Genomic DNA, 144179 nt, shown 5'->3' with positions numbered 1-144179 from the left:
GCTCAGTCAGAATATAAAATGAATGTACTTGAAAAATATAAGAAACTCGTATAGTTGGAATAATACTGCCAAATAAAGCGTTAATGCCGTGGAAAAGTATTCGAGTACCGTACTTAGTTGAAAGTTCTAGAATTTAAGTGGTCCGGGGCAAAATTACTGCCTATTTTCTCTTCAATAAATGTGAATTATTTCGTGGAAAAGTAGTAGAAATCTCAATGATATTGCATTTTATTTTGTAAGTACGAACATTACGTGCCCTTACCTACTACTAAAGGCTCGTGACGTAATGTGATCCGATCATGTCACATGTGACGTGACAGTAATTTTTTTATTGGTCTTCACGTGAATACTTCGTGCAGGAAAAGAAAAGAAAACTACAAAAGCACGCACGCACGCGCGCACACACACACACACATTACATTCTTAGCATCACGTAAAGAACACACATAACAGATGATGACCTTGCCAGTTGGCAAAAACACAATAGACGCAAAACAAAAACAAAAAAACTGCGTCTCATCTAGATGTCTCAGGCCTTCGAATCATCTCTCGGAATTATAACGTCGATGACAATAATAAAAAGCGACATTACTGTTATTATTATTATTATTGTTATTTTCTGTCTCCTTGAGGAAGAGTAAAACTTTCAACTTCTCAATATCGACATGATGCCACATGTCGAAAGAGGGGGGAAAAATGAATACAAATCTGATAAAATTCCAGAATATTTTTCAAGAATTCAAATTTCTTTCATCGATTATTTTTTCCTCGTAATTATTGTATTGTTATTGTATTCATATATTCATAACATGCATTTACATGTTTGATAAATTTTTCTATCATCAGTGAGGGTTATTGTAACACGTAAAACATGTGAGAGATGGCCATGATTTCATCAAGAAAATTCGAAAATCGTTTTCAAACAAAATGGTGGAGTTTTATTAAAAGTTATGCGGAAACAATAATTTTTTCGACGAAAACTTGAAGACTATTATATATAATTATTGTAAATTATAATATCTATACAATATCATTTGAGAATTATACAAGGTGATTTCCCAATGATGTGCAGTGAGTTAGGTAAAGCTGAAGGGGACAGTGGGAACACCTGGGAACCAGGGCCACTTTAATGGCATCTTCTGCCCCCGAAAGAAGTGATTTTTCAAGTGTCCTCCGAACTGGACGTAGCTGCAGCCCTGGGGTCCGGGACAATTCACATAATTTTTTTGTTTTTTCACGCTGTGAATTCACTGCAGATGGGCCAGTGAAAAGTCTGGTCTGGAGGGCCACCAAAAGTTCCAGACTAGGGGAGCCTGCTCCAAGATGTGGGGGCCACGAGGCCACCTATGCACTTGAGGCCTCCGAGCCGTGTCTGGATGAGTGCAGTGTGTTATTACGGCGACCCTGTCTGCGACTGGATATACAGGGGGATTTTAAATTCATGCGACAAATATAATGTGAACTTTCACAACCGCTCCTGTGCATAACCAATGACAATAATTAAACCAACACTGAAAAATTATTATAATGTGACAGAGATGAAATGCAAACGATGTCAAAGTCTGGTTTGGTGAACGAATCTAAATATATAAAATTGATATATTCTCTATACAAATCTACAACAGTGGTTACAGTGGTGTTCATAGACGCCCATAAGAATAACATATTCAATTGCATTAGTTCAAGAAAACACCCGAAAGCAGAAAATTTGTGCAAAACTCTCGCGTCAAAGATGGAGTCGACTGATCTAATGTATATACGTATATATGAATTGACATCATCGTCATCGTGCCCCCCCCCCCCCAGACTTCCAAGTCTATCTCCGCTTATGGGCCAGAGAGCCAGTGACTTTTCCAGTTCAGTCAACTTCTTTCTTGGTGGAGTGCAGGGCCATCTCAACATTATGGTTGAACACGAAATTCAAAGTCATGAATAAAGTAATGCAAAAAGTAATGCATATTTAAAAGTTCAGTTTTTTTACTGTAAACTCATTTTCTGTCGATTAGACCGGAATTACAATACGAAAGTTTGATAAAATTTCTTTTATAAAACTTGGGAAAAAAATTCAACCAATAAACTTACCTGATGCATTTGCTCGAATGTGATCACTACACTTATTGGTCACATTCTTCAAGTTTTACAAAATCACCTTTATTAAACTTTTATAGTGTGATCCAGTTACCCCCCCCCCCCCCATATATTAACCGAATCGAATATCTGCAGAGTTATTAAATGACTGAAAATGTATCTTTTCCAACTATCCTCAGGATATCCGAAAAACGAAATGCAATGATTCTCGTATTGTATATTTTAAGGGTGTAAGCACACAAAACACAGGAAGAAAGACAAAAGATAATCGAAACGATCGTACATTTCATGGGTGTATGATAATGAATTGATGGAATCCGTCACGAATATTACACGCTTTTCCAATATCATTCTCAAATACTTGCGTGTGGAACCAAGGCCAATGTAACCGTAATTCTCATATTACATGCTATTCAAACACTCGACATCTACGGCATTGAATATTTGGTTTTATGTGTGACACCTTTCAATAAATATAAATATTCGTAACACGTGTCACACACACAAGTAGCGAAGGAACAAATTCAATCGCTGAATGTGATTAAAGCACACGACCACAGATATTATTCTTTACACATGATACTTTTGTCCAGACAAGAATTGTGTTTGCACTTCTTCAATCTGCTACTCGCGAAAATTGCCGTGTTCGTTGAATCCCAAGAGAGTGCTCTCCGTGCTCGAGATATTGATTTTCTTAGCTCGAATGTCTGTCTTTATACCTCTTCAATCAACTGCTCGCGAACGTTGCGGTGCTCATTGAATCACCCAAGAGTGCTCAACGCGATAGAGATTTTCATCGATATAGCAACGGAAGCATCTCATTCAACGTGAACTTAAGAAAATCTACATGGTGCTGGTTTCAGTTTAAGCAAAAGTCAGAGTTGCCACATATGGATGCTCTTTTTCTCATATTGGGCATAGAGTTTTCTCACGATCTCAAAAGGGTCGAAGACCCTTGTTGTATAATATAAATCGCAGATTAACAGTCAAAACGTAATATTTAAAATTCGATAAATCGCACCACGAAGAGGCAATGATGATGCCCGTTGTAGTCAAGCCCACTGATGCCCCTACGGACAAGAAATGCAATCTCGTGAATTCAAGAAAACAACACCTGAAAGCCAAAAAGTGTCGTGAAAGTCTCGCGACGAAGCTGTCGCTTCTGGCGATCACGATGATGGACTATGGAAGTGGCAGCAAGAGAATGGAAACCAACCGTTTCTTCAGGAGCCTCTTGATTGTGGCGAGCTTTTTCGCTTACATTTCGATCTACGCTTCCTCCTTATGTAAAAAAAAAACCTCATCAGTAACGTTCGTGCCTGTATTCATATTCATATTCGCTATGATCTTTCAGACCATCTTCTGGTACTGCATCATCAGCAGGCGCCGTCGAATGCGATGTCTCGTGGAGAATCTTTCTCGTGCTGAAAAAGTCATTACCCACCAGTCGTCCGAACTGAGCAAAGGCTTGTATCTAGTCCATTTGCTGCATATATTCATACTCTGGGTGCTACCTGTAGGCTATCCCGTGGTTATGATCGCCATAGCGAATCTTATGAACGAAACCAACATCGTCGTGTCCAAATACTACTGTACATTCGGACAAGAGGACAGACACATCACAAATGCCATGTTGTTCTTCTACCTCGTCTTCACGTGCATAACGATCTTACTGCGCGATTTCTTTGGGGTGTATTTCTCTTGCATCTGCATCGAGACGAAGAAGCTGATCTCGAATTATCACAGGAAGTTCCTAGACGGGACGCAGCTCGATGGCCGTCTGCTTCTAGAGCAATGCCGCGTGATTTTCAACGTCGTAGAAGAAGCCGAAAATGTCCTGAACGTTCCAGTCATGCTTTTTTTCACTGGCAGTTTTGTCAACATATTCTCCGGATTGGCGGGTATTTTCGGAATGATGAAATTCGCTGATACGGAGTGTTTACGTATAACGTCGTACATTTACTTTCTGAACCTAGCGATCTCTTATTTCTTGGTGAGCTGTTCAGCTGCTGAAGTCCATCAAGAATTTAAGAGACTGAAGTCGACGATCGCGAGGAAGTTCGGTTGTCTCGATCCCTTGTTCGAATCTATAGAAGGACGCTGTTTGAGGGAAGCCATTGAGAGAAGAGACCTCGGCTACACTGGATGTGATATCATTGTCCTCACTCGCAGCTTTGTATTTGCTTCGGTCGGGACTGCTCTGACATACTCGCTGCTGATTCTGCAAGTCAAACTTCCTACCAGAAGTGATGCAGTAAACATTACGGCGTACCGTACTGGGTGAGCCAGACGGCTTCAATCTACCGCCATGTCATGATGTAAGTTGCGTCGTGATGACTTGGGATACTACTGAACCAAAGTATTCCGGAAAATGCTGTGTGTGCGTATATGCGTGGCTCCAATGTATTTATGATACAAGAGTTATGCGGGTTCACGACATTGAAGTGCCTAAAAATAAAGCAAGTTTTTTCCCGTGTGATTGGTCTTGAGTCATTCAGAGCCATCACCAAAAATGTAAGTTTTTTGTTTTTTTTCCGATTGACGTCAATCTAACAAAATGAAAAAAAAAAATTTCTCGCCAGAAAATACGTCAGGCTACAACAGTGCATCCTGCTTATAACGTTCCCACTTAGAACGTTTCCCCACTGATTAAGAATTATTTTCGTGTTCGTAACTCTAATTAACGCTAGTCGATATCTTCCGTTCAGAGCGTCTTTCCGCTTACAACGGAAATTCTCTATTGACTGCTTTTCGAAACATAGTATCCACAGTACTTAGGTAAATGCGAGGTGCTAGCGTATTTATGATGCAAGAGTAATGTGGGTTCCGTGTTCGAGAAGTGCTCCTACCTGTCGTCCATATTTGAAGTGAAATGGGAGATGCATGTTGCATGTATGTAGAAAATATATGTCCTCTGTTCTGAAAAACTCAGTGCTGGGGGGGGGGGTGCCCATAATTTGTACAGCGTGCACAGAGAAGTGCGCAGGAGGGAAGTGGCAGTCGGGGGCTTGTGGCTACCCCCCTCCCCTCCACAAGCTGACGAAAAATTTATAGTAAAATCGAAATACTTTCTCAAAAGGAGTAAAATGTACTGAAAGAAAATGCTTTTCATATGGTGTTTTAATCTAGAGAAATTTCTGGTGCCTTTTCACCTCCCACAAAGGCCAATCCTGCGTTCTTCCCCTGGACGTGTTTCATGAAGAGCGTTGAAAAAGGAATGAAATCTTAAAATCCTCCGACGCATACATGTCAATCTATGGCACGCGGGCCAAATGTGGCCCTCGGAGTCATTTGATGTGGCCAAGACAAATAACCAAACCACTCAAGCGGTCCCACGAAAGATTATTAAATGACTTAAGTTGCCTGTGGCGCATATACAATATCAAGCGACCGCAAGCACATAGCCAAATATCACTCGAGAGAACCGCGGAACCATACTCGCCAAGTACTACTTAATTTCCATTATTTATACTGATTTCTATCATAAAATACAGAACTAAGGCGGAATCGTGGAAAAAAACTACGGAATTCAATTTGTTTTTCACAAACCTTTCTTGTTCAAGGATTTCTGTGAATTACATTATTCCTACCGAGTAAAAATGACGTCACACAAAGACCGCATCTTCAAAGAACAAGTAACAAAGTAACAAATGAACAAATTGACATTAAAAAAAGCTGTTTGCAATAAGATAACCTTATCGTGGCCTAGAGTTCTTTTTGTTGAATGAAATAAAGTTCAAATTTCACTCACATATGTCGCTGTAAAACAAATCTCGACATCTATATACAATATGTAAAATTCATTTTATATGCACCGCAGGAAGTCCAACGTTGAAGGTGATAGCGCACCAACCTCTCAGTGAGTACAAAAAAAAGACTGCCGTTCGGAATCGGCAATAAATTGTAGGCCTCGGTCTAATTTTCCCTCGTGTGCAGAAAATTAACATGGTGCGAAAAAAATGATCAAATCATCATTTTACATCTCGATACTCGTGTGCGAAATTAAGAGAATTATGACATTTTGCCTAATTTCTGAAAAGCTAATCTACAGATTTTAACGAAATTTGGTACGAATACACAGTTGTAACAGAGAAAGAGATGTACCATACAAAGTCACAATACACGCACGCATGATTGTCAGTAAAACTCATCATTGCTACAATGTCCAAAATCCACGTTGCGAGATCGAACCGATAATGAGTCTAACATGGAGTATGGTCCCCCCCTATCACAGACAGACAGGTCGCACAGCACGACGGCATACTGGCCACGAGGCAGTTGAGGAGTGGCCCTGTATCAATTAGCCCAACTCCTGCAGCAACGCAGTTTTCAACTCCGGAATGGTTCTCGGAGGGGGTATGGCGAGATGCAATTGCCTTCCAAGAGCGTCCCATACATATTCTATAGGCCAGGAGATCTAGCTGCCCAATCCATACGCCGAATATTCTCACTTTCCAGATAATCGTTGACCAGCTGAGGCCGATGTCCACGAGCTTTGATGTCCATGAACAGGAACCGAGGGCAAACTGCCCTCTGAAAAGTTCAACAGAGGGCTCTAAGATTATCCCTCCTTACCTCCTAGCAGTCAGAAACCCTCTGTCAAACACATGGAAGGTGGTGCGGCCGTCAAACATGATGCCTCAAATAGACAGAATGTGCAAATTCTCTTAATTTTACATACGAGTGCATAATTTCATACCAATCTTTCACAAAGTCTGTATGTGTGCAGAACAAGCCCCCCAACTTAAACGACATGCTACTTCAAAAGTTCGTCAGAGTTGGACTGATAGTGTCAAAAAACTGTCCAGCAACAATGACTTTTGGAATGACTTGCAAACGGTTTCCGGGTTATTAGGCCATGGTCTAGGAGATTTTCTTCCTGACGTTTCGCCCACATCTGTGGCAGGCATCATCTGAGGTTATTTGGACGTAAGTCTCCGCGGCAAGCGAGAAAGGCTTCGTACATCTACTGTCATCGACTTGTTCTCTATATGCATTTCTGCGGCCGATCAAGTCTCAGAATGCAAGTCTCCTAGACCATGGCCTAATAACCCGGAAACCGTTTGCAAGTCATTTTACGCCGGCCATGAAAGCCTCAGAGGACTTTTGGAATGTTGACAGTCTGAATGATTTTTGGAACGTGGAATGATTACCTTGGTTCCCAAACAATGGTTCGTCACTTTTTTTAAGGCTTCCAGTATATTAGTAGTATATAAGTATTGTGCTAAATATAAGAAGGGATTATGCATTATGATATAGAATGTCAGATTCAGTATTTTTTGATGTTTAAAAAAATTGATTTGAATTTAAGAAAAAGCCATGAGAAAAATGTTTTTTTTGGAGGAACCCCCCTCGGTGATGAATGCTGCTACTATGTGGAAACTTGGTTCCGAGGTTGGCATATATGCGCTGAGAGAACACCTCCACTTCACTTAAGTGGCTCGTGGTACATGTGCAGATCACTAAAGCAGCTTGTTGGTAGATTTCCAAATCACTTGAGTTGCACACTTACAATGGCCCGCGACAAATTTACAGTTCACTTAAGTGACCCGTTGCATTTTTTATAGATTTGGAAAATTTTTCCAGATCCCTTAAATTGTTCACGCACATTTCCCGATCACTTAAGCTGGCCGCAGCACAATTTCTCATCATCCGAGTGAAATAACAAGTTATAAGCAAAGCCTAGAATTGTGAAACCTTATATTACTAGAAATATCTAAATTTCTCAACAAAAAAAATTCAAATAGAAACGTTCGCATTTATTCACATAAACCAAAATTTTCAAGTTAAGAATTTTTTGATTTGACTTGAATCAAAAACTTTGCATTCATCAAAAGTACGGATGAATGGATGAATGCATCCGTAAAAATATTTCACAAATGGGAAAAAAAGAAGAAAAAAATTTGCATTTATTCGAAAAAAATGAAAATTTTCATTTTTGGAATTTTGCATTTTTTCGCAAATCCAAATTTTGATCAACAATTTCGGAAAAAATACTTTTAAATCAAAATTTTGGAATTTCACCCCCAAAAATATTTCTCAAATCAAAACTTTTGCATTAATTTTCAAAAAAATAAATAAAATGAAGTAAAAACGTTCATTTTGAGAATTTTGCGTTTCAAAGGCAAAAAGAAAAAGAAAAAAAATTACATGAATAAGAAAAAAAAGCTTATCAATAATTTGAAAAAAAGTATGGGATGTTACACACTGTACTTGCATAATTTACATAGATTTGGATATAGGATAAAAATGTTATTTATTGTCTGCCAACTTACTTTTCTATCATTGCTGAAGAATGCACAACAATACGTTCCTCCACTCATGGTATTTCCCTCCTGAATGCAAAGGTCAAAAATCGTTCTTGCTTGGCTTGTCAAGAATTGTATTAGAGACGTGTACCTTTGAGCCACTCTGTGTTGGTAATTATATGGAAACGTCATGTAAAAATTGAATGTTTAAGAGTTGCTTGCCGCCGAAAAAAGCTCAGAATATAAAATTCCTTTACTTCAAAAATATAAGAAACTCGTGTAGTGCTTGAGAATAATACTGCCAAATAAAGCGTTAATTCCGTGGAAAAGCATTCGAGTACCGTACTTAGTTGAAAGTTCTGAAATTTAAGTGGTCCGGGGCAAAATTACTGCCTATTTTCTCTTCAAAAAATGTAAATTATTTCGTGGAAAAGTAATAAGATCTCAATCATTGCATTTATTCTGTAAGTACGAAAAGTACGTGTCCTTACCTACTACTAAAGGCTCGTGACGTAATGTGATCCGATCATGTCACATGTGACGTGACAGTAATTTTTTTTTTGAGGCTTCACGTGAATACTTCGTGCAGGAAAAGAAAACAAAACTGCAAAAGCACGCACGCGCGCACACACACACACAGTACATTCTTAGCATCACGTAAAGAACACACATAACAGATGATGACCTTGCCAGTTGGCAAAAACACAATAGACGCCAAACAAAAACAAAAAACCTGCGTCTCATCTAGATGTCTCAGGCCTTCGAATCATCTCTCGGAATTATAATGTCGATGACAATAATAAAAAGCAACATTACTGTTATTATTATTATTGTTATTGTTATTTTCTGTCTCCTTGAGGAAGAGTAAAACTTTCAACTTCTCAATATCGACATGATGCCACATGTCGAAAGAGGGGGAAAAAAATGAATAGAAATCTGATAAAATTCCAGAATATTTTTCAAGAATTCAAATTTCCTTCATCGGTTATTTTTTTTTCCTCGTAATTATTTTGTTGCCATTTTGTATTCATATAATCATAACATACATTCATATATTCATAACATTACATATTTGATAATTTTTCTATTATCAGTGAGGATTGTTGTAACTCGTAAAACATGTGAGAGATGGCCGTAATTCATCCAGAAAATTCGAAAACTCTCGTTTTCAAACAAAACTGTGGAGTTTTGTTAAAGGTTAAGCGGAAACAAGAATTTTTTCGACGAAAACTTGAAAACTTTTTTATCTATAATTATCATAAATTATAATATCAATACAATATTACTTGAGAATTATACAAGGTGATTTCCCAATGATGTGCAGTGAGTTAGGTAAAGCCGGAGGGGACGGGAGGGGCACCTGGGAACCAGGGATTTCTTAATGGCATCTTGGGCCCTAGAAAGAAGTGATTTTTTGTGTCCGAACCCAGCTGGACATAGCTCCAGCCCTAGAGCCCGGGATGATTCTCATCATTTTTCGTTTCTTCACGCTATAAATTCACTGCAGATGGGTCAGTGAAAAACCTGGTCTGAAGGGCACCGCCAAAAGTTCCAGCCTAGGGACCCTACTGCAAGACGTGGGGGCCCATGAGGCTACCTATGCGCTTGAGGCCGTGCCTGGAAGGGTTCCGTATGTTATTACGGCGACCCTGTCTGCGACTAGATATACAGTGTGATTCTGAATTCATGGGGCAAATCCTGTGTGAACGTTTACAACAGCTCCTGTGCATAACCAATGATAATCATTAAACCAACACTGAAAAATTATTATAATTTGAGAGATAAAATGCAAACGATGCAATAGTCTGGTTTCGTGAACACGAATCAACTATAATCTATCTCAGTGTCCAAGCCCTCGAAATCTCCACTCGCAGCACTATCTGGACAAAACGTATGATCCAAGCCAAATTGATGGTTCTGTAAGACACTTTCCGCCAAGCTTTGTAAATAAGAACCAGAATTTAGGATGATAAAATAATGTTTCCAGAAGCTACTGACTGTTAGTTCAATGTAAGATATTAGGCTATTGCAAATCATATTTGAAAATTTTCAGAGCTTCATAAAGTTGGAAATGATTTGCTGATCCATGGGCCGGATAAGAAGAGCATATTTGAGGGCAAGGACTGCACTCTGATGAAATCCTTTAACCAAATTCTGTCCGGGAAAAAGAATTTGTAATCTCAGACTCTTCTGAAATATGCTTCGTTCGAGGTTTAGATCGTTTTGCCAGTTCGTAAACTGAATCATTTCTTGTTGTTCGTAAACCGAGGGCTGACTGTATCATACTTTTCTGATGGATTTGCTAAAAATAAGTGCAATCAACCATTCGAGAGTTCATGGTATTGTAATGTGCTAGGCCTTCTCATTTTGCAACGTGGGTAACGCAAATTCTACAAAACGCACTGTACCATTTGATTATTGTTTGGTGATGGGCACCAATAAAAAAACTACTAACTCAAATCCAATTCAAAGGTGCATATGCACCCTTGAATGGCTGAATTCAAGGGTGAGTCACAAATCGCAGCAGAGCCTTTCGGAAAATAGGATATTTGTTTTTGGTGAAGTTCTGTTGAGCACATTCTAAAAACCACCACCTTTGCTATTGCGATTCGACCGCACGTTCTATGACCAAAAAGTGCTTGTTTAGGTGTCTTATATCACCCTCTTAATGTTTGTTCCGTGAATTTAGAATCACCCTGTAGTGTTTTCCAAACAACTGATTTCTTCAGAGTATCGTAGCTTCTTCTAATGCAAAAATATTCTTGGAAAATTTCACCAAACATTTTAATGAGCGTCATGTTGAGCCGAATACATTGACTGGTATTGTGCCTATTTATCAATTACAGGCTGTGCCGCTTTAACGCCTCAACGGATTGGAGAGGAGAATAGATAGGGTTCCAGTCATTGGAGACCACCATGAAGGTCGCTGTCACGGTCCCGGGTTAGAACCCAAGGAAGGATCTAGATAAAATATTTTCCCTAACTTGAGGTGACCAACAATATACGAGCGCTTTCATTTCCAACCCATCTCATTAATGGCAGTAAATTGAAATATACCGATATGGCCAGAGTTGGAGCTTGGTAAAGTAGTCCTATGGACCCTCTTAGTCCCGAGAGCAACATACACAGTGTATTGACCCACGAGGAGTCTATTTTGAATAAAAGAGCTAGCGTAAATAAAAAAAACAAGCATTGTTTTTTATTTTATTTCTCACCAGTCACCTTTCCCACTGGACTATTTTAAATTTTAGTTGCTTATCTTACTGTTTTAAGTGAGAGCTTTTTCGTTCGTGGCATTGTTTCAGTGTCACTGGTATGCGCGGGTGGCATTTTTACAATATTTTTTTTGTGATTCTTGTATAAAACAGTGATTAGATTTTGTGCGATTGCAACGTGCAAGAATACTACTCAGATAAATTTCTCTGGGATAAATACTTTATCCCCTTTGGTGGATTAGCAGTGCCGTCGTAGACATGGAGAAGAAAAGTTGATAGCTTCGAAAAAAGAGTTTTTAGATCTCTCCATGATGAGCGTGAGACATTCAACCCTCGAAAAGGAAGGCGTTATTAAGGATCTGAAAGAAAGACTCACGCGAAGGCGAGTTCCTTGATATATATGCATACAAGCTATTCACACTTATTATGGGATAAGAACTTTTATCAGAATTAAAAGTTTGAATGGGGATGAAAAGTGCATTAGGAAAGAGATGCAAAAAAAAAAAAAAAAAATGAAATGAATAAAACCTAAGAAATAGTTGGTTAAATTATTTTAAAATATAGTTATAGTTGTTTTATAGTACAATTATATTGTTTCAATTATCAGAATAATCTTGATATTAACATTCATATATTGACTTCGAACAATTGTATATACTAAGAATTTTATATTTTCTTTCCATGTTTTAATGTTGCAGTTGCATTGGTAATAACGAAGTGGACATTTCTAAAAGCTGCATCTAATTCTAATGGAAACAAAAAAGATGATTAAAAAGTAACAGAAATTTCAAAAGGTAATTGAAATTATCTGTCTCGATCTGGCTTTCAATCAATTCAATAAAGAAAAATATTCTCGGTGGAAGTTACAAATACAACTACAACGCCACAAAGGGAAAATGCCCAACGAGGTGGCTGATAAAAAGATGCCCATAAAAATATGGATTTCATATAATTCAAAAATACAGCAACCGAATTAAAAATACAATTAACAAAAAATTATAAACAATATATACCCATGATATAATATTATGCAATGCCCATAAAGAATACTTATGGTTGTCTTATACTAAGAATGGATAGCTTCTCGATTTACCCCAACATGTTTATCGTATTTCTTTTTAAACGTGTCAATTGTGTTACAATTTACTATCTCCGGGGTAAGCTATTCCATTTATTAACAACCCTATTAGAGAAAAATTCCCTGCGACACCATAACCTTGCATTGTCCCTCACCAATCGATACTGGTGTCCCCTTGTAAAAGCAGACGATTGGCGGTGTACTAGAAGTTCATGGTCCATCCTATCCATCCCATTGAAAATTTTGAATACTTCGATCATATCTCCTCGACACCTGCGTTTATCCAATGTAAACATATTCAAAAAATGAAGTCTCTCTTCATAACTCAAGCCCCGTGTGCCAATAAGGACACGCGTAGCTCTTCTCTGCACCCCTTCAATCAAGTCTATGTCCCTCTGTAGGTATGGTCTCCAAAACCTTACCGCATACTCCAGTCCAGGACGAACTAAGCCTCGAAAAAGCGGAAGAATGACTTTAGGAGAACGCGAAGAGACCTTTTTGAAAATGAGACGAAGCATTCTATTCGCTTTTTTGACAACCGCTGAACAATGTTCAGAAAACTTAAGTCGCTCGTCAATGAGAATTCCCAAATCGGTGACTCTAGTTGCATCCGGGATAGTGACACCATTCAACTCGTAAGAGAACCGTGGGTTGTTCGAACCAAAATGAGCGACCATGCACTTATCAACGCTAAACGTCATGCTCCATTAATTTGCCCATGCTGCAATCCTGTTTAGACTGGTCTGGAGCGACTCCCTATCGCTTTGATTCCCGATTACCCCCATTAACTTCACATCATCTGCGAATTTGCTAGTAATCCCATCGATACCCTGATCGAGTTTATCGATAAAAAGTGAGGGGCCAAGGACACTTCCTTGAGGAACTCCACTTGTGACGTCTGTCCAACCAGAGAATTCCCCGTTCACCATAACTCGTTGCGACCTATCTCTTAACCACGATTCCATCCAATTCAGCAAGTTGCCCCCAATTCCAATCGCTTCAAGAGTTTTTCCATGTTGGACCCGATCGAATGCCTTCTGGAAATTAAGGTAAACAACGTCTACATTTTTGCTCTTACCCAAAGCCTTAGTCACATGATCATAGTGACTATATCTTTAATCATATTTTCTGATTTTTGATACCTCATCAAAAATGCAGAAAATATTTTAAAACGTTTAAATGGATGAAAACGAAGCAAACCAATAAATAAACAGGTACCAATAGAAAATAATCGACAAGATAATTTTGGAAATAATATCAGTAAAATGGGCAGTACAGCGATTGTGTAAACTACCGTAATTAACAAGGTAGCAGAGCGGGTTCACTCGGTTCTGCAGGAGGGGGGGGGAATGACGTCACGCGTGACGTTATCTGGTACCGAATACAGCCAGCACCTCCTAGAGCAGTGATTCCCAACGTGGGTGTTAACACCCCCTGGGGAGCGATGGAATGTTCCGGGGGGGGGGGGTAGAAGCTACGGGTATAACATAGGATCCTATGGATTGGATTGCGTTGGAGGGGCGATGGGATAGAAAAGATTAGGAAACTATGTCCTAGATATAGAAGGTCTCCGCACGCTGCTCGTGACGTCACTCAAGTAGTTCATCCTCACTCAGAACATTCAGAGAAAAAAAAATCCGCTGCGAGGAAAGAAACGATCACCGTTGTGAGGAAAAGAAACGATAAAGAAACGATCACCGTTGTGAGGAAAAGAAACGATAAAGAAACGATCACCGTTGTGAGGAAAAGAAACGATAAAGAAACGATCACCGTTGTGAGGAAAAGAAACGATAAAGAAACGATCGCCGTTGTGAGGAAAAGAAACGATCGGGCTCAGAGTTGGCGATTTCTATGCCCCACATCCAATCACCGTGCGGTATTTGTTAGCCAACCTGGAAGATTCTACGCCAAAATAAGGAGAAATGAAATAGGATGCTGTGGTTCAAAATGCGGCAAACTTGCTAGGTAGTCTAACCGGACTACTCTCATGACGTTCAGATGAACGTGGCAGCCCGTGCGAAGGGCTTCTATCTCTAGCAAGTGCTGCTCCAGCGGCTCATGAGACAGTCCTTGCTATATGGGCCCCCCTGCATACGATCCCTCAAACAAATTTTGAGATTCTAAGTAACCGCACGTCATTTGAAACCACGTTTTTTGCAAATATTTTTTTTTCTTTCTTTTTTTGCAATTGAAAGTATGTTCCCTCTAAAGTTAATGGTTGCAGAAATATTTGTGGCGCAAACATTTTGGGACGGCCCGTATTTGGAATAATTATGATCTCATTCCACTTCCAAAACTTCACTCACATGCCAAAAAAGGTAAATAAAAGAGTGTAAATGAGCCTAATTATCAACTTAAGACATGAAGTTATACGGTCGCGGTCAAGATGGCGGCTCGAACCTAATCTCTCTTTGAGATTGAGGTTTTCGAGTAAATAAATCGTGGTAATTGAGCATCGAGAAGGAGGAACAAATTATCAGAAACAGCGCAAATGACGTGCTGAAAGTTCATTATCAGAATGGTGCAATTTTTTTTCGTGATCAGAGACGATGACGGTCTTCAGAACTCTGGCCAAGGTCAAGGGAAGGGAGAATTTTTTTTTTACTCTCTCATATAACACTATACTCATTTCCTTCTATAAGTTCTCTCACCGATCGGTATTGACGTGTTCTCGTGTGTGTTAATGGTCATCGTCATCATAATCATAGCCTCTCGATATCATCCCAGAATCTCTGAAATCAGCGAACGTCAGCCCGACTTAATCCGAGTCTCTCCCAATCTGACACTGGATCAAATTTCCAACCCACGCCACGTGTTTTATTTGTCTACGATAAGGGCACTACACAAAAGAACTGACGTTGGTATGGCGGAATGTGATGATCACCGTAGATTGTCATCAATTCTCGTTAAAGAGTGGACTTGACGGGTTCCACTCTCTTCCTTATCGGCATTATAGTTATTATGATGATTATGATTAAACGCGAGATAATAAATGACGACTGCGGGGGGGGGGGGGTGTTGGCGGAACCTCTAGCCTGATAACGGCTGCTATAATGGAATGTGCCGATGGTACTGACAGTGTAAGCTTAACGTATGGGGGCTACCCGGGCACGACGAGCCTCATGGCAAGGAGACCTGGCAAAAATTTTCAGAGTAAGCATGTACATTTATAAGCAGTTATTGTAAGTCGGGGGGGGGGGGGGGCTCCGGAAAATCCTTTAACCCGGGGATTAACAGATATGATGCTGACAGTCCTGGGTACTGATTCCCAAACGTCAGCTACAACTGTTTACATTCAATTCAAGCAAGGCTATTTTCACAACAGTTAAACCTGGGGATTTTGAAGCTACGGGTAGTTGAGATTCCGACCATAGGCGGAAATAGACTTGGAAGCTGGGGGGGGGGGCATGTTCATTATTGCTGGGGGTGCCACAATGATGATATATATGATGTCAATTTATATATAAATGTATACATTAGATTAGTCGACTCCACATTTGACGCTGTATCTCCGCCCATGGTTCCGACGATGTGTACTACGAATCTATTTACAATCTGTTACAATACAGGGTGTTGCCTTGAAGTGGCAACAAACTCGGAGGGGTGATATTAGGCATCAAGAGGGACCAAAAATGTCCGTAGAACATTGTATCGCAGAAATACTTATGAAGGGTGTGATGTCTAGTGGGACGAAAAAGCCAATAATAAGTACAAAAAAACATTTATTTGACAGCATAACTACAACACAGATTGTTGTGTACAAAATAAAGTACAATGATAAGTACAAAAAAGTAAATAAGTGCAAGTAAAAATGGCTTTTTGTACGTATTTATTATACTTTTCTGTACTTGCTTTCTACTTATCATTACACTTTATTTTGTACAACAGAGGCTGTGTTGCAGTTATGCTGTCAAATAAATGTTTTTTCTAATTATTATTTGCTTTTTCGTCCCACTACACGTCACACCCTTCATAAGTATTTCTGCGATTTTCACCGAATAAACGTGGTTTGCGATACAATCTTCTGTGGCAATTTTTGTTCCTCTTGATGACATCACCCCCTCCGAGTTTGTTGCCACTTGAAGTCAACAAACACTTTGTACAAAATTGATTTTCTGTATTCTTGCCTATCTCTCTCTCTGTGTGTGTGTGTGTGGTTTTCTGTAAAATCTACAATTTTGGACAGATTTTTGCGAAATTTTACACCCAACAGTGGAAATCAGTGAAAAAAATAGTTGAAAATTAATGAAAAATAACTGAAAAGTAACCGGAAAAATAATCGGAAATCAATGAGAAAAGCAATAAAAAAATTTGTGAAAAATAGGGGGAAATTAACGAGAAAATAATCGAAAATTTGTGAAAACTAATTGAAAATTAACGAGAAAAATAATTCCAGGATAAATAAAAAGTTCAGGATTCATTACAGAAATAAGAAGCGGCACCCCCTGAAGCAGTGGCTCACACTTTGAGAACGCACTGCTATTACGTCTCCAAGTTTGGTTACCAGCAACTATAGCCATCCAGTGCAGTAACGAGATGCAAACGACGCGTCTACACGTCCAAACTCGTAAGACAATGTGTCGATGACACGACGCGACCCATTTCTTTTCCACGTGTTTTGCGCGTATATCTTCCACAGGCACGATTTTTTTTTTGGCAACTACGCATTTTTACATTCAAAATACGTCACAAATTACATTTTTTCGGCCTTTTCTGAATTATAAAAACGTACAATAGGAAGTTGTTTTCGTCTCTTAAACGAAGATCGGAATTTCGATCTGTTTATTAAGTGCTACACGACACAGCTACTGCTGTCTGTAACGGAACAATGAAACACTTCGAAAATCTGTAAAAAGTTTGAAGATACTGTGTAATACGGAGAATAATTTGCATACAAAACGTATGTGTCTGGAAGAGAAGAGAATCTTGATAAAATTTCAATAATATTTAGGTGTATGGGAACGAGAGTATATTTTGTGTCGCTATTACGAGAGTAAATTCCAATGCAATTCACGGTTCCTTTCGAGTATTTTTGCTACCCATCATTATTTTGATAGCTATTGTTTTTTTGTACTTGCTTGTTATTTTTGAAACTCGTTTAGAGGATATTGTCGTCCAACAATTTTTTAAAGACGCTTTTACTCTAGCATTGTTGAGGAATCAACTTTACTAAGGTTGTCTGGAAAAAAACCATTGTTGTTCGGCATTGTGGAAAAGAGCATATTCAGAAATTCTCGGGGGGGGGGGGAAACCATAGTTATCCATCACGATTTAAACTCTTTTTAACACAAACATTGCCTTCTTTGGTGAGAATAACGAATAACGAATAAATATAAATTAATTAATTATTCAACAAATTCACTGTTGAAAAACATTGTTATATTTTTTTCGGCCGTCTTGAGAAAACCTTAGTAAGTATTGTTAAGAAAACATTGTTATTCAGCATTGTTGAGGAAACATTGTTATTCAGCATTGTTGAGGAAACATTGTTATTCAGTATTGTTGAGAAAACATTGTTATTCAGCCTTTTTTGGAAACATTGATATATTCCGCAGCATTTCTTTTGTTGTTATTATATTTTTCAGAATTATTGAAAAAAAAAACTGATATATTCAGCATTTTTGTTAAAATATTTTTTATTCAGTATAGCTGGGAAAACAGTGCTATTCAGCATCGTAGGGAAAACCTTGTTATTCAGCAATTTTGTTAATGTATCTTTTGTTCAACATTGCTGAGAATACGCTGTTATTTAGTATTATTGAGAAAACCATGTTATTTAGTGTTGTTGCGAAAACATTGTTATTCGGTATTTTTGTTACTATATTTTTTATTTAATATTGTCGAGAGAAATTTCCTGTTCAGCATTGTTGTGAAATAATTGTTGTTCAGTATTGTTGAGAGAACTCTATTATTTAGCATTATTATTCAGAAATTAAAAAGCATTGTTATTCAGAAATTTTGTTAACATATTTTTTATTCAGCAATTTTGTTAACATATTTTTTATTCAGCATTGTTGTTCAGTATTATTGAAAGAACTTTGTTATTTAGTATTGTTAAAAAACATTTTTATTCAGCAATTTTGTTACATATTTTTTATTTAGTATTTTTATTATCATATGCTTTTATTCAGCATTGGTGAGAAAACATTGTTGTTCAGTATTGTTGAGCGAACTTTGTTATTTAGTATTGTTAAAAAACATTTTTATTCAGCAATTTTGTTAACATATTTTTTATTCAGTATTTTTATTGTCATATGCTTTTATTCAGCATTGTTGAGAAAACATTGTTGTTCAGTATTGTTGATAGAACTTTGTTATTTAGCATTTCAAAAAATCATTTTTATTCAGTAATTTTGTTAACATATTTTTGATTCAGTATTTTTATTATCATATGCTTTTATTCAATATTATTGAGAAAACATTGTTATTCAGTATTTTTATTAATATATTCAGCATTGTTGAGAAAACAATGTTATTCAGTATTTTTGGGAAAACATTATTATTCATGGAATGAATAGCAATGTTTAATATTAAACATTGATTTTTTTTGTTGTCATATTTTTATAACAATTTTATTTCGCACTTTTGTGAAAAAAAACTATTATCCAGTATAATTGAGAAATAATTGTTATCCAGCAGAAAAAATTAATACAATGTCATTCAGGATTGTTGAGAAAACACTGTTATCCAGCATTTTTACCAAACATTGGTTAGAACATATTCTTTTAGAAAAAAATTATTATGCAGCATCTGTGTGTTATGCAGATTTGATAACACCAGATAACACATTGTTGTCCATCATGCGATTTGAAGTTTCTTTTGCTCAAAAATCTCCTTGCTCAGAGTATATTAAACATTGTTGTATGGAATTGTTTGAATACTTTTTCTGCATAGAATTGTTTAAAAAACATTGTTGTAAAGCATTATTCAAAGATAATAAACAGTATTTTTTGACGATCATCGACATTTGAAGACCATTGTTTAATGCTTACTAATCATCTATAGTTCTATAGCCATTGTGCGGAAATTATTGCAAAACAACACTGCTATAAATATATTGGTATTAATCATTGTTTAAAATTCATCGTTATTATCCAACTATAGCAATGTTAGAAATGCTCATTTAATTGATATTAATTTAATATTAATTGCATTATTGCATTAATATTATCCAACCATGTTTAAAAAGTCACTCCATTGTTATGTATCAATATTCAAGACCATTTTTTTCCAATAATCATAGAACATCATCATCAAGCAGTTTATAAAATCCTTGAACAAACATATATTGCTAAAAAAAATCTGATTTCTGTATTCAACGACTATTGTTGTTGAGCATTGTTCATAAAACCATTGTTTCTTTTTCAAGAAACAATACCAGATTATAAAATATCATTATTAATCCATCAATAACACTTACACATTTTCATTATCAACTTAGCTCAGTTTAAAAAGATACAATAATCATGCCAGCCGTTCTACAGAGCTCCAGGGTGTGGGTGGCTGAGTAATTGTTGGGCCCTTGAGCCTAAAAAAGTCTGGTATTTCAATGAAAATCCCTTTTGGGGCCTCCATCGGTCCATTGTTAAGCCATGACTGACTATAATCCCTTAGTAAGGTAATTTTTTTCGAACACAAACTGGAACAATACCTCTTTAGTTTGAATACAGTAGGAAAAAGACGAACTATTCCATAGGAAATTGCAACAATATAACAATAATAATGATTATTATAACCAGGACCGTCATTTCATCTTTTTCCGGGGGGGGGGCAAAGAACATATACTCAATGTATGTATATATACATTATATATATATATAGAAAGTGCACTAGAAATGGTATATGTATATATATATATTATATATACCATTTCTAGTGTACTTTCTAAAGCCGGGGGGCACCCCCCCCCCAAACGACGGGCCTGTTTATAACAATAAAAGTACACAAAGTTTCTACATTTCCAACATTTCTGGTTAAAAACGTCGACAAAGTAATTCACGGAAGACAAAACAAGTAATAAGAATGCAATTGTGAAAAATCAATCGTCAACAATAGAAAACCCCATTTTTTCCTTGTTAAATATCATATATAATTAAAGGAACTTTTATATACTACCATAGTTGTAACAATGCTATTTTCCAGCGTACGGAGGAGATCAATTTTTTTTTCCTCATCGTTCGACAAAAAATTATTGTTGTCCTTCAAAAACACCTTTCACCAATTCGACACGCTATAGCGCATGCGCGGTGCAATTACGTATGTGTGTGTGAGAGAGACAGTAATTTGTGAAAGTGTTTTAAATGTATGAATGTGACGGTCACATATATTTTTTCCCGTAAAATGACACACACAAGTGAAGAACAAGTTGATTGTCGTCAGGAGCCGAATTTCCTCTATTCTCATTGTATTGTTTTTGACAACATCAATACAATGAGAATACTGTACTTGCAAAGACAATGACGTACAAAACTTGAAACACCGTCATTACTGCAGCAATTGAGAAAATTTTGAAGACGCGTCGGGTTTTTCCAAGAATGGAATCGCTGGAAAAAACAATGGCGGTTTATGTTTTGTGTATGTTTAACGAATCCAGAATCCCTAAGTCCAAGCATTTTCTGGGACGGGGGGGGGGGGGGCTCCTGAATGAAGGTATATTAAAATCTTTGAGTATAAATAAAATTCTTCATTAATTTGTTGGGGGAAGGGAAAGCCCTGTTTGATTCGAGCCCCTCTCGATCCTTTTGTTTGAATAGCATTGTTTATTTCGGATCTGCTTTATGATATCAATGTTTCATGAACAATGAATCTTGGAAAAGATGATAGAAAACAATGATTTTCCAGAAAATTCTGAGGAAGCAATTCAAAATTCTCGCGCGTCAATCGGGTTGGATGGATTTTTTTGACCGATGGTGCCACCTGTTGGTATAATATACCGTTTTCAGTTCCGGATTGATCGTTAGCCAGAAAAACGCCATGATTCTTATTTATTCGGGTGTATACAGGAATGTTTGTGTAGAGGAGAAAGGTCACCGTGGAATGGTGTTTTAATGGGCGGAGATAGACTTGAAAGTCTGGGAGGGACACGGTCATTATTGCTGGGGGGGGGGCGACACGATGATGATGATGTCAATGTACATGCAATGCCCCCATGCCCCCCCCCCGTATCTCCGCCCATGTAATGGGCTAATCGGCTCAGGACAACCTCCTGTTGAAATGCCACAGTTTGTTTCTAATCATAGGCTTTGTTCAGAATGCGAATTTGAATTATTTCGTACTTGCGTAGGCGGAAACAGGGAAGAGCGAAGGGGACGATCCCCCCGCAGTTCACTTAAGGAAATGTGTTACTGACGTACAAGATCGGGCTTAAGAATTTTGCGGCCCGGTGCCAAAATAGCTTAGCGGTCCTCTAAAACTTTTCCCATCCCTCCGATGTTCGTAGTCATGCAAGGGGTTTGTATTGGCACCCGAGAATGGCTATCTCGAGCTACTATTTCATGGTAATGAGAAATCCATTCGGTAATAAATTTGGATAATGATGCTGCCTAGCGGAGAAATTACAAGTGTGCTCCCAAGACCAATGTATAAATATCTGTACGCAGGGAACCATAGTGGAAAGGCTGTCGGGGCTAGAGAATTGATTATTATCTACTTAGGGCCGCATTATCTACTCAGGGCCGCAATTAGGTACTCTTTCCGCCGGAGCAAACATGCATTTTGCTTCCCCCCCCCCCAGTGTAATTTCGAATAATTGATAAAATAAAGAAAGAATGATAAAGAAGCGTCCCATTTATTACAGCATCCGGGGGAACCACATCTACTCACGGGGGAGGGGTCTGTGAAAACCCTAGTTGTAAGGGTTCAAAATGTCTGAATGTTAGGGGTTCCTTGTCTTGAACAGAAATTTTAAGCTATTACTTTGTTTTGAAGTTGAGGTCAAAATTTAACTGAAGCATTTTTAATTCCGTTTTGTGGCCCCTAAAATTTAGCTGCCTGGTGCGATTGAAACCTTCGCACCTGCTTAAGTCCGGCCCTGCTGACATAGGCGAGCGGGTAGAGATAAGGAACCACCCCCCCCCCCCCTCCACGCTCGAGAACCCTGCATCCACTTATGATGACTTATAATTATAAATCCCAGGAAAAGATGATAAAAAATAATTACTTTCTAGAAAAAAAAAAGTCTGCGGAAGTAATTCAAAATTCGTGCGCTTTAATAGTATTTGATGGGAATCTTTGAACTGGTGCTGCCATCTGGTGATATAATATCACATTTTCAGTTTCGGATTGATTGTTGGACAGTAAAACGCAATAGGATTCTGATTTTTTGAGGAATGTTTGTGTGGATAAGAAAGTTCTGTGTTAAAGTGGTGTCTTATGGGACTGAAGTCAAAATACAGGCCTGAATATTTAAAGATTTTAATCATATTCTGCATAATTTTTTACTTTTTTTTTCTATTTTTCTTTCTTCAGGATGTATCGTTTTATTTGTGAAGGGATGATGAAACAAGAAAATTCCGCTAAAGCAATTCGAAAGCCCCACTTTTTAATAGGATCGGATTACAAAAAAAAAAAAAAAAAAAGAAGTTTTAGCTCGTGCTGCCACCTGTTGGCGTAATATCCCATTTTCGGTTTCGATTTGATTGTTAAGGAAGGGAAAAAACTATAGGAATTGTAAATTTTTCAAAGAATATACAGAATTAGGCCGACAATTTTTATTAGAGGAAAAATACGGGATATTGGGCTTCCAAATACCGGACATGGGCCAATCACCGTCAAAATAGATGCCGAAAGTAAGCAAAATCGCCAACCATTGCTAAAATTAAAGAGAAATCGCTAATCAATGGAAATGAAGTGCTACGACAAATTGCAGTGAATTAATATGTTAGATGAATGTTTTTTATTGGAAGTCATAATTATCGTAGTGTAATTTCAGAGTTGGGAATAGAATGGTTCATTTAAGAAGATAATCCTGCAGAGTATGGGAATGATGGCTTGATGGGCCCCCCCCCCCTCTCCCGAATCAAATTATAAAGATCACGATAACTGACTATTTTATTCATTCGAATTTCTTTACAGTTTTTTCAACTCTTTCTCTATGTATCAATTTTATTTAATTATTTGTAATTAAATTTAGTTTCATTACTGAGTGGCATTTTTTAATGAAAGTTTAAAGGGCCTTGGAAAGTGCTGTTCCCCCCCCCCCATCCCTATGAATGCGTTTTTAAACAAATATAATTGTATTCTAAATTTTTAATTGATTTTAAGTAGGGGGGGGGGACGCTATGGAATTTTGAATTTTACGGGTATGTAAAAAAGAAAGGCCTCTTAATGGATGGGCCAAATGGGGCTCAGGGATTCAAAATAAACATTTCAGCTATATATATATAGCTGAATATATATATATATAATATATATATATCTAATTGACAATTTCTATTAATTTTTAAATTTTCATAATTCTTTATTTTTATGTATTTCATATAAGTTTTATTTCTTTTCTGCCAAGTGTTCTGATTGTCAAGCTGCCGTGGCCTAGGCCCAGAGTCAAAGATGGCCTCAAAGATGGGCCCATGCCTTTAAGACGGCACTGGGTGCGGCATCTTCGTTTTTATCTTTATCTAGGCTGTCATCGCCATTGTCACTTTCAAATAGGATATCTTCTTCAGTTCCGTCCATCGCATTGCTGATGCAACACTTTTTGAAGGATCTGATGACAATTGCGGTGGAAAAAGAATTCCACGTCTCATGTACCCTTTGGCACACTAGGCCAATGTCAGGTTTCTTCAAGGCACATCTTTTTGTAGCTTCTTTATGAACACCAAAATCCTGATATAACAAAAAAAGTGTGTGCAATATATACGCTGGTGAAATAAATTAAGAGAATTTGCATATTTTATCGAATTTCATGAAAATAACTGGACTGAATGTAAAACCACTGCTTCTAGACAAAAATGCAAATCTTGTACGTCAAATACGTAAGCGTACACGTGTGTGTAGGCGGAGCCAGTAGAGAAACAGGCTTTATAAGAGCGCGTAAGTTAAGACGCATTTCGTTCGCTAGCACACCTCGGCGAATTTCTTGGTGTTATTTTGCAGCAATCGGTTAATTTCAAATTGTAACAGTAAAAATAAGTAACCACCAACGTTTAGATGATGGAATGAGGTGGCGAATTGTGGGGAGGCTAGAAGCAGGCCAATCTCAAGTCCAGATTTGTAGAGAGTTATAGGGATGAGGTCTTGGAGCCCTATGTTTTGCCTTTTCAGGGGTGCAGTTGGCCCTGAGTTCATTTTAATGGACGATAACGCGAGGCCACATAGAGCTCTTCTGCTCGACGATTTTCTAGAGAGTGAGGATATTCACCGGATGGATTGGCCAGCCAGATCTCCAGACCTTGACCCTATAGAGCATGTCTGGGACGCTCTGGGTAGGGCAATTGCAACTCGCAACCCCCCCTCCGGGAACCATCCAGGGAATGAACGTTTATTGCCATTTCTTACTTACTAAGCTCAACCGTCAGGTTTCTTTTTCCTTCGGGAACGTTGCTTTTTTTTTTGTTGGCCAGAGGCGATTTTCCATAGGAATCAGCACTGAGTGTTGATTGCATCACATTTTCTTTATTTTTGAATGGAAGAAGTACCGACCAGGGCCGTCTTAAGAGCATCATAGCCCCCCCCCCCCGGGCCAAGTGATGTTTTTGAGGCGTAACCTGGAAAATTCCAACCACTTATTTTTGTGAGGCCCCTCTCCACTTGAGGGCCCATGCGTTAAGACGGCAAATGGTACCGACACCTTCCCCCAATTCACTATACACGGCATTTGCTGTTGATGATGATTCTGGAAATTTTGGCGGCGATCTGTCTAAGCGTGTAAAAATGCGCGGAAAAAAAACAGTCACACGCACTCGTGTCTATGAAGAGATACATGTTTTAGATGAGAATCTCGCACGATAGAAGTGAAGCTTTTAGGTTCGGCACATGACTAGACGATTCATTTCAATTGAATTTAATTATTTTTAAAATTGAATTTAGAAATTTAATTAAATGGTGTAATAATGACGATGACCACACGACCGCATAGTGGCTGGGTGGCAAAACTATGAATATTTTTAGGTGGAATTTTTACAGATCCCGTTTTTTCCCAACGATCTCCGAAAAATTCCGGCGATTTAAACGAGTAAACCAATCCCACTTTTCGATTCTTCGCAAAGGCGCGTGTGCAATCTTGTGGAGAATAAAGCGAATTTACGCCGTAGATATGCTGTCTTTGAACGCAGGTTGGTAGCAGCGAAATTACCGTTATTTTCAGAGTATATAACCAGTAGGAGAAAAAACGCTCTCCGAAATCGGAAAATTCAGTATACTCATTCAAGGACTTCGATTGCCCGCGGGTTATACCAATAATACAGGATTTTGTACTTCAAGATAGAACTACTTTCCAAGGTCACGAGATTGTGGTAGATGATGGGAAGTGGAAAAAAAATTGCAATTTCCCTTGTCTCGGAATGAATGCGTCCCGTGAACAAAATTTTCATGTGCTTTTTTTCCTAAATTCCGGGTATTCGACGCACTAGTGCATTACCGGTACCTCCGCCAACCACAAACAAGAATTGGCGCAAATGCGCAGGGATTCGGCGCAGTTCTTGTACCCCTGGTGTTTCTTTGCTGAAATATGTGTTTGTTATAAGCAATCAGAATAGCACAGATAAGCAATGCAAAATTCCCAGGACAAGGAAAAACTTTGTTGTATGTGGAAATGCATAATATATGTTTGTTATAAGTGAGTTTACTTTGGTTACCTTGTAATAAAGGTTTGTAATCGGTATTTTTTGCTTTAAGTTGTTCACAAATGTTGCTCATTGACAAATGTCAAAATGTATATGAAAAAATTTATGTAATACGCTTCCTGTAGTCACACAAATAAATCATTAATATTTGTTTTTTTGATTGAGGTCCCATTATGTGCTTTTTATGGAAATCATGCCTTATAATTATTTCATATATTGAACATAATGAAAAACAACATCTTTGATAGATTTTCTTTTTAATCTTTTCAGCTGCCAATTTTTTTTTTCATTTTGTACAGTTGGAGCTATATGTATAATATATTTATATATAACATGTTAAACATAAAAATAGCAGAAAAAAGCAGTGTGTCAGAAAAATATCTTACATGTTGTAGTAAAACTAGACACTACTTCTGAATTGCACACGTTTTCTTCATCTCTCTCTTTTTTTTTTCTTTTCAAAACATTAATACAGTTATGAAAATACTGTCAATATTTATATACTGTATACATATAATATCAACTATATTATGTGTATATGCATTTTGAAAACATCTGAGGAGGGAATTTTCAAAACAAAAAAGGACTTTTACCAAATCCATTCAGAATACTTATGAGAGAATACATCGCATCGGAAAGGTGGGAGAGAGGACATAGAAATGGTCATTAATATTCAGTAAAATGGCAAACGTATCAAATAAACAAAAGCAATGTCTTTTCATTTCAGAATTTATCAAACCTTAGAGATAATTAGTTACTATTGCTTTACAAATTGTATTCAGCACCAGAAGCCCTATTATTCAGAAATAAAGTGGGAAAGATACCCAAACACTACATCGCTTCTGTACAAAAAAAAAAAAAAAAAAAAAAAAAAAATTTCAAGTCTTTAAAAGTCATTATAACAGATTCATAATCATTGAGAAATGCATGGCATAGAAGAGTATTAAAGTTATAACAGAGATGACAGGATCCTTCTCAAGTAAAAATAGAAAAGAAAGAATTGACTTTTCACACATTAATATGTATCTATTCTTTCTCAAGTATTCTGATATAATGATGGTAGGTAAGATATTGTGGTATCAATATCAAAGAGGCAAAACTTTCATAAAAAAGATCCACGGAGGCATGTCTAAGGAATGGAAAACTTTTTTTTCTAACACAGCATCTCAAATTTATGGTTCAAAACAGTGTGTCGTTTCAAACAAAAGTAAAACAGAAAAGGCAAATTTGTAAAATAATCATTAGGTCTATTTTTTTCAATAAAGAAATACAGACACCAGTATCTTCTGATTTCACAATAGAACCTCTCGTATCCACCCTAATTAGGACAGAGGGTAAGCTGATATAAAGAAAATCTGGACAAACAATAAGATTGAAATCAGGGTGAGATTAACTGTATATATACTTTACATTGGATCAGTCTGATACTTGATGGAGCAGTACCAAATTTCACAATGAGCATGTTAGGCAAATAAATTACAATCACTTCACACAAAATAGGGAGATTGTGTTTTATAAACTCAATAGGAACCTACATGCTAAGAATTACACATTCTGGAGCAGGGCCTATATTCTGATATATTTGGCAGGCCCATCCCAGGTCAAAATTTTTCACAGGTCCCTCTACAGTTTATTCATATGAAACACAAAATAAAAGATAAAATTTGTCTCAATCCCTAAGGTGGGAGCCCATTCAATGCTGTATCCTATAGTAACATATAATCACTAATATCAAGTACGGAATGATTTTTATTTTGACAGCATTTTCAAGGAGGGTTGGAAAAGAGAGGTTCTCCATAATACCTTCGAAACCAAAACTAAGCTTCCATAATCATATGAAAAATAATGATCAGATAGATTGGATGCTGCTGATATAAATTCAGTGTTACAGAAGATACAGCCGGTGCCTCACAATTCAACACTGAAATGCCGAATTACCACATAATTGCTGGGCAATACAGTATTTTCAATTATTTTCAATGCAAGTCTATCTGGCAACTTCATTCATGCATGAGAAATCTAGAGAAACCACGGTGTAGAATTGTGAGGCAATCTGTGCTTAATAATTATCATTCAGTTACATTGTAGGGGGAAGTCACATAAAAAACCAATTTTTTAGCATTTGAAGTGATATAAATATTTCGCTTAATATTTTTTGCTTCATTTTCAAATTTCAAATTTTTCAAACTGCTTTGTGGTACGAATATAGTGAGATTTAAAAGCACAAAAAAATATATACTATAGTGTATACATATTTCATTTATCGGCTCCTTATCACTAGAATTGCATAGATAGAATTTTTGCTGTACAAATAACACGCCTGTGAATACATACACATAACAATATTTCTTTTGCATCATAATTGTGAAATACATACAAGCGAAATTTGTTTGTCAAACTGCTTGTGCCAGCTACACAATGTGCATACGTGTTACAAATTACTAGCTGTCATTATTTTTACAAATTCTAATCGCCAACGTGTTTCTATAATAGAGTTGTTAATACAATATTATGATGCGGTGAAAATGCTGTGTATTTTGGCACTGTTCTTCCATCTGAGACAGTTTTTAATTAACATATTCATTTGCTGTATAAGTGCTTGGTTTTTTTTTTTTTGCAGGTGATTTCGATGAAATTAAAGTGTTTCCAGAATTCTCATGAAAATTTGAAATGCTTTAAATTACAGTATAATAGACCTATAGTTGTAGTGCTAGGTAAATTAGAACTACCCACCACAATGTCTAATACATTATAATGGTTTTGGCATCAAGCGATTTGGCAATTTATATCAATGCTTGCATTAAATATGTATAAATATAAATCAAGTTTATATTTCTCCTTATGTGTATTAAAAAAAGTAAAGAGTTTGCTCGATAATTTTATAATTTCCAAAAATGAACTGATTGTCAGAGTGAAAATTCAAGAGCCAGTTCTGGTATAAAATATGGGATTTTATAGAAGAGGTTTGTAATGTAACTGTTTATGTTTCTGCCATGACATTCTACAGGTCAAACAGTTGTCGCTTGTTTGAATATTCTAGAGCAATCTCTTTCATTGAACATATCGTTAAGGTAAAGGGTGTGTCACATTAAATTTATTTGTAGAGAAAGCACTCTATACAGGGAAATGACAGTTATGAAAACGTTCCAGGGATATGAAAACCTTGTTACTCTGACTATGTGACAAAGTAGAAAAATGGAAATTTTATCTAGAAAAGCATAGGCAAACATTGTTTTGTACTTTTAACTTTACTATGCAATACAGATAATGCAGTCATGGTCCATCTCAATTATTTTTCTTTTTGCGTTTTTAGAACATTAACATGCTTTCCAATGTGTATTTGTTTTTTTTTAAAAATAGGTGCTTCAAGATCATTTTGAAAATCTTCTCTAGGGAAAACAGTCATGTATACCATACATATTAGAATTTTTCACAATATTCAACAATTTTCTCTTCTGCAGTTTCCATAAGATAACTTTCTTTCCTCTATCAGTTTGGAAGTTTTTGCATCACCACAGTGCTACATCGACATGCACTCTATTAGCATTATTTCAATAATAATAATAATAATGTAGAAAATATTAAATAATGTAGACAATATATCTAAATTTCATAGAGTTCATTACTTCATTCAAACAACATATTTTTAAAAAAATTACATTCCATCGAAAAAAAAAACCACAGACATCAGAAAGACTATCAGTGTAATATGTACATCTGCACACACTATATATAGCATGTACACAAAAAGGAATGCTTATAAATTATGAAAAATTCGAAAAATGTTTTGACTCACATTGGCCCCCTAATTTCACTGGACATTTCGAAACATGCCTGAGCGTACATTAGGCACACGTGCATTAGTACTTAAAGCACCAACTCGTAGTGGAAGGCAACTCATACATTTTAAAAGGAACAAAAAATACTCATTATTGCTGCACGAACGAGAGAAACTCAAATCACAGATCCAAAAAATCCCAACCAAGGCTTACAATTTTCTCTCTAATAGAAATTAGTGTGTGGAGAAGAAACCAAAATCTTTACAATTAACGAGAATATGTTTTCAAAGAGAGAAGAGGGCAATTTAATATTTTTAGATCTAATTTTTCACAGCTTTTCTGAAAAGCTAATAAAGTTTACAAAATTTTTTTGCAAATTGAAAATAAGCCATCAATTCATATCGAAAAAAAAAATTAATACATATTTTATACCAGTCCAGCTGTGTAAAAATCATGCAACATAAAAAACGTAACAATATGTAAAAAAAGAGATACGAATTTCAAGGCTGTATCAATGGAAAAAGAACCAGAGAGAAAATTGTGTCAAAACACACAAAAATGTACATATCAACAGCTAGAAACTATAAATATCTATACATACAAAAGAACAAAAACGATACAATAAAATATAAATTTCATCGCTAGTATATATATATATTATATATATACAGAGATAAGGGGAGACAAATACAGAGGGCATAAATGCTATCAATAATATTGACTTATTATTTTGATGATTTATATATAAGATAAAAGCGATCACTTTTTTTTCTCCTCTACATGAAATGACATCGGGAACATTCAACAACAGAGTTTCTCCAACCATGAAGACAAACAAAAAAAAAAACCATATTAGTTCAAGGAACTTTTTATCAGTGACGGCCATCAAACTTAAAAAATTCAGATCTGACAACTCCTGTCGACCACAAAAACTATCACTGGTAAGAAAAATAAAAAGGAATGCTCACAGAAAACGAGATGGTATAAATGCTGACAAAAGGGGGGGGGGGAAATGCAGGGGTTCAGCTCTATCAGAACACTCTGATCAGGAACCACGACAAACAAAAATTCAGCTATAGTTTTCAGTAGCTGCTTATTCATTTAAAAAAATTATTTGTATAGAAAACTATATATGATCTGTCATCTATAATACAATCAAAATATGTTACTGGCTAAAAAAAAACATCAGTTACTCCACCTAAAAATAACTTGAAAATACACTATATATATATATATTTTATAATCTCTGAAACCATTTTCTCATCCACTCAAAAACATACGCTCAGTTCAGTCTCCATTCACACATATACTCATGTTACACGATCATCTGCTGCAGCGTCTGCTAAAAAATACTTTTCAACAAGGCGCAGTGACAACATCGTCAAAATGTATACAATAAACAGAACTAATGACGATTAAAGGAAATCTTTTGGTAGATACAAAAAACCTCTCTTGTATTGGATACTTGTAACATAAAGTAACAAAAATAACAACTCAATGTTCTCATTGACTTTCTTTTTTTCCCCCAAGTCTGCAAAAAAAATCTTTCATTTGTCTACAACATGGAATCAGAATTTCAGAGACAGGCTCAGCAAGATTAACTTCCAGCTGATAGGAGATGAGACCAATGATTAAGATGCTAAAGAAAGAAATGAACATGGTTTTCAATATTGTGAAAGATGGGGAAATAAAACTATCATATAATGGAAGAAAATATCAAAACAGAAAATTTAATTTCTTATTAACTAATTGATCTCAATTCGGATCATCAAAGCCAACACATCTATAAAATAATTTGATTTACTCAAGAGTCTGATGCTGCGTTATGGGCTGCCTTTCGAGATTTTTTTATAAATAAATAAGTGTTCTATCTGTTCAAGAAACAGAAATAATTTTTTTCAGTTTAAGAAAAGACCTTGCCAGAAAACCTCTCTTATGGGGAACCAATTAGAGGATTTAGTGGCCATGAAAGGTCATACAAGTTTCACTTAGAATTCAGTTTTATCTCCCTCCCCCTTCACATATACAGTAGAAGTAGTCATGTGAACCCGTCAAATATTGGACCAGGGTGTGCCAGATTACTGGAAGTTAATGAAAAAAACCCCCTATTTATGAATAATATAAACTTCTGGGTGTAGACATTGACATGCTTTCTTCTATGCTTGAAGAAAACCCACCTAAAAATGCCGGATTACAAGACGGGCCAGACTAACACACAGCTTGATTATAGAGTCTACTGTATATTTCCAAAATTCATATTCCACAATTATTTTTATAACCCTATGTAATAGCTTTTTATTGAAATTTATTGTTACATACATCTTAATAATCTGTGTAAATCTTTCAGTACGATGAGTTATCAACCATTCATAAAGTCTAGTGTCATTTTACAATATTTTTTTATACCAGACCTTCAAATTAAAAAAGAGGGAAATCAACTGGGCTCCCTAAAACCAAAAACTCAACAAACCCCACGACTACAAATCTATTTTACAATAAACTTCCCTTAAAACCAGAGTTACAGATAAAATATAGACTACTAATACCAGCTCATACAACATTCGAATTTCTAGTGGGCCTGCTCATATGCAAAGTAGAGTGAATCAAACTTACCTACAACTTCAACGTAATTAGCAGGATACAAGCCAACTCTACCATCTTTCCTCCCTTTACACCATCCCTGCTCATCTTCATCTTCTAATTTTTCAAATGTTTCCCCTACAGCAAGATACAGAAAAGAAAAATGAGTGAGAAAATGAATGTTCCAAGTGAATCACAATTTCATACAGATTTAGAGATGAGTATAGAAAAATTGACATTTTTTTTGTACAAAAATGAGACAAAAAATCCCTTCTATTCCTTAAGATTTCATTATTGGTAAATTAAATTTTCACAAGTGGATTAGGTAATAATATTTATTTATTTATGCAATATTGTTGGCCATTCAAGGCCTATATAAGATGACGCTGTAGATTTGTACACATATGCTTTGTAACATTTGACAAGAAATCTGAATCATGGGGAGTTACTAATAGTAGAGGGGAGCTTTTTCCATTCAACTATGGTATTGGGAAAGAAACTGAATTTAAAACAATCCGTAAAGGCAAAAATATTAAAAAATTTTTTTGGGGTGGTCAAGTCTATTGGAAACATAGGACAATGAAGACTTGGTCAGAATACCGGGCGCCAACCTTGAAAACGCAGAAGTCCTGTAATTTCCTGGAAAAATCCCGTAACTTTCTGCAAATACTGTAATTTCCTATGCATAATCCGTGGAGTACAAGTCAGAATAAAGAAGAATTAAATGTAAAATTAGCAAAATATGTGTATATTTTTATAAGGTAACAGACTGTGCATGGATGCAACATTTAGCAGAAGCAATATTTTCTCATGAAAATCCCAAACACTTTCCTCAAATTTCTCAAGATTTCATTAAAGGAAGAATAAATTTACTCATATAGATTACAGGACCTTTTGGTTCTCACAGCAGCGAAATGACAATGTGCAACTGCAAATTATGTAGGGCTACTTTAGTTCTTGAACATGCATTTATCTTTTGGCAATTTCACTATCTGAAAACATCACAGGGGTGGGAAGTGACAAAGTTCATTTCGGAGAAACAAAATATAGGATTCTGAGCAGTTTTGGAGCAGCAAAATGAACTTACAAGAATATTGTCGTTAATCCCCATCCCTTTTCAAAATAAAACAACTGCACTCTCTTTTGTTAGCAAACATCTTTTTATCAGCTTGGTTTTTGTTTTTGGTGTTTCAGGCTTTTGACACCTTGTTTGAAAGAGAGCGGCTGTCATAAAATTTTTCCCACCAGTCTATTTAAGATGATTTTTGCTTACTGAGGGCACTATTTGCTGTCTGGAACAGCAGCAGTTTAACCCTTTAAAGGGCGCGACATCGAAATATGAAAAATATAAAAAAATAACGATGTACCGATGCATATGGGTGTACATATTAAGTTTTTCAAAAAATTAAAAAAAAAAATTGCATTTTTATTAATATATGAGGTGGGATACCGTTTGTCCCACCGCGCACTTAGTGCTTATCAATGCGGTGAAAATGCTTGGCAGGGAAAGCATTACTAAGGCACATTTACAATAGTGCTTATTTCATTTTATTAGCCAGGAAAAGATTACAATAGTTAAAGGATGTCATAATATGGAGAAATACTTCTAAATTGTATTTTAAATGTTGATGGAAGACATAAAGTCTCAAATAATGACGTGCTAAGTACAAAATTCTATAGCAATCTCTCTGACAAATGACTCAATAAGGGTCACACTTTATAGTTTGCCAAAGTTGGGGTCACCTTTCTTTAGCTGAACTGAATTATCGTTCAGGTGTAGGTGGACCAACATCCAGGTGAATCTTTTCACTGGCATTAGTTTACTTATGAAAATATCGGCCAGAATTGGATTTGTTGACCAGTAGTCTCTGTAGATAGGAAGTTTTTTTATGTCCATAGCTAAATTTATGGCTAAAAAGCATAGAAACTCATCTTCAGAACTGGATCAAAGCTCTTTCCTTCCTGGGTTACATAAAGATTTGTTTGGAAAACGATATGCTCAATCAGGGCTGATGAAAAAAAAAAAAAAAATCGCAATAGGAGATTGTTCTTCCAGGTCCAAAATCTCATCACTTGACCCAGTCCTTTCTCTGAATTCTGGAACAGTGTTGTGTGGTGGGGTTTTACTCAAGTTATTATATCTATTGTTGATGGTCCTGGAGTCGATGTTTCATCAGCAATAGATTCTTCTACGATAGTCAATTCTTCATCCCCGATACGCGAAATTCTTCCCATTCTTGCACTTCATCATCATCAAGTTCAATTGAGGATTCTGGATCCAATGGTATTTCTTCAATCAAAGCAAGAGCTTCAGCAGCTGTTAGTCCTTTTCGAGGCATTTTGAATTTTCTTCTACTTTATAGAGGGAACCATTCTCTGTACTAAAGAAGAGACACAAATAAAAAAAAAAAATTCCAGACGCAACAGTATCATGTTACAAAACAAGCATTCCAAAGAGATTTCCCAAGGGTGAGGAAATTGGTGCTGCCCTCTGTAGGGGGGATGCTGTAGACGCGCGGTGGGACTACATGTATCCCACCCTTTTTCTTCAGCAAATACGTTCTGAACAAAAATCTTGTGGATTCAAAAATTACTTGCAAGACAAAATTCATAATACTGTACATTGAATTTGTATCATTTCACCCAGTTGGTGATGCAAAATTTGGTAAAAATCTGCAATCACTTTTTTTATAGTGTCAGCAAAAATATTTGACGAAAAAGAACTACCATTAGTAATATGAAAAAAGATTGTGGACAACTAGAGCCATCTTCTGATAACTTTTGGAATTATAAACTACATTTTAATTTGATTTGTAGCAAAAAATTCCTATTTTTCGTGGAGTTATGAATTTTTGAAAAAGGTGGGATAAAGGGGTTCCCACCGCCCTTTAAAGGGGTTAAAAATTTTCTGTTTTCAATTTTTTATACTCTGAAAGAAATTGTTGCAAAATGGGAAAGAATTTAGGAAGAATCAACACGATGTTTGGCGATTCATCACTCTTTATTTGGCGAGATTGGCGACTAGACATGCATTATTGCCAAATAATGTGCCTAGACATGCGTTATTTGGTGATTTTACACTTGTTATTTGGCAACATTGGCAATTTAATGCTGGTTATTCGGTAGTTTCTGAATTAGCATTCGTAATCCGGCGGACATGCTCTTTTATCCTGGAATGAAATTTTTTTTTCATGAAACATCTGGATTCAACGCAATGACAATCGTCTACAGCAATTTCTGCTGCTTCCAGTGGCAACATTTTTTTTTGAAAACGGAAACTGACTCACATTTGCGCTTTAAAGCTGAAAGACCATTGCAAACCATCTTTAGTTGCATGATCACAGATATTATCAGGGTTTCGCGATGGAAAGCCCCGTCATGGGACAGGGAAAGTGTTAAGGGCAACCAGACTTTACTAATAGCTTTCAAAAAATAAAAAAAGTAGCATACCAGTCTTAAAGGACAACTCATCTGCTTCAGCACCTTCATAATCATATAAAGCTCGCACAGGAACACCAGGTTCTCCTGTATCAACTAAAGCATCATTTGAGCCTTCATCCCATTCCTCCTGGTCATCATCAAATGGGGTAGAATCATGTTGACCGTTCCTGAAAACCAAATTATCAATGCTGATGAATTAAAGATAATTATTAGCTACTGTTAACTGCTGAAAACAATCTTTGAGACTCAATAGTCATAATATGCTACAAAACATGCGATTGATTGTTTAAGCTTTTGTGTTTTCCAGAAGCACAGTCATGAAAGCACACTGCAGTTCACCAAATCAACACTTTCCAGCATATAACATTATTCATTGAAGGTTCGTTAAATAAGGTGCACAAGTAATAAATGCAATAATAGTCTCTGCCAGTGTTTGAGAAGGGCTGTCCCCATATTCATATTAGAAATGAAAATGGCAAATGTCTCAATTTGTGTGTTTACATAAGTATGATGTTTAATGCCTGTCTGTTCTCCACAGAGAGACTTTTTTAAATGGAAGACTGAATCATGCCTCAAAGTCAAAAACTGCAGAACACTAACTTCAGCGGACCACTAATGTGCCACAAGCTGGGATCAAACCTAGGATCTCAAGATGCAAGTCCATCATGATGCCCACAATACTGCATAATGACAGATGCACATATAATATTACTTCTTATATTGCAAGGCTTGATCGTATTGCAGAAGCTGAATAAAGCAGATTCCATCTCTCAACCAACTCTCATGAAAACAGATCTTTCTTAAAACTAACTTTAAAAGAGATCTTATGTTTCTACAGTGTGTGTGTATAAAATAATTTGTAGTATGTGAGTACCCTACCAGCGCTACAGAATTTAATCTACTAATTTTTTGCACTTTTATTTTTGCCTAATTTTTACATGGTATTTTTGCAATGCAATATGTTATTCTATTAAGTACCTGAAAGATTCAATATGCAAAACAGGCATAATTAATTTTGCAGATTTTTCCTAAATCGACTGATCTTCCGTCTCAGTTGAACTAGATAAGCAGGCTTTTTCTGCTCTACTGTAAAATCATTATTTTAAAATTTCTTTTGATAAACACAATCTATAATACAGTGAAACACCTATATAACAATACTAAAGGAACCAGAGAAATATATTGTTACATAATAAGACTGAATATATTAGCACTGTGAAAAGTGCATTGGGAACTAAAAGTAATATCATTATACAGGCGGTAATTGATATATAGAGTATAGTAAGGTATCATTATATAGGATTTTCACACCGCTGTACAATACATACCCCCTATTTTGAAAAAAAACCAAAAAAACAAGGAAATACACAGACACACTTACATGTTTTCTGAAGAGTTCTGGTTGGAATTTTCCTTGGGTTTGTTGTTCTTGATATTTTTGCTGTTGTTTTTATTGTGGTTGTTAATACTCGTAAGGGTCACTCCAGAATCACTATTATGTGATTTCTTCTCTTTCTTGGATATATTGTGGAAGTCTGGGTTATATTCCTGCAAAATGATAACACAAACAAAATTGTTATGTTCTTAATTTTTTTTCCCTGTCTGAAAAAGTAACAAAGAAAAAAAAAGAAATATGCAGCGCAAAAAGAATAAAAAACTTGTATTAAACATAGATACATAACAACTTTATATTAATGTAGATGAAGAAATGAAACATGCATGCAAACTTTAATAAAAATCAAGTGAATCCACCACCAACAGCACACACACATGTACAGCCTTTGCTAAAGTAAAAATTTTTTTTTCCCGAGAAACAAGTGGTAGGTGCAAAGCAAAAAAAAGAAAGATTGGTAATATTCCAGAATTGTGTCGAATATAAAAGCTTTATGATCACCAAAATGCACAATCCAATCACATGAGATCTAGGAAGCACTAAACAAAAGCTTTCATGATGAAAAAAATCAATCGACTGTGCAGCAAAATTACATCAAATGAGAAATCAGAGTCGGTCAAAAATGTTCTGGTTCCAAGCTTGTTCAAGTATTGATACCGAAATAAGCCAGACTTTGTTTTCCCTCTACAAAATCAGTTTTTACACAAAATGAGACTATATCCACATTGCTTGCATGTGCAGTTTTTGAAACACAGCTAAAAAAGTGAGGATCAGTGAGAAAGGTATTGGACAGTGTTAAAAAATAAACTCAGATCGGGTAATAGAGTTGTTGACGAGATATTACAAATACCTAAAGCAAATACACAAGCTGTTGTTTATAAAAACAAAGAATCCTACACAAGAGTATTTTTTTTTTATCCACATATATCCACTTTCGTGATTGCATGAGTTAAATAGTTGATGAGAAAAAAACAGCAATCTAACTGATTTTTTAGGGTTAGGAGAAAGCAAAACAAAAAGAGAACAAAACAAAAGGAATGAGATACTATTGATAGCATAGTTGGATTAGTAAAGGAAGACTTGTTAGGTGCCCCAAAAGATAAAAACAATGTGAAACTTAGGAAATCATACAGGAAGGTCTTCCCCAATTCTGTGTTGATTTACAAGCAATATTCCACTTTCAGGGAACGTTCCTTTCTTGCTTTTGCCAATGATGTCCCGGAACTCCTCACAGTACTCCTAAAAAAATGACAGCCGAAGCATACAACGCAGATTTAAAACAAAAAAAGTGGTGATACATAGATAATTTTTCTTTTCTGTCTTCAGACTAAGATGATTTTTTTAAAAAGTGAAATAAAATCACCATTCTATTTTATCACAGGTTTTTCTCACAAAACTCAGGCTCTTTCATCAAATTATAAGCCATTTTATGAATGAAATGCTCATTTCAGAAATTAAGGGCACCATTACTAACCTGGAGTAAACATCAAAATATTCTGTAATACAAAATAAAGTGTAATGTATGACACTGAGTATATCAATGTTGTTGTTCCAATAAAAAAAATTATGTACTTTAAATTAGCAGCAAAGCATTACAAGGGAATTAGACATAATTTTGACAACATTTTTAAGGTTTGCCTTTTCTTTTCTCAATAAAAAAAAATATTTTATAAAAAGGTTAAGAAAAGAAAATGATGGAGATTCTGTTTAATACCACCATTGCTAAATTGAATCGGCCATTCATTATGCTTGTTTATCAAAAGCTGAATCAATACAATATTTTTCAACAAACTTTGCAAAAATATTTGGATTCTGCTTTCTGATGCAAAAATTTAAAACTGAGACAAAACAAATGATACCAAAATTTGAAGGTTCCTATTTTGATGGTCTCCAAATTATGTCTTGGGGAAATGCCCTCTTGAAAATAACCCCTATTGTCATGCAGAAACTATGCCTAGCCAGAATGCAATTCTGGACACATGGTAGTAATTTAGTCAATAATTGCTTTGATCACAGCAGTTTCTTCTTCCGCCTGATGCACATTTTTTAGCTCTTCAAATCAGAACTGTATCTTTAGTTGTAAAATTCAAGTGAATCAATATTAATATACGAATACAAAGGCCATGATAGGCAAAATGCCCAATGAGGTAGGTGGCTGAGGAAAAAGATGTCCATAACAAATATGGGCATCATAAACTGAAGAGCCAAAAAAACTGGTATAGGCATGCGTATGCAAATAAAGAGATATGGAACCAATCAGAGTACGGCGCTGCGGTCGGCAATGCCTATATAACACAACAAGTGTCTGGCATAGTTGTTAGATCAGTTACTGCTGCTACAATGGCAGGTTATCCAAATTTAAGTGAGTTTGAACGTGGTGTTATAGTCGGCGCACGAGAGATGGGACATAGCATCTCCGAGGTAGCGATGAAATTTGGATTTTCACGTACCACCATTTCACGAGTGTACCGTGAATATCGGGAATACGGTAAAAAATTAAATCTACGACATCGCTGTGGCCGGAAAAAGATCATGCAAGAACGGGACTGACGAGAATCATTAAACGTGACAGACGTGCAACCCTTCCACAAATTGCTGCAGATTTCAATGCTGGGCCATCAACAAGTGTCGGCGTGCGAACCATTCAACGAAACATCATCGATATGGGCTTTCGGAGCCGAAGGCCCACTTGTGTACCCTTGATGACTGCACGACACAAAGCTTTACGCCTCGCCTGGGCCCAACAACACCAACATTGGACTGTTGTTGCCTGGTCTGATGAGTCTCGGTTCCAATTGCTTCGAGCTGATGGACGTGTATGGGTATGGAGACAACCTCATGAATCCATGGACCCTACATGTCAACAGGGGACTGTTTAAGCTGGTGGAAGCTCTGTGATGGTATGGGGCGTGTGCAGTTGGCGTGATATGGGACCCCTGATACATCTAGATACGACTCTGACAGGTGACAGGTACGTAAGCATCCTGTCTGATCACCTGCACCCATTCATGCCCATTGTGCATTCCGACGGACTTGGACAATTTCAGCAGGACAATGCGACACCCCACACGTCCAGAATTGCTACAAAGTGGCTCCAGGAACACTCTCCTGACTTTAGACACTTCCGCTGGCCACCTAAATCCCCAGACATGAACATTATTGAACATATCTCGGATGCCTTGTAACGTGCTGTTCAGAAGCGATCTCCACCCCCCCTCCTTACTCCTACGGATTTATGGACAGCCCTGCAGGATTCATGGTGTCAATGACCTCCAGCACTACTTCAGACATTAATCGAGTCCATGCCATGCCGGGCTCGCGGGGGCCCTACACGTTATTAGGCAGGTGTACCAGTTTTTTTGGCTCTTCAGTGTATATTTCTAAAAAACAGCAACCCAATTAAAAATGCAATTATAAAAAACTAAAAAGGTAAAATTAAAAACTAATATGGCATATAATGAAATAATAAAAAGCCAATAGTGAAAGGAGAATGTAGTACATGGGTGTCTTCTTTAAAAACAGATTTTTATTAATTTTTTACTTATCTAAATCATTCACGCAGAACATATACAAGTTGCGATTTTTGCCATGAAGACAATATTATTTATTTTACAGTTTAATCGCAAATTCGAGAAATAACATCTTTTGAAAACGTGGTGTCATATCTTTAGGGAACTCAACAAAAACCAACTTCCATTAAAGGGATAAAATTAAACTACAATTGCATGAAGAGGAACTTATGAAATGACATTAAAAGCAGGTGAACAATGCAAAAGAGTTGCTTTATAATTAAACTCAACTCACAAGAACCCTCATATCCAAAAGTCAATCATAATGCACAAACCACCACTCTGGACTGTATGTTCTGAGGCATATGCAGGATCAAATTTTTGGGGGCACACAGGATTTGGGAAAGAAGTGCAAGAATTTTTTCTAAAAAGAGATTATCAGTTACCAATCTTCTAAAAGCATTTTAAATTTACAGAAATTGATTAAGATGACACGCAAAGGTGTTTTTTACAATTTTTTTTAATTATTCAAAAATGTTTTAAATTTCTGATGGTTTGGTGGGAGAGGGCATGCTTCCTTTTGCGTAACCCCCCACCCCATGTTGCCCAGCTGATTCTGATGAGGAAATCACCACATACAGGCCATGTATGGTTTGTATAGATCATAGTAGTTTCTCTAAAACTTTTTTGTTCCGCATCTCCTCACCCCCAGGAAATTTTTTCTCTCATCCCCTGCCCACTTTTTGAGTGACATCCTACATTGTATAAGTAACTATAATTTTCCCGCAGAGGACAATACTAGGCTACTTACTTTAAGAAACACTGGTGTATACTGCATTTGGTGATTTCCGTGTCAGAATCGATTGAGATGTGGTCATAGTGGTATGCAGGGGGGGGGGGGCATATGGGAGGGGCACGTGCTCTATCACAAAACAATCAGAAATTAAAACATTTTTGAAAAAAAAAAATATCAAAAGAAAACATCTTTGTGTGTCATCTTAATCAATTTCTGTAAATTTAAAATGCTTTTAGAAGATTAGAAATTTTTTTAGAGTAGATTCTTGTGCTTTCCCCTTCCCAAATGTTATGTATCCCTTTGAAAATTCGATCTTGAGTATGCCTCCGAACGTAGTCTAATGGTGGTTTGTGCTGCATTATACTTAACTTTTGGACAGTGTATTTACAATATATAATTAGGAAAAACAAGAATAATAAAAAATAAAAATATAGAAATGAGTAAGCATATCTTACCTCGAACATAGGCCAGTTCATGGCCATTCCTACGCCATGGTTGTTGGACCACCACTTTAGGTCTTTTGCTGCATCAGCGTTTTGGATGGAGTGTTTGTACTCTTCATATATCTGTGGAAGCCTAAAATAATGCATGGAAAAAAAAATGAATGCAGTGATAAATGTCTGAACAAGAAACATGCAAAAGTATAAAGATTAATTTCATCACACAACTTTTCACAATATAATTAAATTAATAATTATCAGGATTAAAACCTCCAATATCTCAAACAGGCTAAACTAATTCTTTTAATGCATAAATTCAAAGATACCTGAGGATAAAAGTGTGTACACATGGTTAGTGACCAAGGAAATAGGGTGAATAAATTGTGAGATAATATTTTGACATCTATGCAAAATTTTATAAACAAAATAAGCAAATCTTTACATTGTAAAGATCTTTATTAGCTTCAAAATTTTTTATTTTAACCCCTTTTACAGCTCTAAAAATATATTTATTTAGATCTAAAACTTTTATAATTGAAATTTCCCACTATTTTGGATGGGGGGAGGGGGGGGGGGGGTTCAGTCAAACTAAAAAAATAAATAAAATAATAATTGAAAGCATCATTTACAGCATCAAAAAATGTGAATTATGATTAATTTCAATTTATTTCCGTACACTACGGGGAAAAAATTATACAGAACATTTTAAAGCTGAATTATTGTAGATACATAATTGAAGAATTAACAATGGTATACATAGTTACACATGTACAGTGGAACAATGGAGAAAAGAGCAAATGAATGATAATATGTGTTAATTAATTAATAATAATCATAGCATGACTAAGATAAATGAAACCCCAAATTACATTTTTTTTTTCCTCTTATGAAGAATACTGAGCAATCAAGGTTACAAAAAAGAATATTGGGAAACTTTTTTCAGCAATGCAAAAAAAATTACTCACATAAATTTATGTCAATAATAATAATAAAACAAAATATGTGAATAAACACACAAGAAAATTCATACACTGGCTCTAACTTGGAAATGCTGTGATCGATCTCACAAGCTCTAACTTCTCTCACTTATGTATAACCTTCATCCATCAAATTGCACAATGAGTATCAATTAAATCAGAGGGGTCTTCAACCTTTTAAACATCACAGGTCAAATTGAAGCTTCACACAGAGAGACTGGGTCACCGACCTGGGGTATTTAGAACTATAAGATGGAATCTATATGTGCAGTGTTTTATCTTAACAGAAGGGTCAACAAGGGCCCAAAATAATTGAAGACTTCATTTATTCGAAAATTAAACCTTTTATTAATTCTGAAATAATTTCTTTCTTACTGCAAATTACTTATAATTATTTTGAAATTACTTTCACTTATAATTATCTTATGTAATTATTCATCCTGTTAATTCTTTAATTCTAAAAACATTAAATTCATCAATTTTGGAAAAAAAATTCAATAATTCTGAAAAAATATTTCTTTGAAAAATAATTCCCTTCAGCAATTTTGGAATTATTGTCCCATTAATTAGAAAGTTCATTAGTTATGAAATAAATTTACGAAATTCAATTATGAAATAATAATTAGAATAATTCCAAAGTTAATTCTTTTAAAAATTCCGTGAAAGTATTTCTTTTAAAAATTCTGTGAAGTATTTTGTTTCCAATAAAATTCTGAAATTATTATTATTCCGAATTGTTTTTCACTAATCTTGAAATTATTTCTTAAATTAATCTCGAAAATATTTCTTCCAAAAATTCTAAAATTTCTTTTAATAATTCTGGAATTTCTTTCCATAATTCTGAAATTATTTCCCTGAATTATTCTCAAATTATTTCCCTGAATTATTCTCAAATTATTTCCCTGAATTATTCTCAAATTATTTCCCTGAATTATTCTGAAATTATTTCCCTGAATTATTCTGATTCAGAATTAAATATATAATATCTGATTATATGTTCTTACTATCAATATTCCGAAATTTATTTCATTAATTTCAACTTTATTTCTTTTTCATCAATTCTGAAATTATTTTTTCATGAAGGTATTTTTTTAGAATTTCTGTGAATTCTGTAGGTACATATGCCTTTTTAGAGATTGAAGATTCCCCTCAGTTTGTTTGTTAAAACTGTTTGGACCTCATGCTCTGTCTCTAACTATCCTGTTGGTGTAATCAATTTATTAGTATTTTTCTTAATCGTTTATTTTCAATGTTTTTAGCCATTTTTCTAAAAAAACTTCCGCAGGCTATGAAAAAACTCTGAGGACTCAATGTGGGTTGCCTGCAGGCCATACGTTGAAAACCCCAACTTAAATCAAAGTAATCTAACATTTTCACTGCAGAAACAGCTTTACAATCTTCCATATAATGTCTATCAGATGCACTAAAAGATGTAAAATATAATATGCAGAGGTGACAGTGTAATACAAGTTGCATTTAATTATTCAAACCAATTTTTTTGGCACTTCAATGTATCCATTTGAATAAAGTCTAAAACAAAAGTAGGAAAATAATTTTAGTTTAAAAAAAATCTATGAACATTTTCAATGTGCAATGGATTATTTTTATAATATACTTACACAATTCTAAGTATACTTACTCTGGATCTGTAGAAATGTTTAGACAATTGCACAACCCGAAAAGGACTTCTTTAAAGAAATTGAGTCTCCGTTCTTCAAAATCTTGACACTTGTCAAAAACAACACTCATGTCCTCCATGTATTTGGCATTATATTCATTCAGCTCTTTGAGTGAATGCTCATACTTCTCTTTTGTTTTCTGAACATCCTCTTTGCATTTTATCACACGATCTTGTAACTTTTTTACCTGGAAGAATAAGAGAATTTCATTTTTTTAGCATCAGATACCCCACTAAAAATTAAAATTCCAAAAGCAATAAATGCTAGAATCAAAATAACGCACCACCAAATTCATACTTGGAGCTTTAGACATATAAAACTAGATATAATATGACAAGATTCCATCATTGCTAATAGAGTAGAATCTCGTTCATCAAAGCATTTCCTACATTTATTTTTCAATAAATATAGTCAGGCATCCCTTATCTCACAAAGATGTCAAAAAGAGCCATATAAATATTCATTATACTCATACAGGCTTGAAAAGGGTCTACTTAATCAAAATTAAACACAATTTGCATGCAGAATGCACCATTTTATCAATATGCTTATTTTCAAACAAATTGAAATAACAAATAATAAAATATTTTATGAGGGAATAATAATTAAAATCCTATGCAACTGAAAATATAATTTTTGTGTACCTTTTCTTCTCTTTATTTAATTCAGCATCTGAAAAATTGTGGTCAAATATATTCAAAATTGTGATAAAAAGAACTGAGAAAAATACCAAATTTCTTCAACACTTCACATCCTTTCATTACAACTAACTGTATACCTCCATACTATTAAGCGATGCATCTTGTTTAGTTTAGTGCTTCGGCATTCCCATACACGATGATAACGCAATAATGAACATAAGGATAGCAGTATTCATAGTGTTAATATACTCCATTTATAATGATAACTCCTTTATGACAATATGTTTCTCTGGTACCTTCGAGTATCATTATATAGGCTTTTCACTGTAGTATATTTAAGTATATATGAATAGTAAAAAATATAAGTTATTAGAATTTATAGATATAAAGAGGGGCAAAAATAAAAATAAGTTTTTACATCAGCTTCATTTAAAGTATGCTGCTGATGAAGACCCAAACATTGGCCATGTTACAACAGTTTCTGTTCCTACAATTCTTATTTTCCTTTTTTACTTAAAGCCTAAGTTTATTTGAATTTTTTATGATTATTATTTAAACAACTATTAATCATTAGTTAATAGAAAAAACTGTTACTGTGCATATTAATTATCAATACACAGAGTCTAATTATGTATGCTAAAAACTGTAAAAATCTTGTGTATATATTTATATGCAAGATTTTTACCCTTTTTAAGATACCAGTAGAAACCCAACTGTGTAATAAAGTATAGATTATTTCATGTAGATAAAAAGAAGTTTCATTTACAAGAAAAATATAGCACTGCTCTGTTGGCTTTAACTTGTTTAAAGTACCTGACTATTAGTGTGTATGAAATGTGCTGTTTTTTTTTAAATTCACTGTATAAACTTCAAAATATTAAATTTGAAAATAGTTAGAAAATTTTTCAAACATACCTGATCAGGTGACAAAGAGGTATCACTCGCAGCATTTCTTTCTTGATTTGAAGCAGATCTTTCATTTTTACAAGAAGTATGGTAGTCAGACTTGCATTTGTTCACTTTAGACAGCAATTTGGCCCAGGGCTTTTGAGCCTGTGAGAAACACATCACTGGTATAAATCACACACAATTAATTACACAATAACTAAAATTATTATTTTTTCCATTAAGTAATGTAAGTGACCTATAAAAAATTCTGTAAATACATCATTGTGTGAATGCATTCTGTAAGTGCATCATTAGTGCTTCGGCATTCCCATACACGATGATAACGCAATAATGAGCATAAGGATAGCAGTATTCATTATTGCGTCTTCAGGCAAACATATTTAATAACATCAATAAATACCAAACAGAAATAGTTGAAGTTAGTTATTTATTTTCATTAAATTAGGTAGTTCACTCAAAAGTGGCATGTTTAAATCTATTGCTCGATTTCATCAACATTCACATGATTTAAAATAACAACAACAACATTATTTCATTCTATATTGATGACCACGTTCTATACGTGCTTGTGTATAAGCCAAGTGATGTTCAAAAATTTGTTCTTATACTGTGAGTGGAAGCATTGCATACAGGTCAGTTTTTGTAAGAGAAAAAAATTCAGCCTAAGAATGGGTATCCTGGGTACCTAAACTCTAGCTTGTGAGCCTAATGCTGTTCACAAAGCTGGTTTCATCTGGCTTATGAAAACAGGGTTATCTTAACATCATCATAGAGGTATCCAGGATATGCAATGCACTGAGGATCATAGACAGATACAGGCCCCCTCCCTCCATTCTTATCAGAATGAGAGGGGGTGGGGAGAATAAACATTCCCCCATTCGAGAAACCTTTATCTGCTTATGCTAATGACCCAAGGCGCGAGGCTCTGAGGACCAAGAGCCTCGCGCGGGGGGGGGGGGGGGGGTGCTCTTGTACATAAGGGGTGGCTCTACATGTGTGAGTCCATAAGAATAGATGGCCTTGCACAAAAAGTATTCAAAAATCAAGCATTAATACACACATCATGAGTACACCAGTTTAGTTATGTGAAGAATGTTAGCCATATAGCGTACCTGCCAGCAAATTTGAAATACTGTTCATCCCCCCTCCCACCTTCTTGATATATGTGATAGCCATTGATTAACTGGAAGGACAATGCTATAGCTATCTCATAAAATTCTGGCTGAAAAATGTGAATTGGAAAATCATTTTAACCCTCTGGCTGCTCATCCCGCGATTTCCACGGGCAACTCAAATGTAGCAAAATCTGCTCATCCCGTGATTTCCGCGGGCATGTGTTTTTCTTCCTTTATTGAGAAGCGCATCCCGTTTTTTCCCCGTTTAATAACTGAAAAAAAATTATATATAGTATTAGACGCTTCATTTACGTTTTGGCCAACAGATGTCGTTAGTTGTCCAATAAATTGCGGCATTTGAAGGCACGTGGTATTACCGCTCAAACTTCACTTTTTGAGTGAAAAAAATTACGCAATTTTTGAAGCAATTTCGGTCCACAAATTGAGCAGTCAGAGGGTTAAAGGTCCTAACTTAATTGTTACTTTTTTTTTTCTTCTCTAAAATATGTCTGTTTTCTGGGGTCACAGCTTATATACATGTTTTGGTGGTCCTCAATGGGTGGATTGGCTTATATATATTATAGCTTATATACAACTTTTATATTATACACAGTACTTATTTTTCTGTGTACTTCATTATTTTGACTCGAGTAAGTAAGTCTTTGAACTCACTTTTTTGAAGGATTCATCCATTTCTTTTTTTTGTTTTAAAGTCATCATTGATTTATGGTAGTTGTCCTTTTGCCATTGTTTGATCTGGCTGATCATCTCTGAGTATAAACGGTCTTTTACCCTCAAATGCATATCACAACGCCTATCAGCTTCATTCAAACAGGCCTTACATGCTGCTTCTGTGGTACCATACTCCGGACCTTTAAAAAAACAAATTAAGAAACACAAATCATCTCTATTTCCATGATGAATGTAAATAATACACAAACATTCATTTTACTGTCCATTTGATAATTAAACATAGCAATAATGGTGGTCAATTTTTTTATCAATGAAGTTTTGTTTACAAATTTACCTGACAGGGTCGTAAATAGCTAAATACGATGAAAGAAGAAATATTTGCTAGGTAAAAACCATCTAACAGGGTCTACTTAAAAAAATTCCACATGGGTCTGAAGGGGAAAAATAACTATTACACAATCATTTCAAAGCCTATAAACATCCTTGACTTCAACCTCTGTAGTTGGAAAAGTATCAAATAATAACACAAGCAATCATTTTACCTGAAAAACCATCTCTCTACCGCAATCATATTTAATAAGTTGTGTCTCTCAAAAAATAAGAGAATATAAATATATTGAAAGATACTATTCAAAGGTTTTAAGCTATGTGCAATAACTAGAACTTGCCTAACTAAGAAATACTTTTCTCTACAAACATTTCACAAGTTCATAATTTCTCAGATTATGTAGTTATAAGAATAAACTAAATATAATAGTTTACAAAAATCCTAATTTCATTTACCTTTTTCTATAAGCTCATTCCATTTCTTTGACCAGTTTTTCAAGCTCTTCGCGTACACCTTCTCTATATCTCCCCTTTCTTGAATCAATGTAATGAGGTCGTTAGATAATCTGAAGCCATCTTCTATACGTTTTGTGGTCCTCTTGTAGTTTCCAGGTTCCCAGAAACTGTCACTACTAGCAATCAACAGACCATCATCACTATGATGAGACATGGCAAACCACTGATGGATCTGTATGAATAAAAATAACAATTTCACAATAATTAAGATAGTATTACAAAACTTGAAACATTTATTCTTAGATGAGAAGATTAGCATGACATTTGATTACATCCCTAATTCTCTAGGTACAGCCGCTTCTTTTTTCTCTATAAAAAAAAATTAACTTTATTACCTCACAAGTTTTATTTATTAGAGGTCATTCAAGTATTATGTCAGCATCGATAGAGGGGAGGGGTTTCGGATTTGATGACATGGGGGAGGGGGTGAATGATGCTTATATCATCAACCACACTTTATAAAAATAAGAAGTATTCTTAATGGCATCTTACTTGGTGTGCCAAAAACTAGAAAAATCTTTCGCTAGTTTGTGGGCACCTGGGGTAATATTCCCCCTATTGATAAGTCCTCTACAGAGCAACTGAAGTGATCGCTAAATGTTCTGTGGATCCTCCAAGCAATTCGGAAATATGTCTGGGCTAATCAAGTGCTTTAGAAATGTGTTGCGTGCAGCTTAAGTGCTCTGGAACTGTGCCATGCATCCCTCAAGAGATCCATAATTATGTCTCACTTAAGTAAGTTGGGAATTTGCTGCGGATAATTTGAGTGATGTAGAGAACGAGAACTGCACTGGGGGAGGGGGAACGGTGTGCTTAAGTGCTTTAAAACTGTGCCACATGTCACTCAAGGGATCTGTAAATGTGCCACAGGCCTACCTGAGTGGCCTGAAAATGTGCCACAAGCAGCTTAAATGCTCTGCAATTGTGCCACAGATCACTTAAGCGATCTGTAAATGTACCGCTTAGTGGTAAGTTTACATTTACAAAATTAGGTTTGAGGTGGCGGGTCACATCAGATAACCACCAGAGGACCAAATGTGGTTCTGAGTTCTTAACCTTGAAATGACATTGAAATTAACAGAAATTTATTATAACAACATACAAAGATATTTTCTTCCAAAATTTTAATTTAAAAAAAAAAAATTTTTTTGCACCAAAAAAGAAATGCGTAGGAGGTAGGGGAATTTTACTGACTTTACTGACGGTAGGGGGGGGGGGGAGGGTGTCAAAAATGGCTGAAAATCTGCTGATGTAATACTTGAACAGCCCCTTAGGTTTCAGGTCTAATAATGTTCAGACATGTTAGCTAAAGTAGGGGAAAAAATAGAATGATTTTTAAAAATAATTAAGTATTTTAGTTGCAGCTTATCCTCAACAAAAAATTAGAATTTTTATTTCAAATTCTGTAGACAATTACATATATCCCCCCCCCCCAATTTCATAGCAAATTTAAAAATATGAAGGTTGGGGAAGTCAGGATTTACCTCAAATTAAAAAAATACCATATTTATCTGGTTGTAAAGTGACTTAGCACATTAATATTAACCCCCTCCCTCATACAAACAGCCATCCAAGTGGGAGTGCTCGACAAAACAAAAAAGTAATTTAGGCTGCAGTCAAATTACTCACAGACCATCCATATTTTCTAGGAGAAAAAAAAAAAAAAAGGTCAAAATTTATTTTGGACCACTTTCTGTTATGGTAGAAACTCTGGTATAATTCCCAAAATTTCTGAATTGTTCTTACTTCTCAGGCCCATTACACACATGCTACTACATAGCATGAAAGCATTCCGCTTTTCAACATATGCAGCCAATAAGCTTATTGGTAACATTCATGCAAATGTTACCAATAATCTTGTTGGCTGCATTAGTATGTGTATCACAGGCCTCATAATACAGTAGATGCTTGATTATTAGATGTGCTCTGTTATCCAACACCCTTCCCCCAACTACGCTGGTATAAAAAATATAGATGAATATTTTCTAGTAGTATAATGCTGACAGTCAGAAGTCATTACTGGTAGAATAAAAGCATAATCATCAGGAATTTTAAGTGGGATGATTATGAAATGAGTTTTATTTAACAAAATGATGTTTGAAGGGAAGTAAGTGTATTTTTATTATTCAAAATGATGGTTGAATATGCAAATAAAAACAGAGGAAACACAGATGATCAACCATCAGAGGGGAGTAATTTCCTCAATGTTCTCAACTTCCTCTCTCTTAACTCATTGACAAAGAACTGAAAGAGTTAGACAGCAATTACAGCAGGGAATTGCCTCAAGCTCACCCCCCCCCCATAGTTTAAGTTCACGCCACTTGTGTATGCATGTGATTAAAGAGAGCTACAGCTACATCAGTCAGCCATGTGACCAGGTCAGAAAAGACAGTTTACTGGTTTCCCTTCCTCAGCATGAATGCTGCTCTTGTTGCAAGCTTAATTGAGGCTGTTGTGCAATCAACCCATACGTAGAGAGAGAACAAATTAGATCACATTTAGGGGGGGGGGAGAAGAAACTACCCATGATCAAATAACACACACCTGCTATTAAAAGAAACTAAATGCCCTTGAGAGAAAATTCTTGATGCACAAATAAATTAACTTGGTTTCCCAATAACATTGTGTATTCCAGTTTTGCATGTTTGACACATCTAGTTTGATTTTTTTTCCCCCTTCTTGCTAACTAATCAATTTTTTTTACCAGAAAAACACTTGCAACATAATCTTAATCAGAAGTTCATAATTTCAAACTCAAACACATTTTTGAAATTTCAAGTACTTTAAAATAAAGGTAGATAAACAAGGAAGTGTTTTGAAGACATTGAAACTGTAATTCGAGCCATAATTTTCAATAATTATACATAAAAAGCAGAAACATATTTGGCTGATGATTAATTTTAAAAACAACCATTGAAATATCAAGTTTATCAATTAAAAAAAAAAAGATGTCAAGCAGGAAGGAATTTGATTTCCTTTATAAGATGTGAGATTCCGAACTTGAATTCTAAAACAAAAATTTCATTCACTTCAGTAGTGATGCCATAATTTGTTTCCCCCTAAAATCAGCCATTTTTGAAAAACAGTAAAATTTATTTTTTTTAACGAATTTCTTGGTTGATATAGTGTCTAAACCAAAAAAATCAGAAAAAAAAAGATGAAAATCAATATGAATCTGGCTTGTAAAAGGTTCAACCAAAACATATCTCAAAAGTGTTCACGGGCATGTTGAATTTACAAAGGATATATGATCTAATATCAAATAAACTCTAATTATTTGCTTGAATATTGCTGTACTTTAGCTAAAAAATTTTAAAGTAAGTTCTATTCTTCATTCATTGAAGACATTGAATATAAAATATGAAGGAAGAAAATGAAGCATTCAGAAAGATGATGACAATCCAGAAAGAATATCTCATTGATCCAATCGCCTATATTTTTTCTCTTGTCAACAACGGCAGCAGAAATTCCCTCAGAGCACAATAAAACTATCCAGCCCAGGAATATAGCAAGAGCAAAAATAACTGCAGACAATCTCTTAATTGTACCTACCTACTCCCAATTTTTCATTTCCCAGATTATCTACCCAAACTTATGTCCTACCAGTTGTACATTTAAATGGACTAGACTACCAAGGTCAACACCCTATTAACTGCTGAGTGAGGTTAGGTCGAACTATCAAAACATGCGCATTTACCACTTTTTTCCTTCTTTCAATTGCATTGAAATTTTAATTTTTACTGATATAATTTTTGTACCAAATTATTTATTTGAAAAATTATTCTGCAAAAACAAAACTTCCATGTATATGCAGACAAAGATGATTTTCAGAAAAAAAATAAAAATGATCAGCCAGCCATATAATTAAATGAGGGCACTATGTGACAGGGGAAAATTAACACAATGAAAATCATACTCCAGAGATTATACAAATCAAGATGAAAAACCTTCACGTGTACAAAAAGAAAACGTCACTTGCCCTGAGGGCATAACAAAAGCATATTTATGTTAATTCCTGCCAAATGCTCCACTAACAAAATGCAGACTGGTAGAGAACAAAAAAAATATATAAAAGAAAAGTAATAAGGGGAGATCACATCTTGAATGATCAGCAAAGCATATCAAGGAACAGTCTCAAGTCACTCAACCCTAGAAAACTAATTTTTCTTTTCCCTTGTTTTCCCAGAAATTTTCCACATATTCCATAAAGGAAGCATACGAATCTTGCTGCTGCTGCTGTAAAAGCAGGATTTTCTTCTCAGGCAGGATGGAGATGGATGAATAGAAAAAAAAAGCCTATGGAATTCTCAATTATGATGTGCAAGCAGGTGCAGCTCCTTTAAAATCAATTTATGGTTCATATTTGCTGATCCACAAAAAAAAAAAAAAAAAAAAAAAAATTCTGTATGATTTTCACATACTTCAAAAAAGATGGTTTTTTTTTATCAGTAGGCATACAAAATGAATGTGTACAATTAAGAATTCCATCCACTAAAACTTTTTTTTTTGTTATTCAAAGTCACAGGTGCATACAAACAAATCGGCAGCATGATATTGAAAATTTGAAGGCAAACAATTCATTAAGTAAATCTTTGAATGCAAATCCAGCAAAAATTCTACTTATTTTGATACTCTACAACACAGGGGTGTCAAACTCGTGCAGAACCCAGAAGGAACTGACAGCTGTCCACGACACCCAAACAAGATCTGAAAAACACATTGTCCTTTTATCAAATTTAAAAAAAAACTTTTTATTAAAAAAAGAGAATTTATCTTCAAAAACGGCAGTGGGAGTGCTTGAGATTAGCTACATATTCGAGAAACATTCCAAGCATTATAGCGACGGTTCCTTGGTCACGGAATGAATGCTATAAAAACCTCAGAAAATGTATCTTAATTATGTGCGAGCATTTGATGATATTTTTTTTTATCAAGATGTATTTTGGTCTGAAGAATAACAGCAGTAGGCTGACAATTCACGTGACCTGCTAAAAGAATATTCTCAAATGTTCAGTGTTTTTTAATAGCGCTCAGCAAAATTTCAGGTACTCAAGACATGGCTCAAATGGCACTCTTTCTTCGGGTTGAATATTAACACGGCTGGCAAAAATATAAATGATATGCTTCAAGACTTACAGAAAAATTTTAGGAAATGTATTTCAACATTCTTAAACTGCAATCTTTCCACTGCATCATTTCTCAGCAGGAATTTCACTACAAAGAGTTGGAAATAAGCAGAAGCATTCTCAAGCCTCTGACAAATGCTTTAAACTTCATTTGATCCAAAGTCCTTCAAGTACTGCCAATTCCAATAATTTCTTAGAGATTTGGGGGAACGAATTTGAGAGGCAACCTCATTACACAGAAATATACTGGTTGTCATGTGTTGTCACAAAGTTCTGAAAAACATTTTTGTTTTTACTTTTAAATGAGCCAAAATTTCCTAAAAATGAAGTATCAAGATGCTTCATTTCTTAATGATAAGACATGGGTGTGAAATTCTTAATTGATGCTACGGGACGTTTGAATGACTTAAATACCCAACTGCAAAAGAAAGAGATCATCTAATGATACACATTTTTAATGCTCGGGCAAGTGTATGTGCAAATTGAATTGGTTTAAAAGCCATTTAGAAGAGAATATTCCCAATTATTTTTCTATGTGTCAACAGTTGATCAATAAAAATCTTGGTGGGTAGGTAGAATAGATTTCATGGTTTATTTATAATTCTTCTTTTACTTCCCTTCGATTCTAAGTGAACAAATTTTTAACACAAATCGTAATTACCAAACAACCTATTTTTATCATTAATAATTTTTTTTATTATTAGGCAACAGATTTTTCAAATATAAATTTTTAATAATTGGTAGCCCACTTGAAAGCTAATTTTGAAGAAAATGGTCCAAGAGACAATTGAGTTTGACACCCTTGCTCTATAATAGCATAATGATTTGATATAATATTGTTCCAAAATAGTCATTGCATGCACACATGGATTAATCAGACCAGGACAATCAATTTCAAATCAATTTGAAATGGCTGATTGAGTGTGTTGATGTCAAATTGGAGATTTGTGCACTAACTACATCAATGTCACGTAGAACAGCATAAAGTACTTCTAAAACAGCGTATTTATAAAATTGTCGCATCGCGCTGCCTGGTCACTCATGGAAGCTCCTGTCATCAGAGAGATTTGCCCTATCACGCAGATCTCCCCCGGGGTTCTTCGCCAAGGATTTGAGGATGGGTAGACATTAGTAGGAACGAAGATTCGGGAAACAAATAATCGCCTTTATTTACATGAACTAGAAGTACTGCTAAAACTAGAGCAGCCTTCCATTGTACACACTTCTCCCTTCAAATTCTATTGTCCGAGTTCATTTAGAATCTTGTTCTTCTCTTCTAACGATCGCATGCCACGCGTACCTTGCAAGCATTCACAGCCTCTTCAAATTCTATACCCTTCGTAACAATATGCATGTCTCATCATAACATCTTTAATCCCTCAAATTTCAAATACAATAAACATAGGCTATAGTTCTACACATAATTCCTTAAAAAAGGGGGTTCTTAACCTTCCATGGATTCTTTTATTGAGGCAAAATTTGAGGGATTAAAGATGTTATGATGAGACCTACTTACATATTGATACGAAGGGTAGAATTTGAACAGGCTGTGAATGCTTGCAAAGTACGTGTGGCATGCAATCGTTAGAAGAGAGGAACAAGACTGACAGGGACCCCTCCATAAGATGAAGGCCATGTACCCTCTTGACAGACTAATATTCAGTGAATAATAATGTAGAAATAAAAAGGTAATAGTTTACTCATCCCAACTCACACAGACCCCCCTCCTGAAACTTCTCCAGGGACAGGTGTGAAATCACTATAGTGACTAGAAAACACATATTGACACATAAAGATTTCTATATGCTGTTACTAGATTACAGTTTATTGATGAGACAATGTTTTTCTTGTTTTTTTTTCAATTTCATGACAGTTTGTCTTCAACATGGAGAAAGATCAAGTCCCAGAAAAGTCAAAGTGGAAGAAACATTGTTTAGGACTACTTTTCTTGAGCAACGAAACCAAACTTGGCTTCTAAGAAATTTGGCTGGCGATTAAATTTTTTTCCGATTTGTTAAGCCCTGCCTCCAATGGGTCCATGGACCTCTTGTTAAGGACCACCACTTTGAAGGTAAAAATAATTAAACTGGATTTAAATTTGTTTGCATTTGTATTTTATGGAACAAAATCAACTAAACAAATTGATAAAATTTGACAATTTCGCAAGAGGATAGAAAAAATTTACACGATTTTATATCTTTATTGCAATGAATTTCAAATACAGCTCCAAGTTTTACCTGATGTCAAATGAAAACATGATGAAGAAAATCTTGACATTCAGCAAATAATTGTGAGTAAATCAAGTACTATTTAAAAAATCTGTGGGTTTTTAATTCAAAGGAATCTATGAATGGAATAGATGAAAGAATCTTTCATCTTTTTTTTCCAACTTCAATGGTCTCAATCAAGGTGTTTCATTAATGTTTTGTCCATGAAGGTAAAGCATGTCTGTTGGCAATGGTTGAAACCATCGGAAGTGGTTACATCAATTCAATTTCATTGAATGAATTAATCTGTTTATCCTTGGAAAATTCTACATTCACTGGCTTGAGAAGAAGCAATGAAACGAAGAAAATAAAGATGAACACAAAAAAGAGAGGCTTAACTATTCATAGCCATTGCTTTAAAAAAAATTATAATAACATCTTTTTTCAAGTTTAGGAGAAGAATGTGCACATACATTCAAATAAGCTGCAAAAAAAAAAAAAAAAAAAAGCCAACAGTGTTAAAAATTCCCTGCATCAGTCAAGCTATCAAACAAACATTTAGTTTGGATCTGGTTATCTGTAAGTATTGAGTGAATCCTTTTTCAGGGCTGAAACTAAGGACGAGGGCAACAAATTTTAGGAGAAGCAAAAAATACTATCATAAAATTACAGATTTTTACAATGGAAGGAAAGAGGGGTGAGGTGGAAAATTTTGCCCCCCCCCCGAAAAAAAATATCTTATTTAAGCCATGCATGCTGTGAGGATTAGGGAAGATTCATAATTCTATACAGGAAAAACACAGCAATGCCTAGAGCTTTGCTTTAGGCGCATCAACAAAAAGTAAATTTACCAAAAAATGGTTTTTTTTCGATATGCTTGTTATACTTAGTCCCTTTATACAGTATGATAAGAATATCAAATTATGATTGATCAGATCATAGATCTGCTCTTTGGATCAAGTGAAAAAATAATAATTAAACATACAGGGTTAATTGAAGCCACCAACACAAAATATCTTTTAAATATTTTAATGTGAATGTGTTTCATCATATTGTTTATCGCTGGATATGACTTAAGGGAAAAAACAAAATACACAAGCTTTGTTTTTGTTATCAGCATGTGTCAGAAGATATGGTGTTAAAAAATTCCAAGGCAAAAGATATGAGCAATAAAAGACTGATGATGTAAAGAAAAATATCATTCAAAAGCAAACATCCAAAGAATCAACAGGACAGCCATAACCATGAGGATTTTATCATGTCTTTATTTAGTCATAAAAAAAATTACTATTTCATTTCTATAGGCGAGGACATGATACTTTCTCCCTTATTTAAAAAACCCCCAAAATACGAGGCTTATGCACACAAATAATATTTTTAGAAAAGCGTTCATTCATCATAGGCCAGGGTTTGACAAATCACAAAAAAAAAAAAAAAAAAAATCTAGGCACTGCAACTATTTTTTTCAGGAGTCAAAAATATTCTCACCTAGAAAAACAAACCTAATTATGGTTCTTTCAACTTTTCCAATGATACCCTTTCTTGTTAGTAGATACGTTGATAAAAATTCCAAAAAATCTGTGCTGTTTTCAGACTCATACTTATTAACTATAGGCCTACATAGAAAATTTTAGGCACTAGCAGGGCAAAAATGATTTTGCAACCCCATACAGCTTTAAAGTTCGATAATTTTATAACTGTGTTCTTTGTTCCTATCTAAAACTGCCCGTCCTAAATTTTGCCATCCAGGACAGTTGCTTCCCCCACCCCCCTAGTTCAGGCCCTGGGCACCAGTACCAATTTTTTGGTCACCATGGCAACATAGCACCTGGGACTCATCAAGCTTTGCCATAGGCTTGTGACAAGATTTATTCATAATTATTATGCAAAACTATGTTATCTCCGTGGTAATGCAATTCTTTCTTTACACAGAAAAGAGCCCTAAATATTATACAATTATATTACAGTGAAGAAGAAAAAAAAATCCACTGAATCCAATATATATACTGGGGCTTGAAGAACTCTAAGCACCCCAGGCCGCTCTAGAAAACTGCCACTGGCACCTAAAATTTTATGCGTGATCTTTAAAAAGTCTGAGGAAACACAATTTTTTTTTTTTTGAAATTATCACAGTGCATCTACCAACACAGAAAGGGTCACTGTGTCCAGTGAAAAGAAACAGCTGTTTTTCTTGAAAAACAAAAATATGCTTGACTGCAATAAAATTTGGCTTTCTGCCTTAATTATTTTTTAATTTGCCAAGATGTTCTAGTCTGCTAAATTCTTCAAAGTAAAAATTTTATATTTGGGGCATATATATAGGCTATTCAGAAAATATTTTAGCTTACAGTTTATTTTTTTCCTTCATATATTGTAATATTATTAGCTGCATTAGCAATCATTTACAGAAAGAACCATCAGTTACCTAGAAAATAGTGGCAATTTTATTTCAAAAATTTCTGCCCACTTACTTACAATTAAGGGGGAATATATTTTTCAATGAAAGGGTGAATCTCTTGGACCACACTGAAAAAAGGAAAAACTGTTGGACCATGCTCAAAATGCAAACGATACCCAATGAGAGCATTTTTGAAAGCAAATTCAATATTTCAAATCATTTCTCTCTCTATATCTTATCTTGATTTAATACAGTAGAACCTCTCGATAACGGACACTCAAGGGACCAAAAGTTTTGTCCACTAATGGGGAGGTATGATATACAACGGAACCTTGTTTATATGACTTTCACATCTATATGAAGTTTGATTTTGCAGTTACAATTGGTTTCAGAACATTTTAATGTTGAAATGTATATGCTACTGTGCGTGTAAAAGTGATGCACTAGTGGCTATGCATAATTACCAATTGTCTCCATAAAGAAAGTTTGATTAAATTTCACTACATTTATCACTTTTACAGGAGATTGAATAATTCCCAAAATAAAGATGGAAAGACTGATAAATATGATAAAATCTATAACCTTTCTTCTCTTCATTAAACCAACTAATTATTTTTACTTATACATGATACGTGCACATACACATATTTTATGATAAAAAGTAAATTAAAATAAGTGTGAAAAAGATAAAAACATTCAAAATATTATCAGTCTTGTAATGTTGGCTTTATTCAGCTATTATTGGACTACAAAAAAAACCGACATCATCATTCAAATTCATCATCCTGTACACACTCGATCAAGTGTCAGGTTCAAAAATGAAATAACATAAGAAGCTTGGTTAATTAAAGCTGGCAAACATCCACCAAAAACATTTACTAGTAGCCCTATGGATAGCATTGACAGAGCAATGAAAATGTTCAGTTAATTAAGTAATTAATTGATGATTTATCATATTTACCAACACAAGCTTGGGATTAAATTCTTATTAGTGGAATATGAAAAAATTAGTGGAATCTGTCTATGAAAAAAAATTAATAAATTAGAGTTTGTCTGATTTTACTGTCTGCTATCGAGTGTCTGCTAACGGGGAGTGAAATACATTAAAACCCTATTCCACAGGACAAAAAGTGTCTTTAACGGGCAGTGTCCATTAGGGGAGGTTCCACTGAAGACTCAGTATATAGATGCAAAAGTATGCACACTCGAACAAGTGTCAGGCCTGAAAATGAAATAACGTAAGCTTGGTTAATTAAAGCTGGCAAACATCCACCAAAAACATTTAATCCTAGCCCTATGTAAATATATATATAATCCTATGGAAAACCTGTAAATTTCATTATGCCTGCCATACTTGCAAATATTTAGCCAAACGGTAAGAGAAGACCTTAAAAGAAATCTAAGGTAATTTTTGTCTTTCATCGTTTCACATTCTTTCGTTCAAACTGATATAAGGTAGTGGTTTTTCATTTGCTCAGCCGTGGTTGTTATAAACTGATTGTGTGATCTACAATTTTTCACAGATCATCGCCAAATTTTGAATATATAGTGAAACCATACACAACGGACCAAGAAAAGATGGTGTTGTAGAGAGATTATACTGTAGTTATATCGAGAGGCAGCAGTTTAATATTAGACTACAGGCATTTCCAAACAAGACTTGAAAAAATGTTGAAGAGGGATTCATCGTTATATCAAGTATCGTTGCAGCCAGGCTACACTGTATACCAAACAGGACAAGATTGAACAATAGGCCACTTTAAATAGGGTTACTAGAAATCCCTTTTTTTATGTCATTTCATGCACCCTCCTTACGTTTAAAAAAATTTACCCTTTTGTCCTCCTTTTTTAGGTTTTTGGAATTATTTTATATTTTTCCTTGGAAATTTTTTTATCACTTTGAAACATCTGATGTTTTCCCTCACATTTTGACCAATCACGTCAAAATTCTTAGAATACAAGAACCCAAGTTGCCTCCAAGCAGGGCGGATGCTATTCTGACCATGGACCTGCTTGCTCCAGGATAATATGAAAAAGACAATACGAAAAACAGCTCTGGAAGAAAAAAATATCTCCATTTTTAAAATGCAATTGTTTGCTCATCAACAGCTAATGTTGTGGGGTGAAAGGATGATCCAATGATCAATGCTGATTCCTATGGTGAAATAACTTCTGGCAAAAAAGCAACACTCCCAGAGGAGGGGGGGGGGACCTTCCGAGGATAGAGAAAATTTCTTGCCTTGCTCTAGGCAAAGCAATAAAACTGACCAGACTGTGTGAACAACTCGTTAGAAATGACAGGAGACTGATTGTTATTTGTTCTTGTTTTAGTGGTTCTACTTTGTGTGTGTGTAGGCATCCTCTTTTCTCAGTTTTCAATTCTGGTAACCCTAACTTTAAAAGTTCATCAGAGCTGGGAAAGAAACTGTCGGGTAACAATAGGATCCCATTAATGACTTTTCAAACGTTTACTTTGGTTACTGTTGTTCACTAATAATGTGTTCAAGACATGTTTCAGGACTGGACAGGAGTCTGACCAGACTTTCCTTTTGCAGAGCCCTGCTTTAGTGAAAATTTCCCTCGTTTTTGTGAAAAGGGTTATTAATTTGTAAAAATATAACTAATTTTTCGGAAACAAAATAAGCTAAGTTAATTAATCACAAAAGCAATGAAATGCCAAATTATGGTTTCATTAATTTGTATTTTCTGAAGCGTCCATTTTTCAGATCCAGAATTTTGTGAAGGGTCTGGAAAATGGACCAAAATTTTGGCTGAATATATGCCTTACCGAAAAAAAGACAACTTTTCTCTTGGTCCTACATGTATAGACCCCACATGGGCGGAGATATGGAGGGGGCATTGCCCCCCCCCCCCCCCAGCGTCAAAGGTGGAGTCGACTAATCTAATGTATATATGTATTGACACCATCATCATCGTGCCCCCTAGCAATAATGACCATGCCCCCCCCCCCAGACTTCTATGTCTATCTCCGCCTACGAGACCCCCTTTACAATAGTTGGTCACTTCTTCAATGTTCCCAGTATGTGGAGAAAACTCAGGCAGTGCTGGGTATTTTTTCTATCATCTTAATAATAATCATCAAAAGCATGTGTAAGCATCACGTCAGAATTCGGCAACACACCACTCCAATAGTTAGCACCGCAAATCTCAATTTCTTGTCCCTGGTTGTTTAATAAGGATGTCATGTTAATGATGCCTTTAAGGAAATAGTGCAAGGACTTGGTTTCCCCATGCTTTCCTATGGTATAAGAATTATAACACTTAAACATTTAAAAAACTTTTCATTGACTTTAGACATTAAATGCCCCCCCCCCATATTTACCAGTGAATATTTAACTAACAATATACAAATATACACACAGTTAGTGCAAGAGAAAGGTCCTAATAACGCCACTCACATATGCAGAAGCCCAAGTGCTCCAACCCGCTGCCCAGAAAAGTAAGTGAAGTGATCCACCCAACAAGCAGTTTCAAACAAATGTGAATAAATACTATATTTCTAAGGGCAAATTTAAATGTATTTTACCTCCAAGATGATAAAAGTTTGACTCTTTTTTATTATTATTTAGAATGTTTTTAAGTTTGGCTTCAAAGTGCTCTCGTCAGCTCTACTGTTTTTTTCAAACAAGTGTGCCAAAAAAAAAGTTTCTTGAGTTCCCAAAATAAATCTGGCAATGTTACAAGGTGGACCAAGCACCACATTTTAACTAGAAGTTGTACTTCCATGTCAGAACAGATTTTGACAGAGTTCCAGATGTGGGCACCGAACTAGAAAAGTCTCTGGCATACATCCTTTAATATAATGGGAAAATGCCTTGCAAACGTGAAATACTGTGCTCTGGAACGACTGGTGAATATAAATGATTGGAAAGTTTGTGCCGATTCTTTTTATGACGATATTAGAGACACAGTGATCAAGTTTAATGCTCAGTGAAGCAGTGGCATGTTATGACACATCAAATACCCGAGATTTCAGGAAATAAAAAAGTGTTAAAATTCCTATACACTTTTGCTTCATAAGGACCCAGATTTGTGTCCAACAACATGGGTTCCAGCGACCCACACGAATTAGAATAAAACAACTTCACTGATGGGTACAAGTAAGAATATCTCTAACTGCTAGACCTACTACTACTCAACCATACATGTACATCACACACATTTCTGACGAATCCGCACAAGTTGAAGAATGTGTGTTATGAGTGTATGCATGGCCCCCCGACATATTTATGTCATTGAGTTGCCCTTGTTTCATGTTTGTGCTGCCACCCGTCTTTCATATTCTGAAGTAAAGATGGAAATGCTTGAATTTTAATGTTACATCAGTACCGTGTTGTAGGGCTGCCTGCTATATGTCGAGAGACTTTTTCAAATAGGAGAACAACTTGCATTCGCACCTCAAAGCTGGGAAAACCATAAAAAAGGTTGCGAGAAAATGAGAGCTGGTTTGCGCTCTTTCCAAAAGGGATGGACGGTCTCAGAGAGGCTGTTAGCAAGAGTAAAACCAGTACTACATAAGGCATGGTCTTTTTTCATCATTAATTGGCAGTCACGTTGATATAACTTCCAAGTACATTTCATTTACTTGCACTGATAATGCTCCAACACCACTTCATTGCGATTAATAAGTCATTCAATACCAGATTATGAAAGTAATGGATCGATTGTGGTGGGAATAATTGCAACCAACTGCAGCTGTTATAGCTTTCAGGCTGGCGTGATTCAAGTTAACTCACGTTGAGTGCAAAGACAATTTGTGTTCCTCTTGTATGTAGGCCAACTTCAAAATTTTGAAATCATGTGCAGGTCAGTATTTGGGGGCTGATCATGTCTGTGTGTAGTCAATTATAAACCCATGTGCTAAACGTAACTTGGAGGATGCCAAAGTGATAACTTTGCAGAATTACATTTTTGGAGGCAAAAATTTCCTGCTTGTAAAACTTATTCACCCTGTACCAATGTGCATGCCTAAACACGGTCATGATCATGTGAGAAATATGCCTGCAACAGGGCTTGAAAAATCCCAGGGAAAATCTATATAGATGACTAGAATGTTCTATGTTATTGCTAAATTAATCTAAAAATAACATGAAATTTTCTGATTTTGACAGTGTACAAAATGGAAAGAAGCTAGAAAGTCTTCTTCCCCCCCCCCCATAATTTAACATCAGTTTTCTTGAGTAAAAACCCATGCTTGGCTCCTAAGAAATTGTTTGACTGAGTTTTCCGAGGCCGCAATTCAAAGACAGTAAATGGGTTTGTTACCCTGAGAGCTTCAAACCAGGAGGGATGCTGAATTTCTCCTTAGATTTTTTTTAATGACCACTATGGGCAGGGGGGGGGGGGGCACCAAAATGTGGCCTATTACTCTCCTTTGCGATCCTACACGGCATTGAAAATTCATAACCCAAACATCATTTCTGACGAGTGTTTTTATGTAAAGCAAAGCTTTTATGAAGCTATGCTCAGGAGACTGGAAAAACATATGATACAGAATTTGTCATTCTAGATGGAATGTATTTTAACACTAGGAAGTGTCAGGACCAGAGAGTTGGTAACCAGCGACCCAACAGCATTAATTATATAGGCAATCACACTGGACAACAATGAAATTACGTTTGACATGAAAATATACAATTCGGAATGATTTTGACCTGCTGAACACGAATGTAACTATGAAAAAGTTTTACTGCCTTTTGTTTTTGAGTTGAAAAGTGCTCTACAGGCGTTAATGTATGGTGGAAAAGTGTTAAGGGCCACAAAATCATAGAACAATGTTCCCAGGAAAAATAGTTGACCATGATGCTGACTGTGACTATTGTTGGACGATTGCGAGAGGTGCTGCTTATGTCCAGTACAAGCGTAATCCAGAACAAAGCATGAAGCTGAAAAATTAACTATTGTGAATAGCGTTTTAAAACTACATTAATATGTTTGCATTTCTATGTATTTTTTGTTGTGTTTATGTGTGTTTGTGCTGTTTATTTTTATGAGTATCAATGTTGTCCTCTATATATTGATGAAGTTGCTACATACATTGAAATCTTGCTATAATGATACTCAATACAACGATAAATCCATAATAATTTTTCAAGTCTTGTTTGGAAATCTCTATATTCTAAGTTAAACTGTTGCCTCTCGTTATAATGGTAATCCCTATACAACGATACTTTTTCTTCGCAAAGTATCGTTATATCAAGGTTTCATTGTATTTATTACTTTTTTTTTCTGAACATTTATTTTATTTTCTATATAGCCTATTAATGTTGTGTATTGTGTAATGCATTGTATTATAACACATGTATTAAACACTCAATTTCAGTGAAAACAATAGTAAATCCAGGTTTTATGGTCAAATTCATTTTCAGTACACTGAGTTATACATAAGAAAACTATTTTTGTTTTGGGACACAGATACTTCATCAAAATTTGCTATCATTAGGGAACAGGGGTTCTCAACCAATCTTCAGGGAGATTTCTGAGGGTATGTGAGCTTGGATGAACGAACAATATTCCATTGTTATGTTGCTATAAACTGAATATTATTTGTTAAGGAGTCCACAGCACTTCATCTCATTAGCACAAGGGGGCAAGTGGAACACAAAAACGTCAAGAAATCCCTATTACAGACGGAATCGTTACACAGGATTTTAACTGTATACACAGAAAATTTGATTTCAAGACATTGTACAATGCTCAAAACCCTGCGTTCTGTATATTAGACATCAAAATCTCATGGCCATATTACACAAAATTACATATGGACTCAACTCGTTGTGCGGCACCACGTTCATTCAAAAGGCATCGTGGACGATGACATATAGATGCCCGAAAATAGTAGGGCCTTCCTATAGGCATAGTTATTGCAAAAAGGTATCGTGGACGATTACACATAGATGCCCGAAAATAATAGGGCCTCCCTATAGGCATACAGTTATTGAAAACATTGGGAAGGCAGGCTCACAAATTATTGAAGAGGGGTGGTTGAAACTCAATATTTATGTAGGTACTATGGATGCACATTATCTAGTGGCTAATATTGTGTGCGGAAGGAAAGGGGACTCGCACCCATGGGCAGGGTACAAGTCTATGCCTTTGGGCCTCCCTAGGCCAATTCATGTACAATAGGCCTACTTATTTACGTCCATAAAAATCTTGGGGGGCCCAGTTGGGCCATGTACTCTCAACAGCCAGGGTTTATTTCAATTGACGCATACACCTATATTTTCAAACAAGGAAGTTTCTCTGGAAACAAAACAAGCTTCAAGAGACATCAAACGGAATATTAACAATATAAACAAATGACACTAAAAACGAAAACATATTACTCTCATGATTCCTCGCATGCAAATATAACTTTCTTTTTTCCTTTCAAAATTTCAACGGACATCAAAACTTAAATTAAAATTTTTTTTTTTTTCCAGCTGTTTCTTTTCCCCCTTTCAGCACAGCATTTTCAACGGCTGGAAACAAGGACGTTTTGTAAAAAAAAAAAAAATGAAGAGACGGTAAAGGCCGCACCGAAATATATATATATTTTTTCCTGCTGCGGGGAAGGAAGGACGGAATCGTGTGCACGAGGAAAGGAAAAGAGAACAAAATAAAGAAATTATAAATAATGTCATTTAAACTCACCCCGAAGGACAAGAAATTTTATTCTTTCGCTCTGGAAAAAAGTGCTACGAAGTTGAAACTTCCATCATCCTGGTAAAAGAAATCACACACACTTCTCGTTTTTTTTTAAATATCCCTGTCGGACAGCCAGAGATCTTTTTTCACGAAACAAAACCTCTCTGATGATGATTTTTTCGCACATTCACTCACTCACACAACAACAACACACTGAGGAGTTTTTAAAACTTTTCAACACACACAAAAATGTACCGGACCGCAACCGAGAAAAAAAAATATATGTGGTTTTTTTTTCTTCTTCTTCTTCACCGACAGCTACTACCTCACAGTAAATAATATTAAGAAGAAGATGCACCCCAATGACGTGTCAAGGTCTGGCAGCAGAGAAACAAGAATGTTGTTAAAAAGTCCGTGACGTCGTCGTCGAGGAACGAAAAAACCTGCAGCAGCAGCAGCTCCGTCGGCTGTTGCTTGCTTTTTGAAATGTGAAAAAGAAATTCCTTCTGTTTTTTTTTTTTTTCTTTTCTGTTCACTGACGGTCGAACGCATTAAAAAAAAAAAAAAAAACAGACGATGGATTTTTCAGTTTTTTTTTGCGCGACGGGGACGTTCGTGTGTAGTATCGCTCGCGTCTTTCTTCGTTTGGTCGTCTGCTCGCTTGCTGAGCCTGTCTTTCCGCTTGTGGCCTGTCTTTTCTTTCTTTTTTTTTTTTCCTTCAACTCCCGCCCTCTTCCCGCCGGCGCGAATTACCTTTTTATCGGATGTCGTGCCATCTAGCGGCTGTCATGAAAGTGTCAAATATGAGTTTTTTTGTTTTGTTTTTTAATAACTCATTCTTTTTCCTTTTACGCTTTTGAAATCGAAACGAAAACTGTTGTAAAAAGAAATGAAAAATCGGGCGAGATTTTTATAATCTGTGGTGAATCTTCACGTTAATGAAAGACAAAATAAATAAATAAATAAAGATTTATACTTTTGAAATAATTTAATTTTTCTCAATTTAGTATTTTATTTTTCGCAACTTAATATTTCGTTTTTCTACTTTTAATTTTTAATTAATTATATTCATTGTTTTATTTATTGTCTGGCATTTTGGAATGTTCAATTTGAAGTTGTAATTCAGATGATTTATATTTTCTAATCTAATATTTTATGTATTTTTCAACTTTTATTTTCAATTAGATAATTTATTTTTCAACATTTTGTTTCGGATTCCATATTTTATTTTTCAACCTTTTCATTTTCGTTTAGTATTTTATTTTTCGACATTTTATTTTCAATTTATATTTCTTGTTTAACATTTTTTTTGATTAAATTTTTAATTTTATTTATAATTGCCAATACATCATTCAGATTGCCAGTCAATGAAATGCGATGGTGAAATGTCGTGGAGATGGGCACCACTCTTTTTTACTGACAATTTTCTTACTGTGAAAGCCAGGGTCGCCTTAGTGATTTTGGGGTTCCCTAGCCCACCATTTCCGATTTTACATATTTTGTGGGGGGGGGGGAAATCTGCATTCATACATTATTGCAGAATACACAGCGATGTTTTTCATATAAAATATATCCCAAAAAATCTCTTATAGAAAAATATCCCAAAAATATATCTTTATAAACACAATTAAATGTAAATAAACACCAAAATTGATCACAATTTCAAATTGATAAAAATTGCAGAATTAACGAAAGAAAAAATTGCAGAATTAATTAAAAATTCAGAATTCTAGAATTGATTGAAATCCAAAATTGATGGGAATTCAGAATTTATGAAATAAATAAATGATTCAGGAATTTTTTTAATGTAAATTCAGAATTCAGGGGAGAAATAATTCCAGAATCAAATAATTGAAGAAAAAAAAATGTGTTTGATATACAGGGTGTTTCAAAAAAAAAAATCATCGATTTAAAAAAAAATCATGTTTATTCAGCTTTTAATTCGTTTTGATCGAATAATGTATAGGTAGAAAGAGGGAAATCTCGAGTTTCATGCAGTTGCCGAGAGGTAGCGCTAACGCTCTTCCTTCGGTCGCCACTTCAGTGTTTGTCAAGATTGGCTTTTCCCACAGTTCGAAACTGATTCGGATGACTTCATTTTCCAGCAGGACGGGACATCACAACACTGGAGCTTGGACGTTCGAGAACTTTTGAACAATCGCATTCCTAAACGATGGATCGGCCGTACGGGACCTGACAATTTAGTAAAACATCACTGGCCTCTAAGATCGCCGGACCTCACAGTGTGCGATTTCTTCTTGCGGGAGTTTATAAAAGACTACGTTTACGTGCCTCCCCCTTCAAGCTACATTAGCCGAAATGAAGATACGCATAACAGCAGCAATGGATGCAAACATGCTCGCAGAAGTTTGGGACGAATTTGACTACCGTATATGAAGTGCATACCATGGTGGACATATTGAGCACCTGTAATTTGGTTTGTAAAAAAAAAAAACTTTATGATTAGCCGTGTAATATAAAATTAATCAATTAATCTTAAGTGTCTATGTGTTCAATATTTTTCATAATATACGCATTTCAAATTAGGTGATTCTTTTGAATCACCTGGTATATTTCTCCATTTCCACTACCAAGCACGGTGCCCGCTAAACGTGCGGCCCGATGTGACAGCACCTGTCGCACACCCCTGATTCTGAAGGGCCGTTCTGGGGGGGGGGAGGGGGAAGCCTTGTTACATTCACCCTCCGAAGTTGGTAAACAGCAGAGAAAACAAATCCGCTCCGGCCTAGGATGAGGATCGCTAAGGTAGGGCAATTGCCCTCCGGCATGACTAAACTGCCCGTGCTCTAGTTCATTAGTTGATTTCAATAAATTTTCAAAAACATGCTGCCCCACTTGCTATATTATTCACCAGAGGGCAATAAAGAGTTCATTTATCTTAGCAGGTATTTCAATGGACTCGGGGAAAAAAAAGCACGCAAAAATAACAACTGAGCTTTATTGAATAAAAAAAAATACTTAATCGATTCCTAATTCATTGTAAATTGACCATCAATCATGGCAACCATAAATAGCAAATCGAATCCATTCATGGGCTTCCTATGGCTCGATTCACATCATTGCTATTTCAAAAATCAATTAAAAACGCTTTTCAATTAATAATAATAATATCCATAGAAATGATAATATACGTATTTGTAATTACACCTGGAAATGTTAGAATACAGTAAATTTATCTTTTTTCTGTATTCAAAAATCCGATTTCCCATTATGTGGTCACTTCGTAGTCAATGCTCAATAGCAACAATTATAAGCATATCTTGACCATTTGCGAAAGAAATCGGTGCTATTGGTATTATATTACTTCATTGGTATTCTCCTCACTGCGAGCGATAATTTCTCAGCATAGGAATACGGTAAATCAATTCAAAAAAACCCGCTCGTGTGTCATTGAATAAATCTAGCTCATGAATAAATTATAATGAAATTTTTCATGAAATGACTACAGTTTTTCTACGAGCAGAAAATACGAGTAGGCGTGTAATTTAGTACACACAAAATATTCTCTTAAGTTTTATGAAGCCTTCTATTTGAAGGATCTGAATCTCAAATCCAAACCAGATCACGCCATATTTAGAAACGATAAATACCATCTTAATCGATAGCCATTAAAGTAGTTGCTCTCAAACTTTTGGTTCCGGTGGCTTCAGGACCACAACTGGGGGGGGGACAGGTGGGTCTGGTGCCCCTGACAGGGGAGGTGCAAATTTCAACCTTCAACCTCTCATTAAAAATTACGGGGGAGGCGGCAAAATATGTGTGCTTGCGCAGGCTGAGCAAGCATCTAGTTGCGCTGCCCTGGGTTTACCTTGATCATAATTTATTCCTTATTCCTTTACTCTAGCCATGATTTACCAATAGCCTTACTCAGCCATGATTTACCTAAGGTCTTACTCAGCCATCGTTTGCCGTTCACCTCATTCACTCATCGTTCACCAGCTGCTAAACCATCCATCGTTTACCAATAGCCTTACTTAGCCATCGTTTAGCAGCCAGCTAAATTAACCATCGTTTACCTGCTGTCTTACTTAGGCCGGGCTTATACTATAAAGGTTTGAAAAAAAATCTTTCATATAAACTTAAAAAACAAAAAGCCAATAAGACTATTGGTTACATTGGCTCAAATGTAAATAATGCGCTTACTGGTTGAATTTTTGACGTTTTATAAAAGAAACTATCTTAAGCTTTTATATTGTAATCCAGGCCTTAGCCACCTTTAACCAGCTGCCTTAATTAACCGTCGTTTACCAATAGCCTTGCTCGACCCATAGTTCACCAGCTGGCTAACTTAAACGATGGTTAAGTTAACCAGAAATGGTTCACCAACTGCCTTACTACTCAGCCAAAGCGGCCTCATTTGATTATCGTTTACAAGCTGCTTTACTCGGCCATCCTTCGCAAGCGGCCTTACTTGGGTTTTACCAAAGGCGTTGCTTTAGCCATCATTTTAAAGATGACTGTCATAATTCGCCAGTGGCTCCCTTGCCTTAATCAATGCTGTCAAAATTTACCTGCTGTTCCATCGCTCCAGTGATCTTTTATCAGCAGCTCTCTTCCCATAGGCGGAGATGGACATGAGGGGGGGGGGGGATAATGATAATGCAACACTATCTCCCCCACCCATGGCTCCCGTATCTCCAACTATATATCCCTTTACCTAACCGTCTCAAGAGCATTACGGGTCCAAGAACCAAGTGACTTTTCTGAGACCCTACCTAGAAAATTCTCTAAAATTCCAACCAGTAGTCATTTTTGTGAGGCCCTCCCCCTTCTTCTCTTGAGACCTCCGGTCGGGCTCACGCCTTAAGACAGCACTGCTTAACTGTCATATACTCACGAGGCTCTCATGACAGTTGTGCGAATGGTCAGGTAAAGTTAGATTCCTGCTAATCATTATATTTGTGTACATCAATATCCTCGGCTTAGTGCGACGACCTCGACAAAGTTTCACGACGCCTCTGGGAGCCACGACGCTCAGATTAATTAACAAGATGAGACGTTAATGGGCAATATCGAATCCGAATAAGAGCAATTTAGGTTTAGATGGTAATTGTGCGTCGTTTAATCGGAATCACCATTAATCCAATTTGTGTCGAATTAGATGCTACTCAATGATACAAATAATCCTACAATGATCCAAATACGCCATCGCGGAGGAAGAAGTTTCTCGACACTAAATAATAATGAAAGTATCTCAATATCTCCGCCTGAAATAATGACGCGCAGAATATATAGAGCGATGCGCTCTTCGACGACGCGACTACGCGGTATGTAAAATTTCTCGATCAGATACATAATATTGGAAGTAGCCCACGGGACACTTTAATAACAATTCGGCGCATATTTCGTCCTCGATGTGTTCTGGTTGAGCAAAATGCTTCCACCATCACTACACAGGTGAATAAATATTAGTATTTACGAGGAAAAAGAAAAGAATCCGAGGCATGTGCCAAAAGTGACGCACCACCATCATCATCATGCACACGTTTCTTCATTATTATTATTATTTTCCTTGGTAAATGGAGGATAAGAGAGAGAGAGAACGAAATTCTCCATTTGCCCACCCACTTACTTGATTCATGAATAAAACATGATGACATGATGTTTGGTATATGGTCACGATATTATAGAAACACACTCTCTGGTTGAGCAGTGTGTGTGTGTGTGTGTGCGCTACGCATAACATTGACTGGATTTAGCGATTTCCTAATTAGATGGAAATGCCGTTTCTTTTCCTCCTTCATCCTGTTTGATCCTCCTCTTTTTCCTTATCATTACATTCCTTGCTTTCAATCGAAATAGAAAATGTAATTTGAATGTATATCTAGGAATTAACCCATGGCCGATTCGTTAACGAACCTTCTTTCGGATCATCGCGAGTTCAAGTTCTTCAAAGTGAATCGCGAAGACTGGATCTTGGGAAACAGTCTCACGCAGTGTTGTTATCCGAACAGATAATTTCGAAGGGTAGTTTCTTTCAACTCCTCTCCGAAATTTTAAGGGTTAGTTTTGAAGAAGGACGGGGGGGGGGGGGTATTTTTTTATAAGGCCGTTGCTAGTTGATGCGAAGTACCGAGCACTGAGCTCTCGTCTTCTTCGTCTTGGTTTCTCTACTTAGGTAGAGATATTGATCATTCAATGGCAAAATGGTTGCTTAAAAACACACACCAGTAATTTTTTCTTTTAAATTATATATAACCCTTTATATATAAAATATTCTCACTAATACAAAACAATATCAATATACTGTTAAATGTTTTCAGGGGTTAAAACATCTTCTTCCCCATCAGATTACACTTACTTTCTAAATAAATCTCGTCGACTACAAATATTCTCACAATATGTACAATATTAAACAAATCAGTTTTTCGCAAAGTGATTAACACAACGTAAGTTTACAGCATATTTTGCAATATATTTCCATTTAGACAAAAACATTATATGTGTATATACATGAAAACTCCAACAATGTCACCAAAACCATTCAATGTGATTTCTAAACATTTGACAAACATATTTAAAAAATAAATAATTATAAAATAGAAAGATAGAGTAGAAGGTTACAAATGGACATTTGAATTTACAGAACATTAATACACTCCTCATAGTCCCATCAGAATCATTTGATGTAACTTTTGAACATCTGACAATTATATTAGATTAAAAAATCTATGCTGATCAGGTCACATCACAACTGGTTATATAATTCACAAAGCGTTCATATCATATACCTTTCAATTATTTAATTATATGAATGACTGTATTTACATAAACTATTCTCACTCTACCAATGCTAAAAATTGAATTGATTGGTAGTGATTAACATTTTATTTTTTTATAATGCAAACACAGAAATTACTATATCACGAAAACCCCTAAAATCCGAAGGAGGTTGGTAAATAGTTGAAAAATTCATAAATATTGAAGGAATTGCTATGTTTTTGTGTGTGTGTGAATGCGCTTTCTGCGAAAAAATTTATTCTCACGAAGGGGGGGTTTTATTTTGGTACAGAAAAAAAAATTAGCTCAATTTTTTTGTCGATAGAGGGCACTGCACGGCAGCCCGGAAGCAGTGATTGGACCTAAACCTTTCTTCAACCTCTTCTGTGTCCGAAACTTCGGTATAGCTTCAGACAACGCGATTCGTGGCTGAAGTAAAATAACTTCTGCAAATCTTGTGTGAGCGCCAGTAACAACAAAAACTCGGAAATGAGCTGTTAATCGTACGCCCTGCATTTTATAGAACTCTGATTTGCATATCCCTGGCGATTCTCTTTCTGCAGCCCCCTCTAGCGACAAAAACTTCAAAAAAAATCACCGTTCGTGGGAATAACTTTTCCGCAGACCGCATTGAAATATGGGTCTCAAGTATTGTGATGTCGATGGATAGAACCGTAGTGACCAACCTTTCATGTTTCAAATGCATCTTGGAAATGCGTAGGAGACTTGCGTACTCCTAGAAATGCGTAAGAGACGTGCGCTACATGCAAGGCCGCAACTAGATGTTTAGTCACCCGGGGCAAGTGCGCATTTTGGCGCCCCCTTGTAATGTTGAAGGAGAGGTTTGAGAATAAAATTTGCACCCCCCCTCTGGTCCAGGGCACGAGACCCGCCTGGTCCCCCTAGTTGCGGCCCTGGCTACATGCCCTCAAAAATAGGTAGAAGGCGTACATACTGTAATGCTTGAAATGCTGGTGATTCCAAGGTAGGATAGCCTTTTAGAAACATACTTACCAGGCTATCGTGCTGCCTTAAACGCAACAGATGGCTTGCTTATTTCTAGAAATGCCTAGCTGACCTACTCTTTGTATACAAACGTATGAGGCTACCACGCATAGGGAAAATGGGTGAGACATTCTCCTTAAAATTGCGTGAAAAGTATCCGTAACCACCTCATTTAAAATGAAAAGGAGGCTTTCGTATCTCGAAACAATTTGGGATTTGGCAGAGCAATTCGCCAAGTGGCAGTGGATTCTGGCCAAAGTTCGATGTGCTGATGTAAGATGGTCAGCTAAACGCCAATCCACTTTTATTCATCGCTAATGTGTGGTACATGGCTATATGTAGAAGCTGGAAATCCAGACATTGGTCGTGTCAATTTTCAACGAAATTGGCCAATTCGTGATCTGGCCGGCCACTTCGCAAACTGGCCAATTTCATTTTTTGGCAGTCACGTGGATCAACTCCATGTGACGAGAGAAAAAAAAGTGAAAAATTTGAGAGAAGAAACTATAATAATTATATAGGCGTATAGTTTGTGCTCCGCTAAATTTTGAGAGAAAAAATGATTACCACGTCGTGACTGCGGTTCACTGGGTTGCCATAACTAACGTGGACATAATTATCACGGAAAAAAAACCGTAATTTTGACGATGATCGTTAATCCTGTCTTTTGTTATCGGCCTTTGGCCAGCGAACTCCGGCCACTTCGTGAACGGGCTGGTCAAAGCTCGAAATTCAGACATTGACCGGGTCAATTTACCACGAAATTGGCCAATTCGTGATCTGGCAAATTTCATTTTTTGGCAGTAACATAGAAATAACGTAAATGTTCATGTATTGCATGTTTTAAAAATTTATTACAGAAAAAGAAATCCAAAAATATAGACATTGTCAAAATTGTGTAAATAGCTCTTATTTATTATGTCATTTTTTACCTGTAAATAGTCATCACTTATGTAAAAATGAAAATTATAGCACATTTCTCCGTAAATATCGCCAAATTAACGAAGTTTTGCGACAGCTCCGTTGATTTGGCGACGTCATGGTACCAAGAGACTAGGCTGGATAGTATGGAGGCCGGATAGTCAAGATTCTACTCTATTTTGATGAAACTTGGCGAAAGGGATATACGGAAAATGGGGGAAAGAAAAGATTAAAGGGTTTTCCAACCCTTTTTGTCCCATCGCTCCCTTCCTCAGAAATTTTTTTCTCCCAACGCCCCCAACGTAATCGAACCTATAGGATCCTATGTTATACCCGTAGCTTCTACCACCCCCCCCCGGAACATTCTATCGCCCCCCCCGGGGGCGTTAACGCCCACGTTGGGAATCACTGTGGTCTAAATAAACCAAGTTTCAATGAAATACGTCAACCACAACGGGTGCTACATAGGTCAGAGTAGTGTCAGTTTATTCATAACCACCCTGTAGATATGCGGGAGAATGTGTTTTCAGAAATGCGTAGTAAGCATGTGTATCTCTCTCTTGTATATGTTACTGCGAAAGCCCGAAGTGCGGCCAATCCGCGACGGTGCCGGCCCCTTGGCTAATTGGCCAAGAGTTTTTTGCCAAAGTCCGAATTGCAGAAATGATTTGGACTTTGGTCGGCCATTTCGCGAAGTGGCTGGAGATCCCTGGCCAAAGCTCGATGTGCTGATGTCAGATGGCCCAGTAGGAGCCAAATTAATTTTTTTTTAATCGCCAACGTGTGATACATAGATGTAGTATCTGTACTGGATTAGCTCCACGTGACGAGAGAAAAAAAAAGTGAAATTTGATAGAAAAAAACTGCTGAAATAATTTTGTAAACATTACACAGTTTTTCAGCCAAATTTTGGCGAAAAAAAAATGAATACCGCATTGTGACTGCCGTTTGATGGATTGCCATAACTAATGTGGACATAAATAATCCCGAAAATATACGCAAACTTGACGTTGATCCGGAATCATGTCTTTTGTTAGCGGACTTTGGCTAAAGATCATCGGTCATTCCGCGAACTGGCCGGCCAATGTCCAAATTTCCGACAGAACGATTTTGCTTTTTTTCCCCCCTTACTGTAAACGATGTAGATTTAATTACTAGATTTGCTTGTATCACAGTACTCCGTTTTATTCTACCGCGTCACAAGGCCGTAGCCACTACGAGGGTACTGGGATCCCCATCCCTCCCCCCGAAGTGTTAGAGAACGACTGTTATAGTATTGATTAACGTGGTCCATTACGTGGACGTGGTTAAGTCCATTTTACTGACAGTTTTGACTCGTTCCTTGAAATTCGAATCAATCCTTCCCCCCCCCCCCTACGCCTACACTCGAAAGAAATTTCTGGAAACGGCCCTGCGGGTTCAAACTGGGAGTTTTTCTACCCAGAGTTATATGTGGCCGTTTGGAAGCCCTGGGATAGTCAAAGAAAGTCAACGATCAAAATCAGATTGAAAGGGAGACTCGATATAGGGGGCTTCGCCCCCCCCCCAAATCAACCTCAACTAAGGCCATTAAAAAAATAGAGTAAAAAAAGTGTGGAAGTGCGTTATTAGTTTCGATTTACATGGCATTAACATGACTATCATAGAAAAGCAGAGCAAAAGGAAAACCTTGTCTGTGCGTTAATCTTTCGATCAGCATCAAGACAATGGATTTTAACAAACATCCCCGCTATACAAACAAACGGTGAAGAGCAGTGACGTCACTCTTCAAGAATAGAGCCAATTCACGCCAATTATGAAACCAATCACGTTCTTCATTCAAACGATCAATTAATATATCTGTTATCAACGGTGCCATCCGTAATATCGTTTTTCATTGAAAATGGACGGCCTAGTGAATTGTACAAACATCACGCGCGTGGTTCGGTGAAGTTGGTGCTACTGCTTTATAAGTTAGGATGTATTATTATGTTGATTGTGCGCATGACACGTGATTAACACGCAGAGCGGGAGAAGAGCGTAAAAGTGTTACGAACTAATTATAACTGTCCAAGTTATTGTTATTTACTGTCCGATGATACCGGAGATGGCCTAGTGATGGCACATTCAACACGGGACAGGTTCGTTTGCCATCAGATGTTTAAGGAAACATGCATCTAGTCCTTGAGGTTTTTGAACTCTTTTTGCTGTTGTGACTGTCCTCCAAAATTTGCACTTGGCTCCCGTGTCCATCCCAAATCTATACACTTTCCCATGAACTCACAAAATCTGCATATGATACCCCAAGCATACAAAATCTGATCACACCCCGCTCTTTTCCTTTGAGCTCCCAAAATCTTCATAAACTTCCCAAAACCTTCATACACCTTTTCGGCGGTCCCTGAATTTTCATACGCATCCTCATAGTTTATAAAAAATTTTCGGGCGTTTTCCATTTGAGTAGCCAAAATTGCAAATGTCTCTACAGAAGCCCCTCAACAAAACCATCATGTACTTACTTCAAGCTAGTAAAATTCATATATGCTTCCATTGCGCTTCTAAAATCTGCACATGCTTCCCTTGTGCTCTAAAATATCCACGCACTTTCCCCAAGCTTCCAAAATCTTCCCGTGCTGATCTCCTAAAATCCCAACAATCTTGCCTTGAGCTCCATAAATCTACATACTCCGCTCTCCCGAACACCCAAAGTCCGCAATCACTTCCCTTGAATTCCTATAATTAAGTTGCTTACTTGATCTTCTAAAATCTTCACGTGCTTCCCTTGAGATCCCCTAAAGTCTACAATCACTTCCCTTGAATTCCCGAAATCTGCATGCACCCCCTTTGAGCTCAAAAAATCTGCTTGTATTTCCTTTGGGCTCCTAAAATCTGCAATCGCTTCCCTTGAAGTCCAGCAATCTGCATGTTCCACCCTTGAGCTCCTGAAATCTGCATGCGTCTCCATTGAACTTTGAAAATCTGCGCGTGTTATCCTAGAGTTCTTAAAATCTGCACGCAACAAAGCTTCTAAAATCTGCGAATGCTTTTATTGAGCTTCTCAAAGCATCACTCACTTCTATTGAGTTCCTTGAAACCTGCACGCACTTCTCTTGAGCTACTGAAACCTACACGCGCTTTCCTTGAAGCAAATGAAATCTCTACACTTTCATTCTCAATACCCTGTTTTCATCAATGTAGCATTTTAAAACGCTTGTTAGGGTCATTCAAGTATTACGTCAGCATCGATGGGGGGAGGGGTTTCCGATTTGCAGACATTTGTGACAAGGGGGGTGGGGTTTAGATGATGCTTACGTCATCAACCACCCTTTATGAAAATATGAAATATTCTTCACAGCATTTTACTCAGTGCGCCAAAAACGAGGAAAATCTTTCTCTATAGTTTGTGGGCACCTGAACTAACATTTTCCATAATGAGAAATCCCTTACAGAGCCACTTCAGCGATCTCTGAATGTTTCACGGATTCTTCAAGTGCTCAGGAAATCTGTCCGGGCTGCTTAAGTGCTATGGAAATGTTTCCGGGCCGCTTTTAAGTTCTATGGAAATGTTTCCGGGCCACTTATGTGCTATGGAAGTGTTTCCGAGCCGCTTAAGTGCTATGGAAATGTTTCCGGGCCGCTTAAGTGCTCTGGAACTGTGCAACGCATCACTCAAGTGATCCGTAATTATGCCATGAATCACTTAAATTATCTGGGAATGTTCCGCGGGTAACTGCACTGGGGGGGGGGGGGGAGCGCTTAAGTGCTCTAAAATTGTGCCCCATGTCACTCAAGGGATCTCTAAATGTGCCACGGATCGTTTAAGTGTTCTCTGGAATTGTGTCGCGGGTTACTTAAGTGATCTTTGAATGTGCCAAGGGCCTACTTCAGTGATCTGAAAATGTGCCACGGGCCACTTAAATGCTCTGGAATTGGGTCACGGGTCATTCCAAAGATTTTTAAATGTGCTGCTTAGTTCATTTTTACAAAATTAAGTTTGTAGGGGGCAAGCCACATCAGATGGCCTTCAGGACCACATTTGGTCTGCGGGTCAAGGGCTTACCATATATGGCTTAAAGGATGGGTCGCAATCAATTTCTTAAAGAGAAATTTCGAGTTCTTCAAATAGGGTTGAAATTTCAGGATCATTACAATGGGCATGTTATTCAATTTTCCGCAAAAAGAACCACTAGCGGGCAATGGCGCTGTATGCAATATTGTTAAAACGGAATAAGACATGGAGACATCGGTTCAAAATGTTTTTAATTGCTTCCTAAAACGTGCTACAAAGCATGTTCAAAATGTGGCGTCCACCATTACCTGAAATCAAGTTTAATCGCATTACTGCGATCTCAACAGTACCTCTAAGCATATCAAGAGAAATGTTATGGACATGTCGGTGTATCGCATTTTTCGGGGGGGAGGCGCACGAGCCCCCTATGCACCCCCCCCCCGAGTATGTTTCTGACCCCACCAATATGCATTAGGAGGTGGGGGCAGTGCTGACAAAATTTTGCTGACAAGGGGGGGTCAGAGTTTTGCTACTGACGGGGAGGGGGGATGAGTCAAAAATGGCTAAAAATTTGCTGACGTAATACTTGAACGGCCCCTTACTCGCGGTCAACTCTTTGTTCAGCCAACCACGCCAATTTTCGAGTTATTCCCCTAGACTTGGAGTAGTACTGACGATGGGAATTGTAACAATTATTAAATTAGTCACGACGCACGATATAGGAAACAATGTCAAATAAGAATGTCTTCCGGAATAGAATTTATGTCACTAAAATTGTCCAAGAAATTTTTCTTTTTTTCCATTCCGGTATCATGAATCGATGTCAACTTCTTTCTGAAGAGATGAGTAAATGGAATCCATGAGAAGTAGGAGGTAGTATGAGGATGATATTTCTCAGCATGAAGGCAGTGAGATGATGGATGGATGGGAATAGAAAACAGCTTAGTGAGAAACTTATCAATCAGTCTGTCAATATGCCACTGGATTATGAGGAAGATTGAGTCATTGAATTCCGACCTTGAGGTTTAACCTTAAATCTTCCTCGTCCGATTGGTAAACAAGAACACGGATCCTCGGAAAATTTTCTCAGACAAATACGTCCCGCAATTCGGCATTCGAATTCCTCAGAACTGTGCGTGCGCGTCCATGGAATTGAGGGAATGCCATTTCTCTTATCAGTCATTTCATTTCGGGTTGCGTTGTTCTTTCGAGTTCAAGCACCATTTTTTGATGGGGGAGTCCAGAAGGGGGAGCACAGAGAATTATTCCTGAGAGATAACCTGTTAATGTACTTTTTAACGGGGACCCTAACAATCGCCAATGAATGAGATCTCGAGGGAAATGTATTAGTTATTGGACATGAAGCTTGGCTGGAATGTGATGCATTTCCCGATAGAGAAAGTACATAAAATCCATTGGTGTCTATCTGCAACGGATCCTCGATAGAAGAAGAATGAGGAGAAAATCATCAACCCCTGATCGAAGAAAGTCAAAATAGATGCCGCAGTTCAGGCAATGATGTGGCAGAAAAGCAAGTTAATTTTTGAAAAATTGCGCAAGATACTTCCAGGTTCTAAGTGGGATAATACTGAGAAACGCGAAGTAGATGTATAGACTGATTTAGCGGATTCAAATTCAGAACACACATATCTGTGTATAATTCGCAGAAAGAATTTTCCTTAACCAAAAAAAAAATTGCTGAACCCGTTTCAGGGGAAAACTCATAAAGTAGTAAAAAAAATGTAAAACATCAGAGGCACATAATATACGAGAGAGTAAGTAAGCCTCCTATGCATTTCTGAGGGTATGCAATCTCTGTACAGATGTCAGCAAATTTTATTATAAGTTTCCAGGAACCGGCAGGGTTCTCCACGAAGGGTACCCACAGCTTCTACATATTTCTAGCCGTACGCAAGCATGATATTCCTTAGTAGGGATATAGAAGCCTCCCACGCATTTCTTAGAGGTATGGAATTCTACGCATTTCAACTGTTATGAGCTATTTAACTTGATAACTACGTACGTATCAAGTGGTGAGCATGTTTAAGGGGAAAGCAGCCTTCTGGGGGGGGGGGTTTAAACATGCACTGAACTTATTTCTAGCGTAACGCAACGCATATCTCTATATTCATTATATTAAATGGTACACAACGTGCGCGTTTCACTCATAGTGACGCACCAAAGTCACCTATGCATTGTCAGAGGAGTACTTGAAGCACAAAAGATCAGAAACCAATTCAGTAGGCTAGTGGGGAGAGAACTGGAGGGGGAGGACATCAAAAATCATTGCCGTAGACAATGTTTTTAAGCCAGTATTAGTCTACGTTCTGCTTTTTGGACTATAGTTTCTTCTCGTGACCCCTTTGTCTTATCTGGACCCAACCTCATCAGTAGTATTGACGAATACCCCTCATCCAGGAGCGACATTCTTTCTATTTAACTGAATTGAATTCAGTCAGAACTAAATTTATAATGAAGAAAAATTTTAGAAATAAGTTTGATCTGGACTCCTGCGATAATCTCTGATCCAGATGGGGGCGATGGGGGACATGGCCAACCTTCCTAAAAGTCGAATTAGGTTAGGGGGGGAAATTGGCCTGTCTCGTAAAATACGAACCGATCCAATGAACGCGCACAATAAATCACCCCTCCCGAAACATAACCCTAAAGTTGGGCCTACACTGGTCAGTGTTCAGTGAGCTTCCTTCTTGTGGGAAGTTTTATGCAGGGCCGTCTGAACATCATCTGTCTCCGGGCGAAGTGATGTTCTTGGGGTCCCACACTTAGCTGTAAATAACAATTTACACATTTGCTTACTTACTCGCGAAGATCATAGTACGAAATCTCATCGTGGGTCTCCTGTGAGCATGAGGCCCCCGTGTCGTACCAAATATGCCCACGCGTTAAGATGGTCCAGGTACCATGACTTGGATTCTGGAATCAGTCACATTTTCCAAACCATGTTTCACCTCAAAACTTTACTTCTTCGTATCTGAATTATTTCACAGCTCATTGTGCACCCCCCCCCCGCCCTCCAGCCACGGTTTTCATCCGTGGCTCCCCTCTCAGAATACCCCAGGACCTCAAGGAGGGGACATAAAAAAAAATAAATAAGCACAGAATAATAGGATACGCGTATGTACATAAAAAAAAAAAAAAAGAGTAAAAAGAATCAAAAACCACAAACAGTAGTTTCGTTATTACGTTGTTTCCTCTCTCGGACGTCGACAATTGCTATTCATTTAATACCATATTGTGAAGAGCCGTGAGAAAGTGGTTCCAAACGCGTGTCTCGAGTGGCCAAAATGAACACTTGATGACGTTGTTGCTGAAGCCATTCAAAAGAGACCTCTCTCTCTCGATTCGAGAAAACACGAGCAGATTATGACTAGATTGCGTGCCGTTCCGCTTCAAGTATGTAGACTAGTGATTATCGAAGTGCTATGAGTTGGTGTGTGCATGAAGTAGAGAAGAGAGAGAGAGAGAGTTGTGTGTGTGTGTGTGTGTGTGTGTGTGTGTAAAAAAAAGTAAAAAGTAAAATAAAAAAACGATCCAAGCGAAGCTAAAAGTTGGTTAGATTTAAAGAGAAAAACGTATAAATAAATAAATAAAAATTTCTGGAAGACATTTTTCTTAGACTCTTGTCGGTGTTGTTTTTTGATTTGAGAGAATTCGCTGTCTATACCCCTTTGGCATTACATAGATACCATCTCCGTGCTAAAGTCAATGGCCCTCCCACTAGATGCATTACAGGACCGAATCTCCTTGTCGCTGCTTCTCCTTGTCGATAGTTATTTTTCGATTGTGATTTTCTTTCAATTTTTTGCTTGAAAATCCCGTAAACAACAATTTCCATCACCGAAAAATTTTCGTTCACGTCCCATTTCGAAATGCCCTAGCCGGCCCTCCACTAAAAATCTAGCGGGTGTAAATGCGTTAAACGTTCTGTCTTTTGGAGGCATCCATGGACTCGTGGTCGTACAAAAAAAAAATGTCTAAGAGTCCGGTTCTGAATTCTGGAATGTGATGCTTAAGCGACAATGAGACCGTTTCATACCAACAAGGCGTGAAATTGTTTTTAGCCAAGATTGCTCTATTATAGTAATCACGAAAAATTTTACCAGCTTTTACGAAATCTCTACAACGTTTTCCCCTATTTTCACTGAAGCCGTCCTGATATTTAAAGTATTATGTTCCATTAATGTTCGTTGAGGTTGTTCTAGTATTTGGCACGTTCCACCAACTCTCACCAAGGCCGGTCGAACATTCCCATTGCTTCTCCAACTTTCGCCAAGGTAGTCCCAACGATCACGGCATTTAACCAACTTTCGCGAATGTATAGTCCCAATGATCACGATATTTAACCAACTTTCACCAAATCTGTTCTCTTCTTTTTTTGGGAAGTTTACAACAGCTTCCACCAAAGCCATTTCAGCATGTTTCACCAGCGTTCGTCAATTCTTTCTTTTTTCTCCACATTTGTGAACTTTCACCAAATTTAATTTTATATTCGGCATATTTTACCAATTTTCAAGGTTAATATAGTATTTGGTACTTTTCAACAACAAGAATGAATTCTAGTTTCACTGAAACTTGAACTTTCATGTTTCACCGACATCTAAGACCTTTCAAATATTCATGGCATTTTACCAACTTTATCCGAAGCCTATATATTTTCCGGCACGTTTGAAGACTTTCACCAAAGCTATTCTAATATTTGGAGCATTTTTACCTAACTCTCGCCAAAGCTATTCAAATGTCCGGCATGTTTCACCACCTATCGCCAAGTCCGTCTGATATTTGCTTCGCTTCAACAAGAATGAACTCGAACTTTGCTAAAGCCTGTCCGTTCGTGTTTCATCAATCTTCAAAGGCTACTAAACCGCACATGCACCTCGTCCACATTCCTCTGTGAAGTTCTAACGAATTGGTACATGTTGGAATGTGTGTGTATGTGTTGTGAAACTAACGTGAAGTTTGTTTTCTGCGTAATGCTTGTGTAGTGGTGCCATCTGCCATCAATTTTTCTAACTATGAATGAAGTGTAATTATCGACGATTTTACCGCATTAAGTCTGTTGCTCTATGTGGTGAGACTTTTTAACGGGGAGATCGGCTCGCATTCGTGCCTCGGAGTTGGGAACCACAGAAAAACAACTTCAGCAGACCATCACTGTGGTGACGGCAGGGTTCAGACCTACGAGTCCGTCACTATGACCACTGGACCACCACCAGAATATTGAGGGAAAAAAATTCCCTGCTCGTGCCAGTATCATCGTTGTGCGGAAAAGAAACGATCGGGCTCAGAATTGGTGATTTATATGCCCGCACACCCAATCACTATGCGGTATTTGTGAGCCAATCAGGAAGATTTTACGCCAAAATAAGAAGAAACGAAGTAAGATGCTGTGTTTCAAAATGTAACAAACTTGCTAAGTAGTCTGAATGACGTTCATGGCAACCCGTGCGGAGGGCTTCTATCTCTAGGAGGTGCCACATGGATTCCAATGCTCCTGAGTATTGTGGCGCGCAGCAGGGCGGGAACTCCGCGACAAACGATGAAAGCAACGGAATCAAGGTATTTTGATTTCGCTGCTCTGCTCGCTTGCGTGTGGTTTCAAGATGGCCGTCGAAGGGCTTGTTTCCCCCGTAGAGAAAAAAACCGTAGTGAGGTCAAAAATATCACCAGAATCGTTGATGTCTAGTTCTAAACGTAATTCAAAATGGTGTGGACGATCAAATGGAAACAGCAAGCAATGAATATTTTCCTAAATTTCCGTGGAACTTTTTTCATGCGCACGTGATTAACCAAATGATTTACATTTTGAGTTTTACGCTAATTTATCATGCACCATGTGTAGGGAAAATGTATTTGAGCCTTATTTGTTTATTAATACTTTCTGTGTATCGTCAATATCTCCATCTGGAAGCGTACCGAATGCTTGTTATCAGTGGCGTCGGAACCGGGGTTGCTGTGTGTGTGCTCGAGCACACACAGAATCTGTAGAACCAGTTTGAACAACCCCAGAATCGAATCACAAATGGCAATATCCTGCATAAAGCTCAATCTCAGCACCCACAGGTCTGAAACACTTCCGACGCCTATGCTTGTTATGCTGGATTTTTTGGGCATCAATAATTACGTTTCTTGTTGTGTAAAGAAGGGTTTTCCTAGGAGCAGGTTTCTACAGCGCGTGCAGCGTAAAAATGATGATTGGTCAAAAAAAAAAAAACCTGAATTTCAGGTTTTTAACCATTGAGCGTTTTCACGCTGCATACAGCGCAAAAGTTTTACTTCTTGGAATACCCGGCTTACAGAAAATGATAAAATGATACCAACAAATATTCATACAGGTAGAAAAGCTGTTCGAACGGGTGAGGGCGAAGGGAAGCGGATTTCCATCCCCACCATCCTATCTAAGCTAATAATATAAATTTAAATGGCGTGGGGGGGGGGGACTCGTTGATGAACTTGGCATTTTCCTCAATTTTTTTACTCATAAATTTAGTAGAAAATGTAATTGTTTTTCCGGAAAGTGCCGCGGGAAAAGATATGGGGAGGAAAGCGACCGAAATGTGAGTATAATATATTTCCGTATAGTTATATTCTTAAAAAATAGTGATATTCACCGCACTATTTTTTCTAAATTGGTGTCTGAACATTGGTTCTCATAATTATGAAATTTTTGCAAATTTTAAAGACGTGAAGCATTCTTTAATTTAAAAAAAACCAAGCCAATATTGGGAGTTTTTGTTTTAATTTTAAATATTTTCAACATATTTTTGTGATGTTATAAAAATCCAATCATTGCGCGTGCACACGATCATAAATTATTGCTGTTTTTTGTTCATGATAATAGAACAATAATGAAGGCTGCTTGAAAAATAGAAATATAGTATTACAAATTTTCGACCTTCTGGAAGGACAAGTAGTCCCTTGAGGGTCACAGAGTGGGTGTATATGTATGTCCAGTTTTGTTTATTTATTATGTACTTTTGTTTTGTCATCTGTCCTTCTTACGTATTTTGTAACGTGTTCTGTTTTGTCCAATTAAAAAAAAAAAAGTTTCTGCTCTATACTCTCTGCTATATTAAACGCCCCACTATGTGTGCTACGTTCCTTGCTCATGGCTATATATTCCCATCTCGCTTCCTCTTCCTATTCATTCGTTGCTTTGCTCACCGCTCCACAATGTCTTTAGCTTGCAAGTCCGCTCTAATATTTCCGACATTTCACTAACTTTCACCATGGACTGTCTTTGTTTTTCTGCCGCGTTTACCAACTTTCGCCAGAGATACTCTAATATTTGATGCGTTTTTCACCAACTTTCACCAAGGCCTACATTTTTTTTCCCTGCGACGTTCACCAACTTTCGCCAAAGCTATTCTAATACTCATAATGTTTTCCACCCAACTTTCGCCAAAGCCATTCTGATGTTCGGCACGTTTCTCAACAACTTTCGCGAAAGCCGCTTTAATACAACCTTATTATCACCCCGGACTCGTTTGACAGACAACAATTCTTTGTTCTCCTTCGATTAGCACCCACTCGACCTTGTTTGGAAGTGGTCACGCTATGTCGCATTTTCTAGGAAAGGGTCAACAAGAAAATTCACCCACGAGGAGGAGGAGTTCAAAAATTTTCCTCGTATCGAGCCGAACGTTTCATTCGATCGCTCGTAGAAAAGAGTGAAATTACTTAACACAAAATAAAATACCAGAACCAAAATATTTTCCAGAAATTACTGCGCAGCCTCGCCTCATACCAAAAATAAACCAACCGTAATTTAAGTCTTCCATATAAAATCCATTTACTGCATTTAGGATCGGAGCAAAGAATTCCAAGTAGAATATTTGCTGAACTTTTAAATAAAATGTTTAGGTTTGCGATAACACGCTTATCAGGGAAGAATTGCGGAGATAAGCAAAACAAATTTATTTTTGATCCGGTATTCAAACCAGTCGAAATGGCTAATTACTCAGCCAAGGTTCCCGCCAAGCGGGAAGCTGAAAGGGCTCCATGATTAGGCATATTTTTCAAATTTATTGGCAATGTAATATAGGAAATAGGTGCTGGAAAACCTAGAAAAACATCTGTCTGGTCCCTCGAGCTCCTCTCCCGAAGTCCGGAAAAAGCCAAAGCCTCCTAGTAGTATCTAGAAGGCTTTGAAAAAGCCCGATCCCCCCAATCCCCCACGGTAATTTATATATAATCCTCCGCCGGACACCCTATTGTCGGTGGTCTTCAACCTTTCATTCACTGACGGCCGAAAAAAATTCCTTGAAGCCCGAGGACCATTAAGTCATATTGTGGTATTTAGATTCACACAGTGGCGTCTTAACGGGTTGACCTAACGTGGCCCGGGACTCAATATTATTTTAGAACTGTATTTATTTGGAGATAATTTTTTCATTAAATATCAATTTTTTCATTAATTCCTGAAATTATTTTTTCATTAAATATGAATTTTTTCATTAATTCCTGAAATTATTTTTTCCAGCAAATAATGATTTTTCATTAATCCTGAAAATATTTCTTTCAACAATTCCAACATTATTTTTCATTAATTATGAATTTTCATGAATAGTGTGTGTGAAACCTTTTTTTTCCCCACTTATTATACAAATATTTCTTTCAGTAGTTATGAAATCATTGCCCATTAGTTCTGAAATGTTTCTTGAAAGCATAGGCGGAGATAGACTTGGAAGTCTGTGTGAAGGGGGCACGGTCATTATTGCTGGGGGGGGGGCTTGATGATGATGTCAATTCATCCATAATATATGCATTAGATCAGTCGACTTCACCTTTGATGCTGGGGGTGGGGAGGGGGGGGGGGTGCTCACGCTTCCCCCCCGTATCTCCGCCCATGTCTAAAAGTAATATTGAAATTACTTTTAGTACTCACCATGTACTGAAATTACTTCTTTCGCCAATTCCAGAACACTGTTTTAATTGAGATTTTTTTTCGACATTTCTATAAATTCCACATTTATGCAAGCCTTTTCGTTGGCGGGCAACTGCTAAGAGACTCGAGTGACCCGTGGGGCACGTGTTGATGAGCCCTGAGCTACGGCCTTGTGCTGCTAGATCGATCGGAGTCACCACGAGATATTTGCAGGATTTTTTTTTTCTTTTTCTTTTTTCAAGCCGAGCACAACTCAGGTCTATCGCCATGGGCAATTTACTACCTAGTGAGTTGTGCCGGAAGTGTAAGTATGTGTACCTAACAGTCTTGCAGGATTGTAAATTAAAATAATATATTTATTTATATATCTTCTATATATATAAAATTGATTTTCTGTGTGTCTGTGTGTCTGTGTGTGTGTATGTTCTCTATACAAATCTACAATTTTAGACCGATCGTCGCCAAATTTTGCATATATACCAAATGGGACCCGACTTGAACGATAGGCTACTTTAAAATTTCGTCAGCCCAGGGTAAATGCCCCAAATGGGCAAAAAACTGTCCGGCAACAATGGTTTTTGGGCCTCAACAATCACTTTCCGAACGTTTACTTTGGTTACCGTGGTTCCCTAGCAATGCGTTTCAGACGTGTATATGCCTTTACAACGATTTGTCACTTCTTTAATCCTGTTAGTATATGTATAATATTTTTTTATATACGTTTTATATACGTTTTAATATACGTTTATGCCTTTATAATGGTTTGCCACATTTTCAATATACTCTCAGTAATGAGGCTTTTTGAATAGACATCATAATCATCATCAGCATCGCTTTGAAAGTCAGGAAAAGGGTGATTTTCATAGAAATCAGTGCTAAAATTGTCGATTTTACTGTAGAAATGTGGAAATTAGTGGGATTTTCCACCCCATCAATAATTTTAAAAATTGTATTGAATTCTCGATTTTTGAAATATTCAGTTCGTTTAGAGATATACGAAGCCCAGGAGATTAAATATGAAGTAATTAGCCGGACCTACTTTGAGTTGGACATTCATGCAATAACATTGATTTCAACTTTTTATTTACATCTTCTCAAGCATGAAAATTAATGTCTCCGTATTGTCTTTTGATATTCAACTGCATAAATTCATATGGTTTAGGATGTTTTAAAATTAATTATGGACCCATAAAGTACATCGAAAAATTTCCACAGCTTTAATTAAGCATTTTTGAAAGCTGAAACAGGCAGATGGAGAACTTAAAGTTCGGGGGGGGGGGGGATCGAAATACCTAGCGTTCATCAAACAAAAGTGGGGGGGGGGGACTCTTCATTTCCACGTTTCTTTTAAATCTAGATTTGGTTATTTCATGAGTCGCGCAGGAAGTCGCCATATTGGTTAACTTTAGACACGGTTTGCATGTCCCTCAAAGAAAGAGGGAGATATCACGTGTTTCTAACAGCCCCATTGAAGAAAACCCGGGCAACGCCGGGTATTATAGCTAGCCTTTACAACGGTTTGTCACTTCTTTAATCCTGTTAGTATATGTATAACAGTTTATGCCTTTATAATGGTTTGCCACATTTTTCAATATACTCTCAGTAATGAGGCTTTTTGAATAGACGTCATAATCATCACCAGCATCGTTCTGAGGGTCAGGAAAAGGGTAATCCTCATAGAAATTAGTGTTAAAATTGCCGATTTTAATGTAGAAATGCGGAAATTTGGTGGGGTTTTCCACTACATCAATAATTTTAAAAATTGTATTAAATACTCGATTTTTGAAATATTCAGTTCGCTTAGAGATACGAAGCCCAGGAGATTAAATATGAAGTAAATATGCCAAACCTATTCTTTTGAGTTGGATATTCGAGCAATATCATTGATTTGATTTATATCTTCTCAAGTATGAAAATTAATGTCTCCATATTGTCTCTTTTGATATTTATTTGCATAAATTCATGTGGGTTAGGATATTTTAAAATTAGTTATGAGCCCGTGAAAAGTGCATCGAAAAAATTCCACAGCTTTAACTAAGGATTTTTTGAAGCTGGAACAGACAGACGGATAACTTGAAGTTCGGGGGGGGGGGAATCCCTTAAATAAAGAAAAATATATATTCATTTCTACGTTTCTGTGTAAATCTAGATTTGTTTATTTCATGAATCGCGCAGGTCGCCATATTGGTTAACTTGGACACGGTTTGCATGTCCCTCAAGAAAAATAGAGGGAGATATCACGTGATCCAAAAATGCCTCATTGAAGAAAACCCGGGCAGCGCCGGGTATTATAGCTAGTACATATATATACGTACTGATTGACAACCCTTGTTGTCACGGCAATTCAAGATGGCTCTGAAAATGGTGACCATATTTCAATAAGACAAAACGGGACATATGTTGCTGATTCTTTTTAAAAACATAACTAATTCTCACCATGTGTTGACAATTTCCACTAAATACTGCGCAATTACGATGAAATAAAACTATTTTAGAGCAACTTAAAAAAATGGCTGTGGATCAGGATATTCTTTAGAACCTTTAATTCTGATCACTCGAATCCTACAAATTTTCTGCGGACCATGACAGATCTTTTGAACATTATTTCTGTTCACCGTACCTACAAAATGTTTCGAGATTGGACAATCGTACCGTGAAACGTAAAAATATAGAGCATATATAGTCTCGCGTATTAATTAAGCTTGGAATCTTGATGTACATGTAGATGATGTACTACTCTTGAAGACATCGAAATCCTCCGCTCGGTACATGTCTGGTATACTAGCAGCAAAGCCAAACCGGGGCTAAAAATAATCCTTTGCTCGCCCATCGGATTTAAACCAAGAGAAGCCGCAAAAAAGTCCACTTTCTACTTACTTAATAAACTCTTCATAGTTATTTATATGGCTTCGGAAAAACTTCGAAAAAAATTCCATAAATATATCCTTGGGAATTATCTGGTATTATATTTAGTGTAATAGGAAATGAATAATATATCAATCAATCAAACATGGCTCAGAGGCGCCCCCCACTTACATCCTCGAGCGAGCCCTCAGGCCAGGCTTGTCGTTGACTCACCTTCCTTACTGTATAAATTGATTTCTCAATGAGATCATAACGTAAAATATCGAATAAAAATGTTGATCTCCCCGAGGCTACAGCCATATCAGCCTTCACCTCGTGGAAGCAGTTTTTTTCTGTACGGTACCTAGGCCTTCAGAATGCAAAAATACATAATGATATAAGGTTACCAAACGTCCGTATTTGGTACGGATGTTTCGTAAATTTTTCGTAGTTTGAAAGTCTTGTCCGTGATCTTATCGTAGTTTCAAAAATATCCTTTTATCACAGAAAACAAGAGGATGCGATATTTCATGAAATCGTTTCTAACCTTTCATGCTGACTATCAGTACCGTCTTAAGGCATGGGCCCACCTCTAGAGAAAAAGGGGCCCTCACAAAAATGAAATCTGGTTAAAGTTTTCAAGAATTCGCCTGGTATGGCCTCACAATCACTTGGCATGGGCGGAGATACGGGGGGGGGGGTGAGGGGGCAATGCCCTTCCAGCGTCAAAGGTGGAGTCGACTGATCTAACGTATATACGTATATCCCTACAAATATCAATTGACATCATCATCATCGTGCCCCCCCCAGCAGTAATGACCGTGTCCCGCCAGACTTCCAGGTCTATCTCCGCCTATGGCTAGGGGGGCCCATGATGCTCTTAAGACGGTCCAGCTGACAGTGCCCACCCACACCGGAAATTTCTAGGAGACGTAGGCACCGCCGTGCCATGCGTTCGTACCCCTTCGAAATTCGTAAAAAGAAGGTTGCTCTGCTGCCTTTAGAAAAAGGCTTTGCTTTCTCGTTTTTGAATGTGTAGGAGGCTTTGCTTTCTTGTTTTTGAATGCGTAGAAGGCTTGCGTACATCTAGAAATGCGTGGTAGAAGTGCATACTCTAAGAAATGCGAGAAAAGTATGCGTACTTTTAGAAAAATTGCGAGAAAAGTGTGTGGAACCTCTAGGAAAATGCGTCATAGGTGTGTGTATGTGTGTTTATTCTAAGAAATGCGCGGGAAGATTACGTGCTCACTTTCTGTAAGCTTCACGCCCTACAGATATTCTGCACTTGCAGTTGATTTTTTCCCGTCATTGCTGATGATTTTGCGCGTGCCTCCGAAATGATCCCCGAAATGTTTATTGTTTACACCGCAGTGGTACGCGTACCACCGGTTAGGAACCACTGATCTGGATTGATCGCAGGTTCAGATTTTTTATTCCAAATTGGGGATGAAATTTGTTTTTAAGCCATTTTTTTTCTGATATTAGTTACGACAGATAACAATTTAATCTACTATTAGGCACGAATAGGCGAATATTGGCTTTATCTTCCAGAACTGGGATCCTTTTGGATCTTTTAACCCAGGGTGTCTAAAATTTGTGAGTGCTGGTAACCCAGGCAAAGTGTACAAATATCGTGAAGTTTCAGAAATTCGAAACATAATTTTGGCTGCAGAAAAACGCCGCAATCAATATGGATTTGAGGAATTCAGGCATAGGCAAGCTGATTATATTTCACCGAGAAAAGTACGGGATATCACTGGATGTTGGCAAAAAAAGTATCAGTTGATGGCGAAATCACCAATTTATTGCAGAAATTGTCGAAAAAATCGACAGCGGATGGGAAATAAAGAGGTATTGGAAATCGTGTTGGCATTAGAATATAGCGTATGGGGACGAGAACGTCCCGTTAATATACGGGTCATATGGTCACACCAGTCATAAGATAACTCATGTAAGACTTCTACACTTGCGTATAAATAAGTGTACATGTAAAAAACTGGTTCTACTTTTGGTCTTGAATCTTATGGAGGATAAACTTCTAGAAATAATAATAGAAGAGTGTTTTATGCAACCAAAAATGCCTGTTTATCCTTTGCACCGAATATTCGCGTATATTTGCATGTGTGTATATCATGTCGTTCCCCGCGCCTACTTTTAAGATGGGAAGACAATAGCAACGTAAATGTCGAGACACATCCCCGCCTGAAGGTGGCAGCATTCCGTGAGATTCTTCTTTTTTCTCTTTTTCCTAATTCTCAACATGGAAATATGGAAACGTCGAGAACAAAATACGAATTCTGTTCACAAAGATACGAAAATGGACGAAAACCAAAATAAAAAAAATAGAAACACATTCGTTATTATTCCAATTTTCTTCTATTTTTTTTTTTTTTTCGGCTTTGAATCTTAGCCAAAGAAAGTTGGCAACAAGACTACACTTTCGCTTTTCGTTTTATTGTTATTTTTGTTGTATGGTAGAAAAGCGAAACGAATTACTTATTGCTAGACTGCACAACGTCCCACATTAATATTGATTCGTTTTGACAGGACGCCATCTCTAGTAATTTCTCGTTTCGAAACGTCGGCGCTTGAAAAATTGAGAGAGAGAGAGTATCAAAATATTTTCGATAACATTGGCAAAAAAGTGACAAAAGATGTGAACGAAGATGTTCGAAATATATTACTCCATACTGTGTGACCAGTTTGATGGAGATGATCTCTACTTAAAAGATATGTCTTGTTTGACTTTTGAGTTGTCCTAGAATGCCATGACTCGAAAAATATCGGCCATTCACGCTACTGGGTGAATAATAGTTAAAATAACCAACACATATATACTGTATATTTGACAAAACCTGGTTGCATTTGGCTAGAATCAGTAGTATTTGGCGAGAATTGGTAGCATTTGGCAAGAGTTGGTGACAGTTAGGGAAAGAATTTGATGAATGGTTTGGGGTGAAAATTGGAGATATATAGTTTGGTGAATTGAGATGAATGATACGCGATGCACAAGAAGAGCTACCCACCGTCCGCCCCTGAGGGCATACAGAAGGAGATGAATGATATAGTGAAATGGTTGCTTATGTTTAGATACTGATTTCTGGAGAAACGAAACCCTGGTTCGAGTGCTGATAGACGCAGAGACGAATTTTTGTCTCAAAAATCAGTATCTCTACATAAACAGCCAGATTTCACACTACATCTTGTATTTACAAGTGGAGAGTACATCTTTCCCTACATAAATTAGATGAATGGTTGGCGATGACAGGTGATTGGTTAGAGAATTGAGAAAGATGATTGGTGATGGTTGACGTATATGGCTCGAATTGGTGATACTTGATTAGGATTGAGTGCACGTTTGACGAATATTTTTATATGTTTCACCTATTTCGGCTCATGCCAACAAACAAAATATTGTCCCGTGGTACAATTGCAGAACATCTAAGCGGCCTGTGGCATATTCTCAGATCACTTAAATGACCCGAGACACAGTTCCAGAACATTTAAGCGATCCATGACACATTTAGAGATCCCTTGAGTGACATGTGACGTAGTTTTAGAGCACTTAACTGGCACCCAGTGTGGTTCTACATGACTCAAATTACCTGCGGCACATTCTCAGATTATTTAAGTGATGCGTGGCACAGTTCCAGAGCACTTAAGCGGCCCGGACACATTCCCAAAGCACTTCGATCCGCGAAACATCGAAATCACTAAAGTGGCTCTGTAGGGCACTTATCAATAGGGGGATGTTACTTCAATTGCCCACAAACTATCGAAAGGTTTTTCTCGTTTTTGGCGCACCGAGTAAGATGCCATTAAAAATATTTCATATTTTCATAAAAGGTGGTTGATGACGTAAGCATTATCCAACCCCCCCCCCTTGTCACCTAAAGTCAGCAAATCGGAAACCCCCTTCCCCCCCCCCCCCATCGATGATGACGTAATGCTTGAACGGTCTCATACCTACAAACAAACTGGGCAAAACAAAATACTAAGAAAATTCACTAATGCACCATATTTTATGTATTATTTAATAGAAATATCCGCAATGATGTTAAAATATCACATATCTTTCAATATATCAAAAAAATAAACAAAGATCAATACAATCGTATGAGTGAATCTGAATACGCCCATATCAGGGAGATTGTTGACTATAGCGAGCAACCCACACCAAGAACTTCCAGAAAAAAAAATACATACAGAAGACCTAAGCAAATTTTTCACTTGCCGTGGGGAAAGCTATAAAATTTTGGGTAAATATGTATATACCATAAGTTAGAATTTTCTAATTACTGGCACCTATTTATCTATGGCACCTATATACTCTATAGCAGTGTTTCTTAACCTTTTTTTGCCCGTGGCCCCTTTGAGCCATATTTTTTTCTCGTGGCTCCCCTGTCTTACCCAGAGTTTTCAACTCTCATCTAGAAGCAAGACACTTTATACGTATTGAAATGATTTTTTTCAGTGAATTTATACTGAACGAAAATTTTGCAAAGAAAATTGGCCTCCAGACCAGTAGCCTAGAATTTATTGATCTCCCCGCTAGTCCGAGTTCTATCAGGACCGTCTCAATATCATGAGGCCCCCCCCCCCCCTCCTTAGGCAAAGTGATCCTATGGTAGTCCCATACTTTAGCTGGAAATAAACAGCCTACATATTTCCTATTTATTTTCAAAATTAATTGTACTATACAAAATATCATAAGGTAGGGTCACTTATGGGCATGAGGCCCCTCACAAGAGTGAGCTACAGCCCGGGGCTTAATATGGTTTTCATCTTTTTTTTTTTCATACAATAAATTTCATATAGGGGGAAGGGGGTCTGAAAAATTTAGCCGGGGACTTGAGAAAAACCCCGTCCTAGGGAACTTGTTGCAAAATGTAGGGGGAGACGCCTGGGTGGGTCCATGCCCTGAAGAAGGCCCTGGTTTTATGGGTGGTTTTGTTGGATTATCTCTCTCACTGTAAGTGTTAGTCACTAATGTAAAAATTTTATTTCTTCACACCTTAATTTTTCTTCTCAGCTCTCCAAACCACCTGTCATGGCCCCCTTCTCCCTGACATCATCATATTAAAAAATCTGATCACTATAACCTACACGAATCCCATTGACAAAATGTTCTGGATGATTTTCATTCAAAGGTTTTCAACAGCTGGCTGATGCGAAAAGATATATTTTGGGAAGAGAAAATTTTTTTCAACTGCCCTAGCGGGGAATCGAACCCACGTCCTTTCGCTTTCCGGGTAAACGCCCTAGCAGGGGCAGTTGAATTTTATCTCTCTTTCCAAAACATATCTTCGCATCAGCCAGCTGTTAAAAACCTTCGTATGAATAGCGTAGAGTGACGTCATCCTCGGATAAGTCGCCATCTGATGGCATCGTCAGCAATTATGAGCTTTGGCCTGAATTGTGTCAGACCGACCCCGGAAAATGAAAGGACGTGGGTTCGATTCCCCATAGGGGCAGTTGAATTTTCCTTCTTTCAAAAATATATCTTCGCACAGCCATCTGTTGAAAACCTATGAATGATCGCATTACCTAAGGTTTTTGCCTTTAAATTTTAAGAGTTAGCGCTATCTATTGGCCTAATTGAGAACAAAAATAAAATAATTAAATGTACGTATTGGAAACAATATGAATACTTAGGGCCACCAGTATAAACTCTAAATTTTTTTTATTATTATTGTCAATTTCAACTTGGTAACATATTTTTCATTAATTCTAAATGTCTCATTCAATAAAAACATTGTGTGTGTGTGTGTGTGTGTGTGTGTGTGTGTGTGTGTGTAGCGGTTGATGTGTATTAACGACGTGTAAAGCCTAATATTCGGTTAAGCATATCTCTTCTGGATATTCTTAACAATTTTGACTTCCCAGCCCCCTAGCGTGGTATGCTGGGATTGTCATGACAAACCACGTAAAAGGAGCCAAATGTCTTCAGCAATCAGTTGAATATGACGAGGGAAAATGACATCAAGCTAAATCATCAAAAATGTTAATTCACTAGAAGATACAGAAATTTGTATGGAGAGTGACGTCATCCTCGGATGATTTTCATTATTTGTTTGTAATAGTACGGAATCGAATCAAAAACGAAAATACCTTGGTTATAGGTAGGTTGACCAGGCGTCCAAGTTTAACCTAGGACAGCCCTGAGCCAAGGGTCAGTGAACGCCTTGTGTGTCCTTAGAAAGGTTTCAGGGAGTCCGCGAGCTTGGATAAGAAGAAAGAAATTATTTATAGTTTCCTCATTACTAAATGAAGAATATTATTCTGCTAAAGGGTCGGTACCCTACATTTTATACATAGGGGTTCCGTGGTTTCTATCCTATTGTCAAAAAAGGGCCCATTTAACACAAAAGGTTAAAGACCCTCCTGATGTAGATATTCTGGCCGATTTTTGTATTGTACCAGAGAAACATAATATGTATAACGTAGTTTGGCCGCACAACTGGTCGTAAGCATGGGCGGAGATACGGGGGGGGGGGCGTGGGGCATTGCCCCCCCCCTCAGCCTCAAAGGTGAAGTTGACTGATCTAATGTATATATGCATATATGAATTGGCATCATCATCATCGTGCCCCCCCCCCCCAGACTTCCAAGTCTATCTCCGCCTATGGTAGTAAGTAGGCAAAAAATGGCGAGGAACTTTGGTGCAGTATTCGGTGGGGAAATGGGTGAAGTTTTGACGATAATTAGTGATATTTTTGTAGGGATTAGCAACATAGTGTGTCCTGGTCGCATCTCATTGTAACTCAGCAGCCCTCACCCCGACTATAAGCACCTAATTTATTTATGCTCTCAATCACATGATCTGCTATTACGACGTCTTGACACAGTAGCTTACCAATGCAAGACCCGGGATGACCTCAGATGACCTTTCATTGTGATTAAAGTCATTTGAAACAGCCTCGTAGTGGGAGAATCAATGCATTTCTCAAGAGTCTAGACGAAGGTAAATCACTCACGTCGATAAAGATGGTTCATCTGCAAGTAAATTTTTATGTGGTAGCAGCTAGGTACCAAAATTCCATTGGCTCTGTGGAGGCAACCTTATTCGGTGCACCATATTCCGTGATTTAAGTTGAACCAGCAACCAAAGGAATTACCCTGATTACCAGACTCACCTAATTTCTCCTGGTTGCGGCATTGCTCTCTTGGCATCCCAGGAGTTCCGCAACAAATCATTCTTTAAATCACTGACCTATAATTAATAATTTCACTTAATGTCCCCAATAGCACGGGGTCAATATAGTACAGCGGCTTAAAGTTTGATTTTCACAGCACACCTTGTTTCTTAGATCTAATTTTTTCAATAGCAAAAATAAATGGCATCGCGTCACCGACACCGTATAGGTATACAGCATTTCCATTATTCAAATTCCACACAGTCGCAATCAATTACCGCATAATGATTATTTCCTGATAATTATATATCATCTACATTCCCATCATCTTTCATCGTATCCTTCCCTAGAGGGTTTTTTATGCACTACATCTATCCCCTCGGGGGGGTTAGGTCACGACCTAATACCCAGAGGGAACCCTATCGCCACGTCGCGCATTTCCATCGAAGTGATGACGACGATGCGTTCAAATTACAGGTTCATGGAAGGAAAAAGAAAGACAAAAAAAAAGGCTCTATTGAGTTTATATATAAATAGGGAAGGCCATGATGCAACCTTGAGTCCTTGACCTACAGTTCCAGACCAGGAACAACGGAAAAAGAGAGAGAGAGAGAACCCGTGTTCAAATCAGAAAATAAAAGTGAAGTAAACAACACTTTGGGCCGCAAAAAAGACTCTTTTATAGTGTTTATTTCAGTTTTTTTTTAACCCTCGCGTGCGTCCGAATGGTCGTACAAAAGCGCTTAAACTAGATCAAGGCAGTTTTGCCAAGCTTGGCGTGACGAAATGCCAAATGGCAAACAAAAAAGAAAGGAAAAAAAACCCCATTGAATGTTTCATTTATAAAATAAAAATGGTTAATACTATAACCATCTTCAATCTCATCTCCTATTCCGCATCCGTTGAAGAATAAAAGCCATTTTCTCTCGTGGAAAAAAAAAAAATGGCCGAAGAAAATGGCTATATAAAGTATAAGGCTCTACTGGAGCACGTGACGTGCTACGTTTTTAGTCTAGATGGCGAAGAATATACCGAAAGATTTGTGTTTTTTCTTCTTTCCCTTGCAGCTGTTGGTGGAATTTGTTGAATAAAAAAATGGTGTGGAAAAAGGAAATGATGGTTTAGGACGAACAATGGGACGCCATATTATAAAAGATGGAGTTATATGCAGTTATTTAGATCATGATCATCATCATCCTCCACGTCATTTCATTGAAGAAATAAACAAGAAAAAACGAATTTCCCATTCAAGAAATAGCTTTCTTAGACTTGGGTACATACATGCATACATATATATGACCTTCAGACTAAACAATGCGTATGTCTTAAGCCTATTAATTCCCCTCGAAGGCCAAAAACGGATGAGACCCATACTATAAACACGTGCGTTGTCTGAAATTGCGACGCATATTGTAGAGGTGAACGACGTTCTCGGACGAAATTGTCTGATACAAGGCAGGGCTCCCCCCCACCCCCCGGGTAAAGTGATTTTTTTTTTGGTGAGTGGGGTCAAAGATCTTTAGTTCGTTAGTTCGTTAGTCAGCGAATGTACTGGCCGCTGTGCGGTCTTGTGGGAATCGTGTTGGACTTTCATCGTGGGGTTCGAACCCCGTTGAGATGCGAAGTGGCGGTCTATCATTTAAAAAAGTCTCTCCGCAAAGAGTAGGCAGACCTATAACATGATACTGACATGAAATGAAAAATTCAAGTATTTACCATCTTTACTTAAGAGTATAGGAGACAGATGGCAGTGTGGGCGTGGTCCTGTTGTCAGAATAGCGCTAGATTGCCCACACAGTCCCGTCTTAACGCATGGGCCCACCCGGGCACGGCCCGGGGGCCTCAGCAGAAGAGGGGCCTCACAAAAATGATAATTAGTTGAAATTTTGGAGTATATTCATTTTGGAGCATCATGGGCCCCCGGGGGCTCATGATGCTCTTAAGACGGCCCTTCGCCCACACAGTGCCGTAACCAGGCAAATGCAACAGGTGCACTCGCACAGGGCTCACTTGTGGGGGAGAAGAGCCCAGAATGGGCCATTTTGTATGAAATGTAGTAGAAGTAGAGTGTACTGCATGTTCAAACTTTATGGGGGAAATCATGGGATTCTGAGCAAGTAATACACTTGCCCATTTGGTAACCGGACCCCTAAATGGGAAATTCTGGGCCCAAAAATAGACCACAGAAGGGGGGCGGCCTAAATGCAAATTATTTCTTGCACAAGGCACAGGAATGGCTAACACACGTAATGCTCATACACTCATAACACACATTCTGGCATGTAGCAATTCGTTAGAATTTTCGTAAGCCCCGTTCACATGGGAAATAGAAAAAGCGGGTTTTAAAACCCGCTTCAAGAATTTTCACCAATCACTGCCCTCCATTTCTTTCCTTACGAAGGAAAAAAAGTCGTCAAGTGGGTGCTAGGACTCCCAATGCTACCGCAATATAGAGCAACGTGTAACGAGGTTCATATGCGGTTGTGTATGAAGTGTAGTAGAAGTAGTGAATGTACTGTACGCTCAAACTTTTTGGGGAAAATCATGAGATTCTGAGCAAGTGATACACTTGCCCATTTGGTAATAGCTCCCCCCCCCACGCACTCCTACCATTCAAGTTTAACTTCTTTCCCCAAAATTTTTCAGCCCTGAGATATAGCCACCGTTTAAATACGTCACTGGGTAGTAATTTCTTTCTTTCGAACCGAGCACACACAACTCCGGCCAATCGCCATGGGGGAAATTTACTAGAGTGAGTTGTGACGGAAGTGCGAATGTGTGTACCTAATAGTCTCTGAGTATGAATATAGTGGTGTTGTGCCTGATTTTTCAGTGCTGTCATCGATACTCCAGAAGTGCAGTGAGTGAATATTTGCACCATTGTAGGCCTGCTGGTGTCTGTAGAGAGACTGGACAGTCCCAAACTTACTCGAATGTTGTAAAAGTTACACTATCCGGTATTAAGTTTATGACTCCACAAGCAAAAAGGTATCGCGTTCTTCCAGTCTGAGGGGTCCGCTTTATCGTAACTATCAATTTGTGAGGCGTAAATTTACTGTAGAAATTTCGGTGCATTTTATAGTTAAAGAAGAAGAGATTCCCGACGGATTTGGAACTCCCTAATTAAAACTGGAAGATTAGAAAATTAATTTAATAGAAACTTGGTCGTCCCCGCCGAAAATATCTATCCTGAGGGACCTGGTTCCAGATCTTTCTATTGATATATCATTTCATGTACAACAAGTGGGGAAGTGTGTGTTTGTGTGTGTGTGTGGGGGGGGGTGAAGTTGTGTATGAGGGATGATGCTGCTGGTTGGCTTGTGGCTTGGTATGGGTGGTTTGCTGGTCTTGGATGACATTGGATTTTTCCACCGTGGCCCACGTCTCCTGAGACGGACCAGCTTGTATCCCCCTAGTGCCTAGTGGGACAGAGCAGAGGTCACGGTTGGTCTGGTGGTGGTTCCAGATGTGGGGGGGGGGAGCATTTAACCTCAAAGCAATGATAGAAAAATCAGAGTCTTCTTCTCTTAGAACCAAGCACAACTCACGTCTATCGCCATGGGCAATTTACTACCTAGGGAGTGGTGCCGGAAGTGTAAGTGTGTGTACCTAACAGTCTGAATGAGTATCTACTGTTGTGTCTGATTTTTTGGGGCTGGCATCTATATTGCAGAAGTGAAGTGTAATGATAGAATATTTGTAATGTTTGTAGGCCTGTAGCTCTCTGTGGAGAGACTTTTTCACAGGGAGATTGGCTCGCATTCGTTCCTGGAATTTGGGGACCACAGAAAACCAATTTCAGACGATCACCCCCGTGGCGACGGTGGGGATTCGGACACGGGTCCTCGCAATGTCTATAGTTATTCGTGGGCTCCCTTCGAGGCCTGCTCACGACGCGTGTCCACGTAACCTCAACTTTTTGTCTTCTTGCCCGCTGGTGGTCTTTCGGTGCTTGGTGCTCCGGACGTTGCATTGCTCTTCCACCATGGCCCAAACCCTCTGGGCATGGCCCCCACATCCTGATGCGGGACCCCTAGGATGGGACCTTTGGCGGGCCCCCAGACCAGACTGTTCACGGGCCCCTTTATAGTGAATTTATGGCGTGAAAAAACAAAAGAAAGATGGAAATCGTCCCGGGCCCTGTCAACCTCCTCCTTGTGGGGGGCCACGCCTATAGTTGACCAGCTTATATCCCCTACGGGGACAGAGCGGGGGTCATGATTGGTCCTCGCGATGCAAGTCTGGCAAAATCAGAGCCGCCTCTCTGAGCCGGGTGGGGGGGACCTTCGTGTAATGCGGTGTTCGCAAAATCAATTCAATCTTGGACAATATCGCCCCCGGTGGGCAATGGAACAGTTCAGACATAGGATCCTATGGGCTCACTTGAGTTGGGGGCAGATGAGGGGAAAAAATTCTGTTGGAGGGGGTCATGGAACAAAAAGTTCGAGAAATATAGTGTAATGGGTAATTTTCGATAACTCGCACCATTATTCAAGATTTTCACGACATCATCATTACAACACGGCCACTTATGGTGAGTACGTCCGCACCCGGAAGCACCAATCACGGCGGTAAGGCCGGCCGCAATTGTCTCATATCCTTGGGGACGTCTCCTCAGACAGAAGCGTAGATTTATGTCCTTTGCCACCATTTATGGCGTGGGGGCTATATTCAAATTTTGGCGTCCTTCTCGCATCGTAATTTGATATCAGGGCTGGACAAAACGCCCGATCTTGCATGTAACATAAAATAATAGTTGCCCGAATCAATATTTTACATGCCCAAAAAGCTGGCTTTAATACGTGAAAAAAAAAAAATTAAAGAAAAAATATCTAAAGTGATAAATTCTTTTTTTCCTAAATCGAAATTTTGAAAGAAAACCGAAAATTCAAAAGAAAAATGTGGTCACCAATTAAAAATTAGAATCACTAATTTTCCGCGCTTTTCTTTGGCATCGGAAAATTAGTCACCGTAACAAATCCACGTCGCTTATAGAATCGTAGCCGATTTACGGTACGGGACTGGACTTGGGCAATTTGCGGGCGTATTATAGGGTGGCCAGATCGTGCGACTGAGAAACCGGAACATAACGTAAAGTCACTGATAAAAATTTGGAAAAAAGTTTTCAGAGGGAAATCATAGCGCCGAAATTGTAAGGCAATAGATACGCAAAATTACTAATTAGCAATAGAGGCTTGCGCGGTTCGGTTCAGTGTAACCTTTAACCTTTTCTCTCATTACGGCATAGGCGGAAATAGACTTCAAAGTCTGGGGGGGAGGCACGATAATTGCTGGGGGCATGATGCTGATGATGATGTCAATTCATATATACGCAAATACATTAGATCAGTAGGCTTTACCTATGACCCCCCTATCTCCGCCCATGCATTACGTTGAGTGAATATTTCCGGCATAAATGGGAAAAATAACTTTCGAACTTGTTAAAAAAATATATTAGGAGGAAAATTTCTTGACCTTCTCTGACTGATTATATGTATTTTGCTATTATTTTAATACGAGATACTACGTAAATTTAGGACCTCCCCCGTTCTGTCGACGATAATTTTTTCTGTGGAAGTAAAAAAAGCAATATTTATGTACAAATGCATATAAATACTGCTATACGCTAGTAGTTTTGCTGCCACCTATTGGATAAAAAAGCAAAACGATCTGGTATAATTCATCAAATAAAATGATTGTTGGCTTCAAACCCAGGAGCAGAATGGAAAAGAACAACACGTAGTATGAAACTATAGCTTTTTTTCATTTGCATACTAATTACCTATATAATTGCTGTGAGCCATATAATATCGGTTGCTTTATTTTTACGTTAGTGTAAGGTCAAATTTTTGCAAAAAAAGCATTGTTGAATCATCCTGTTGACTGCGTCCAAATAAACTTTACTGATGGTTGTTTATTGAGCGACCATTTGCCTATTAACTGATAAATATCTCTACACAAGTAGTGGAACGAAGACGAGAGCTCGGTGCTTCGCATCAACTAGCAGCGGCAATCCATACTTTGGCGCATGAAATTTTACCGACATGGGGTCATTCCAGTATTACGTCAGCATCGATGAGGGGGGGAAGGTTTTCGATTTGCTGACTTTTGATAGGAGGGGGGGGGGGTTGGATGATGCTTACGTCATCAACCACTCTTTATGAAATACTCTTAATGGCAACTTTTTTATTCACTCAAGTGATCCGTAATTATGCCGCGGATCACATACACTCAAGTAATCTGGGAATGTGACAAGGGTAACTTGAGTGATGTAGAACCGCACTGGGGCCGCTTAAGTGCTCTAAAACTGTGCCACATGTCGCTCAAGGGATCTCTAAATGTGCCACATGTCGCTCAAGGGATCTCTAAATGTGCCACATGTCGCTCAAGGGATCTCTAAATGTGCCACGGATCGTTCAAGTGTTCTGGAACTGTGTCGCCGGTTACTTAAGTGATCTTTGAATGTGAAAGTGATCTTTGTGAGGCCTACTTCAGTGATCTGAAAATGTGCCACGGGCCAATTAAATGCTTTGGAATTGTGTCACGGGTCATTTAAGTGATTTGTAAATGTGCCGCTTAGTTCATTTTTATAAAATTATGTTTGAGAGGGGGCAAGCCACATCAGATAACCTTCAGGGCCACATTTGGTCTGCTGTCAAGGGTTTACCATATATGGCTATAAGGGTGGGTCGCAATGAATTTCTTAAAGAGAAATTTTGAGTTCTTTACCCTTCAAATAGCATTGAAATTAAAAGAAATTGATTATAATAACATTAAAAAAAATTTTTTTTTTCGTGTGAGGGAGGTGCACTAGCCCCCTATGATAACCCTCCCACGTACGTTTCTGATCCCACCGATATGCGTTAGGAGGTAGGGGCAGTGCTGACGAAATTTTGCTGACAAGGGGGGAGGGGGGTCAGAGTTTTCCTGACTTTTGCTGACGGGGGGGGGGGTCAAAAATGCTAAAAAAAAATTTCTGACGGCCCCTATGTAGTATATAAGTAAAAAATATATAGTTTTTATACCACATATAATGCATTTTTGATGCTGCCATATCTGTTTATAACCTACAATAATTTTATTTGAAGATTTATAAGATAGTTTTGTTTTTATCCAATATGTGGCAGCAGAACTCCTAGCGTTCAAGCAGTATTTATGCGTAAATGCTCTTGTAAAAAAAAGTATTGCTTTTTCTTTCATACTAATATTATCGGCGTGGGATAGCGTACCGACTTTCTCCCCTGAACCTTCAATTAGCGGGGAAAAATCCGGGACAAACAGATGTTGCATTTATTGGTCAAAAACCGGGACTCCCCCCCCCCCCCCACCCCCCAGAAATCGGGACGTCTGACTATCTTAGATTGTGATGAGCCCCATTAGTATTTTTATCGAAAGAAATCAATTTGCTAAACAGTTAAAATTGATCAAGAAATTTTAAAGAGAGATCCGTAAAAAATCCTAGCCTGGGGATCCAAGAAGATTCTAGCCTGTGAGCCTGCTGGCGGCAGTACATGAGGAACATAGTCGCACCGTTCTACTAAACATTTGAACCATGAAAATAGATCAAAGTGTGTTGATACTACACATTTGTATCATGGCTGCCAAACAAAGCATTTCTGAGGAATTTCATGAATGTGGGTAGGAAAACGCAGGGCCGCAACTAGATGCTTCGTCACCCGGGGCAAGGGCGAATTTTGGCGCTCCCTTGTAATGTTGAAGGAGAGGGTTGAATATAAAATTTGCGTCCCCTTCTAATCCAGCGCCCGGGGCACGAGAACCGCCTGCTCCCTCCCCCCAAGTTGCGGCCCTGGGAACACTTACGTAATCGTTGATGAAAAAATTTAACTAATACAAAAGTGTTCAAAATTTTTTATATGCCCGCGTCGGGCATGTGGTAGAAAAAAATACATGCCCGGTCGAAATTTTTACTTGCCCGGGCTTGTCGGGCAACAGATTTCTCCAGCCCTGTTTGAGAGAGATATACTCCGTCCCTCTCATTATACTGAAATTTGCTGCTTACATAGCTGCCAAGTCTCCCGAATTTTTCGGGAATCTCCCGAATTTTAGCTTCATCGCTCGACCTCCCGAAAAGTTCTTAAATCTCCCGAATTTTTACGAAAATCACAAAAATCCCTAATTGTCCCTAAACATTCCCTACTTCATTAAAAAAAATCCCCGCTTATGAAAACAATCCCTAAGAAATTTCTTGTGGGGCATGAAGCCTCTTTTTTTTCCCCCCGTTCGAAATGACGTTACACGTCGTAAATGGGGAAATTTCCTTTTTAAGGAAGTTTTACAAACCCTCTGATGGTAACAAGAAAGTTGTTTGTCTTATCCTGCAGGGAAATGGCTTAGCAGCCAATAGTCCTGGATAATAATTGAAGATTATAGTGACGCGCATATGGTCAAAATTTCTTTTGTTGAAGTTACGTACGTGCGGTATAACAAAGCATGAATACTGATAAGCAAAAAATATATTTAATCAATTTCAAAGATACTTATTCCCATGAATTTCCTTTCATCAAACGTTCCAGAAGAGGGCCGACTTTTCCTTTTTGTACAAGTTGTGTTACGGACATAAACATCGGTCATGGAAAGACTGCCATCATCACTCATGTGAAATGAAAAAAAAAAAAACCAAGCAAGTGTCACAAAAAGTCAGCGTTCTTCAAAATTTGACGGTGTTTTCCTTCATCGATGATTTTGGGGTCATTCGCGCAGAATGTTTGTTCACAGCGTTTCTGATTAAACACAATATTTATTTTTACATCATTGAAGTTATGGCCTCAACGTTAAGTTCACTTGTTTTTTTGCGTAGGAATTTTATTCCCAAATGTTTAACTTCCATGTGAGTAAAATCCCTATTTTAATTTGACTTCAGTTTTTGAGTAGGGATTTTATTCCCTACGCTTTAACTTTTATGTTTGGAAAATCCCTATTTTATTTGTAAAAATCCCTATTGTATTTATTAAATACAAATACAAATACAACGCCACAACAGGCCAATTGCCCAACGAGGTGGCTGACTTAAGAACATCATGGATCCCCGAGCCCCTACCTACTACTGCTACACCACACATGCACCCCCCCCCCCCGCGGAACCCCCCAACGAATCGGTACATGCGGGAATGTGCGTGTACGTGTAGTGCAACCTGACGTAAAGTTTGTTTCTGTGTAATGCTTGTTATGTGTAGTGCTGTCATCTGCCCCCAGTTTTACTAACTATGAGTGAAGTGTTATGGTTGAATGATTTATCGTTGTAGGACTGTTGCTCTCTGTGGCGAGACTTTTTAACGGGGAGATCGGCTCGCATTTGCGCCTTGAAGTTGGGAACCACAGAAAACCAACTTCAGCCGACCACCACTGTGGGGTTCGAACCCGGATCCTCGCATCACGAGTCCGGCACTATAACCACTCGACCACCACAGCGGCCAGGGAGTGGTTTTAGCATAAAATACGGGTTTGCGCGAAAATCTCCCGAATTTTCATTTCCAAAAGTTGGCAGCTATGTGCTTATGATATAATATCATTGTCTTGGTGGCATGGTCGTGCCGTAGAAAATTCTGAATTACAAGGAGAAATAAAAAAAATTGGGGTCCCTATCGTTGGACTTAAAGGACACAAAATCATCTATATGCTTTCGTATACAATCCCAAAAAAAACATGTGCGAAGTCAGACATATAAGAAGAGAATCAGGTAAAGTTCAAGGTCTCTTATTTTAGGGTACCTGGCGGCAGGGTCGTAACTAGGATTTTTGCTGCCCCAACAACTTAAAAAATTCGATAATTTTATAATGGAGTTCTTTGTTCCCATCAAGCTGCCAGCCCCCTAAATTTTGCCAGCTGTGGGCAGTTGCTCCAGCTCCGGCCCTGCATGGAGGACCCTTTGACCATATGCATTCAAATACGAAATCAAAAGTAACACGTAGAAGTATAAATATGTACACACAAGTGTACGAGGCTGCACAAAACAAATAAGTAAAAAAATAAAAATGAATCAGGATTTTCCCCTGGCGTGGGACCTAAAGTACACCGAGTCACATACATTTAGATACAATTTCAAAAAGCATGTGCAAGGTCAGGCGAAAATAATCAATTTATACATGGAGTTTGGGAGGCCCCTACTTAAGGGTGCCTAGCACTTTTTTGACAACATGCATTTAAATACAAGCGTACAAAGAAAGAGGACGCCACCCGTGATCGCTGAAGTTAGGTCCTGATAGATACTGTATTTTTTGAAGAATGACATATTTTTTGCTGCGGGATGTCACTGATGTCACATGAAAGCACCTTTCGCTGCGATTAGTCCGTTCAGATTCCGAATTCAACTCAATCAAATGTTACCGAGCACATTCCATCAACACTCCGACCATGAAAAACATGGCTTATCCGTGTGATTTGAGGATTTGATGATTTGATTTCGATTCCACGGCAACTAATTAATCAATGGACCATGAGATGGAAGATAGCGAGAGGGAGATCATATCCGTGTAATACCCGAGATACATTCCTACCGCTTCTTATAATCCAAATAAGACGCATCTTATCTATTTGGGTCACACGGCTAATTGATATGGTCCAATAATGGAAGAAGAAAAAAATAAGATTAAGGTCCGTCTTGGAAAATGGCGACGGTATGAGATGCAATTTAGACGCCGAAGTAATTTAAGGGGGGGGGGGGGGAGTTGTTAGAAAATGTCTTTTATGGAGACACAATTATGACATTTTTGAAAAGGTTTCAATATTAGTAGTTTTACCGACAATATTATCATCAAAGGACATGATTACCTGTCAATGACATCAATATGCTCTGAATCCAATAAGTAGGGCAGGGCTCGTTTCTCGCTTGGGCAAACGGGGCACGTGCCCCGAGCTCACGAATTTTCAGGGCCCCAAAATTGGCTTCTTTCGTATTTTAGCTCTCATGCCCCTTCCTCTGCCTCTTGCCTTAAAGAAGACTACATGTAAGGGGTCCAAAGTTTCATATTTGCCCAGGGCCCGAACTTACGAGAAATAGGTCCTGATGGATGGTGATGCTTATTTTCATCAGCACAGCAGTGACAGTTATATACACTGGCGTTCAAAATGAAAAGAGAATTTACACATTTCGTTGAATTTCTGGAAACTAATGGCCGCTATTTTAATAAAATGCGGTATGGATCCACAGTTAGACCGCGTTCCCCAGCATTTGCCAGTATGCCATCAAACTCGAGCGACACTAGATTCTTGAATTTTGGGGTCTGACCCGTTCCTGGCATACCGGGAAAAGCTAGGTACAATGAGGATCACATTATGCATTCAGCCAATTCAATGGATTTTTATAATAAAGTTATTTAAGAATTTTCCAGAAACTGTGATTTGCATTTGCGGGCATGCCGGGAAATACGGATATTCCTGGCATGTTTGTCTTCCTCGACGTTTCCCGACATGCCGGCTAATCCTGGAGAATGCGATATATGAGTTATTAGCAGTTCTCAATCTGAGGCCGCGTGAGCTATAGTCCCAAGGATCCACTTTAACGGGGGGTTACGGGTAAAAATCAAGTGGAGCAGAAGCCATGACAGGCGGTCAGAGGGGCGGAAGGAGCAAAGAAAGCTGTGGAGAGATAGTTTCTGAGTATATGGGGAGGGGGGGGGGGGGTTAAGCATAGGCCGTTATAGACTTGGAAGTCTGGGGGTCTTGCAAGGTCATTATTGCTGGGGGGGGCAGTGCCCCCCACCGCGCCCTCCCGTATCTCCGTCCATGGGGTTAAGTGAAGCTACTTTCAGGATCCAGCAGAATCGCCGATGGAAACCAGGGCCCATCCCAGAACATGATACGAGGGCTTGATGCCTTAAGAGGCCAACATGATGAGAGATCCCGCACTATGATTTTAGAGGGTAATTATATGAATATGTTAGGTATTATACTTCCAGCTGTATACGGGGCGAAAAATATACAACTCTGTTCGATAGCCCATGATTTCGAAATGGCCCCGCATAGATCCCCGTATCAAGAGAGAAGCTCCCAGAACTCTTGCCCAAGGGTCCAGACATCAAATTTATTAATAAAAATTGTGTTACGGTAAATTTACTCAAAAATAATAAATTCAATAAATAGAAAAGTTCTTCCTGGATGAGGGTGTAGGCCAATATACTGTATAAGACAATGGGCCAAACAAATAAAAAATATGGTCCCAACGGGCCCATGAATGGGGAAATAGGTTAAGAAACATTTAAGAATCACAAGTTAATTCCCCGATTATGAAAATTCTTGGAGAAAGTCTTCTATCCGTACAAGAAATGTCTCTTGACAGCCTTAACCCCTGCAGCTGTGGTGGTCGAGTGGTCATAGTGACGGACTCGCATTGCGATGACCCGGGTTCGAACCTCGCCGGCTGAAGAGTTGGTTTTCTGTAGTTCTGCGCTTCGAGGCGCGAATGCGATCTGATCGAGGTCCCATCTCCTCCTTTAAAAATTCTCGCTACAGAGAGCAACGGACCTACAACGGTACAATTATTCAATCATTGCTCTTCACTCATAGTTAGAAAAATTGATGGAATATGGCCGCATTACACAACAACAATCTTAACGTTATTTTCACAACACTTATTTTCACGCACATTCCAACATGTACCAATTCGTTAGAAATTCCGCAGAGGAATGTGGACGAGGTGCATGTGTGTGGTTTAAGTAGCCTTAACTCCTAAATGCGTGGCTTTGTATATATGCAAAGGGTCCTTCTGATGTTTATTACTGCAGCCAGTTTGAAGACAAAAATTTAGAATCGACTTTGGGCATAAGGACATATTCTTTCCATTTTATATTTTGAATTGGCCGGTAGATGTCGCAATTAACAGCAACTCTTTATTGCGGAGCATGTGCGGCTGTGATTTCGCTTATTTCGTTGAAATGTTTCATACAAATACAATACAGTAACATTTCACATTTCTTTTTTAGTTTATTTTTTACCTTGAAGTTTCAACAAAATTTTTTCTTCTTCTGTAGTTTGAAATGCAAAGAAGGTAGTTTATATATTTGGAATGTAATACAGTCGAATCCCGTTTAAACGAATACCGTTATAGCGAAGGTCTCGTTTTAACGAACACTTTCCTAATCCTCCAAATAAGTTTACATAGAAACAATGCTAGGTAACGTGGAATTCCTTTATAACGAAATTTCGTTTTAACGAAGTGATTCCTCCGGTCTCTTAGCGTTCGTTATAACGGGATTCGACTGTATTACTTCATTACATTTATTTTGTGGGTGTATTTTTGAGGTTCTATACGGCCTCTTTAAGGCCCCGTATAAGCAGTACAATTCGAGGATTGATTTTTCAGGTTCCCTCTACTTGTCCACTATGAAAAAAAATTATCAGCTCGAAAAAAATAAAATATTGAGCATTTAAGGGTTAAGAGATAATCCAACATGGGCTGTGGTGAACATCCCTTCAAAGATTCTGTATTCCGATGTTTCTTAATCATTTTACAATCCATAGCCAACTCCCCCACTAAAGATAATTTTATCTATAGATGGTGTTGCCATAGCCCCCTTTGCATCATATTTTCTTCCTGTGCCCATTCCGGTCTTATATTATCCAGGGCTTCTCCCACCCTCATGCACGAGCAAGGACTAATTAAGTTGATTTTATTTTATAAATTTATTGTAAACAACATTTAAGCCGGGTTTTCCTAGGAGCAGGTTTCCTGTGCCCCGCGCAACGTGATTTGCCCAGCGCGACACGCCGTCCACTCACCAGTAAGAAAATCAGTATGACTGTTTTCCTACAGAGCGCAACGCGGCTCATGACAGCGCTTTACGTCGGGCGTGATTGGCGGACTGCTTCTGGAGGAGTCAAATGCGTGTGCGCCGCCCCTTTTGCCGATGTTCTCTTCACTCTCTTGTGTGTTGTCTTTCCCTTCCCTTCAAACTGGAGCATGCAGACGACACAGAGTAGCTGATTCCAAGGCCATATACACTGAAGAGCCAAAAAAACTGGTACAATACAAGCATGCGTATGCAAATAAAGAGATATGGAACCAATCAGCGTACGGCGCTGCGGTCGGCAACTCCTATATAACAGAACAAGTGTCTGGCATAGTTGTTAGATCGGTTACTGCTGCTACAATGGCAGGTTATCGAGATTTAAGTGAGTTTGAACGTGGTGTTATAGTCGGCGCACGAGAGATGGGACATAGCATCTCCGAGGTAGCGATGAAATTTGGATTTTCACGTACGACCATTTCACGAGTGTATCGTGAATATCGGGATTCCGGTAAAAAATTAAATCTACGACATCGCTGCGGCCGGAAAAAGATCATGCAAGAACGGGACTGACGAGAATCATTAAACGTGACAGCCGTGCAACCCTTCCGCAAATTGCTGCAGATTTCAATGCTGGGCCATCAACAAGTGTCAGCGTGCGAACCATTCAACAAAACATCATCGATATGGGCTTTCGGAGCCGAAGGCCCACTCGTGTACTCTTGATGACTGCACGACACAAAGCTTTACGCCTCGCCTGGGCCCGACAACACCGACATTAGACTGTTGAGGACTGCAAACACGTTGCCTGATCTGACGAGTCTCGGTTCCAATTGCTTCGAGCTGATGGACGTTTACGGGTATGGAGACAACCTCATGAATCCATGGACCCTACATGTCAACAGGGGACTGTTCAAGCTGATGGAGGCTCTGTGATGGTATGGGGCGTGTGCAGTTGGCGTGATATGGGACCCCTGATACGACTCTGACAGGTGACAGGTATGTAAGCATCCTGTCTGATCACCTGCACCCATTCATGTCCATTGTGCATTCCGACGGACTTGGACAATTTCAGCAGGACAATGCGACACCCCACACGTCCAGAATTGCTACAAAGTGGCTCCAGAACTTTCTTCTGACTTTAGACACTTCCGCTGGCCACCAAAATCTCCAGACATGAACATAATTGAACATATCTGGGATGCCTTGCAACGTGCTGTTCAGAAGAGATCTCCACTCCCTCTTACTCCTACGGATTTATGAACAGCCCTGCAGGATTCATGTGTTGTCAATTACCTCCAGCACTACTTCAGACATTAGTCGAGTCCATGCCACGTCGTGTTGCGGTACTTCTCCGGTCTCGCGGGGCCCCTACACGATATTAGGCAGGTGTATCAGTTTCTTTGGCTCTTCAGTTTACTATAATATAGCCGTCCTGATCTGATGCGCCACGCTAGGAAAACACAAACGCATAGCGTGATTATGTAACACGTTTCTGCTGGCGCATTCGGTTCACGCGGCGCGAAAAACCTATCCCTAGGAAACCCCGGCTTTAGGTTGATCTCGGCCCTCCCCTTCTCTTGGGCCAGAGAGCCAGTGACTTTTTCAGTTCAGTCAACTTCTTTCTTGGTGGAGGAGGACTATACGCAGGGCCATCTCAACATTATGGCTGAACACGAAATTCAAAGTCATGAATAAAGTAACGCTTCAGTTTAGTTCTTAACTGTAAACTCATTTTCTGTCCATTAGACCGGAATTACACTATAAAAGTGTGATAAAATTTTTTTTATAAAATTTGAAAATTAAATCAATAAACTTACCTGATACATTTGCTCGAATGTGATCACTACACTTATTAGTCACATTTAAAATCACCTATTAAATAATAGTTTAAGTTTTATAAAATCACCTTTATTAAACTTTTATAGTGTGATCCCTTTTTACCATCCTATATATTAACCGAATCGAATACAGTCGAATACCGTTATAACGAACGCCAAGAGACCGGAGGAATCACTTCGTTAAAACGAAATTTCGTTATAAAGGAATTCCAGGTTACCTAGATTGTTCCTATGCAAACTTATTTTGGGGATTAGAAGAGTGTTCGTGAAAACGAGATTTTCGCTATAACGGTATTCGTTAAAACGGGATTCGACTGTATCTGCAGAGTTATTAAATGACTGAAAATGTATCTTCCTCTATCCTCAGGACATCCGAAAAATGAAATGTAATGATTCTCGTATTGTATATTTTAAGGGTGTAAGCACACAAAACGCAGAAAGAAAGAGAAAAGATAATCGAAACGATCATACATTTCATGGGTGTATGATAATGAATTGATGGAATCCGTCACGAATATTACACGCTTTTCCAATATCATTCTCAAATACTTGCGTGTGGAACCAAGGCCAATGTAACCGTAATTCTCATATTACATGCTATTCAAACACTCGACATCTACGGCATTGAATATTTGGTTTTATGTGTGACACCTTTCAATAAATATAAATATTCGTAACACGTGTCACACACACAAGTAGCGAAGGAACAAATTCAATCGCTGAATGTGATTAAAGCACACGACCACAGATATTATTCTTTACACATGATACTTTTGTCCAGACAAGAATTGTGTTTGCACTTCTTCAATCTGCTACTCGCGAAAATTGCCGTGTTCGTTGAATCCCAAGAGAGTGCTCTCCGTGCTCGAGATATTGATTTTCTTAGCTCGAATGTCTGTCTTTATACCTCTTCAATCAACTGCTCGCGAACGTTGCGGTGCTCATTGAATCACCCAAGAGTGCTCAACGCGATAGAGATCTTCATCGATATAGCAACCGAAGCATCTTATTCAACGTGCACTTAAGAAAATCTACACGATGCTGGTTTCAATTTAAGCAAAAGTCAGAGTTGCCATATGGATACTCTTCTTCTCATATTGGGCATAGAGTTTGCTCACGATCTCAAAAGGGTCGAAGACCCTTGTCATTGATAATATAAATCACTGATTAACAGTCAAAAAGTGATAGTTAAAATTCGAGTAATCGCACCACGAAGAGGTAATGATGATGACCGTTGTAGTGGAGCCCACGGATGCCCCTACGGACAAGAAATGCAATCTCGTGAATTCAAGAAAACAACACCCGAAAGCCAAGAAATGTCGTGAAAGTCTCGCGACGAAGCTGTCACTTTTGGCGATCACCATGATGGATTATGGAAGTGGCAGCAAGAGAATGGAAACCAACTGTTTCCTCAGGAAGCTCTTGATCGTGTCGAGTTTTACTGCTTACCATGTGCTCTACATTTTCAAACTCAGTAAAAAAATGCAGTCACCCAGAGCGTATATTCTCATCTCTACAGTTTTCCCTATCATCAGTCACATTATCTTCTGGTACTGTATCATCAGCAGGAGCCGTCGAATGCGATGCCTCCTTGAGGATCTTTCTCGTGCTGACGAAATCATTACCCACCAGTCGTCCAAACCGAGTAAAGGCTTGTATCTAGTCCATTCGCTACATACATTCATTCTATGGGTGCTACCTGCACTCTTTGCTCTGGTTATGACCGCCATTGCGCATATTACGAACGAAACTAACATCATTGTGTCCAAATACTACCCTACATTTGGACAAGAGGACAGAGCCATCACTAATGCCATGTTGTTTTTCTACTTCATCTTGACGTCCATAGCACAGTTCCTGCGCGACTTCTTCGGGGTGTATTTCTCTTGCATCTGCATCGAGACCAAAAAGCTGATCTCGAATTACCACAGAAAGTTACTGGACGAAACGCAGCTGAATGCCCAATTGCTCCTGGACCAATGCCGCGTGATTTTCAACGTCGTAGAAGAAGCCGAAAATATCCTGAACATTCCAGTCATGCTTTATTTCGCTAGCAGCTTCGGAAGCATGTTCACAGGCTTGGCGAGAATTCTTGGAATGATGGAATCCGCTGATACGATGTCTTTCAGTATAGCGTCGTATATCTACTTCGTTATACGAGCGATCTCCTATTTCTTGGTGAGTTGTTCGGCTGCCGAAGTCCATAAGGAAGGTAAATGACTGAAATCGGCGATCGCGACGAGGTCAGTTTGTCTCGATTCCTTGTTCGAATCCAGAGAAGGACGCTGTTTGAAAGAAGCAATCGAAAGAAGAAACCTCGGTTACACTGGATGTGACATCATTGTCCTCACTCGTAGTTTTTCACTCGTAGTTTCGTATTGGTTTCGATTGGGACTGCGTTGACTTACTCGCTGCTGATTCTTCAACTGAAACTTCCAACTAAAAATGTTGCCGTAAACAATACGGCGTAGTGTACTGGGTGAGCCAAAAATCATTCGCATCACCATGTAGTGTGGAGGGGTAATGTCTTTTCTCATTGGCAGGGCATTCTTCCAACAGTTATATACACTGGTGCTCAAAATTAAGAGAATTTACATATTTTGTTGAATTTCTGAAAAACTAATGGACATATTTTAATGAAATTCAGTATAAATACCCAGTTTATATGAGTTGTTGGTACAGTGCTGCTCAAAAGTCAAGCAACAAACAAATTCGTTACTGTGGCGGACAGTAAGCTTCCCCCCCCCACCTTTTATGGTCCTAAAGTCTTCTAAGGGGGGGGGGGTCACGAATTAAAATCAAGTGGAACGGGAGTCAAGACAGGGAGTGAGGAGGGCACAGAAAGCTATGAAAAAATATAGATGTAAAGAAATATAAAGCTTTTACGTGAAATAAAATAGTGGGGAGAAGTGAGTCTAGTTTTCCTAATCCAGCATAACTGCCCACATTAACTAGGGCCCATACGCTGAAGGTCTATGGGCTGCCTCATGCCCATAGGAGACCTACATGATGAAATCTGGTGCAAAGATTTTAGAGAGTATGTACGGTATGTAAATATGCTTTGAGAATATTTGGGAAGAACGGGGGGAGGAATGTTCACCTCCATCCTCCCACCTATGTCAATAATACAATTTTTTTTACTGAATGGGGGGTTAGTACACCCCTCCCCGCTCTGTCCTCACCTAGGCAGTAGTGCTGGATTCTGAAAGTAGTCATCCCATATTGCAATTTTAAGCTCAATTTCTTCACTTCTGTAATTTTTTTAATATCCCCGTTTTGTGGGGGCTCCTTAGAATATCTCAAAGCCACAAGGAAATCATATGGGTCTGGGCTAAGAACCACTACTGCATTCGGCTTCAGGGTACAGTGAATGTGGGCACACAGGATTCAGTTCCTGGCCAACAAGAACAAAGTGGGTACGACGGGCATGAACTCCAACGTCCTGAATAGAAATTGTATGATTCTGTTCAATTTCGTCATTGTAATTCATTTTTCTCTCCATTACAAGGTCTTAAAGCACTGTCAAACTCCATAATCCCCCCCCCCCCAATCCCATTGGCGAATTTCGAAACGTCATAGAATACTTCCCCCATGTCTTAGACCCTATTCGAAATTCCCCACCATTATCAATTATCATTAGCTAGCTTACAGATAGCTTTGAGTAGTATCGGTTTGATTATCGTCATCCCACACAGTGTGTACGTTATCCTCCTCCTAACCAGAACATAGCCCACGGATCTGTCTCAACGAAGAGATATGAGCAGTGGGCATTATCCAAATCGAATATTTGCAGAGTTATTAAATGGTGTAAAAAAACAATTTTCTATAATTTCAAGATATGCGAGAAGCGAAATAGAATAAATTCTAATATAATATTTAAAGGCGTGTCCCCAAACGCTGAAAAAAGAAGCGATAATCGAATCGATCACACGTGTATGATATTGAATTAATTGAATTCGTTACGAACATTAGACTTTTATCGATTCGTATTTTCCGATACTTCAGTTTGCACAACACCAATATCATCGTAATTCTTACTGAATAATATTAAAACACTTTCCTCACGACAATTACAGCATTGACGTGTCGCGTGTCCCTTCAATTAATATAAATATCCGTAACATGGCAACGTGTGTTAAGTGGTGAAGAAAAAACAATATCTTACAGAATGTGATTAAAACATGCTCAGACATTATTTTTGAAACAATATATGTGTGATCTAGAATCACTGCTCTGATATTTGATATTTTCTACCCCAGAACTGTGTTTGTATTTCTTCAATCTGCTGCTCACACGAACATTGCGGTGTGCGTTGAATCGCCCAAGAGTGCTCAACGAGATATAGATCTTTATCGACATCGCAAGTAAAGCATGTTATCGAAATTACATTCAAGAATCTATATGCTGAGTTTGGTTTGAGCACGGAGTTGCCATATGGATGCTCTTCTGCTGATAAAAAGCCGCCATGGTGCTCACGGCTTCTCTCAAAAGAGCGAGGACCCTTGTTTTCGATAATAGAAATCGCAGATTAATAGTCAAAAAATAATATTTAAAATTCGGGAAATCGCACCACGAAGAGGCAATGATGATGACCGCTGTGGTCGAGCCCATGGATGCCCCTACGGACAAGAAATGCAATATCGTGAATTCAAGAAAACATCACCCGAAAGCCAAGAAGTGTCGCGAAAGTCTCACGACGAAGCTGTCGCTTTTGGCGATCACAACGATAGACTATGGAAGTGGCAACAAGAGAATGGTAACCAACCGTTTCCTCAAGAAGCTCTTGATTGTGCTGAGTTTTATCGCTTACCATGCCATCGTTTTTAACTGCAACAAAATTAATTCGCCAGGAGAGTTCTTCTCTGCAGCGTTGCGTACCATCTATCAGATCATCTTCTGGTACTGCTTCATCAGCAGGAGCCATCGAATGCGATATGTCGTCGAGGACCTTTCTCGTGCTGACGAAATCATTAACCACCAGTCGTCCAAACCGAGTAAAGGCTTGTATCTAGTCCATTCGCTACACATATCCATTCTATGGGTGCTACCTGTACTTTTTTCCGTGGTTACGACCGCCATAGCGCATCTTACGAACGAGACTATTGCTATCTTGTCCAATTACTACTGTACGTTTGGGCAAGAAAATAAAGACGTTGCAAATGCCATATTGCTCTTCTACCTCTTGTTCACGTACAAAGCAGAGTTCATGCGTGAATTCTTCGGGGTATATTTCTCTTGCATCTGCATCGAGACCAAGAAGCTGATCTCGAATTACCACAGAAAAATATTGGACGAAACGCAGCTGGATGCCCGGCTGCTTCTGGACCAATGGCGCTTGATTTCTAACGTCATAGAAGAAGCCGAACGTATCTTGAATGTTCCGGTCATGCACTATTTCGGTGTCAGCTTCGTCAATTGCTTCCTCAGTGTGGCGGGTATTCTCGGAGTGATTGGGGTGAAAGATTATAGGATGTCTTTCAGTATAGCGTCGTATATCTACTTCGTTATACGAGTGATCTCCTATTTTTTGGTGAGTTGTTCGGCTGCCGAAGTCCATAAGGAAGGTAAAAGACTGAAATCGGCGATCGCGACGAGGTCAGTTTGTCTCGATTCCTTGTTCGAATCCAGAGAAGGGCGCTGTTTGAAGGAATCAATCGAAAGAAGAAACCTCGGTTACACTGGTTGTGACATCATTGTCCTCACACGTAATTTCGTATTGACTTCGATTGGGACTGCGCTGACTTACTCGCTGCTGATTCTTCAACTGAAACTTCCTACTGAAAATGTTGCCGTAAACAATACGGCATAGAGCCAAAAAGATTTGTTCCCCTTGAACTCTCCGGTAATGCCGTAAAATGTTGTGTGTGTGTGCATATATATATATATGTCACCAGCAAGGTATGAAATCCGGCATTGTATAGAATGCCTGGATTTCATACTTTGCCGGTAACATATATACCGTTTTCGTCCGCATTAGCCAGCATGCCGTATAAAATCGGGGAGGGGGGAACCGCCAGCTTTTTTAATGATTACATCTAGTTCATTCTCGGCATGCCGGAAAAAGCAAGGTTCAATGAAAATCGAGATTCAGTGATACATTAAAATGACTGATATGAATTTATATTAAATATTAAGTGAATCGGTATCAAATAATAGTTTTCACTGTAGCAAATGTGTTTTGTGCATGAATTTGGTAACGGTAATGAAAATTGAGCATTTTTATTTATCACTGTTATTTAATTATCGCCCCAGCCTAATACCAAATACTGATACTGTACTTTTGCATGATTTTTGTTTTTTTATTGCATGTTCAGAAAATGGAGAAATAGGTGTCGCTTTTGTATTATAGCTTTTGTATTATATGTTTTGCAGTGCGATTCTTTAGTTTTTTGTGGTCTTGGATTTCATTCAACTTATAAAAAGTCATGCTTTGAGGACTTGTATCAAACACAGTCTGGAACAAAAAATTGGGTGTTGCGGTGGGAGGGGTGAAAGTTTTATTCAATTTATGATGGATATTATACTGAATACCCAACATCCAATTTTGAATGGGTTATAAATTTCACCCATTTTATAAACATCTGGATGCAAATTTCCTCCCCAAAGTTTTACTTGAATTCTGAACAGTTTCCAACATATAAGAAATTTGCTGCAATATGTTCCTACCTCCATTATTGTTACTTTTGCTTATACATATTAATAGCAACATTTGTGCTATTATTTTGATATTTTATGTTTCACAATATAGTTTTTAATAAAAAAAAATTGTTATTTTTTTCCTGTAGCAAATTTGTATTTTTGAGTCTTTGTAATTTTACACTGGTTTCAAGATACAACAGGGTACAAGTAATTTTGGTGGAATAAAACGAGGCGGTCTGATTAGTAATGTGCACGCGAGGTTGAAAAAAACGAATTAAGTGAGACTATTCTTGGAGTTGGGTATCAGTCTTTGCTGTATTGTGCCCGAGTGGCATGGTGGTAAGATGCTCGTCTACCATCGTGAAGGTTGTTGTCAGGGTCCCGGGTATCGAACCCAAGGAAGGATATCGATAAGATATTTTCCCTAACCAACTCGAGGCGACCACCGATAGACAGCGCCTTCGCTTCCATCTCACTAATGGCAGTAGATTGCAATATAGCGATATGGCCAGAGTTGGTGTTTGGTCAAGTAGTAGTCTTTGCTGTATTATGTTAAGTATGTGAGCAGGACAATAATTAAACACTGGAAACGCTTTTCCGAGGCAATCCCAACCTTACGAGATAACGGTCTTATATCACACATCGGAGCAAAGGTGTCTGCTTTCTTTAATATAGTAAAATCTTCCTTTTCGTGGACACCGGCGAGACTAAAAATTTCATCCGTAAAAGAGGGGTGACCGTTAATCAGGATTTTGAAAAGCAAACTTTTATTTTTCAAGGGGTAAATTATTATTTCGCCGTAAAAGAGGAGTGATCGCATCTGATGGGATATTCGTTAAGTGGGGTTTTACTGTACTTTCATCGTCCACACTACTCAGAACACCGGTAGCAGTCTTTGCTGTATTATGTGAAGTATGTGAGCAGGCTACCGGCGTTCTGAGTGTTGACGTTGAAAGTACAGTAACACCCCCCTCTTAACGAACATCCCATCAGATGCGATCACTCTTCTTTTACGGTATTTTAGGAGTACTTGGGGTGTAAGATGATACGATGTCTTTTAGTATAGCTACGTGCATGTACTTCGTTATGCGAGCGATCTCTTATCTCTTGGTGAGTTGTTCGGCTGCCGAAGTCCATAAGGAAGGTAAAAGACTGAAATCGGCGATCGCGACGAGGTCAGTTTGTCTCGATTCCTTGTTCGAATCCAGAGAAGGGCGCTGTTTGAAGGAATCAATCGAAAGAAGAAACCTCGGTTACACTGGTTGTGACATCATTGTCCTCACACGTAATTTCGTATTGACTTCGATTGGGACTGCGCTGACTTACTCGCTGCTGATTCTTCAACTGAAACTTCCTACTGAAAATGTTGCCGTAAACAATACGGCATAGAGCCAAAAAGATTTGTTCCCCTTGAACTCTCCGGTAATGCCGTAAAATGTTGTGTGTGTGTGCATATATATATATATGTCACCAGCAAGGTATGAAATCCGGCATTGTATAGAATGCCTGGATTTCATACTTTGCCGGTAACATATATACCGTTTTCGTCCGCATTAGCCAGCATGCCGTATAAAATCGGGGAGGGGGGAACCGCCAGCTTTTTTAATGATTACATCTAGTTCATTCTCGGCATGCCGGAAAAAGCAAGGTTCAATGAAAATCGAGATTCAGTGATACATTAAAATGACTGATATGAATTTATATTAAATATTAAGTGAATCGGTATCAAATAATAGTTTTCACTGTAGCAAATGTGTTTTGTGCATGAATTTGGTAACGGTAATGAAAATTGAGCATTTTTATTTATCACTGTTATTTAATTATCGCCCCAGCCTAATACCAAATACTGATACTGTACTTTTGCATGATTTTTGTTTTTTTATTGCATGTTCAGAAAATGGAGAAATAGGTGTCGCTTTTGTATTATAGCTTTTGTATTATATGTTTTGCAGTGCGATTCTTTAGTTTTTTGTGGTCTTGGATTTCATTCAACTTATAAAAAGTCATGCTTTGAGGACTTGTATCAAACACAGTCTGGAACAAAAAATTGGGTGTTGCGGTGGGAGGGGTGAAAGTTTTATTCAATTTATGATGGATATTATACTGAATACCCAACATCCAATTTTGAATGGGTTATAAATTTCACCCATTTTATAAACATCTGGATGCAAATTTCCTCCCCAAAGTTTTACTTGAATTCTGAACAGTTTCCAACATATAAGAAATTTGCTGCAATATGTTCCTACCTCCATTATTGTTACTTTTGCTTATACATATTAATAGCAACATTTGTGCTATTATTTTGATATTTTATGTTTCACAATATAGTTTTTAATAAAAAAAAATTGTTATTTTTTTCCTGTAGCAAATTTGTATTTTTGAGTCTTTGTAATTTTACACTGGTTTCAAGATACAACAGGGTACAAGTAATTTTGGTGGAATAAAACGAGGCGGTCTGATTAGTAATGTGCACGCGAGGTTGAAAAAAACGAATTAAGTGAGACTATTCTTGGAGTTGGGTATCAGTCTTTGCTGTATTGTGCCCGAGTGGCATGGTGGTAAGATGCTCGTCTACCATCGTGAAGGTTGTTGTCAGGGTCCCGGGTATCGAACCCAAGGAAGGATATCGATAAGATATTTTCCCTAACCAACTCGAGGCGACCACCGATAGACAGCGCCTTCGCTTCCATCTCACTAATGGCAGTAGATTGCAATATAGCGATATGGCCAGAGTTGGTGTTTGGTCAAGTAGTAGTCTTTGCTGTATTATGTTAAGTATGTGAGCAGGACAATAATTAAACACTGGAAACGCTTTTCCGAGGCAATCCCAACCTTACGAGATAACGGTCTTATATCACACATCGGAGCAAAGGTGTCTGCTTTCTTTAATATAGTAAAATCTTCCTTTTCGTGGACACCGGCGAGACTAAAAATTTCATCCGTAAAAGAGGGGTGACCGTTAATCAGGATTTTGAAAAGCAAACTTTTATTTTTCAAGGGGTAAATTATTATTTCGCCGTAAAAGAGGAGTGATCGCATCTGATGGGATATTCGTTAAGTGGGGTTTTACTGTACTTTCATCGTCCACACTACTCAGAACACCGGTAGCAGTCTTTGCTGTATTATGTGAAGTATGTGAGCAGGCTACCGGCGTTCTGAGTGTTGACGTTGAAAGTACAGTAACACCCCCCTCTTAACGAACATCCCATCAGATGCGATCACTCTTCTTTTACGGTATTTTAGGAGTACTTGGGGTGTAAGATGATACGATGTCTTTTAGTATAGCTACGTGCATGTACTTCGTTATGCGAGCGATCTCTTATCTCTTGGTGAGCTGTTCAGCTGCTGAAGTCCATAACGAAGGTATGAGACTGAAATCGGCGATCTCTCGTAAGCGCCGACGGTCGACTGTTCGTAGACGCATAGACTTTATAATATGGGACTAAGAGTACTTAAGTCTTCCCCCTCCCCCACTAATTTATAAGTATTAAATGTAAGGGTAACGCATCTCACTCTTCATGGCATACGCCCGTCAATCACGTATATACAGGACATGTAACAACCGTGTGGAAGTAGTGTGATATTTTCGTGATACGCTGTTAGTTTGCAATTTTACACTGCACTTCTCACCAAATGAGAGTTTTAAGAATGTCCTGGTTTTGTCCCGGTTATTATTAACGGGTTATCCCGGTTTTTAACAATAATTTTTTTTAACCGGGATTTGCCCCGATTTAGTGCAAGCGCAAGGTTTCTCAGTTTTCGAATCTATTAACCCTATCTGACGCTATGCGCTCGGAGAATAGTTACTACAGCGACATTTAAGTCAGTCCGCATTGCCAGTTTGCGAACGATGTCTAAGCGCAAATCTTTGCTCGAAAAAAAGCACAGAATCAGCTTAAAAAATATAATATTTTCCCTCTTGTTAGCAAAGATGAGAGAAGCTGCCTCTCATCATATTAGAACTTTGGACGGATATTTTTCTTGCCACGAATAACCGACATTGTATGCACATGAAAAATGAAGCTAGATGTACATGCAAACTACTGTAATTATATATTTAAAGCATTAGAAATTAAGCAATCGAAGAATAAATTTCTAAGCTTTCATCCCCACCCTTGTTTTTTACTCTCAAAACATTGCCTCGGCTACAAGATTCCTCCCCTCTCCTTCTCCTGCTAACGTCAGTGGTAATCATGGCCCCCCTACATCTTAGAGCAGGGCCCCTAGACTGGGATCTTTTGTGGGCCCCCCGGCCAGACTTTTCACGGGCCCTTCTATAGTTAATTTATAGCGTGAAAAAGGCAAAAAATGATTGGAATTGTCACGGGTCCCAGGGCGAGAACCCTGTCAGGCCCCTCCCACGTGGGGGCCATGGTGGTAATCGCTGTTTTATTGGCGCAAACAGAGAAAATTTCCCTGATGTAAGAATCTCAACCGCTAATAAGAATCAAAATCTGTGAATCAAACGTGATTTTTAAAAGCGGCGGCGGCTACCGCACCGCATTGCTAATATCGCCGAAAAATCGCCAGTCATTGCTAAAGGCAACGCCGAAAACGCAACAGCATTGCTAATTCAGTCGAAAAATTGCCAATTTTTGGAAATGGAGAGTGAGCTTGTGAATGGGGGGGGGGGGGACACCCCTCTTCATTGTTATTCTGAAATGCGCAAAATAATGCTGAAAATGTTAAAACAGGAAAAATGCTGAAAATGTTAAAACATGAAAAATGCCTGAAATGTACTGAAAATCATGAAAAAAAATGCCTGAATGCATGAACGCCAGAACTTTGCCACTGGACTCTTATGCCGTCGTCGAGATCTCTTCCAAGCCCAGGAGTCCGGAACCCCTTTATTTTCAGTCAAAAAAGAAGAAAAAAAAGATTAAAAACACATACAAAAATTTTTACAACATATTTTTCCCGGACAATTGGGATTAACAAACAAATTTTTGTGGCGATAACAGACGAGATGGGGTTGGGATTTGGAGAAAAGTTCCGGGGGGGGGGGGGATGTGCACATATTAGGATGAAGCCATATTATTTCAGAAGCAATTGTAGGGGGGGGGGCAATCTCATCTGTTATCTTACACTTGTCACATTATATACATAGTATGCAACAAACAAACGAAACGGACCGTTCAAGTATTCGTCAGCAAAATTTTTGCCATTTTTGACCCCCTCCTTCCGTTATCAGCAAAAGCCAGCAAAACTGTGACCCCCCCCACTCCGTCAGTAAATTTTCTCGTCAGCACTTCCCCCTCCCCCCCCCCCATGTCGCTTAAGTGACACGTGTGCAGAATTCCAGAGCATTTAAGCGGCCCTGGCACATTTTCAGACCACTCAAGTAGGCCTGTGGCACATTCACGGACCACTTAAGTGACCCGCGGCACACTTCCAGAACACTAAAGTGATTCGGGGCGCATTTAGAGATTCATTGAGTGATATGTGGCACCGTTTTAGAGCGCTGGTCGACCCCCAGTGTGGTTCTACATCACTCAAGCGGCACATTCCCAGATTACCGAAGTGATAATTACGGATCACTTGAGTGATGCGTGGCACAGTTCCAGAGCACTTGAAAGATCCACGAAACATTTAGGGAGTGGCTCTGTAGGACACTTATCAATAGGGAGAATGTTAGTTCAGGTGCCCGCAAACTAGGGAAAGGTTTTTGGCGCACCGAGTAAGATGCCTTTAAGAATATTTCATATTTTTACGAAGGGTGGTTGATGACGTAAACACATCATCCGAACCCCCCTCCACCCTCCCGTCATTAAAAGTTAGCAAAGCGGAAAACCCCCTCCCCCATCGATGCTGATGTAATACTTGAATGAACGCACCCCCCCCCCCCCCAACACCTTGTTGGTGAGCAAATGGGTGGTTTGATAACTTGTGGACTATAAAGCCAGCATCAGTTTTATAGGGTCGAGTTCACACGCTGCCGGGAATCTGATGGAAGTGTGCAAAATAAAAATATTGTGTGTGTGTGTGGGGGGGGGGGGGATATAATAATTACAGTCGGATCACATACTAACGAACACCGTTATAACGAAAATCTCGTTTTTACAAAAATTTTCTATTCTCCCCAGATAAGTTTACATAGGAAACATAGGCACCGGAACCTAGGAGCTGAGGTCATTTCAGCCCCCAATAAATTTTGTAAAGGGGCTGAACCCCCGCCCCCCCCCCCACCAATAACTTCGGAAAAAACAATGCAATGCACCGTCCTCCTCCTGCGTACGCGCTTGAGTCCCGTATATACGGGACGATCATCAATTTTCAGCCCCTCCCATGCTTTCTTCACGTCGGCGCCTCTGCATAGGAACAACGCAAAAAAAACCGGAATAAAAACCTTTATAACGAAATTTCGTTATGACGAAATGATTTCTCGTGGTCCACAAGTTCGTTATAACGGGATTCGACTTTTTTGTATATCTCGTTTATTGAACACCATGAGAATAGCAGGGTGACGCTGAGATATAAGGGAATGTGAAAGAGAGTGCAGCGATTTGTTGGCGATATTTTCTGAATGAACATTGTGATTTCTGTTTGCCGTTTCTTCTTCATATCATCAAGTATGTTGCAAGGGCGTAGCGAGGGGGTGGGGGGGGGGGGACTAGACCCCCCCCACCCCCGAAATGTGAGAAAATGACCGAGAAAAGGGAAAAAGGTGGCCAAATTGATTGTTCTATCACTTTTGTACCCCCGAAATGAAAGTGGTCCCCCCGAACTAAATTTCTGACCACGGCCCCTGGACAAGGCTTCCTCTACCAATTTTTCTACATGTGAAGAGCGTACCACAGCTGCCATGAAAACAATCTATTGCTGATTTGAAAGTGCGCTATGTCACTCATGGTGAACTTGTCTTCTACTTCTTTATCTTGATCTCCTTCATCAGGTACCGCTTATGGCTCCCACATCCTGATGCGGGGTCCCTAGGATGGGATCTTTGGCGGGCCCACAGACTAAACTTTTCACGGGCCCCTTTATAGTGAATTTATGGCGTGAAAAAACAAAAAAAATGATGCCAATCGTCCCGGGCCCTGTCAGCCTTCCCCCTTGTGGGGGCCGTGGTACCGCTTCAGTTTCAGGAGCAGTCAACTGCATTAATTGCTCCTCCGCCAATACCTTTGAATTGCTATTAATTAGCTGTTCGACTTCTGTATCCATATCATCTAACCCTTCTCCACCCAGTGCCGTTTTAATGCACGGGCCCGGTGGCCATCAACAGTAGAGGAGCCTCGCGAAAATGAGATATGGTTAAAATTTTCTAGAATTTACCAGGTAGGGTCTCAGAAAAACCATTTGGCCCGTGGAAGGGGGGGGGGGCATGATGCTCTTAAGACGATCCTGTCTCCACCCACCTGTTTCGCTAACGTGACAATGTCTTTTGTAGTCTCCTCAGTTGGTTCTGTGGAAATGGTTGTGTCCTTCAGGGCAGATTGTGGCCAAATGTTAATCCAACCCGAGGTGACTATTTTTCTCTTGGGAAGGGGCGTCGGAAGTGTTTCGAACCTGTGGGTGCCCCTCTTGAGATTCATGTAGGAAATTTCGATTTTCGAATCGATTCTGTGGGTGCTCGGACCCGTTCTACAAACTTCCTTGGGTGCTCGGACCCGTTCTACAAACTTCCTTGGGTGCTCGAGCACCCGCAGCACCCCCGGCTCCGACGCCACTGCTCTTGGGAGCTGCCACGGCTCTAGTGATGGCAGTAATGTTATTGGCGAGCCATATCCTAAGAACATGCACAACAATTCAAATTTTGCAAACAAAACACGAGTGGCGATTTCTGAGTGTTGCGAAAAAAAAAAAAAAATCCAAAAAAGTATTGAATACGGTGGGGGGGGGGGGGAAGGGCATGGTTCTCATAAGGGGTGGGCTGACAAGGCTCGAGCCTGGGGCCCGGGACGATTTTCACTTTTTTTGTTTTTTCACGCTGTTAATTCATCATAAAGGGGGCCCGTGAAAATCTGGTCGGGGGCCCACATAAGATCATGGCCTAGGGGCCCTGCTTCAGGATGTGTGGCCATGGGAGGGGGGCGTCGTCGACTGTAATTAAAGAATGTGCAGCCATAGAAATCCTAGCCCTTATTGAAGGAACGAAGCTCGCTTGATTGCTCATAGATGGCGGCACTGTTGATGACACTCAACATAGGTATACATGAATTCTTACGATCGAAGTTCGATGACATCGCATGTGTGTTACTCGAAAACAAACGTGCTTGCGCTACAACTGTTCCTATGTGAATTCATTAACTACTGATTAACTCGAATAATTAACGTAACGACTAACATTCAAACTACGTCGTTGTCAAGGTTATGAGTGTTGTGTTATATTTGTTATTTCGCTCATCAGCTAACGTGACTCGGTGGCGCAACGGTAGCGCGTCTGACTCCAGATCAGAAGGTTGCGTGTTCAAATCACGTCCGGGTCAAAGCATCTTTTTTTTTTTTTCTTTCCTAAAATCCAGTTTGCCATCATGTGAAAGTTCAACGCAACATGAATGATGAAGTCGAGCTCAAAGCTGAATTAAAGCTACTTAATAATACAGCTTTTTGGTCGAGCTCCGCTAATAACGAGACCGGGTACATCTCTACCAAGTAATCGGTTGGGGGGTAATTCACGGCTCTACCGTAGAGCTGATGGCGAAATTCTGCTGGGAAGAGGGGTTGAGTGTCCGGTCTTCAAAGGCAGTGGCGTCGGAGCCGGGGGTGCTGTGGGTGCTCGAGCACTCACGGAAGTTTGTAAAACAGGTCCGAGCACCCACAGAATTGATTCAGAAATCGAAATTTCCTACATAGAACTCAAGACGAGCACCCACAGGTTCGAAACACTTCCGACGCCCCTGTTCAAAGGCCTTTATGTGGGATGATTTCTACTCATCCCTATATATAGATCACTGAGATATCGATATTCAGATTGGTTTGATCGTTAGGGTTGCCATAGCTAACCATAATAATTATGGTTAGCTATGGCACGCCACAGCGGCGTATTTACTGAGGAAAGGGGGGGGGATGGGGGCTTAACGGGATATAGCCCAGGGCGGCAAATTTGAGGAATAAGTGGCGAAGAAAATTAGTAGAATTGGACAGCAAAATTTGTATAGTTTACAATGAATTGTACTCTGGAAAGCCAGAGAACGGCGAATTAGGTCATTAAGTGACCGAATGAGTGACCTAGAAAGTTAACAAGCATGTGAGAGGGGCCTTGAGTACGAGTCTTCAACCTTTCTCGAGTCACGAGCACTACCCAGGGCAGTAACTGGGAATGGGGGGGGGGGTGGCGCTGGACCAGAAGAAGTGCCGATTTCACCCTTTAACTGCTTCTTATACGAAGATCCCCCCTCACAGCATCTTTGACATACTTATGACCGAAATCTACACAATTGTAATCCTTGACTGCAATTTTTACAGGTGTTTAAATTGAAGCGTTGATCAAGTGCTCGGGAGCACAAAATCAGACACGAGCACTGACCAGGTTGAGGATGACTGATCTAGAACTGAGCAAGCACGTGAGCACGGAAATGACCAAAAGATACTACCACTTAGAGGGCGTGGGACCAAAACAGTGGTCAAGCATTTGAGCGACCAAAGCAGTGCGACCAAAGCAGTGCTCAAACGTGTGAGTGACAAAAACAGTGACCTGGAGAGAGTGTGAGCATAAGAGTGACCTGAAAGAGTACGAAATTATATGAGTGACCGAAATCCCCTTACAGTCACCCACATGCTTGCACACTGTTTTTGCAATTCACATGCTTACACACACTTTAGGTCACTCTTTCAGCCATTCACATATTTGAAAACACTTTGCGTCCCTCTTTTGGTCACTCACATGTTCTAGGTCACCCTTTTGCTCCCTGTTTTGCTCGTACGCCCTTTCGTTTACTCACATGCTTGCAAACTTTCCAGGTACCTGTTTATTTTGAGTGGAAATTTACCTCGAAACTGTACTTGCGAGAATTTTTGGCTTTCAAATTTCCTAACATTAACCTTAATTTATAAATTATAAATTCTTAATTTGAAAAGAAATTCATTGATGATTTTTGATGGAAAATCTAATGTTGAGAGTGAATGTGGTTTTCAAACTTTATATATATATCAATTATTTTTCCTTTAACTTCCGTTAATTTGTACAAGGTATTTAATTGGAACTTCGATCAAGAGTGCTCGCGAGCACGAAATCGGACAAGAGCATCGAGCACTTCGGATGCTCCAGGGAGCAGCACCGTGGCGCCTTGCGAGCAACGGGTGGAAGGTGCCTGTCCTAGAGAATACAGTATATAGGTGGTAATGACCGGGTCCCCGTTGTGGATAGCCCCGCACTTTTACAGTAATAACAATTCCTTTTTCATGAAATCTGGGATTTTTTCATGCATTTTCATCTAGGAAAAAGTAATTTTGGAATTTTCATCAATTTCGGGAATTATTTCTAGCATTTATTCTGGATTTTCAGGGCCACTGGAATTTTTTTTTCTTGCATTTATTCTGAATTTTTCATGGGTGTTGGAATTATTTCTTGCATTTATTCTGAATTTTAATTCTCGAAAATCTCAACCGGTTCTTATTTTTGTAGCGGGGCCCCTAGGTTGGGATCTTTTGCGGACCCCTCGGTCAGACTTTTAACGGGTTCCTTCTGCAGTTAATTTATAGCATGAAAAGCAAACAAATGATGATAATCGTCCCGGGCCCCAGGGCTAGAGCCCTGTCAGTCCCCCCCTCCCCCATATGGGGGGCATGCTCCTCAGTCTAAATCCCTTCCAGCATCCCATCAGTGTTGTCTTCACGGGTGGCACCTGAGGTTTTGTACCCGGGTGGCAGGTAACATACGGCCGCCGCCATGGCACCCCACATCCTGCAGCAGGGCCCCCAGGCCAGGATCTTACGCGGGGTTCCCCAACCAGACTTTCACGGGTCCCCTTTATGATATAAATAGGGTGACCATACGTCCCGTATTTCCCGGGACAGTCCCGGTTTTTTCTGTTTTTTTAGCTGTCCCGACTTTTTCGCAAAAGTGCCCCGGTCTTTCCCGTATTTTACACGAAGCCTACTTGAATTTTTATTCTTTATTGAAGTCAAAGATTGACATTATTTTTCAACTCATAAATTATTTTATGATAATTACAACTATATATGAGAATACTAATCTCCCACATTTGCCTTGGTTTGGTAAACTTTTTTTTTTCGTGGAATACATTTTAATCCACTGCAATTTGCAGTAATGCATCATTTCCCGCCATTGTGATTTATCAGTAATTTCAACAATATTTGGCAACTTTGTTTGGTTTTGGCGATAATTGGCAATGTCCCGTATTTGGAATCCCAATGTCCCGTATTTCTCTCGAGGAAATATGGTCAGCCTAGATATAAAAAACAAAAAATGGTGAAAATCGTCCCGGGCTCCAGGGCTGGAGCCTTGTCAGCCCACCCCTTGTTGAGGGGCCATAGCCCCGCCGCTGTGCCTAAAGTTTGGTACAAAAGGGGAAAAATTGATAAGTAACACGAAATGGATTTCGTTCAGTTAGTGTCGTCATCTAGTAAACATTATGTAAAACAATAAAAAGATGTCTTCATAAATGTTTAATATAACTCCTCACAGATGGCAGCATCACCCAAAACGAAAATATATTTTTTCTGGTTTCTTCCGAGCTCGTAATGTATTTTTGCGACGCAAATTTTTTTGGATCGTGACTCGAGCTCAAGAGAGCCCCCCCTGAATTTTATTGAATTTGTACTATCCAGTTTGGAAGCCCCAAGAATTAAGTTTGGGTTGTGTCTCCTCTGGCTGTAAGAAGGGCCATCTTAAGAGCATCGTGGGCCCTCGCTCCAAGTGATATTTCTGAGGCCCTACCTGGCCAATTCTCGAAAAATTCAACTACTTCTCGTTTTTTCGAGGCCCTCTTCTATTGAGGCCTACCCGGGCACGTGCGTTAAGCCGGCACTGGCTGCAAGTGGATTTGTACGACCCATTTCGAAAGCCCCCGTGAATACAGTCCGATTCTTGATCCAGTGATCCATATTGTTGTGAGCTATGTCCTGAAGAATTGTCTGGCTGTAAATGGATTTGTACGACCCAATGCCGTCTTAACCCATGGGCCCACCCGGGAGTCTCAAGAGAAAAGGGCCTCACAAAAATGAAATGTGGTTGAAATTTCCGAGAATTCCCTACGTAGGGCTTCAGAAAAATCATTTGGCCCGGGGCCCCACGACGCTCTTAAGACAGCCCTGGTCACGACCACCTAGATAACCACCTAGACGACCACCTAGGTTATATAGGAGGTCGTGCCCTGGGACGACCCATCATGGAAGTCCCTGCGAATCAAGCCTGGGTCAACATCCATAGCTCAAGAACCCTCGACCGTTTTAACTCATGGGGGCACCCATCCGGGGGGGGGGGGGAGGGTTCCTCATTAAAATCAGATCTGATTAAAAATTTCAGATCAAACCCACAAATCGGTAGGCGGAATTGGGAGAATTTCTAGCCGGGTAATGGGCCTCAGGAAAATCACTTGACCGTGTGTGTGTGTGGGGGGGGGGGGGGGGGGGGGGTTGCTATGATGCTCTTAAGACGGCCCTGCTCATGTGGGCTCCTAAGTGTGGACTTAAACTACATATCAAAAAAACTTTTTGCGTATCGAGTCTGGGTAATAATTCAGAATTCCTGGGCTCAGAATTCTGAGCTGTTTTCCGCGGCAGAAGAATTCCTGTTCAAGAATTCCTGGCTGTGAGTGGATTTCTACGACCACACTCGAAAGCTCGCTCCTGAGAATCACGTTTTGGTCGTGTCCCATAGCTGAAGAATTCCCTTCTCTAAGTGGATACGTACGAACCATCTCCCCGTTGACGGCACAGTGGTGGTCGGCTGAAGTTGGTTTTCTGCGGTTTTCCAGCTTCAAGGCACAAACGTGATCCGGTCACCCTTTTGAAGAAGTCTCTCCGCATAGAGCAGGCAGACCAACAACACGATACTTACAAAACATGAAAATTCACGCATTTCCATATTTACTTCGGAAAATGGAAGCCAGATGGCAGCACGAACACGAAACACGATCAACTCGACAACACATAACAGCCGGAACTCACATTCCGGCACGTGCCGAGTCGTTAGAAATTCCGTTGAGGAATGTGTACGAGGTGCATGCTCGGTTAAGTAGCAGTAGTAGAACGACCCATCTCAGGACCTACTGCGAACCAAGTCTGGGCGGCGACCCATAGGTTAAGACTACATGGCCTAGTCACCTAGGCTTTCCTCAATTTTGCTGAAGAGTCCTATACTTATGATCGTGATGTTTGACGAGGCCCCATTGCAGATTTTTCAAGGGACACTTTACAATGAATTTATTGTCGAAAAAGAAAGTAAGATAAGAATCGTCTCCGGGCTGGAGCCCTGTCAGGCCCACAGTGGGCAGAGGCAGGGCCTTCTAATTTTGTGGGGAGTGAAAATTCAGTCAACATAGTGTCACGGAGGTTATTTATTGCGTCAGTTCCGGGGGGGGGGGACCTCGAGTGCATTGGGAGCATCGCTTCCAAGTACGGCAGCAGGGTCCTCACAAAAAAAAAGTTAGTACCTTTGAGGGTCCCGTATTACAGCTGTTCTCAACCTTTCTTGACTAAGGAGCCCTTTCTGGTCTATAATTTCTATGGCGGAGCCTCGTAGGCTCATTATTTATTCATCAAAGTTACTTGTTGCGTGTGTGTGTGTAATTTAATTATATTATTTAAAATATTTATATATTTTTTTCCAAATTTACTGAATTTTTTTACATTTTCCTCGAGCTTCCGCGGAGCACCGGTTGAGAACCGCGGCCATATTAGAAAATATTCATGGGCTTCAGACTTTAAATAAAATATGAATGCATTTTTTTCGGAAATAAAATTATTATTGGTTTTTCCTTCCCAAAAATTGAATAGTTCAGACTTCATTACATTTCAGGCGAAAGCAAACCCATACAGGGTGTTACAAAAATGATGGGCTAATTTCTAAAAGGCAGTAGAATACATTCAAATCATCTATGTCTTTACATGTACATAACACAACTATTTTGACATCACTATACATTTATATGCGAAATTGTTTGTCAATTGCGCACCTCACGTTCTTTCTGCTAGTAAATTGAGTATCAGCTTCAAACGTAATATCTCTGGACTGCTCCAGCTGGGATAGGGGTGGGCGAAGGCACACTTGGTGGAACCACGAGGATTCCGGGTAAGTGCATTGCTTTGTACGTTCAGAATTAGTGATCCCCCAAGAATTTTTGTGAAGCGTGCAATCACTAATTCTGAACATACAAAGCAATGCACGTACCATCTTCTCCGACTCCGCGTGTTCTATCGAATTCCTTGTATACGAAATGTCTGGCAGCCTTAGTAAACCTTTTTTGTTTGGCCTTATCGGAACCTCCTGTGATGATTCCCCTGGTTGGGAACTGCTGTCTTAATTCATGGGTCCACCAGGACACGGCCCGGGGGGGGGGGGGCTCAAGAGAAGAGAGGGGAGCCTCACAAAAATGAAAAGTGGTTGAAAATTTCGAGAATTTTTTAAATAGGGAATCAAAAACTTCACTTGGCCGGATGCTCTTGAGACGGCCCAGGGTTGGGGGGGGGGGTGGTGTAAATTGATTGTCGTGGAGCAACTTACATTCCGAAATTTTGGAAATCAAAGAATAATACGCAATGTAAATTTGAAAAAAAATGACCATAACACATTGTGAATTTTTGCAATAGTGGTCTAAAAGACCGCTCCGATAGTTCAAGTGTTAACGGTCAGTGCGCTTACCCAGTGAGCGAGAGGTCCTGGGTTCTCGATTCTCGGTAGAGGAGACGGAACTTTTTTTTTTTATCATGTTCACCACGGCATAACATCCAGAAAGTCTACTGATTTGATGTTTCCTTGCTTCAGTCAACAAATTTACCCTCAAACACACACTGAAGTTGGAACATGGTAAGCAATGTAAACAGGAGCGTATTTACACCTGGTGGCAGATCTGTTGAATGAGGGTTCAAGAGAATTCGTTGAATAGGAGTAGGGTGGTACATCGAGAAGCCCATAGGCAGTGAAACGGTAAATCCCAATACAGTGAATCTCCTCTACGACGACCACTCGGCGTACCGCAAAAGAAAAAGTGGCCGTTTGCGGAGGTGACCACCGAATAGAGGCTGTACGACAGGAAAAAAACACATTTCAGGTCTAATTAACGGTTTTCAACGTCACAAAAAAATATTGTGCTCAATTTATTTACAATGCCTAAAAAAACAGATACATATACAGTGAAACCTCGCTACAACGACACTCGATATAACGATAAATCCCTCTACAACGGTTTTTTAAAATCTTGTTTGGAATAAAATCTCAGCTAATCAGCCTGTAATGTTATACTTATGTCAGTACAACGATATATCATTTACTATGACAAACCCCGCTATAACGATATTTTTTTAGGAGAATTTCGAAACCGCAACAATGTCTACCATTTTTATTTATTTCTCGCTCGAAATGTTCTTCAGTATATTTTTTAACTCATCTCGTTTCAATCCTTCCGAGGTCATCATTTCAACTTTTCCCGGGTCGGGGGGGGGGGGCGGCAAAGAACATGTACTCAATGTATGTATATATATATATATATACATATATATACCATTTTTAGTATATTTTCGAAATCCAGGGTGGAAACGCCCCCCCACCCCTGACTCCCCCGAAATGACGGCCTTGTTGGGCATCACCTAATCAACGAAAGTGTTCGGTATCGCTACTTTTTGAGTGGTGTACCAAAGTGTATTACGATAAACCTCTTTACAGGGGCAACACACATCTAACTGAATCAGTTAATGTTAAAATATTTTTCAGCGAATAAATATTCAAAAGCGCATTTTTTTGCTGATACTAAGAACGTCGATTTAGAAAACTTGCAAACAGCAACCTAATGACGACACGAGATGATAACGTTGCATATCAATGTATCGGTAATTCCTCTACAAAGACGATTCCCTTTTCTTGGTCCGGTATCGATACGTATATCGAGGTTTCATTGTATTCTATGCAACTAGATCATTCGATCAATTCCTTAAATTGTATTATCCGCGATTTTTATGGCAAGTACTGGTTTTTTTTTTTCACATTGAGAAAATAGATGCTCCCTTCAGGGAAACCCCGTATGGGAATCATATTCGCTGGGCCGGGGTAAGTTACTCATATTATGGCAAGTACTGTGCATGTTCTTTCCTCACATTTCTGAATGAATCTCTGCGTGCTAAAAAGTGAAGAAAGTATCCGCAAAGCAAAACTTCTACTTCCTAGACTTATTCAGTGAAGATCATGGACTATATTTGTCTGGTTTACCCCGTCACTCCGGGAGAAAATTTTTTAAACTGTCTTATATCAGCAACCATAAAGCATTAACCTTTGTCATCTAATTTACTAATGTTTCCAATATGATAGTGTCACTCATGCACACAAAATCCGATTGATCCGAAAAGGTATTTATACTGATGTGTAAAGATAATAAGGTTATTCAATAGAACTCTACCAGCTCTGAATGCACTGGAAAGAAAAAACAAGATAATACATTTAAAAACGTGCTTTTTTTTTTAAACTCTTATCCATAAGGAAGTGGCCGTGGACAGGTTGGCCCCCTACCGCATGCAGAGGTGGCCGCGGAATAGGAGTGACTTTAGTATTGTCTATGGAGTAGTTATTCTTCGTTCCGAGAAAAATTTCCGCGAAGGGAAGGTGACCAGGGAATAGGGAATAGAGGTGCCCCCCCCCCCCCTATGGAAGTTTCACTGTATCTACCTAGCACCTTGAATATTTGTATGAGCTCATTATGAAATTTGTTTAGAATATATGTGACGTACATAGTAATGTTTATGTGTATCTGCAATTATTTAGGGGGAGAAATTTATATTATGTAAATAGCGTATATTTTATACATATGTTATGTACGCTCATGTCCATAAATTAAGAATAAATCACACGGAAATCGAAATCTAAAGTAAAAATTTCACCTGTAGAATTATCACACACATCTGCAAGAATGATATGCAAATTTCAGGAAGCCACCAGATGATGCCGATAGTACGTCACAATGACGAGAGTGTAAGAGGGGGGTATATAAGGAATGGTGGCAAAGAAGTAAAATTGTTCACAAGAGTTCTGTAAGGCGCTCAGTGCCATAAGCGAATAGTTATGACACAGAGGACGCATGTGGATGATTTTTTACGTGGTAGAATTATCGGCCGCCTGGAATGTGGGCGTACTCAGATGGAAGTATCCGAGGAACTTGGAATTGCTCAAAGTGTCATCTCTAGGCTTTGGCAACGATTCCAAGATAACGGAAATGTCAGTAGACGTTACAGTACAGGTCGCCCCCGAGTTACAACGCCGAATGAAGACCGGTATTTGGCAGTAACTGCCAAAAGAAGCAGACGGAGCACAGCATCCGACCTGTCTCGTCAGCTATCTGCAGCCACGGGTACCACAGTTTCATGGCAAACCGTGTACAGACGTTTGGGAGATATTGGTCTATATGCTCGCAGGCCTGTCAGATGTGTTCCGCTCACGGCAACTCACTGTCGGCAGCGATTAGCCTGGAGTAGAGAACATGCAATGTGGACATCGTCGCAGTGGGCTTGTGTGATGTTTTCCGACGAGTCCAGGTTTAGCTTGCAGTCTGATTCACGTCGAACTTTCCTATGGAGAACGCCATAGTTAACTACCCGTTACCACCAAGACAACATCATTGAACGACACCGTTACGGTGGTGCAGCATTGCTCGTTTGGGGTGGAATTATACTGGGTTCCAGAACAGATCTGCATGTTCAAACCGGAACCATGAAAGCCCAAATTTATCGGGACATCATTCTGGAACAACATGTACGTTTTTTTTAGGGGTGCCATGGGCGCAGAATTTGTGTTTATGGATGACAACGCCCGTCCTCACCGAGCAAACATCGTAAACGAATGCCTTGAATCTGAGGATATAACCCTTATGGAATGGCCAGCATTCTCACCTGACTTGAATCCAATAGAGCATGTGTGGGACATGCTTGGCCGACGAGTTGCCGCCTGTCAACCACATCCTACATGTGCACCGGTATTTCGGAGAGCATTGCTTGCTGAGTGGAGTGATCTTCCCGAAGATCATATCGATAATTTGATACTCAGCATGCCTAGGCGTTGTGCGGACTGTATTTCATCGCATGGGAGACATACAATGTATTAACCATCATACCAACCATGTAATAGTAAGTTTTTGTAAAGGAGATATTTTTTACAATTGCTCCAGGGAGCAAAAATCGTAGTTTTTATGAATGGTATCATACATACACCATCGTTTTTGTTCTTTATCTTTTGTTTAATAAATGGGCTTTATGAATAAGTAACGTTTGTTTTGTTTCTGAACCTTTATTTGCCGGAGCTGGCATTATCCTTAATTTATGGAGATGAGTATAAATATGTGTGGGTAATTCAAATGTGATCGCTGTCACCCAGCACTGTGAACGGAGGCTGTGTTTGATTGTTCCCGCCGCACTTTTATAATATGATAGTAATTTTGTAACCTTGAATATATATTTGTGTGAGCTCATGGTGATATTTGCACCCAATACTGCCTTCATAGTAATGTTTATGTGCATTCCCAATAGTATAAAAAGGGAAGTTTTTGTAATGTAAATAATGTATATGCGTGTAAATTCAAATGTGAATGCCCAGCACTGTCAACGGAGGCTCTGTTTGATTATTCCCGTCGCAGTGCAGGATCTGTGTGTTTTCTGTGTGTGTGTATATTGCATATTCTGTTATAGGAAAGGCAAACAAAACTGCTCGGCGCTGTGGACGGATGCTTGTTTCTTTGTTTCCCGTCACAGTCGAGGCGCTGTATATATGTAACTTGTATACATTGTGTATTTAGACCATTTTCAAATCTCTCCCACTTCAACATGCCAGCTTCTTTTCCTTCTTTCTTGCCCACAAAACTTTTCCATATTTCTTTCGAAATCCCAAGCTGCTGCGGTCTCCGGCCCTTATGTGCCACTGGGCGTACGTGCAATTTTTCTCCCTAGTCATAGGATTCAGTCACCCATTTTTGTCAAATGGCTTGTACGTTGCATCGAGTTTATGGCTGTCTTCATGGGGAGAACGACGCGAGTGATTCGATACTTGCGAGCACGGGGCAAGGGTAGCCACCACTATATATCTTTGCTAACTTTTCCGACACAACTCTGCCTCTTTTGAGGTAACGGAAGTAAGGTGCTTTGCATCAGTCCGGGGTTGTGAGCAGTTCTATCTATCTATCTGTATCTACCTAGCGCAGGGGTTCTTAACCTATGGGTCGCGACGGCTTCCCAGATGGATCGTATATCACAAACATTTTGTTAATAAGTGATGTTTATGAAGAATTTTTTTTATCCGGAACAGAGCCATGGGTCGCGAAGTTGGGAGTGATGGTGATTTTGGGTAGCGGCTTAAAAAGATTAAGAACCCCTGGCCTAGAGAGTGGGAGACTAAGTCAGTGAGAGACCTGGAAAATTTGAAAGCATGCGAGTAACTGAGACAGTGTGTAAGCATGTGAATGAATAAAACAGTAGACAAGCACGTGATTGACTAAAGCAGTGTGCAAGCACACGAGTGAACCAGAGAGCAAGGATACAGTTGATCAACAAAAGCGTGGCCTAAAGAGTGTGCAAGCACGCGATTTACAAAAATAATGACCTAGACATCGGGAGACCAGTCAGTGAGTGAGCGAAAGAGGGATCTAAACTTTTTGGAAGATGTGAATGACCAAAACAGTGTGCAAGCTCATGGATGAGCGAAAGAGTGACCTGGAAAGCAAAGGAAGAAGTCAGTGAGTGATCACAAGAGTCACCTACAGAGTGTGAAAGCATGGAAGTGGCCAAAAGAAGAGTGTGCAAGCATGAAAGTGATCAAAAGGGTGTATAAGCGGGGGGGGGGGGGGGTAACACAAGAACAGTTTGCAAACATGTGCAAGTACAGAAGAGTGTGCGAACACGTGAGAGTTGCAAAGACTGAATACGCAACACGAAGTAAAGGAAAGGTACAACAGTAAGTAGGTACAACAAGTAAGGAAAAAGGTATTGGGAAATTGTGTTTCTTCGTGTGCGTAAAAATGTAAAGAGTATTCATTCCTCGATGTATGTATACGGACAGAGAAGCTTCCTACAAATTTCTGAGAAGGCGCAAACCTACCATACATTTCTAGGAGTACGATCAACTGTGAATCACTAATACATCTACTCGACCGCACATGCACCTCGTACACATTCCTCTACGGAATTTGAAACGAATCGGCACATCCCAAAATGTGTGTTCTGAGTGTATGTTGTGGTCTCAAACGGATTTATGTTGTGTAAGTTGCGTTTGTTTCGTGTTCTAGCTCTGGTGCAACTGTCTGTCTTCCATATTTTGAAGTGAAGATGGCAAATGATTGAATTTTCATGTTATGTAAGTACAGTAAAACATGTCTTAAGTTGGACACCTACGGTTCCATCGAAATCTGTCGAAGTTAGAGAGTTGTCTAAGACATGGAAACACAATGTTGTGGACATTCTGTGTATTGGATTATAGTTGATTCCATTTAAAACAGCCCAATGTACGGCGGAGGTGTCCAGGATACAGAGATGCCGAAACTGACAGGCTGTACTATGTTGTAGGTCTGCCTTCTCTATGCGAAGAGACATTTTCAAATGAGCAGCCCGTTCGCATACGGTCATTGAAGTGTGGAAAACCAACATCAGCCAACCACCATTGATCCGTAAACGGGGCTGGAATCTGAATCCTCAGGATGAGAGTCCAGCACGATGACCACACGACCGTATAGCAACTGAGAATCACTGCAGTAGATGGGAAAAAAATCGTATTTGAATCCGGTTTTCAGGGCCGTCGTTTCTCTGTGACTGGTTTCTCGATGTTTCTCCAATGCCAGTGGTTCCACACCATCAGAAGATAATTTATAGCCTTTGGAAGTTGTTATTTTCGACTAAAGTTCAGCTGACACAACCTGAAATCTCTAATCTAGTCGAAATTTAAATACCAGAAAATTTCTCCGTGTTCATGCCAATTACACGTGTTGGAGCCTACTATAAAAATAGGAATGAATCTTGTTTTTGTGTTGGTTTTTACTGCACGTTATAATCAATCTGCAATTACATCAATAATTATTATTAGCAAACTCTTATCTTTCATCATTATTATACGAGACGGTCAACAATGAAAAACAAAAATTGTAGTAAAGTTATAATATCGATAGAAATTACCTTCACGTACTCTGTTTTAATAAATTCTTCCATTTCCACGGAAGAGATTTCTTCTGCCACCTCATGAAGGTCGGTACGAATCTGGATCAGTGTTGAGTACTGAGCTGAATGAAAAGCTCAGCTCTTTCTCTTGTCTATACTCATCGAGCGAGTGATAGCCTTGTAGCTGAAAAACCATGATTGTACAATATAATTGAGATGATAGATTGTTTTTTCCTGTGAGCATCTTTCGTGAGCCAGATGGGATTCCTCGAGCCGTATTTGGACCCGATACGGATTTATGTCCCGTTTCTTCAGAACTTCCCTAAGCTCATAATTTTTAAATCGTTTCCCGTTTTTTTGCTCTATCGGGCCCATGCTCTATCGCTGTTGGGGTATAAATTTCGTAAAAAAAAAAAACAACCTCCTCCCCATTTCTGCCATTGAAGAAACATAATTTTTAGCTCCACCCCAAAGACGTCGTGTACGTTATTGACTCCATTGAATATTTCAACTCACAAAAATTAGCAGCGCCATCTTTTAATTTTTAAACAAGTCGAATGACCTTATGATTCAATAGTATGTCTAAAAAATTAAAAAGTTAAGATTTTTTGAGCATTTTATTTGTAAAAATTTAAGAAATGAAAACTTGTGCAGAAAATTAAAAATTTATTAAATTTTGATAAAGGTAATTATAAATATAACAACATAATTTTAATTTAATCTTGTGGTGTGAAATTTAATCTTGTGGAATGTTTGATACAACTCGCCTAACAGGTAAAACTTTTAAGTTTTGCTGTGTGTGAAGATGCGTGCCAACATAGGTGTCCGCTTAATAGAGGTTCGATTGGTAAAATTATGTAACGATCTCGGAAAAATTGAAGTGTGAGTAATTAAAAAATAATTATTAAAATCAGCACTTGATGATATACGTGAGTTACTGCATTTACTTTAACATTGCACTATATGTACTGTCCATTACATACATTAACTATACGCATCGCCGAATATTGAGTAAAAAATGTAAAACACCTACTGTAAATAATTTTTTTTCCCAGTGGTGAATGACAGAGTATTTTCTGTATGCAGTTCACGCCCTTTGCTGCCTGACTTCCAGTAAATATTTCGTTTCAGAAATAATGCAAAAAAATACCCGAGTCATTATGCTTGCTACAAAGCAAAATTTTTTGCAGTTCTTTGAAGGTTTAGTGAACAGCACCTTAGATTGTTTTTTCTGTTGAAAATGGCCGACATTCACTTCATCCTTTTCTTTTTGGGTTTCTCTTAAGTTTTCAATGAGAGTGTCTATATTAGTCGTGTCGGATTCAGTTTGTACGTTGTCGTCTATGTTTATGTAATCCGCAGCGATGCGTTCACGGAAAGCAGCGATTTTTTAACGATTCCTCTCTCTCTCACACACACACACACACACACCAAATGAAGCAACTGCTTTACTACATATGGCTTATTAAAATCACTGCATCAAGTACGGAAACATTTTTTTGATAATGTAGGGGCAAGGATGCAGAACTCACTTTGGCAAGCAGAGATTCTAAATCTGTTAACATTCATTGCCTTGATTCCCTGAAAGCAGCTGATTCTGAAGAACACTAGCGAAGGTGTTTCGTTTGGATGAAAGGAAAAACATCGTCTCCCCTGCGTTTTACACGCTAGCTTTCAACAACGTCAGCGTGATGAAATGAATGGTAGATGGAATTTTTTTCTCTTTCCAGGTTGTTACGATGTGACATTTATAGAAACGCTTTTTACACACTCGGCGGGAAGTCCGAGTTGCAAAATCATCAGCGAATAAAACTTTTCCAATGAAAGCCAGCACGAAGCTGCGAGTGAGGCAAATAACGTTACACCCAGTGTAACACAGGTCACTTTTTTTCTATGGTTTCTCACAACAAGCAACGTTGTCTGGATTCGAACACGTGCTCGAGTCGCACAGAACGCGTCAGTCAGGATTGGTGATTTCAGTCGTTTACTTTCTATATGAAATTCTGTAGCTGAGCAACTCACAAAAAAGAACGAAAATGTGCGGATAACAAAATAGAAAAACAATGCTGCACATCCAGATACAGTGTTACAATATCTGACCACCCCAACAAGCTAATAGAACCCAATGGGAAAAAAAGCATAACCGGAATGTTTAAAAAATGCGTTCGGCCTGCTTCACTTCGAGAAACACGCGAAATTTGTTCAGATCATTTGATCATTGATAATTTTTGTCGCACCACGGTCATTTTCTGCACACGAGGGATAATTAGACCGGGACCTACAATTTATTGCCGATTCCGAACGGCAGGCTTGTTTTTTATACTCATCGAGAGGTTGATGCGCTAGCCCCTCGATGGGGGACTCCCTGCGGCAGAAATTTTTTGCTGCGGTCAAGTCGCCATTTTTTGTTGTACCCCTGTGTCAGGAAAGTTTTCTGACAAGGACGAACCGGGTATCGAACTCGCGACACCTCTAAACACCTTTTGGTACTTTAGGCGAGCATCGTATCGACCGGGCTACCGCGCCCAAATTTGTTCAGAAATAGTCCGGCATCGACCTGTGTTCCATCGAGTAATGTGGAATCTCGATAT

At 38.6% G+C, this 144179-nt stretch overlaps 1 protein-coding gene and 1 non-coding gene across 3 annotated transcripts; one reads left to right on the top strand and one right to left on the bottom strand.

Moving 5' to 3' along the window:
- Positions 1-27264: 27264 nt before the first annotated feature.
- On the bottom strand, positions 27265-67253 carry LOC149068736 (protein kinase C and casein kinase substrate in neurons protein 1-like). Of its 2 annotated transcripts, XM_089251280.1 has the most exons (11): positions 66593-67253; positions 49146-49377; positions 48342-48541; positions 46561-46698; positions 44965-45191; positions 42364-42484; positions 38735-38842; positions 37592-37758; positions 36220-36377; positions 32803-32907; positions 27265-31828 (listed from the first exon to the last, which is right to left on the bottom strand). In XM_089251280.1, the coding sequence occupies exons 2-11, from the start codon at positions 49357-49359 to the stop codon at positions 31821-31823; spliced, it is 1446 nt and encodes a 481-aa protein (XP_089107406.1). In that variant the 5' UTR covers positions 49360-49377; positions 66593-67253; the 3' UTR covers positions 27265-31820. The 2 variants fall into 2 exon arrangements, with proteins under 2 accessions (XP_089107406.1, XP_089107407.1); XM_089251281.1 differs by lacking the exon at positions 38735-38842 and having other exon boundaries at positions 66593-67252.
- A 61452-nt stretch (positions 67254-128705) lies between these two features.
- On the top strand, positions 128706-128777 carry TRNAW-CCA (transfer RNA tryptophan (anticodon CCA)). Its single transcript has one exon. It is a non-coding gene; the product is annotated as a tRNA-Trp (tRNA).
- The last annotated feature ends 15402 nt before the right edge of the window (positions 128778-144179 follow it).

The sequence above is a fragment of the Pholcus phalangioides genome, unplaced genomic scaffold, assembly GCF_987345545.1.
Source record: "Pholcus phalangioides strain wild (caught in Gottingen) unplaced genomic scaffold, Ppha-v1.0 ptg000024l_1, whole genome shotgun sequence".
Taxonomy (NCBI): Eukaryota; Metazoa; Arthropoda; class Arachnida; order Araneae; family Pholcidae; genus Pholcus; species Pholcus phalangioides.
This window is presented reverse-complemented; position numbering and strand designations above follow the sequence as displayed.

Excerpts from the sequence above, each read along its gene's own strand:
- LOC149068736 (XM_089251280.1), bottom strand. The coding sequence starts at position 49,359 with ATGTCTCATCATAGTGATGATGGTCTGTTGATTGCTAGTAGTGACAGT. Across the intron at positions 48,542-49,145 it reads GAATGAGCTTATAGAAAAAG|GTCCGGAGTATGGTACCACA; the intron begins GTAAATGAAATT and ends GTTTTTTTAAAG. Across the intron at positions 45,192-46,560 it reads CCTCTTTGTCACCTGATCAG|GTAAAAAAGTTACAAGATCG; the intron begins GTATGTTTGAAA and ends TTATTCTTCCAG.